The sequence below is a fragment of the Adiantum capillus-veneris genome, chromosome 9 (assembly GCF_014529385.1).
Source record: "Adiantum capillus-veneris isolate H3 chromosome 9, ASM1452938v2, whole genome shotgun sequence".
NCBI classification, from domain to species: Eukaryota; Viridiplantae; Streptophyta; class Polypodiopsida; order Polypodiales; family Pteridaceae; genus Adiantum; species Adiantum capillus-veneris.
Window position 1 is genome coordinate 135,278,633 of NC_140939.1, and position 144,179 is coordinate 135,422,811.

The window sequence follows — 144,179 nt, forward strand, 5'->3', positions numbered from 1 at the left end:
CTCAGCCCTTTCCACATCAACTACAATATGTACATCTACATGAGAAATAGGCTAATCCGTAACATTGTCAAAAACCCCCATAGGCTGTACATTTGCCTCATTGGAATTTACATTTAAGTTTTCACCATTGAAAAGAGGCAATAAACTGTCATAAATGTCCTATGAGCTCACATTACTGTCTCTAGTACATGACAGCAAAGGCTGAACAGAATCTTCCACAAACACAACATCACGTGAAACCAAGATACACTTTGTTTGTGGATGGTATAACTTGTAACATTTGCTTTGGGTACTATAACCAATAGAAATACATTTGATAGCCTTATCATGATTTCTATTATGCCATGCTTCATATGGAGCTCATAGGAGTCATAGACTGCAAAACTTTTTTAGGACACCTGTTAAGTACATAAGTAGCACACATGATAGCCTCAAGCAAAAATGCATGTGGAAAAGCTTGACTCTTGACCATACATCATGCCATCTCCGTAAGCGACCTATTTTTCCTTTCAGCAATACCATTTTGTTGAGGTGTATCGGCAATGTACATTGGTTTTGTATCCCACGCCTGGCAAGAAATGCATTAAATTCATGAGACATGTCATAATCATCAATATCTAATTCTCCTAAATGATTTTCTCATGTTAAACTGATCATTTAATATGGAGAAGTACCAGGGGAGAAAAAGCTAGAATATTTGTTAAGCTAACAGACTGGCCACAATAGGGATCCAAAGGAGGGAAAATAGGAATTCAAAAAGGGGGCCATTTGCAAAAGAGCAATGTGCACAAATGGGCTTAAAAGACCCTAAGGTTCAGCCCATTAAGACTTCCAAAATGCTAAGGTTCCAAAATTCAAAGGTTATGCCCAAAGGTCAAACATTAGGAAAATTGGATGCTTTGTGTGTGTCCCAAAAGTCTTCAACCATCCCTACGTAGGAGGGGGCGAGCCCTAGAAGTAGGAGATGACAGAGAAACTCACACACACACACAAGCTCCCTTTACACAAAGGGAATGAGGGACACATGTCAGCTCCCTAGCCCAGATGCCCACAAGGTGTACTCAATTCCTATTGGATGGCCTTGGAGGTGAATCAATAAGAATTAAACTAGAGTAAATCTAGTTTAACTAATTTAAAAACACTTAATAAAAGAACCAATAAGAATTAAGCTCTTTAGAAGACTATTGGACAGTCTCCCAAGGGGTCCAATGAGCATTCAGCAGCCCAATGGCTTGCTTGATTCCTATTGGCCAAAAGGCAAAGGGGTCCAATGAGAGTTTACTTGAGATAAGTAATTACCTAAAGCTCTCACAAAAGGGAAAAGGGGAACACATGTCAGAAGACTATCACTTATGCTGCTTAATTTCCATTGGCTAGGCATGGGGAGGTCCAATGAGGTGTGAGGATGAGCAAATAGCAAGAGGGGTCGACCAAGAGAGAGAGGGGGCTGATTTTTGCGAGGATTATCACACACACACTGACACAATCTCATGTGTGAAGCAAAAAAGACTCTCTCTCCTTCTCAAGATTTAATGGAAAGGTTACCACCTACTCCAAGCTTGTGAGAAGGGAGGCCTACACCAACAACTCTTTGCTTTGTGATGCAAATCCAACCAAGAGCCAAGCTTCAATGCATGCCCATCTCCTCTACCATGCTAATTACTAAGCTAAGCTATGCTAATATGAGTGATTATGTGAGGAGATGTACATCTTTCTCGTAAGAATACTCCTTCTTCCTCTCAATCTACTCTCATACCCCACTAGCTCTCACCATCTTCGAAGGTGTGTGAGGTCTTGGGTCTGAAACCGTGAGGGAATATGTTGTGTTTGATAAGTGTTTTGCTTAGTGCATGAAGTTTCCATCTTCATTGCACTAGTTAGTATTGAAGGAACACAAAGAATTGTATTGTAAAATGTCTCTCTTGATGGAAGAAACCATAATACAAAGCCTTTTGGACGGGGGACCGGCTCCATGCAAATCCGGTCCTCAACTGTTGTCAATTTCTTAATTTCTCTCTCTTTTGAAGTATTGTTAATGCTATCTAACTAGGTGTTACACTTTTTGTTGCTCTCTCCATCCAAGCACTCTTGTTATTCTCATTAGAAAGCTATTCTAATGAAATGCTCACTATGTTCATGTTATTTTCCACTACACACAAGTTACTAGACCGTTAAATGTTACAAGAAATATATTCCCCCCCTCGATCGGAATGGAGGGTGCCCGTAGTACATTTAGATACATTTTCATTCATAGTCAGAAATTGCTTAAAGCACATAAACACTTCGAACTTAGCTTTAAGCGGATACACCCATGCATGCCTAGAGTAATCATTGATGAAAGTCACGAAGAAGTAAAGGTGATTGCCCAAGGACGGAGATTGCAAACATCACAATTCACAAATTGCAACCTACATATAGGCCTTAGTGAACCATCCTTTGAAAACTTCGAACGCTACATCTTACCCAAAATACAGCCTTCACAAACATGCTTCACAAATGCTTCAAGAGGTGGCAAAGAAGCAACCATATCAATTTTTTGCAAATGCAACAAACTATCAAAGTTCAGATGCCCAAAATGTGCATGCCAAAGTTTTGTATCTGAAACAACCTTTGAATCCACAACTGCATTCGCAAAAAATTTCCCACACTTGTCATACAATGTGAGCTTATACAACCCACAACATAAAATGCCAGATGCACAATTTCATCACCAAAACTAAGATCATGAATTGTACATCTATCATCCACAAATTTGACAACAAGACCAAGTCTAGCAAGTGCAAATACAAACAAAAGGTTCTTTTTTATCTCAGGTACATAAAGTGCATCGACAAGGGTAAAAGAACTGCCATTTGCAGCAGTCAGCACAATCTTCCCAACTCCCTTGGCCGGATAAGAGGCATTGTTTGCACAAGTAATTGTATTTCTATGAGGGACATCCTCAAGAGACGTAAACAAGTCACGATGAGAGGTAATGTGCTTTGTAGCAGCACTGTCAAAGTACCACAGATGAGCATCTGCAACAACCGACATACATGAATCATGGACAAAAGGATCATAAGTGCACTTCGCACTAAAATCCCATTTTGCATCTACATCAACATCACAATCTCCTCGGCACAAAAGACTCTACAATAGCTGAAATTGTAATGGCACCGGCCTCTTTTTCCTTCAACTTTGGACACTACTTGATCAAGTAATCATCTTCATTGCATCACCTAGGTCACAAGAAACACAAAGATTGTATTGTACCAAGTCTCTTTTGATGGGATATCCCTCTCTCTACTCTATAATCTCTTGTGTGTGAAAATTTGTCTCTCTCCATTAAGTAAGCTACTAAAATATCTATTTAGCTACGTCCTATTTCCTAACAAACTTGACGATTTCCACTTAAGAAAACATTGATGCTTCTAGAAAGTGTTTTTTATTTTTTGTTTTGAGGGAAAAATACTCTTTCTCAAGGAGCGATAATGTCTAAACGGTGCTCCTAAGGCTGTAGGCTAAGATCTTATGGCAAAGATGCAATTTGAAGTTACAAGACAAGGATTAAAGAAGGTGAAGGGAATGTATGACACGGACCACTATCCTTTGGATTATGATCTTTTGTGGTGAAGGAAAGAAGCAAAACCAATGCAAGAAGCATAGGAGGATCCATATATTGCCAAAAAAACCATTACAAAAGGTCATGGACTCCATCCAACCATTGGATTGGGCTCATTTTCTTAGAGCAAGTTGTATAAATTCCATAAATTATTAGAGGGAGAGGCCAACAAGAACAATTTTGTCCTCTTTTGCCTATTTAAGGACCTACTAGGAAAACAAAAAGATTTTCTTATAGGAAACTCATCTACACATGATGTTGAGACTTTTTTTGGGTACTTTTTTTACTATAACATTTTCGCTATCCTAGAAAGAACGTTTCTTGTCAAATTTTATAAGCAATGCAAGTAGAGAGTAACTATCTAGATGTTATATTGCTATGTGGATATATTCTCAATACATGTAGCTGAGTCAAAAGATGGTATCCCTTTCTTTTCGAGAAGGAATGGATATAGCGTACCAGATCTTGTATGAGAGAATGAACGAGTCCTAGTTTACACCTCTCAAGTTTTTATATGATTGAATTGCGACGACATGAGCACTGACAATAGCATAACTAATAGCAACTCATTAATGAAAATTTCAAGTCTATAACCTTGTTCTTGAATACCACGAGTGTGCATTAGGAACTAGACTATGGGATAGGGCACGACGTCCGTTTCTTCAAAAAAATTGAGAGACACTGTGCCAACTCTCCACCATATTTTTATATGGTACTCACTTAATTTGTGCACGTTCTACTTTTTCTATAACAAAAAATCAGTTTTAAAAGTTTCACTCATATTTTGCTTTGCTTTGTAATATCTTGCAGGCAAGATTTTGGATTGCAAAGTTTCACATCAATAGACGACTTATAAGGTCAAAGCTTTGATCTCTGATCTCTGATCTCTTGATGGATAGATTGTACTTATTCTTTATGTAAAAATTGTATTTTTTTTATCTATACTATGATATTTATGGGCTACTTTTATCATCACCAAATGTGTTTCATACAAATTTCTATATTTATCTTGATATATTTCTAATTCCAAATCACAAATATTATCTTATTGTATCTTGAAAACATAAATTCCTACAAGGCCTTCAATATTTTCTTGAGGAACCCAAACCTTCTTAGTATGCATTTCTTACCTACACCAAGTCCATTTAACTCAAAATAATGCATACACAACTATGGAATTTTCAGTAAGAAAAGTGTTAAGGGTCAACTTCTCTTCCTATAATAAGAATTCAAAAAGGGACATGTGGTAACAAACCAAATTCACAACCAACAGTAGATTAATCAAAGCACTTCCAAAATGGTGAGTAATTAAGAAAAGAAATGTATCAACAAGCCAGCACTAGGACCATCTAAGGCAATTTAGACCTCACACATCCTTGGTAAATGCAAGCCACAAATTCCAAATCTATGGTCTTTGGCATGAATAGAACTATCCTAAATCAAGATAAGTAAAGTTGGAAAGATTATATTTTGGTAGGCTTAAACCTTCCTAAACATTTGTGGATCGATCTACCATAGATATAATCGATCACCTTATAGAAAATCTAGGCAGATAGAGATAGATAGGCCCACACTACCCCATGACTCCTTTGTTCATTTATTCAATGGAACCATGGGCCCTTTGCTTTGCCATAGAACTCCAAGTGCCCAACACCCCATGCATGCATGGGAATACAGAAGAGCCGACGCCCTTCCAAGCGGGTATGGCATTTCCTAACCCTAAACCGTCTGGTTTCAAAGGCAGTTTAGTGAGGTGAGCGATAAGTTACCTGGAGGAGGCAACTCCAAAGGGAAGACCGAAGCAAGTCCCGCAGTACTACCTGGGCCTCTGAACAGAGGTACTTGGTCGCTGTCACGCCCAAATCATGTTGGCGAAATGGGTCTCTCAAGGGATTAGTCATGGCCCTAAGAGTGTAGATAATTCTGGACTCTCGTAGTCCAGAGGAAACTAGTGACAAAAGCGTCTACCTTCGGTTTCTGGGTGTATAGTCCTAGTCGTTCTTCTTGTATACTTTTTTGGTGTATGAGGGGAGCGGCCGGACGTGCCCAACCCGACTCCAAAAACAAATGCAGAAGAGGGTTTGTTACCTCATCTCAAATGTTGATGGTCTTTCAATTAGCCTGCTAAGGCCCAAATTAAACAACCTTCTTAAGCGAAAAATGACAAGGTTCCACTGGCAAAATTTCTCCCAAACTTAACTTATATTTTCAATAAAAAATTCCTGATGATTTTTGTGAATTTGTACTAAGCTATCCACGTGTCATCTTGTTATTGACCAGAAACAGGCATCACAAGCAGATGAAATACTCAATAGTGCACGTGAGTGGGGGTTGTTTTATGAGAGTCAAAACCATACTTCTTTTCTTCCTGAGGAGTCGGTGGGGACTAAGGACTTGGATTGACCAGAGTAAAAATGATGAGAGGGCTCCCCTTCTAGAGGAGCTTTTGGAAGACACGGAAGGAGCCTATGCTCACAAAATCCACTTGAGCCAATGGCAGTTGAAATTGTGTTCGGTGCTAATTGTCTTCGGCGTTAGCGCTCTGCAGGAGATCAATTTTGTCTCTCTTGGTTCTCTATCCCAGGCAATAAGGTGTGCTAAGAGCATCGCGTTGTGCTTCCTTCCCTGACAATGGAAGCTTCAAGGTCTACGCAATCTCGCCTAAGAACCGCTTTCGATGCACCAACCACTTGCCAGCACTATTCGTGATATCCCCACAAGCACAACCAAGACATGGAATGCTGGATGGGTCTCCTGAAGGATTGAATGCTGGATGGGTCTCCTGTTAAGTATGGAGCCTGATTTACCCTTGTAATTTTTTGTGGTAAAAGCGCACATTTCTAAGGCCCCCATTATGAGGAGAAGCCATCGTGCGTGAAGGAAAATCACTCACCGGAAACCAAAATTTTCACGGACAAGAATCAGGGGCAACTTTAAAGGCCTCGGGGGCGGAGGCCCCGGAGACTTTTTTTTTCGCCGGAATATTATGGCCGGACGGCGCCCGAAAAGTGGTCGGAAAACAACCGGTCGGTTGGCCGGTGGTCGGAAGTCAATGGCCGGTGGCCGGTGGCCGAATTCAAAAGCGGACTTGTCTTCTCAAGGGCGGCCACACATGGGCGGATTGAAGGGTCCGATTTGAACTTATTCGCACAAGGGCGATTACACATGGCTATCTCTCATAAGAGAGGGCAGCCCTTTTGGCCTATAAAAGGAGGCCATTTCTACACACATTGCATAGTGTGAAGTTGATGCAACAAGGTGAGTGTGAGGTGGTGAGAGTGAAGCAAGGCGGGAGCTCCATTAAGGGTATAATCCCTTTGTAAACTACTTCTTGTTTTGAAGTACTAAAGCCATTGAGTGGCTGCTTTCCCGTGGACGTAGCCCACATTGGGTGAACCACGTATATCGTGTGTACTCTCTCTCTCTACTCTAATATCTCGTGTATATAAATCTGTCTCTCTCCATTAAGTAATCTATTCAATTATCTATTTAGCTACGTCTTATTTCCTAACAACTGGTATCAGAGCAAGGTTTGCTCGTAGCTAAATTATCTCAAGGAAAGGATTCCTTGAATTGAGTGGGAGTTATGGCGAAGGAAGGGAAGCTCAAGATTGAGAAGTTCAACGGCAAAAACTACCAACATTGGAAGATGCAGATTGAAGACTATCTCTACCAGAAGGACCTCTATTTGCCACTAGGCGGTCTTGCGAAGAAGCCCGCAACAATGGCAGATGAAGCATGGATTGTCCTTGATCGAAAGGCACTGGGAACAATCCGGTTAAGCTTGGCGTCAACGGTGGCCTTCAATGTTTCGGAGATGAAGACCACGGAGGACTTGATGAAATCACTTGAAGACTTCTACGAGAAACCATCGGCATCCAATAAGGTATTTCTTATGAAGCGCTTGTTCAATCTAAAGATGGCAGAGAATGGTTCAGTTGCAGAACACGTAAATGACTTTAACACAAACATAAGTCAACTTCGATCAGTGAAAATCAATTTCGATGACGAAGTGTGAGCTCTCCTTAAACTATCATCTCTACCGGATAGTTGGGACAGCCTTGTGATGGTTGTAAGTAATTCTATCTCTGGCACAAATACTCTGAAGTTTGATGATGTTGTGGGTGTTCTCCTAAGCGAGGAAATGCAAAGGAGAAGCACAGGAGAATCATCAAGTGTTGCACTATCAATGGAAACAAGAGGAAGGCTTAAGGAGAGGTTCAAAAACCAAAAGGGTCGTGATCGCTCAAGGCGGAGCAAGTCACGCACAAAGTCAGTTCTTGAATGTTGGAACTGCGGCAAGAAGGGCCACGTCAAGAAGGATTGCTGGTCCAAGAAGAAGAAGGAGACAGAGTCTCAAGACAACAAGCCAACATCGGAGGCCAATGTGGCAGGTAAAGTAGAGCAAGATGCTCTAATTCTCTCATTAGACAATGTGTCTAATTCCTGGATAGTAGATTACGGGGCTTCATTCCATGCGACACCACACAAGCAACATTTCCAAGACTACACCAAAGGTAATTTTGGGTATGTATACTTGGGAGATGATGAAGCTTGTGAGATTGTCGGCAAAGGTACAGTTTCTATCAAAACTACTAACGGAAATGAATGGAAGCTTAAAGATGTTAGGCATGTTCCTTCTTTTCGCAAAAATTTGATCTCTACAGGACAATTGGACGATGAAGGTCACAACATTGCATTCGAAAACAAACGGTGGAAGATCTCAAAGGGATCTTTGGTGGTTGCCAAGGTTGAAAAAGTCGGTACACTTTACTTGTGTACTGTTAGCACGCAACCTTCAGCTTGTGCAGCAACTACAGAAGTTGACAGTGCGGTGTGGCACTACCGACTTGGACATATAAGTGCCAAAGGAATGCAAATCCTTCAAACAAAGAAGCTTCTACCAGGTTTGAAAGAAGTGGACTTAGAGTTCTGTGAAGATTGTGTTTATGGTAAACAAAAAAGGGTAAAATTTCAAAAATCAGGAAATGAAAGAAAAAATAAAAAACTTGAGTTGGTTCATTCTGATGTTTGGGGTCCTACAAGTACACCATCACTTGGTGGCTCACTGTACTATGTAACATTCATAGACGATGCGACTAGAAAAACATGGGTTTATGTCACCAGCGTGTGACTACTATCTATCCTTTTTGTTGATTTCTTTCTTATTATCTATTTACTTTCACTTTTTGGAAACACCCCTCGGGAAATCTAACTGCCCTGCATTGCATAGCTAGTGTGGAACTGTCCAGAGGGAGTCCAGGCCTGAGGGCAAGAGAGCACTAAGGTTGGACAAGGACTATGGTTAGCCAAGTGGGGTCATTGACTAGCCAAAGTGGAATCCTTTGCTACAGAGGCTACATTTCAGTTCTGGATGTGGCCGCAGTGTACAAAGAGGGTCGGATGACCTAGAAAGATACAATGGCAGCATCTCCTAAAATTTAGGGAACTGCTATTTTGGGACCTGAAAATGTGTTGGCGTCATTACCTCCGGAATGACAAAGGGAACATTTTCTTACTCTGCCGTGAAGTCAACTGGGCAACCGGTTGGGATATTTTTAGGCGGCAACCCCGAAACGGGAAAATGCTTGTAAAAGTGCCAAGTGGCACCTTCTGGTGCACTTGCCTTATGCAACAAGAAGTGGCGCTGAATTTGAAGAGGAGAGAGCCTCATTTTCAGATTTTGTCACAGGTTAAGAGCTATGGAGTGCTTGCTTTCCCTCTTATGCACAGTGCGGTGCCAGGAGTGATGCCCTGCACGCTACGCACTGCCCTCTCTCTCCCCTTTGGCAGTATGTTATGCCCCTCTAGTGGGCTTTTCATTTGACCAATGTACAGTTGTGTGGGTTCATGCGCGATTGCCGAGGCAAGAGCCTCTTGCACAGGTACTGGATTAGCTAGCGGCTAATCCCCCCGCAGGTGCAGGTGAATTCGGAGAGGTTTCACGCCAGAAATCTCGTCCGATTCAAAGGGCAAGTAGCCCTACAGGTGCGGGAGCTCGAGGACTTGCTAGGGATGCGACCAGCACGCGGAACGGAGCCTGAAACAGTGAATTACAGCCTGCTGTGTATTTTTGCAGGTTTAGGGTTTTGGCCCTAAACGGACCCTAATACCCCCAGGAGGTTCGGGGACGCAAGGGGACCGCTGTACAGGCAATCTGGCGCATTTTCAGGGCTGAAAACAAAGAATTCAGCGTGCTGCAGATTCTCGCCAGGTTTTGTAAAGTGCCCGTATGCGTCGGGAAAGTTAGTCAATGCGTGGGAATACTGACCGTGAAGGGTTCTAGTACAGTTATGCTGCCGAAATCGGGCTGGAACAGTGGAAATTCAGCCGAGTTTGTGCGGGGCAGCTTGTAGGAACCACAGCGATTATTCCCTCTTTTGAACAATAAAGAAATACCGAAAGGGGCGCCTAAGTTAGGGGCCAATCTGGTGTCTGTCTACTCATACAGGTGCAATCTAGCAGCCTGTATCCCTCTCCCCTTTGATGTGTCTTGAAAGTACAGGTAAAATAGACGACTAATAATGGGTGAAAGCTAAATCAAGGTTTAAAGTAAAGTCTACCGCCCTTTTTGGATTGAACAGGCCGGTTTCATGGTTCCATCGACGGGATTTGATCATTTTTTCCCATAAAAGTGAGCCTTGGTCAGTTTTTGGGCTTGAAGACACAGGGGATCATAGACCAGACACAGGGAATTGTAATTATGGCTGACAGACCAGATGATGTGACTGAAGAGGTTTCCTCTTCACAGGGTCAACAGACACATGAAGTGGGTGAGTCCTCAAGACCACCACAGACTGATGATGATATATTCAGGACCCAGTTGGCTACTGCTGTGGCTATGTTCACACAAGTAATGCAGAATCCGAGGTTTTTAGCCTTTCTGCAACCTCCGGTTCCGTCTCAGCAAGTTGGGTCACTGGATCATATTCAAAAGCCTGTTAAGGCTCGAACACAGGTGATTCATACCGCACAGTCAATGGAAACACCTGTACACTTGACGGAGAACATGCAGTCTCCACAACGTATGCCTAAGGTGCAAGAACAGGTGGCTGAGATGCCAGTTTTTCAAGCTCTACCAATTCAGCCCGCCACCTTTCAGCAGCCTATAGCTGGTTCTAATGGGCAGGGAAGCAACCTACAGGCTATGCAACAGGTCTTCCCACCACCTTCAGTACATCCTGGCTATTTTGGAGGTGGATCCGTATTCCAGAGCATGGCTGGTCATGCACCTGGAAATCAGTTTTATACGCCAGGAACAGTGTTTGCGGGTGCTCAAACGATGATGCCTAACCCCATGTACAGTGTCATGGGTATGCAACCAGGGTTTCAAAGCACTCAGGGACAATTTGGGATGCCACAAGCAAATTTTGGCATGGCTGGAATTACAAATCAGCAGCCAAATATGGCATTTCCAGGTCAAGTTAATAGCGGCCAAGGAACACAGATGAACCTTAATAGTGTTCCCATGTTTCAGTCACTTCCATATGACAATTTAACGCCGCTGGAGAGGCCAACTCCGTACAAAGAAGGTGGCAAAGGTGTGTCATTCACGACCTTTACAGGGTTTGATGACAGGAAGAAGGCTCTTTCATTCCTCCAGCAGTTTGACAAGGCCTATGCAGGGGGAAACTTTACAGAGGCTTCAAAGGTCCGCAAGGCAGCCACTTTCTTGACAGGGAATGCGGGACAATGGTGGACAACTTTATTGCTTCAAGGGCAAGCTCCGTCCACATGGATTTACTTCAAGCAGATTTTTGCAGCAGCATGGTTATCTGATGATTTCGAAGCAGATGTCATGACAGAATGGCACCAGCTTAATGCTGCCACTTGCAGAAATCTGGATGATTACAATCGGAAGTTTTGGAAAGCTCTACTTCCAGTAACTTCCTATAGGTTTGTGCCATTGACAGAACAGATTGAAAAATACTGTTGTGGCCTGCCTAAAGGATTGAGAAAGTACTGCACAAAGACAAAAGTCACTACTTTGACGCAGCTCATCGAGGTAGCAAACACTGGCAATGGTTTGCTCAAGGGAGAAGATTGTGAATTTAACACTGGCGTCAAGGCAGGATCAGGCAAGAAAAATTCAGCCAAGAAGCACTTTCCCAATGAGGCTCCTAAAGGGACTCAGGAGTCGGCCAACGCAGGGAAAGACAAAGCTACGGCTGAATCAGAAAAAGGACCCGCAAAGAAATGGAAAAGACGTTTTCCTCGCAAGTCAGAAGAGCAAAAGAAGGTCCTGAGGACAGAGAACAAATGCTTTATATGTGAGCAGCCTGGCCACATTGCTTACAACTGTCCTACAAAGAAAAGGCCAGCTGATTCTGAAGACAAGGAGGACAGGAAGGGAAAGAAGCCCATGGCTGGTCTAGTGCCAGATATGGTGGGCGACAAGCCAAATTCAGATGCAAGTGAGCTTTGCAGAGCATGGGGAAAGGTTAGGGATCAAACAGTGCTTATCTTCTTTGATCCAGGTGCCAAAGCCAACTTTATTTCCCCAGAATTGGCTTCAAAGTTGGGAATCAGACCTGAAGAGATGGGGTATACAGCAGAGGCAGGTTTGGCATGTCCTGGCCATACAGAGGCTGTGACACCCATCATTGGAAAGTTGCGTCTACATATCCAGTCCTATGTAGATGCTGAAGAATTTTACATCATGCCACTGGACGGATGTGATGTGTTGTTAGGTATTCCTTGGTTATTTCGTGTACAGGGAATCATGGATGCCTACAACAAAAAGATCACTGTACAGAGCAGGGGAAAGACTCATATTCTGGATGTAAAGCTTAAAGGAGAGTCTATTCCTACTGTATCAGCTTCTGCTATTACTTCTGTAATGAAAAAGCATCTTTCTGCGTACTTGGTTTTTGCACGTGAAGTGTCAGATTGTGATGAATCAAATTTATCTGTGCTAGATAAAGAAAGGTCAATGTTTTTACAACAGTATAGTGACTGTTTTTCCGATTCATTACCGTCTCAATTACCGCCAGAGAGACCCGAGGACCACGCGATAGATTTGGTGCCAGGCTGTAGCCCACCAAATAAGCCTCCGTACAGGGTTAGTGCGGCTCAGCAGAAAGAGATAATGGGCCAAGTACAGGAGCTGTTAGAAAAAGGGCTGATTCAGCCAAGTTCATCTCCATTTTGTTCTCCAGTATTGTTGGTGCAAAAAAAGGATGGCTCATGGCGTATGTGCATCGACTACCGTGCACTGAACAAGAATACCATCAAGAATAGGTTCCCTATACCTAGAATTGATGATATTATGGACAAATTAGAAGGAGCAGCTATGTTTAGCAGGATAGATCTAAAGAGTGGGTACCATCAGATCCGCATTAGATCAGAGGATGTGCACAAGACTGCTTTTAGAACAACGTTTGGCCTTTACGAATTTTTAGTGATGCCCTTTGGTCTCACAAATGCTCCTGCTACGTTCAATAGGATGATGGACAGAATTTCCCGTCCACACCAGCAGTTTGTTGGTACATTCTTTGATGACATGATAGTCTACTCAAAGAATGAAGAGGAGCATAGGCATCACTTGGCCATTGTGTTCAAAGAGCTACGCAGTCATAGGTTGCTCATCAATGCAAAGAAAAGTGAGTTTTTTCTGGAAGAGATTCACTTTCTGGGACACATTGTCTCAAAGGATGGTGTCAGAATGGATCCTGCAAAAGTTGAAGCGATCAAGTCATGGCCAAATTTGAAGACGGTGCATGATGTCCGAAGCTTCTTGGGACTATGCTCCTATTACAGAAGGTTTATCCGAAATTTCGCTGAGATTGCTTCACCTTTACATGCTCTTCAAAAGAAGGCAGTCACCTTTAGATGGACACAAAAAGAGATTTCAGCTTTTAATCTCTTAAAGGAAAAGATGACTTCGGATCCAGTCATTGTGTTGCCAGATCTTAGGAAGTCATTTGTGGTCCAGTGTGATGCCTGCGGTAGTAGCATTGGTGCTGTGCTAATGCAAGATGGCAGGGTAGTAGCCTATGAGAGCAGAATTTTACAAGGGCCAGAGATGACCATGCAGGTCTATGAGAAAGAGTTACTGGCTGTGATTCATGCGCTCTTAAGTTGGAAACACTACCTGCTAGGTGCAGATTTCGTTGTCCAAACGGACCATCAGACCTTGCGATACTTCTTGACACAGACAAAGTTATCTGAAAAGCATATGCGATGGGCAAATATCTTGTCCATGTTCCATTTTCAGATTGTGCATGTGGAAGGCAAGAAGAACGTTGTGGCTGATGCCTTGTCAAGGAAGCCACAAATTTCAGCTGTGTCGATTCCTTATCATCATGAACTTGATGATATGAGAGAACAGTATGCAAATGATGAAGATTTTGCAAGGGTCTTCGAGCAACTAATGGATGGACAACGTCATGAACACTATCTTCTTAAAGACGGGTTCATGATGATGCATGGCAGATTGTGTGTCACAAAGCCATTGCGACGCAAAGTTATGGAAGAGAGTCATGTCCCACCGTATGCAGGGCATCGTGGTATCGATGCTACAGTTAAAGCGGTTGAGACATTCTTCTATTGGCCTACATTGAGAAGGGATGTGGATGCCTTTGTGCGAGAATGCCTAATATGCCAAAAGGTCAAGTTTGACAGGCAAAAGGCACCAGGGTTATTGCAACCACTACCTATTCCAGATAAACCATGGGAAAGTATTGCTATGGATTTTATCTTTGATCTTCCGAGAACGCAGACAGGAAATGATGGTATTTGGACCATTATTTGCAGATTCAGCAAACAGGCTCATTTTATTCCTGTCAGGAAGAAGATAAAGCCAGATCAGATGGCACGCTTGTTTATGAGCAATATTTTCAAGTATCATGGCATGCCACAGTCGATTATTAGCGACCGTGATCCACGCATGACTAGTTTGTTCTGGAGAGGCTTGTTTGAGAATATGGGTACCACGCTCAAATTCTCTTCGTCATTTCATCCTCAAACAGATGGGCAGTCAGAAGAGGCAAATTCTACTGTCCTAGATCTGCTGAAGTGCTATGTGTCAGAGCATAAAGGAAAGTGGGAGCAGTATTTGCCATTGGTGGAGTATGCATACAATAATACAGTGCATTCATCAACTGGCAAGGCACCTTTTGAGATAGTTGAAGGTGGCAAGAAAGTTCCTCCCATACTGCATACAAAGGACAAGATATTTGAAGCAGATAAGTATGTTCAAGACATGGATGAAATGTACAAGAAGGTCAAAGTGGCCTTAGAAAGGACTCAGGCAAAGCAAAAGAAAGCAGCTGATCGTCACCGTCGTGAAGTGGTATATTCACTTGGTGATTGGGTGCTTCTACGGTTTGAAAAGGCAAGGTTAAAGAAGATGAAGGGCAAGGAAAGACTCTTTCCAAAGCTCAGCATGCGTTACTATGGGCCTTTTCAAGTATGCGACATAATCAGTGATGTTGCATATAGGCTGAAATTGCCTGACAGTTGGAAGATTCACAATGCGTTTCATGTGAGTCTTCTCAGACCCTATGTGGGTGATGTGCCAGAAGATATGCCAGCTGAAGATCAGCCGGAAGTCGAGGAACTTGACGAGATCTTGCTCCCTGAACAGATTTTGGCACACAAAGAAAGGAAAGTGAAAGGCAAGGTTGCGAGGCGTTACTTGGTAAAGTTCAGAAACTATCCAACAATGGATGCTAAGTGGATGGAAGAAGGTGAACTTGCAGAGTCACCAACTGTGTTATCACTCTACCTGGAAGCCTTCGATTTGCAACCTACCTTGACCCCTTGAGTTTCAAAGCTACATGGATTGTCAGTGTGACAATGGCTTCTGAAACAAATGATGTACATGGTATTTAAAGTGAGCTCAAATGAAATACCTGTTACATGAATGTTAGAGCTGTACAGATTGTCAGTTTGGCAATTGCTCTTATGGAATGTCCAAAAGTTTGGTTAGTGCTATAGAAGTGAGTATTTCTTGTCAGTTTGTCAAGGATACAGTGATTGCTTCTATTGAAGAGTACATGTGTAACTGCATTCTTAAACTGTCGGTTTGAGTATGCTCGAAAGTGTTACGGGATCCAACGTGTACGATAAGACAGTGGCAAAATGTGCAGCTATCATTTTGTCATTGGAAAGTTAGTGACTCAAAGCAATGGCAGAGTGCGAAGCTACCACTATGTCATTGGGACAGGGTTCACACGCAGGCAATACATGAGTCGACGAGGTGTTGAATACACCAGGGTTGACAATGAGCATGTATGTGTCGTATATGTGTCGACAGGTGTTGAATACATCAGTGTTGACAGTAAGCATGTACGACATAGATGCAAACGAGGACGTTTGAGATTTCAAGAGGGGGGTATGTCACCAGCGTGTGACTACTATCTATCCTTTTTGTTGATTTCTTTCTTATTATCTATTTACTTTCACTTTTTGGAAACACCCCTCGGGAAATCTAACTGCCCTGCATTGCATAGCTAGTGTGGAACTGTCCAGAGGGAGTCCAGGCCTGAGGGCAAGAGAGCACTAAGGTTGGACAAGGACTATGGTTAGCCAAGTGGGGTCATTGACTAGCCAAAGTGGAATCCTTTGCTACAGAGGCTACATTTCAGTTCTGGATGTGGCCGCAGTGTACAAAGAGGGTCGGATGACCTAGAAAGATACAATGGCAGCATCTCCTAAAATTTAGGGAACTGCTATTTTGGGACCTGAAAATGTGTTGGCGTCATTACCTCCGGAATGACAAAGGGAACATTTTCTTACTCTGCCGTGAAGTCAACTGGGCAACCGGTTGGGATATTTTTAGGCGGCAACCCCGAAACGGGAAAATGCTTGTAAAAGTGCCAAGTGGCACCTTCTGGTGCACTTGCCTTATGCAACAAGAAGTGGCGCTGAATTTGAAGAGGAGAGAGCCTCATTTTCAGATTTTGTCACAGGTTAAGAGCTATGGAGTGCTTGCTTTCCCTCTTATGCACAGTGCGGTGCCAGGAGTGATGCCCTGCACGCTACGCACTGCCCTCTCTCTCCCCTTTGGCAGTATGTTATGCCCCTCTAGTGGGCTTTTCATTTGACCAATGTACAGTTGTGTGGGTTCATGCGCGATTGCCGAGGCAAGAGCCTCTTGCACAGGTACTGGATTAGCTAGCGGCTAATCCCCCCGCAGGTGCAGGTGAATTCGGAGAGGTTTCACGCCAGAAATCTCGTCCGATTCAAAGGGCAAGTAGCCCTACAGGTGCGGGAGCTCGAGGACTTGCTAGGGATGCGACCGGCACGCGGAACGGAGCCCGAAACAGTGAATTACAGCCTGCTGTGTATTTTTGCAGGTTTAGGGTTTTGGCCCTAAACGGACCCTAATACCCCCAGGAGGTTCGGGGACGCAAGGGGACCGCTGTACAGGCAATCTGGCGCATTTTCAGGGCTGAAAACAGAGAATTCAGCGTGCTGCAGATTCTCGCCAGGTTTTGTAAAGTGCCAGTATGCGTCGGGAAAGTTAGTCAATGCGTGGGAATACTGACCGTGAAGGGTTCTAGTACAGTTATGCTGCCGAAATCGGGCTGGAACAGTGGAAATTCAGCCGAGTTTGTGCGGGGCAGCTTGTAGGAACCACAGCGATTATTCCCTCTTTTGAACAATAAAGAAATACCGAAAGGGGCGCCTAAGTTAGGGGCCAATCTGGTGTCTGTCTACTCATACAGGTGCAATCTAGCAGCCTGTATCCCTCTCCCCTTTGATGTGTCTTGAAAGTACAGGTAAAATAGACGACTAATAATGGGTGAAAGCTAAATCAAGGTTTAAAGTAAAGTCTACCGCCCTTTTTGGATTGAACAGGCCGGTTTCAGTTTATGTCATGAAGAATAAATCCGATGTATTTTCCATATTTCAAAAGTGGAAAGCATTTGTGGAGAATGAAACAGGTACCAAGGTTAAATGCCTCAGATCTGACAATGGAGGCGAATATTGCGGCCAAGCTTTTGAAAGCTTTTGTGCTAGCAATGGCATTCGGAGGCAAAGGACAACCCAAAGACACCTCAACAAAATGGGATTTCGGAAAGGATGAACAGGACAATTATGGAACGAGCACAAAGCATGCGGCTACATGCAGGTCTACCGCTTGAGCTTTGGGCGGAAGATGTAAGTATGTCTGTGTACTTAATCAATCGGTCACCCTCAACGGCATTGGATGGGGGAGTTCCAGAAGAGACATGGACAGGTAAACCGGTGAATTATACATTATGAATTAGGCGGCCACACATGGGCGGATTGAAAGGTCCGATTTGAACTTATTCGCACAAGGACGATTACACATGGCTATCTCTCATAAGAGAGGGCAACCCTTTTTGCCTATAAAAGGAGGCCATTTCTACACACATTGCATAGTGTGAAGTTGATGCAACAAAGTGAGTGTGAGGTGGTGAGAGTGAAGCAAGACGAGAGCTCCATTAAGGGTATAATCCCTTTGTAAACTACTTTTTGTTTTGAAGTACTAAAGCCATTGAGTGGCTGCTTTCCCGTGGACGTAGCCCACATTGGGTGAATCACGTATATCGTGTATACTCTCTCCCTCTCTACTCTATAATCTCGTGTATATAAATCTGTCTCTCTCCATTAAGTAATCTACTCAATTATCTATTTAGCTACGTCTTATTTCCTAACATCTCCTGAACGACTCAATGCTTGATGAATCTCCTACAGGACCGAATGCTGGATGGGTCTCCCAAACGACTGAAAATTTCCGCATCTAGTCATGTTTCCATTTTCTGTACTTTGAACATCCCCGAAGCTACAATGCATACAAATCTGCTCTTGTGGAGAACCAATGAAAAAGAATGCAATCTCACCAGCCTAGTCTCTGTTGTTTTCACCAAAGGCAAGTACAAAGGCAGAAACAACTGTTGCAGGCGGACCGTGCGACTCATGGCTTGATGTTATTCTTGTCCAGCTAAAAATTGCCCAATGCAGCTCAGCTCACCATGTGAAAGTTCTTCCAATTTTCTCAAAGAAACATCAAAATGTCAGAAATTGAACTTGCTGACCAAAACACCACCTTCTTATCAGTTGTTTCACAGTCTTCTAAGCTACAAATCAGCTCGATACACGATTGACTGCTCGCACACCTTTCCGCACGACCCCACATGTCCCTCCCTGCCAGAGTTCAAATTCCACTGCAATAACACTATCAGTAGACTCAGATGTGCTAAAACAAAGCTTTTGCATACATTGTTCGGAGTTTCCTTCGGAGCCCAAGAAAGGGTTCCATTACGAATTCAATGTAGCTACATACTTCCATAATAAACGCAACCTTTGCACTGAAGTTCAAACCTGTTAATTATCAGAACCAAGAACAAAAGAGACAAGTTTGTCAATGCCTCCAAGGCCAAAATTTGCATGCTTCCAACAAATATCATCACATTCGCCTGCTCCATTGCTTTCATGAAACTTTTTGTGGTCTGCAACTAAAGATAAATTCTCTGGTCCCATTTCTAAAACCACTTGCTCACTGATTAGTTTTGTGACTTTTCCACAACAAAAAGGAAAAAAACTCATTAGAAGGCTGTATTTACTGTTCACAGTAGCCTAAAGCTATGCTCTAAAAATCTACCAAATCCTCAAAAGAAACAAGCCTGCCTGCCTCCAGCTCCCCTTGTAAGTGGAAGTCTTTGATGACAAGCATGTACAGCTCTTTGCCACACCTTGTCATTGAGATGTAAGAGTGCTTAACAGTTTTTGAAAAGATGAATGAAAGAATCCAGCTTTCAGATGTTCTTGTAAAATCAGAAGCAACTTCGGCATTAAACCAACCATCCATAGTAAGGCTTTTGCCCCATGACCAACTCTGGAGGCTAGAAGTGAGTGGTGACAACCTCTATGAAACTTGCAAACATCTTCAATTAGGGTGCAGCTAGCAGGTCCGGTTGAAAAGAAAATAGGCCAACACCCCGGTCCATGTTTGTACCATTGCCACACAGCGGGTTTGGCAAGTGGTACCATGCATGATTGCCAAGGTCGAAGACAAGAGGCGCCCAGCACACAGCCTTGAAACAAGACCCAATAGAGCAAAACCCTGTCATGCAAATCAAGGCACCACTATTGATGAAGTTGAGATGGTACTTTGTGGATGCATCACATGGGCTTGGAAAATTGAAGGATCCTTGCCAATGGGTACGAGGCGTTCTGGCCAGCTCCATCCAAGCGGCTGTGGAGCTCTCCAATGTGGGAACAAGTTCATAAACGATGAACCCATTGATCCCACTATGTCTGGGGGAACTTTCAGATGTGCTCTTCAACGAGCTTGCAAGGAAGACCCTTTTCTGCCATTTGAAAATCAGATAAGAATGAGCTGGCAAGATAGGGGAGGTGATGGGCAAGCCCCTCCATGCATCTCCCAAAGCATTGTAGGCATAAAGGATGGCAGTTTGTGGAGAATTCACTGCACAACCATGATGCTCACCACCTCGATATTTGTAGCAAAATAGATCGGCATCGCACACCTCCTCAAATCTGCCTGCACCGTTTTCTTCCATGGTAAGGGCTTGCCCAGATTTCCAACTCCCTAACTTGGAGCTATAGATGCATAGGGTTGTAAAAGAGGGGGTAGGGGTGTAATCATGGGCCAGCACAACAAAGTAGGCACCCACCATTGAAGAATCCCTCAGCATGAACATGTAAAGGTTAGTGTTCCCTGACGATGGAGCGGTAACCAGGTATAGCGTGCGTGGGAGAGAGTGGAACGTACATAATGGGATTGGTGGCAAGCATTTGCACTTGCTGGTGAAGCAATTAAAGACCAACAAGCTGAAGGTGTTTCTCTCGACAATGGCAAGCTTTGTATTCAGCAGGGGCGGTGGTGAACATGATTCAAAAATGCAACAAACAAGGCCATCACAGCTGGTCATAAGGAGAGATGATAAAACAGGGAATTCATTCACGTTGTTGTGAAGAGGTACTTTGCACAAGCCAAGTCCAGCTGCAGCATTGAAGGTACTGTGGGAATCGGTGGGTAAAGCATACCACGAGCAAAGAGAAGGGCAATAAGCAATGAGCTCATTCGGCATGACCACATCAGAATAGTAAGGGTTCTTTACCCTTACCATGACCAGCCATGGTTGTTCAGAGGCTAAGCTTTTAATGAACCAACCTGATTGCAGTATCTTGTTCCAGGTCTTTGAAAGCATGCGAAATCGCAGAATTGTAGGCAAAGGCAAGCGTCTGAAAATACTCACCAAAACATCTCGAGGTAAGAGCACTGCAGAGGAAGGTGATGAGGAGGAGGAACTGCATGCCGTTTCTTCAGCATCTCCATTTGATCGTATGGCTGGGCAGCGAGAAGACGAGGTGGACGAGGACCTCCTTGTCGAAACCCCCATTCTGGACCACCCAGAAGCGAATTCCCGCTCTAGCCAGTGTTCGGGAAAAATGTGTCTCAGCTTAATATCGTGCCCTTTTGAATTTCCAAAATGCCGGTTGAGAGCAAGGGGGAAAGGAGAAATTCCCCCCCAAAAAAGAGAAAAAATAGTGTAAAAACCTGAAAAAGTAAACTAATTTTCTAAAATTTCCTCTTGGAAAATTCAAGGAAAGGAGTTTTGTATGCTTGGAAAAATGATTTTTCCCGAACACCGGCTCTAGCACATCTAGCCGAGCGGCCAGTCTGCAGCCATGAAACGATTCCTGTAGAATCTTCCACTATGGGCTGCCAATCTTGAGCACAACAGCTCCGGCCAGCCCTCGACGAGCCTGTTTGCTGAAAATCTAAGCTTTGATTGGATGGGAAGGAGCCGTTGGCTATCTATGGCTGGAAGAGGTGGGGTGTGGGCTACACCGGCCAGCCAGCCAGTTGGCGGCCAAAAAGGAAGCTGTACACGTAAGCTCACGCCCCATGACCAACTCTGGAGGCTAGAAGTGAGTGGTGACAACCTCTATGAAACTTGCAAACATCTTCAATTAGGGTGCAACTAGCAGGTCCGGTCGAAAAGAGAATAGGCCAACACCCCGGTCCATGCTTGTACCATTGCCACACAGCGGGTTTGGCAAGTTGTACCATGCATGATTGCCAAGGTCGAAGACAAGAGGCGCCCAGCACACAGCCTTGAAACAAGACCCAATAGAGCAAAACCCTGTCATGCAAATCTAGGCACCACTATTGATGAAGTTGAGATGGTACTTTGTGGATGCATCACATGGGCTTGGAAAATTGAAGGATCCTTGCCAATGGGTACGAGGCGTTCTGGCCAGCTCCATCCAAGCGGCTGTGGAGCTCTCCAATGTGGGAACAAGTTCATAAACGATGAACCCATTGATCCCACTATGTCTGGGGGAACTTTCAGATGTGCTCTTCAACGAGCTTGCAAGGAAGACCCTTTTCTGCCATTTGAAAATCAGATAAGAATGAGCTGGCAAGATAGGGGAGGTGATGGGCAAGCCCCTCCATGCATCTCCCAAAGCATTGTAGGCATAAAGGATGGCAGTTTGTGGAGAATTCACTGCACAACCATGATGCTCACCACCTCGATATTTGTAGCAACATAGATCGGCATCGCACACCTCCTCCAATCTGCCTGCACCGTTTTCTTCCATGGTAAGGGCTTGCCCAGATTTCCAACTCCCTAACTTGGAGCTATAGATGCATAGGGTTGTAAAAGAGGGGGTAGGGGTGTAATCATGGGCCAGCACAACAAAGTAGGCACCCACCATTGAAGAATCCCTCAGCATGAACATGTAAAGGTTAGTGTTCCCTGACGATGGAGCGGCAACCAGGTATAGCGTGCGTGGGAGAGAGTGGAACGTACATAATGGGATTGGTGGCAAGCATTTGCACCTCACGCCCCTGTTAGATGCTCTTTGGCTGGCCGGCCGCCTTAGATGTGCTCGTGCTAGAGAGACAAATGGCAGAATGAACTGGCTAAAAACGAGAAATGATCGTTTAAAACTGTGAGGAGTTTTCAACGGTAAGAATTTTATTAGAGCCATGGAAAACTAGTCTTGCTTGGTGTGCGGCGTGCGTTGCTATCGTGGCATAACAAGACATACCCACATTAGCATCTAGCACTGATGTAAAGAAGTACAAAGTGCATTGGCTAATTTTCAAAAAGGAAGTGCATGTGTATTTATTAACAATACGAGTAAGACTCTTACTCCCTTCGTCTCCAGCCCCCAGCGCAAAAGAAATCAAAGATATGCTACACCTCACAATACACATAGACTAATATAAAATGAAAGAAAGCATCAAAAGTAAACATATCGCTTTTCATAGCATACTTCTTTTGATTTGAATCAAGTGGGTATGTTTGCGACAATTATCAATGGGTTGTTACTTGGTCATTAACACAATCATCTGCATGGTAGCATTCTTCAACCATCTAATCATGTGTGTGTTCGTATATGTGCATGTGTAAGAGTGAAATGAAGATGTGTGTGTGTGTGTGTGTGTGTGTGTGTGTGTGTGTGTGTGTGTGTGTGTGAGAGAGAGAGAGAGAGAGAGAGAGAGAGAGAGAGAGATTGAATTATCGTCCATGGAGGTCACATATGACCTATGGGACCAAAAACAAGACATTATAACTCAGATTTTAAGCAGAGGCATTGGGTACATATCAGTTAAGGATTGAAGGTCCATTGGCTAGGAAGAAAGAAAAGAACAAAAACTAAAACTAAGACTAAGAGGGGTCAAATGTGGGAGAGGCCGGTTTCGGAGTTCGAAACTCCTGGATGACGGCTTTACCGCCTCGATAGACTGCCCATTTTCTTTGTTTACGCGCTTCGTGCATCTTCTTGAGCTCGCTTGTTTTAGTCTTCAGTTGATTCGTAGTTAATTCTTCGGCAATCCAAAAAATTTGTCCCTTGAGAAGGCGCGATTGACGTAGCAACCGCATCCACTGGTCTTTGTCCTTGAAGGTGAGAATACAATGCTTAGGTGGTACTTGCCTATGTGTGTCGTTGATCCAGGAGATGGTTTCGGGCTTTATGTTAACTGGTTGGAGAATATCATTGAGCTTGGAGATGGCTTCTTCAAGAGTGTCTTTATCGGTGCACCATGGTGAAGGAAGTCCCCCAATCCTAACCTTGAGGCCAAGGGATTCTTGTAGCCGACGTTCCTGTAAAACAGCATATACCTTAGTGTCAATCTCCTTGGTAATGGTATGTGTGGCCGAGTGGGCTTGCGTGACTCTTTCCTCGACTTGCTTCATCTTGTCAGTGGTGAGATCTACCATAGAGTCAAATCGTGCCTCAAGTTTGCTAAGGCGAGCCTTGAGGTCACGATTTTCTTCCATGACTCTGTCCAAGGCCTCCTGGAGTTGTTCGATGCAGTTAGCCTTGTTCGGGGCAGCTACGATGGCGGCAAAACTTGGTTGTGTTCTCGTTAGCGTTTTTGGTAGTGCTGTCTTTGCATTCGTCGACATTATCTTCAGCAGCTTGTTGGTAGAGAAACTCTTGGTCGATCCTTTGTGTGACCCTCTCTTTCTCCAAAACACAAACCATACTGTGTGACCCTCCCTTTCTCTGAAGCAATTATTTAAGCATGCAATTAATCAAGCTAAAACGGAGAAGCACCTAATCACAAGCATTGTGTGGCCATGGACAAAGCAAAAGCCGGCAATGGTGAAGCAACTATCACGAGCATTGTGTGGCCATGGACAGAGCGAAAGCCGGCCACACAGGCCGTGGACAGAGTATGTGGACAGAGCAATGCTTTGGTTGTAGATGGGGCGAGGTTTTTGGCTAACGCCCCCCGAAGGGCAGCCCTCGCCCAGGGGGGACATGCAACAGCGTAGGGAGAGGAAACAACACGCAGAGCAGAGCAGAGCTTTAGGTCTAGGTTAGGGGGGGGGGGGGGAGAGAGAGAGAGAGAGAGAGAGAGAGAGAGAGAGAGAGAGATTTGTCTTGTTGGGAGATCAACACTTTTGCCAAAGAGAGGGGGAGAGAGAGTTGGCTTGTTGGGAGATCAACACTTTTTCCAAAGAGAGGGAGAGGGAGAGAGAGCCCCTATATACTTCAAGCTTCCGGCCACCCCAAAGTTGAGCACGTACATGGTCCGGCACATGCAAAGTAGGATGGGTATATGGAAGGATGCTCAAGGAGAAGAGCAAGAGGTATCAAAGAAAAAGAAGAGAGAAAACGTTGTGATACATAGGTGGGAATAGAAAGGTTGGAAGGTGAAATCATAGCTGTCTTTCATGGTTTTAGTGCCTATTGAGTATGCTAGTGAAAGGAAATGACTCTCCTAAGGTGTCTTTTATATACTATAAATTGTTGAGAGTTGCCCGCAAATCAAAAGGCTGGCTGCAAACGATGCCCATAAATCATGGGGCACATGGAGAACTACCAAGCATTTCCTGAGGGTCCTTTGCTTTAGGGGACATACCCTTTGATAATGGTAATTGCAAGCACAAAACGATAAACAATGCACGTGCAGATGAGGTAATCGTTGTTTAGCTTATTGGCATATTTTGATATTTTCCATCATATTATTTGTGCATTTCCCTTTATCCAACAAACCCACATGCCTAATGCATGCATAGACCGACTGTAGCATTCGCATCAATGTCCATTGATGTAAATTGTGCCCTTCCTCACAATTCATTTGACAATTGTGCGACCTTGCAAATGAAAACTACAACAATTTGATAGACACCCATCTCTCTCAAGTATTTGGTCGCCCAAGTGTGGTAGACTTGTCATCCCAAATCCCACTTGAGTATAGGGTCTTGAGTCCAAGACTTGTTAGATAAATATCTCCCCCTTGCCTCCCTCTTGGGTATTTGGCCTTGAGTGAAAGAATCAATGGATAAAATATATCACTTCTCTTGAATTTTCTACAACATTCAAACTTATCATCTTTTTCTTATGTGTGTACTCTCTCTCTCTCTCTCTCTCTCTCTCTCTCTCTCTCTCTCTCTCTCTCTCTCTTTGTGTGTGTGCGAGCATACACAAAATTGGCAACATTTAAAAAGTTGTGTTCTATAAAAGCCCTATCTGATAATCAACCATTTCTTATGGCCGTGGATTAGTGATCATTCACCATTACCAACCATTTCTCATACTTTGACACTCACATGCAGACTCTGCTCATCCACAAAAGGACATCAACCACAGAGATCTAGCCCACAGCTCCAGGGCGCTACACTGGGAAGCCAAAATGGGGGAGAGAGAGAGAGAGAGAGAGAGAGAGAGAGAGAGAGAGAGCTTGCAAGCCCGCAGATCAAAGGGCGCTACGAAATCACACACACACACAGATGGCAAGGGAGAAGGGACAGTATTGTTTCAATGCCGAGCTGGCAAGGGGCAAGGCAGGGCCTGTTATTTTACTTATTTTCGGTTTTATCTCTTTCCTAGAGGGAATTTTGTATGTTTATGAGAAACATTCTTCGCGAACATTGACCCAAAGAGATGGTTTACTCTTCGTCTATGGCACGTCACTCTACAAGGGGCCTTACTCTCTTCCTTCCTCTTCCGTGCTTCTTTGGCTTACATTACAAAGGTGAATCAAGTGAATCAATGTGCGTGTGCACGCACACAAAGACACACCACACGCATTGTTTTCCTCGTTTATGTTGGGCACCAACGTAGAAAGAATCCAGATTTGATGAACTCGAGGGTTTTGGTAAAGTTCATTATGGGTGTCTGCTACCATATGCATGTGGTAGTGAGTGCTCATAGAGCTTGATATGCTCAAATTTCTTATTCGGGCTCATTTCGGCCTCCGCTTCCACTACAAGCAATACTGCACGAGCTATTTTGTCATTTTATGCAAAATTTATATTAGTTTTTTTTTGCATAATAGGTCCTTACAGTCGTCTACGATTTGTGCTATATAGCACGTGTTGTTTTCACTTCATTTCTCCTCTTTTTGGGTAGCTTTCATATCAGGTGCAGCATTTGCCATGGTTGAAACCAACACAGATCTGTTCAAGATGTGCTGCTGCTGAGGATAGATTGGATGAAGATAATTACCCTATGTGGGCTTATATGATGCAACATGTTCTTGTGTTGAAGGGCATTTGGAATATTGTGCAGGGCATTGATGTACGTCCTAGTTCTGAGGAATGTAGGTGATGTTGAGGACATTGTAGGTTTTGGTGGCAGGATTGTTGTTGCCGGAGTTGTTTTGCCTACGACTGAGCAAGCTCGTTGGAATGGAAAAGATGCGCAGGCTCATGCATTGATTACATTGTCTGTGAATGCACTATTACTCCTCACATTCATTCAACAAAATCTGCAAAACAGGCTTGGGATATTCTCGCTAGTCTTTATGCAAGTCACAATGAGGCAAAAATTTCATTGTTGTGTAAAGAGTTGGAGTCGAAGATTATGCATAAGGAAGATGAAATGGACACTTTCCTTCTTGGTGTCAAGGATATAAATGAGCAACTTATTTCTACACGCGAAGTCATCTCTACTGACAGTTCCCTTGTGCAAACTATTCTTGATGCTTTGCCGAATTAGTACCACACTTTTGCTAGTACTTGAAGACTTATGACCCAAGAAAATCCAAAAGTTGTCAAGTTTGATGCATTATGCACATTGCTGTTGCAAGAGTCACTTTCCAAAAAAAAACAGGACTAAACAGTGTGCAGTTGAATAGGCTTTTATTGCTACTCAAAGAAAAGGTGGTAACAGCAATGTAACCACTTATCATGGTTCTTCTGTGAGTGGAAAATATTATGTTCCTAATGCTTTTGTTGGTAGCACTTCGTCTGGGAAATCTCATGATAAGGGCATTATTGTACATCTAATGATCATTTGCTCAACGAGTGTCCGAAATTGAAGGCAAAAGAGGCTAAGAAGAAAGAGGCTAGATCAAGTACAAGGTGCAATACAAGTACATCTATTGTAGAGTCTTCTGTGAAAGGAGATACTGATGCTGATGTAGATGCAGAGTAGGCTTTTAGTGCAAAGTGTACTTATGATCCTGATGTCCATGATGCATGCATGTCAGTTGCTACAGATTCACATATGTGGTATTTTGACAGTGGTGCTACAAAGCACATTACCTCACATCGTGATTTGTTTACCTCTCTTGAGCCTGTCCCTCATGGGAATTCAGTCAACAATGCCTCTTATCCGGTTCAAAAAGTTGGAAAGATTGTGCTTACTGCTGCAAGTGATAGTTCTTTGACACTTGTTGATGCATTGCATGTACCTCGGATCAAGAAGAATCTTTTATTTGTATATGCACTTGCTAGACTTGGTCTTGTAGTTGACAAATGTACAGTACATGATCTCAGTTTTGGTGATAAACTTGTTGCATCTGGCATTTTATGATGTGGACTGTATAAGCTCACTTTGTATGGCAAGTGTGGATAGAATTTTGCAAATGCTATTGTGGATTCAAAGGCTGTTTCAGACGCAAAACTTTGGCATGCACGTTTTGGACATCTAAATTTTCCAATTTGTTGCGTTTGCAAAAATCTGATATGGTTGCTTCTTTGCCGCCTCTTGAAGCACCTGTCAAACATGTTTGTGAAGGCTATATTTTGGGTAAGATACAATGTTTTAAATTTCCAAAGGATGGTTCAGTTAGGGCCACATGCAAGTTGCGGCTTGTGCATAGTGATGTTTGTGGGCCCATGCAAACTCCGTCCTTGGGCAATAACCTTTACTTCGTGACTTTCATAGATGATTACTACAGGCATGCATGGGTGTATCCGCTTAAAGCAAAGTCTGAAGTGTTTATGTGCTTCAAACAATTTTTGGCTATGGCTGAAAATGTCTTAAAATGTACTATGGGCACCCTCCGTTCCGATCGAGGGGGGGAATATATGTCTCATGGATTTAATGCATTTCTGGCTAGTCGTGGGATAAAACACCAATATACAGTCCCATATACACCTCAACAAATTACCACTATAGTTGTCTGTAAAATGATCCAATTTCACGACGACTGTTTGAGCAGTTAGACCAAGGCACTCCTCTTTGCCACACGTGTCCTAACAGATTTTGGAGCACAATTGGTTACTTGGTTAGATGGTTGTGATGTTTTTTGCCTCAACTTTTGTTGTGGAATACAAGCCGTGGAGTAGAACCAACCATCATTGCATCTTGCTCCCTTGCTTGAGCATTGGCCTCCCAAACCACATGGTTGAGAGCATGTATGCTATCAAGAACTGGGAAAATACATAGAAATTGAGAAAAATGTTTTTCAACTATTAGTGGGATTTCGTACCGATGCTGCATTCTGAACCTCGGTCCCTCAAGACAATCACAATAGCTAGATTGGATGCTCACATGCTCACGCTTTGGGGGGGGGGGGGGGGGGGGGGGGGGGGGGGGGGGGAATGGGGGGGTGTCATTCTATGTAAAGCCTATATATCATGTGCATTCAAAGATTATTTATAAAACCCCTTAGCTGTCAATTTTTCACGAATAAAAGGGACCCTTTTCCTATTCAATCTATAAGTTTTTTTTCAAGATTATTTTTTCAAGACCCTTCTATATATGAAAACGTGAGAGAATATAAAATAAAATAATGCCTACTTTTGAACCCAGGTGATAGGTGTATTTTTTTGTACTGACCCCACGAGCTCACATGATATCACTATGAAGGAGATGACATGCTAAAATTTTTGAAGATCAAAGTGTTTTCCTCTATCACTTGAAAGCTGGAAGATCGGCCTCCAACCTTTTGAGAATCACCTCACCAATTCCTAATATGGATGTGTGTTTCTTGCTTGACCCGACTCGATTAAAATGCCTAGAATCACCTGCCACAAGTTTGAACACAAGAACCTTAGTAGTTGGCATATAAAACAGAATACAATACTAGTTCCAAACTCCAAAATCAATAGACTCTTACCTATCTCTTACTTTTGCTTAAAGAGCTCAAGCAACATTCCTCCTATGTATGTGTCATGATGAATCACCCACAAGTGTATGCAAAAGGACAAGTATTGGTTTATTTATCTTTGCATCAAGCAAAATATATATTGTCATAATTGTCCAACCAGGTTTGTAGTATCCACATTCCTATGTGCAAATAGACACCCAAACTTCAGCTACCTTCTTCGCCACATGATTGTGCTACCGCACCAACCGTTTGTCATGTAACACTGGATATTTCATTTTTGAATATGTATGTAGCAATTGTCAATATCATAAATCCAAAAGCTCCTCAGTTGGCGCTTGCATTATATTTGATAGGTGATTATAGATATCACCTCTATTGTCCTTAGGGAACTGTGAAATCCATTGGATGATGGTTATTAACATTGATGGTAGTTGTTGACACACCAAAGGAACGAAAAGCTATGCATAAACTGCATACTTGCGGCAATAAATTTTCCACCTATGCCTTCTTAACATGGAACCAACATAGCAACACATGGCATGCAACTTGTTTTGGGTTGCCTACATCCTCTCTCCAGCAATGAAGATCTACAATGACCACCTTGAGGATCACTTCTAGCTCTTGCTAGTTCTTGTGAATGACAATAGTTGTAGGGCGAATTTTTCCTAGATTTGCACCCGCTTTGCAAATACCATCTTGAAGGTCAACTCCAAGCCACTTTTTCTGTATTAGTGCCCACATTGCTCATGCATAACATTAGCCATATTGGCACCCCTATGCCAATTTGCTTAGGCAAGAGTGTTGCATAAAGTGGTAAGCCAAAAACATTTTTTTTTAATGTGCTATTCATCACTGCTGCAAGAAACTAGTACCAATTTCCAACATGTCCTCATCTTGAATGACACTAATAAAGGGTCTCTTGCCTTCATCATCTACCCTTCGGCTGTACGGTTGGACAAATATGACCTATGAGCAAGTACATGCACATGAAAAGAAAGGATGCAAAATGTGACTAGTTGTTGAGCTCTCAATGATACCTTCTTTGAGTCTTGCAAGCGGAGCACTTTTGTAAGCATTGTAGTCCATGCATGCTCCACAAATCCTCCTACAATAAGGCTAGGAGATGCAACATAATATAGATTTGCAAAGAATTACTCATAAGACGATACAATTGAGCCTATGAGTTGCTATGGGAGAGAGTGAAGAACCTTGTGTGCACATCTAGTGCAACAACATTTGCAAATCTTTTCGTATCATGAAGAACTGATGGATCACACGATCAAGTGTAGATACATGTTCCATGTGAAGGCATTCCTTTGATTTTGATATTATTGCAACATGCCGGTGAGTGTCTATATCAAACATGTCCTTTGTGCAACATGAAACTACAGATGGATGCACTAGCAAGTGATGAATTTATGCATGGGATCTAGGTATATGTCCCTCATGAGGATATTGGACTCTTACAATCACCTTATCAAGGTCTTCAATTGTGCATGCCCTCCACAAAACCCCGGTCCTCTTCTAAAAGCCTTCCTAATTCTTCATAGTATTGTGGTAGTCTCCACAAATCCAAACTCCTTAAAAATGTGCACGAAACAATGAATAGGCAAACACCAACTCAAGCCCACAGGCCTAGAAGCTTTGTATTTCAAAGAGTTTTGGACATCTATTATCATCTTTTGCTTGAAAGATGCTACCGACTACAAATCTAGTTGTGGCCACTCCATACTTAATAAGGAAGATACTTTGATGGGTTCAAGCTTTCCAAACTCTTGTGTAGAAGTAGGCACAATATAAGAGTGAGAATAGAAGAAAATCCTTCTTTGAACCAGTTTGGTTGGGCAAAGATGTGTGACAATCGTTGCTCCAATATCCGCATGTATAGCATTGAATGTGCCGGAGAGACTATGTAGTGGCTGCTCCTCCACCAATGTGGATGGAAATATGACTATAAATGCATGGCAAATCTTAAGTATGAATCCACAAAAACATTAGACTGTGATTTCACACCTAGCTTTGTATTGTCAAAACATGTACTTACAATGTGTTGGAAATCGAGGTGGTTGTTGCAATAGCATGCTTGACATTGAGAAAACATGTTGCACAATGGCTACGGTCCCCTTGTCTTTGCGGTTCTTGAATCCAAGGAGCTTTCCTTTCCAATGAGGATCCAAGTTTGCACGATTTCGCACACAGTGAGGGCCAATAGCAAATGGCTGCATGTTTACCCAAGCACCTTTGTTAAACTCTTGTGGCACTCACGCATCATCTATACCTCTTGTGTTGTGGCATGCAAGTGTTGTGACCTCATCCTTTGGCCGCCTTTGCGGAGTAGAGCTGGCCATGGTTGAACAAAGACAATTAGGAGGAGGAGGAGGACCTTGCTTGTTGCTACAATGTAGGTGGGAGAAAGTGATAGGAGAAGGTGGATAACGCTTGTTTGGTGTGGCAATGGGAGGTGGTAGGGGAGGAGAGAGGAGCTTTCTTACTGCTTCAGCCATGGAGCTAGCGTAGAGAGAGAGTGTTGGAGTAGAGGGTGAGTGTGATGGTTGCAACCAAAGAGGGGTTGGAAAAGGGGTTCTAGAGAGAGAAAATCATGTTTTGCCTGAGGATTAGTTTTGGGGGGGCTTTGGATAGTAAAAAATGATGTTTCAAAAGTTTTTGAAAAATTTTGAATTTTTGGGTTTTTTGGTGCACGTTTTGACTTTTTGAGGTCAAAAATGTTTTTTGGACCATAAAATAGGTTTAGGGAGGTTTTAAGAAGATAAGATTTGAGTTTTGGAAATTTTGGGATTTTTTCATAACCGGATCAAAAAGGAGGGAAGTTGGAGGTTTCATATGCCCCCCCCCCCCCACCCACCTCCTCACTAGGTAAGAGGCCATTAAGAAGTGTAAGACTACTTTGTCCCCCTACTTCTTTGAGGGTATAGAGTGTGTCCACCACCCTCTTCTCATTGGCTGGCCTCTAATTAACCTTAATCCCAAAGGGCCCCTAGAGGGTTCATATTTTTCCTAATGTGAAAACTATAACATGTTGAAAAGCAAGAATTTAGCTTTCTCAACTTGTGAAACATTACTAATGATATATATTCAACATCCCCAAATGAGATCCACTTTAATAAGAATAACCATTAATGATTAAACTAAAATCAAAATATTGCTTGAATTTCTTCATGGTGATGTGATTAAGACTTGAGACTTGAAATATCTTACAGGCAAATCAAAATATCCATAAAGGTCAAATCTCTCAAATCTGTATGAAACTCAAGTAATCTAAGTTGAATACTTTCACTCAATGCGACACCATTTAACAGAAAAACATATTTATATTGCATGTATAGAGGAATCCAGCCTCATGAAATTAATTACAAACGGAGACAATGTTGTTGCTGTTAGGCTTCTCTTACAAGTATTTGTCTTCCTCATCTAGAGATTCATATAACTTTGAGTATTTGTGTGTATTAGTTCCTCCAAAATACAAAGCATTTGTTGTTGTCCCTTTTAGATACCTAAGTATCCACTTCACAACTTGCCAATGCTCTTTACCTGGGTTGTCCATGAACCTACTCACAACTCCCACTGCATGTGCAATGTCTGGCCTTGTCCAGACCATAGCATACATTAGAGAACCTACCGCTGCAGCATATGGAACTTTAGACATATAGGCTATCTCCTCTTGTGTCTTTGGACACATATCCTTCGTTAGTTTAAAATGACCAGCCAAAGGTGTAGAAACTGGTTTTGCATTTTGCATTGCAAACCTTTCTAGTACCTTCACTATATGGATGGCTTTTCTAAGAGCTCCTAGAGAGTATCTATTGGTTCTAGATTTTACAAAAATCCTACTATTCTTATCAAAATCTTTTAACATGGTAGTGAAAGATTCCTCAAGGAACAAAAATAGAGTGATTTCCATCTCTGCACATGGTTGCTTGCTCATGTCCTCTCAAAACAAGTTGACTCTGTAAGTAAACAATAGATTATGTGAGCACAAAGTTATAAAGTACAAAATGATATCATTTTAATAATCTAATGACAACTATACATAGAATAAATTATAAGAAAAATCTTTGATGACTCTCCATAGATAACACAACTTACTTGCATTGTGAGACTCAATCACATGCTACACAACTATAGATGGCACACCAAAGCCATCAACAAAATAGCACCACCTAGTGTTATGAGGTGTGAAGCCTAAACATTGAAAGCCATAAAGAGGTTAATTCTCTCCAGCATGATAAACTTAAAGATGGAGATGATGTTAAGCTATGAAAGTAAGCTACAAGGGTAGTTTTCTTACCATTCTATCTTTATGTTGGAGATGAACCCTTGCAATACCCATGCACTATTCACACCTCCTGTTGTTGTGGTATGCAAGTCATGTGAGATCATACTTTTGCCACCTTCGTGAGTAGAGGTTTCCATGTAGTATGAGTGAATGAAAGTAGGAGTAGAATCTTGTTTCATGCAATGTAGGTGGGAGAAAGCTAGCAGAGAAATAATGGTGGACTATAGGGGGTGCATGTGGTTGTTGCAGCAATAGAGAGCTTGGAAAAGGGTTTGTAGAGAGAGAAAATCACTTTTTAGCTATAAAATAGGTTTGGAAAGACATTGGAGGGTGGAAATGACGCTCTTATTCTATTTTTGAAAAAAAAAATTCAATTTTCTGGATTTTTTAGTACACGTTTTTTACTTTTGGAGGTCAAAAATACTTTTTTGATTATGAAATAGGTATGGGGATTTTTTAAAGAGGGAAAACTTGAAATTTGAATTTTGACTTTTGGAGATAAAAAATACACTAAAAATTTCATATTTTCAAAAAAAAATTCAAATTTTCCCTCCTTAAAAGGTCCCCAAACCCATTTCATGGTCATTAAGAGTTGTAAGGCTACCATGTCCCCCTACTTTTTTGAGGGTATAGAGTGTGTCCACCACTCTCTTCCTATTGGCTGGCCTCTAATTAACCTAATCCCAAAGGGCCCCTAGAGGGTTCATACTTTTCCTGTTGTTCTAGGGCTATCTATCTTTCCATTGCACACTAAGTAGAACTCTTTGTTGTGTGCCTTGAGCTTCCCTCGTCTTCTCCAAGTTGCAACCCTAATTCCAACAATTGGTATCTAAGCAGGTTGTGTCCTCCTTGGCTTAGTCGCCAGCAGCTCCAACACACGCCTACTCACTTTCTTTGATTTTTGTGAGCTCAGATTTTTTATTTGGGCTCATTTTGGCCTCCGTTTCCACTATAGGCAGTATTGCATAGGCTATTTCATCATTTTGTGCAGAATTTTTGTCAGTGCCGTTTTTTGCATAACGGGTCCCTTACAGTCTTCTACGGTTTGTGCTATATAGCACGTGTTGTTTCCACTTTGTTTCTCCTCTTTTTGGGCAGTTTTCACATTAGGTGCAACATTTACCATGGCTGGCATCAACACAGATGTGTTCAAGATGTTTGCTGCTGAGGACAGATTGGACGGGGACAATTACCCTATCTGGGCTTGCATGGTGCAACGTGTTCTTGTGTCAAAGGGCGTCTGAAATATTATGCAGGGCATTGATGTAGGTGTTGGTTTTGAGAATGTAGGCGATGTTGAGGATGTTGCAGGTCTTGCTACAAGGATTGTTGTTGTTTTATTTTACCTACGACAGAACAAGCTCGTTGGGATATAAAGGATGCGTAGGCTCATGCATTGATTGCGTTGTCTGTGAAGCGCACCATTACTCCTCACATTCGTTCAGCAAAATCTGCAAAACAGGCTTGGGATATTCTAGCTGGTCTTTATGCAAACCACAATGAGGCAAAAATTGCATTTCTGCATAAAGAGTTGGAATCGAAGATTATGCATGAGGAAGATGATATGGACACTTTCCTTGCAGTGTCAAGGATATCAATGAGCAACTTATTTCTGCAGGTGAAGTCATTTCAGAGACAATTCCCTTGTGCAGACTATTCTTGATGCCTTGCCAGACTCTTACCAGACTTTTGCTAGTACTTGGAGACTTATGACCCAAGGAAATCCTGAAGTTGTCAAGTTTGATGCATTGTGCACATTGTTGTTGCAAGAGTCACTTTCCAAAAAAACAGGGCTAGACCGCGTGCAGTTGAACAGGCTTTTATTGCTGCTCAAAGAAAGGGTGGTAACAATAATGCAACCACTTCTTCTGGTTCTTTTCACGTAGTGTCCTGAGTTGAAGGCCAAAGAGGCTAAGAAGAAAGAGGGTGGTTCCACTGCAAATGCTGGTTCCACTACAAATGCAACTATTGTTGAGTCTTCTGTGAAAGGAGATTGTGATGCTGATGTTGATGCAGAATGGGCTTTTAGTGCAGAGTGTACCTATAATCCTAATGACCATGATGCATGCATGTCAGTTGCTGCAGATTCACATGTGTGGTATTTTGACAGTGGTGCTACAAAGCACATCACCTCACATCATGATTTGTTCACCTCTCTTGAGTCTGTCCTCATGGGAATTCAGTTACTTGTGCCAACAATGCCTCTTATCCGATTCAGGGAGTTGGAAAGATTGTGCTTACTACTCCAAATGGCAGTTCTCTCACACTTGTTGATGCACTTTATGTACCTGGGATCAAGAAGGTCTGTAACTGCACTTGCTAGACTTGGACTTGTAGTCAAGTTTGTGGATCACAAATGTACAGTACATGATCTCAGTTTTGGTGATGAAATTGTTGCATTTGGCATATTATGTCGTGGCCTATATAAGCTCACTTTGTATGACAAGTGTAGGCAGAATTTTGCAAATGTAGTTTTGAATTCAAAGGCTATTTTAGATGCAAAACATTGGCATGCACGTTTTAGTCATCCGAATTTTACCAGTTTGTTGCATTTGAAGAAATCTGATATCGTTGCTTCTTTGCCGCCTCTTGAAGCACCTATCAAACATGTTTGTGAAGGCTGTATTTTAGGTAAGATGCAGCACTTTAAGTTTCCAAAGGATGGTTTAGTTAGGGCCACATGTAGGTTGCAGCTTGTGCATAGTGATGTTTGTGGGCCCATGCAAACTCTGTTCTTGGGAAATTACCTTTACTTCATGAATTTCATTGATGATTACTTCAGGCATGCATGCGTATTTCCGCTTAAAGCAAAGTCCGAAGTATTTATGTGCTTCGAACAATTTATGGTTGAAAATGTCTCAACATGTACTATGGGCACCCTCTGTTCCAATCGAGCGGGGGAATATATGTCTCATGAATTTAATGCATTTTTGGCTAGTCTGGATAAAACACCAATGTACAGTGCCTTATAGGCCTCAACAGAATGGTGTTGCGGAGAGGAAAAACATGTCACTCACGGAAATGGCACAATGTGTGGTCAAAAGTCAAGCTTTGCGGCATTCTTTTTGGCTTGAGGCCATCATGTGTTCCACTTATGTACTAAATAGGTGTCCTACGAAAGCTTTGCAGTCTATTACTCCATATGAAGCATGGCATGATAGAAAGCCTTCTATTGAGCACATGCGTGTTTTTGGTTGTTTGGCATATGCTTTGGTGCCACAAACACAGCGTAGAAAATTATATCATAAGGCTATCAAATATATTTTTGTTGGTTACAATGCTGAAAGCAAAGGTTACAGATTGTATCATCCAGAAACAAAGTGTATTCTAGTTTTACGGGATGTTGTGTTTATGAAAGATTCTCTTCAGACCTTGCTGTCAAATAATTTTTTTTTTGTTACAAATCAGCCTATTACTGATGTAGATATACATGATGTACTTGATGAGGAAAGGGCTGAAAATGAGCAGGCTAGAGGTATGCCAAAATGGTTGGTGCATACATTGTGTGACAATAAATTGGATGCACCTTTGTCTAGTCACACTCGTTCAGGCTCTTGCCATGCATCTTCTGCATCAGATTGTTATGCTTTGGCTGTGTCTAGCTTACATGATGTTGAGGAACCTCTGTCTTTTGATGAAGCGCATGATTCAAAAAATTGGATGGCTGCCATGCAATCATAATATGATGCACTTATAGAAAATGACACATGGACTTTATGTGATTTGCCTCCTAGCAAAAAGGCCATTGATACGAAGTGGGTTTACAAGTTGAAATGCAAGCCGGATGGTGAGATTGATCGCTATAAGGCTCGACTTGTTGCAAAGGGTTATGCACAGAAAAAAGGCATAGATTATGAAGAGACTTTACTCCCACTTGTTGTATGACTACTGTGCGTTTTCTATGTGCATTGGCAGCTCATTTTGGTTGAGATGTACATCAATTAAACATTGTTACTACTTTCTTGAATGGTGACATATTTTAGGAAGTTTATGTAACGCAACCTCCCGGTTTTGTCAAGAAAGGACAAGAGGGTAAGGTGTGCAAATGTAACAAAGCTTTGTATGGGTTGAAGCAATCTCGTCTTGCTTGGTATGAGAAGGCTGACAATCATTTGGTATAATGACGCTTTTGTAACAGTCCAACAGAAAGCACATTGTATGTAAAGCATGAGGGTGATGTACTTCTTATTGTCGTTCTATATGTGGATGATTTGCTGATCACTGGACCAAATGAGAGACATATTGCTGAATATAAGGCTGATTTGAATGCTACTTTCAAGATGAAAGATTTGGGGATGTTGCATCATTACTTGGGTATACAATTTAAGCAGTGTGATGGTGGTATTGCCTTGTGTCAGAAAAGTTACATAGAGACATTACTATGTAAGTTTGGACTTGAGGATTGCAAACCTATTGCCACTCCCATGGAAACATGTTTTGAATTGAGTCTTCATGATGCTGGTGATCCTGCAGATGTCACTCTTTACCAAATGCCTCATTTATGTATGCAACACAAGGACGGATATTCAGTTTGCAGTCTCATAGTTCAGCAGATTTATGCATAGCCCAGGGTCTAAGCATTGGCAGGCTGTTAAGAGGGTTTTCCGCTACTTGAGTGGCACTCTACACCTTGGCTTGTTTTATCCCAAGGGAGGATCATTGCCACCAGACTTACGTGCTTTTTCGGACTTAGATTGGGTTGGTTGTTTTGACATGCAAGTGTCCACAAGTGGTTTTTGTTTTCGTTCTTGGCAGTTCATGTATATCATGGTTGAGCAAGAAGCAACCTACTGTGGCCACTATGATTTGTGAGGCTGAGTACAGGACAATCTTCACAGCTATGATGGAGTGTGTATGGCTCAGACACCTTATGGCTGATTTGGGTGTTGGACACTGCCAACACTATCTACACTGACAGTCAGAGCGCATTGGCAGTTGCGAGGAACCCAGTTTTTCATGCTTGCACAAAGCACATTGAGGTGAATTACCACTATGTCAGGGAGAGGCTCTTAGCAGGAGAGATTAGCTTGGCTTATGTGCCAACACAAGACAACCTTGCAGATCTTTTCACAAGGCATTGTCTCGTGAGAAGTTCAAAGCTTTCCGCAAAGCTTTGGGCTTACTCCAGTTTGTGGACTGATCATGTCCTCTGGGCATGGCACTTCCCTTTACTCATGTGCCACTCTTCTTCACCGCATCACTCCAGAGGGGATTTGTTACCATATACATGTGGTAGTGATGTGTGTGAACACGCTTAGGACCGCCGCCGAGGCATTTTTTCCCTCACTAGGAGGTTTTTTTTTCCCATGCATTGTATATACGTCCATTCATTCTAGGGCTATCTATCTTTCCATTGCACACTAAGTAAAACACTCCCTGACGTGTGCTTTGAGCTTACTTCATCTTCTCCAAGCTGTGTGTGTTTTCCCGTAACCCTAATTCCAACATGTTTGTTTTGTAGTAGCAAATGGCTCCCAGAGTGGTGTATGAATGCTTTAGCCAGGGGAATGAGGTTTTGGCCATAGTGTTTAACAATATGGCAACACGGTTATCAAGGGATGAAAGGGTACCATTTTACTTAGAAATCGGGACCAAAGTCTTTGGCATGCTAGGAAGCACAACTTGTTAGAAGAGTGTTGACCGTAGTTGCCTTACCCGTCACCAAGAACCCTTTCGTCAATTCTTTATCTACATTGACGATAGTCCAAGAGATTGGTTCGCCAACCTCAGGCTACTTCAACTCAGAATATGGTTAGGCTTAGAAGACATGTTCTACTACTTGGCAATGTGCTCCCAAATGTTAAGGATTGCCGAAGTTGCTAAGAAGTTTGAAGCTCTTGCAACTGTCATAGGGAAAGAAAAACTAGAAGATAACTATAGACCACGTTGTTGCGTGGGAGGTCTAAGAGAATACCCTATCATAAGAGTTTAAAGAATATTTAGAGAATTGGCTCCGAGACACCCATAATATTGTAATGAAATCATAAAAATCAAATTTTGATGAATAAAAGAAGCATAGACTCAATTTTGGTTCATGTACTAAGTTTTCTCTCTCCTTGTCTCATTTTTATATGGATTCTTAATTGCCTAGATGAACTCCCAAGTGATTTTGTGCAAAGGGTCTTTTTCAATTATGTGATTGGACTCAATATCCATTGGGGGATTGAAGTGGCTCGAGCTTCAAAGGGGACTAGAGACTACCTTGTTTTGAACACTTACGTAGCATGGGAGTTATGTGTTGAAACCCAACTTGAACATCGAACACAAGTTCCTGATAGGTTTATGACCAATACATAGCTTTCGGTCAAGGAAAAGATCCAAGAAGGTGACGTCAAATTACAAGGATATGTTCTTTACCTTAACATGTGCTGACTTTTGGACATACCAAATCGAGAGCTCATACTTAGTAAGAAGGCCCTCATGCTAAACCAAAGATATGGCTTTTGTGAAAAGATCATAATCAAAGTATGGAAGAAGTCAAATGGAGAAAACCAATTCTATTATGTACCCCAGGATTGGTTCAATAAAGTCTATGGACCTATTCTCAAATACAATCCTCTCACAATGTCACTATTACCTTTGATGACTACGAGAAGCCCAGGTGCATTAGTGACTTTTCCTAAGCACAACTAATGGCAGTTAACTCAAGTAGATATTTCTACATAGATGATGTAAATGAACGACATGCCCATGTAAACTGCTTTAATAGACTACCACCCACGGACGTATCATGAGGGGAGGGATGGTACGAAAAGGAAGATGTGAATTTCAATGCACAAGTTGAAGTTCTAAACTTTGAAACTCGTGATGTGAACAAATATTGGGGTAGAACCTTGGTTGTAGGAACCAAGAATTGGTTCATAGGATCCTTTGTATTTATGTATGTATCTTTTTGGTTTTCTACGGTTATAAAAATTTGATTTTGATATGACTCATATTGTTTTGAGGCCATAATATTTGAGTTTGAATCTTGGTTTTATCATTCTAATACCTAAACCCGGACAAATGTGTGTACATGGTTAGGCAAGGCAATATTCTAGGACATATAATCTCTAAAAGGGGTTTCAACATATGTAGAGACAAGCAAGGTAATTACCTAGTTGCATAACATGACGATTATAAGAAAGTTCAAGAATTCATGGGGCATTGTGGCTATTTTTTATCCTTCATCTATATGTATGTAGTAGTGGCTAAACTATTAATTACTGACCTCACATGGATAGATGAATGTAAGCAGAATTCATGGGGCATTGTGGCTATTTTTTATGCTTTGTCTATATGTATGTAGTAGTGGCTAAACTATTATATGGTTTAATTACTGACCTCACATGGACAGATGAATGTAAGCAGACTTTTCAAAAGCTTAAGAATGCACTCAAATAATGTTCCTATTTTGAAAGCTCTAGATTGGAATAAATTCTCCATTGCATTGGAGGATGCATCTCATTTTTACCATTGGGTGCCAATTAGCACAACCAAGGAAGGGCACATTGGACTCTCTAATCAACTACGCTAGCAGACAACTCAATGTTGTGGAGAAAAACTGTACCACTATGGAGAGAAAGGTTTTAAGGATGGTTTATGCTATTGAGAAATTTTGACATTATCTCCTAGCAAAAAGGTTCACATTTTTGTAGAACATGGGGCCCTTCTCTACCAAGTGAATAAGCCCTATAACATAGACAATATAGTCTGATGGTTCATGATATTGTTGAAACTTGACTTTACTATAGTGGTAAAGAAGGATACCCACACATCAAGGAGCACCAAAGGGAGTTGATGATGACCTTCCCATTCCTTTTCTTCGTTGAGATGGTAACCACCTTCATTGAGAAAAGCAGGTCAATGAGATGATGACAAAATTGACAATCAACTTATTGGTATCATGATGTATCTAAATAGCTCCAGGTGGTGGGAGGAAATAGTAAGTCTCATGTTGATTACACAATTTGATACTAAAATCCCATTTCCTTGGAATCCTAGGCTAATTTATCAAATAACTCTATACAACCTATCAGCAAGGATGCTGTATGGAAGGGATCCTGAAGGGATATTGCTTATGTTCATAGAACCACAAGAGCAAGATTTCCACATGAGATAATCTCACAGGATGTCTTGAAATTTTCATAAGATCAAACATCAAAATGATTAAAATGGGGTGGGTAAAGTCTTACAAGACATGGGTTCACCTATTCCAAGACAATTCTACATAGTCCTAGAATTGTGTACAAGAAGTCCCTCCAATTTGAGAAGTCTGTTGGTGCATGATCAAAGGTTCATGCCACTCGTCTCTTGATTGTCAAGATTCATCAATGAAAAAGGGGAAAACTTTGCTCTATGGTGTCGTGTGAAGCAATAGATAGAAATGCAAGATAGCAATTCACGAACTAAGAGCATCATCATCTAGCTCATTGAAAATGACCCACTCAACATCACAATAGATAGAAATGCAAGCTAGCAATTCAAGAACTAAGACCATCGTCTTCTAGCTCATTGAAATGACCCACTCAACATCACAATCAACTGACCTCAATATAAGATAACCACCTTTGTAAATAACCTGATTGAGACTCATGCATGCCAACTTGATCTTGAGAGTCTTAAAGATTTGATATTCAACAATGTCCATCTTTTGTAGAGATTGACATTGGATCTACCATCTAGGAAGCTACAAATAACTTGACCTTGTCGCTCATATGCATCTCACATGCCTTCTTATATCCCTTGCTTATTGAAGTTCATCGTGGAATGCCATCGACTTGCATGCCTGACAAAATCAAATATCTAAAGGAGCAAGACAAAGATGTATTTGGGGATCCTATGCTAGTGGCGTATTAGCAATGAAGCGAGAAAAGAAAATTTTCAACCCTAAACAAGAAATTTCATCGTGTTCTTAATCCACATGCCCGTGTATTGGGGCAAAATACTACGCAAACTCTCCAACGTATTTTTTTGTATGGCACTTAAGTAGTTAGTGCACTATAATACCGTGTAATATTTGCAGAAAACTTAGTGTGAACAGTTTTGGAGTTGTTTTTAGCTTTGTTGGTAGCTCCTTGAAGGCTTGGATTTTGAGAGAATATCTTACTTATGAGATTGCTAAAGTTTAGATTTTAAGAATATATTTCTTAAAACTAGCAAAAATTATTAACCAATACGAAAAGGCCAACCAAGAATGATTAGTTGTTAAGAGGGCTCCCCCAAACTCCTTGTAATGGCACCGTTAGAGGACCCTTAACTGGCATGACGTGTGCCTCATAGCATTTGAGTGCCTGGAATTTACAAAGACGACATTAACCGCAACAATTTTGCTGGTGGTTGCCTCAACTACTCCCCACAAATAGTGATACATCTTCAATATAGACTACTTGAACTTGACTGGCCTATGATATTGTGTGTATGTTGTTGCTGCATGTCAAATTTATTAATTGTTGACTTGACATAATATGTTATTCTTGTTTTGTTGGGCGATGAATGGATCCCAAATAAACAACCTTTTAGAGGGCCAATGGGGGATCCCTCTAAGGCCCTTGTCACACACGAGCGCCCACATAGGTCCAAAAGCGCTTTTTTGGGTGCTTACATGTCACACAAAGCGTAGAAACTTGAATTTTTATTTTTGTGGGACTAATTGCCAACAAAGATGGCACACCTGTAAAGCACATCGGCTGCAACACGCAGGTTGTAGGCTTGAAATCTATAAGTCTTTTATGTGCATCAAGCATCAAGAGTGTGACCTTTGCCTGCTTGTTTTGTGTGAAGGGGTGACCTCGGTTGGGCTTTAGCTCTCAAAGACATCATGCGTTGCCCTATCATTTTATCCCAGCTCATACTCGCACATGTGTAGGCGGGTGGGCGTGTGTGACAAGGGGCTAAACACAAATGCCCAAGCACAAAAACGAAAGGGACGGCTAGTGGGTTAAAACTAAAAGTACCTCTAAATTTTTAACATTTCTAGAAGTGTCTCCCGAGTCCCAACATGCAGTACTGCAAACGATCGTTTGGTGTGAGGAGTTATAGCCATTTTATTCCTGCTGCACGTAGTCGAGGTGGGTGCTCTGCGCGCCTCTTCCTAGAGTTCAAGAAAACCTTGGAAAATTAACGTGCATGTTCTCTGCCGACCACATCCTCTTTTTTCAGCTCTCGCCGATCTCTTGTCCAGCTCAATGTTGCTCTAAGTGAACGCTCACTGCTAGAGCCTCATGAGGAAGGTAAGAGCTTTCCACCTACGTATAAAGCACGAGAAGCTACTGGGAAATACCTTCAAAGAGGCTCCATGAGGACAAGCCATGGATTGGTGGTCAGTTTTTCAGGTAGACAATGAGAATGGGATTCAAGACAACACTAGTTGCGGTATATGCTGCTTGGGAGCAGATCAAATTTTGGGCATCTTGGAAAAGTTGCCAGTCCTTTCAATTTTGGCCTTTGGAATGACATGTCGCCGTTTTAGAGTGCTTGCAGACTCTGATGCCTTGTGGGCGCATGTGTGTAGGCAAGAGTGGGGCAACATTGCAGTGGATGCATGGCTTAATATTGGGAGAAATGCTAAGATTGGTTGGAAAGGTTTGCATAGGCAGATGCTTGCTCTTAACTCCATCACATGGCAGAGACTACACCAAGGAGACTTTGCCCCTTCTCCACGCGCCTCTCATTCGATGGTCTCATTCTCTGAAAAGGTCACCATCTTTGGAGGTGGATATGATGGAGGTAATTTCATGCCGTCTTCTTATATGTTTGGCATGTGTTCATATGATTGTTTACATGTTGCTACAAAAATGCGTGAAAATGATTTTATTTTTTTCTTTTGTTTTTGGTTATAAATATATTAGATTTGGGACCTTTGTATCATGCTCAAGAAAATTAGGCATTTCAGTCTCCAGAATATATAAACTGCGTGCATTTGATACACTGAGTTTATGGGTGTAAATGGGTCAGCATGTGTTTCTTGGAGTTAATTTCAACAAAGTGGCTTCATTTTAGGTGTTTGGACTTTATAAAGATCAATTGTTACTGTGCCGGATCTTACTGTTCTTGTAATGGCGAGTTTCAGAAGAAGAACAGGGCATAGTAGCATGTTTCTAAAGACATCAATGGATTGCTTGACAAGCAAGCCTATTCAATAGCGCATATACTTGATGTTTCTGTTGACGACAACAAGCATCAAACATGTTGAGTGGACCCATCTAACACAGGGGATCAAAAGTTTCAGAGACAAAATGGGTCGCCTCAGAAAAAGGGTTGATGTTACGTGCACCTAAACTTTGAACCCTTTTAACATGTAAGAGAGAATTTAATTGTACATTTTAAACCAAATGACAAAGCTTCCACTCTCACATTCTAACCTTGATGCACACTAAATCTCAAGCAATTGGGCACTCATAAAGGCTATTTTGTGGTTAACACTGATTATCCAAGTTGAGCTCACAGGCTCACAAAATTGATCAGCTCCAACCTAGTATATGTAGGTAGATTTAGATTTGATACGGGCGGGACGCTTATGAATCCTTAGACATGGGCTGAACCCTTTTATTTTCCATTGGTTTAACATGCAGTTTAGGTTGAGTAGATAGAGCCCGCTTTTTGGGATGCCATGGCACTTGCGATCTCTGTCCACCTTCCCCTCCTTGTCGGCCTCCCTAGGGCGAGGGGCAGCCCTGCGGGAGAGCCCGTCCACAGTTTTGCCCACCACCTTCCTTCTCCCAAGCAACCCCAAAGCTCATCAAGGCTCATCTGCGGCTCCCTTGCTGCGGCTTGTTTGCATTTTCCAGCTTCGGCTCGCGACCATTGCTATGTCTCTTTAATCCAACTAGTCGCCTTTTGTGCCTCATCAATCCATTTCGCAGCCTTTGTGCTCTATCAAACCAACACAGAGTCAACATTAACCTAATATATGGGAGAGCCTTTTCACGGGGGAAGACAAAGCCTCGAGTGAGAGGGGACTTCTCCAAGCAAGGCCTCAAGGGAGAGGGAACTTCTCCAAGGAGCGATGCAAATTGGGGGCTCTCTCTCCCCCATTAGGCGAACACGTCTATTCGTGCCCACCCCGTCTTCACTCTCAAATCCGAGAGCTCAAGGACGAGAACGCAGAGCTCAAGGCGCATCTTGTAGCCCTTGAGAGACGTGTCTCCTCCTTGGAGTCTCAAAAGCAAGATGATAGCGAGCACCTCCTCGTGAAAGCAAAGGAGGTCGAGCACACCCACCCTCACCGCAAGCATGGTCAACCTCGCTACCCAAGTTCAAGAAGCAACCGTCGCGGTCTCCTCCAAAGTAGAAGAGTGCATGCAAGAACGTCGCCGACGGGAAGGACTAGCATTATCTGTTCGAATCGGCGGCTTGCCCTCTACTTGGTGGGGAGAGAGTGATGACTACATCTCAACACTAACAAAGCTCAACCAACCCATCCACCCAACCGAGTTCGACCCCAACACAATTGAGAAATTTCACCACGACAACCGAACCAACCAAGGTTTTTTGGTCTTCAAGACTAAAGAGGCACGCATAGCACTTCTACAACAAGCACGACTTCTCAAGGGCACCAAAGTATGGATAAGCGAAGCCTTGACCCCTGCCCAACTCAAAGGCAAGAAACAAGAACTCCAGAAAGTTCGAGAAGCACGAGCAGCCGGCAAATGGGCCATCTACCGTGGCGGCAAGGCAATCATCGAGGACTTTCGGGCCCCAAAAAACTCCCAAGCCACATTCTCCTTCTCTCCCCACCTAAGTGACATCTGTCACAATTTTGTTGTATCCACATTAGTCATGATTCTTCATGTATCCCTCTAGTAAGAGACTCATCCATGTATGCCGTGTACTCCATGTATCCCTCTAGTAAGAGGCCCAACCATGTATCTTTTCTTTGTCCCATAGGTCATATTTGACCTCCGAGGACAATAATGAATCTCTCTCTCTCTCTCTCTCTCTCTCTTAAAAAAGAAAGCACATCGCTTCCCTTGTAGGCGCCCAAGAGGTGGCTACCTACACGGAAGTAAATCTGATACAACTGCTCGAAGGCCAAGTACAAACCTTCCCGGAGGCATAGAACTTGTAGAGAGCTGAGTCCCGGCAGGGACTGAAGAAATTGAAATATAATGTCCGAAGGCTAACTGAACTGAAAAAACCAAGGAAAAAACCCCTCCTAGTGAGGGTAAAAAGTGCCATGGGAATTAGGTGGAGGGCTTAGCGGAGAAGGTATCTACAGATGCCTTTGAAAGATCGGCACCTCGTAGCAAAGTTCAAATTTTTAAAAGGATGGTTTGATAAGGGCTACATGCAAGTTACAACTTGTGCATAGTGATGTTTGTGCGCCTATGGAAACTCCATCCTTGGGTAATTATCTGTACTTTGTGACTTTCATCGATGATTACTCCAAACATGCATGGGGGTATTAGCTTAAAGCTAAGTCCAAAGTGTTCATGTGCTTCAAGCAATTTCTGGTTATGGTTGAAAATGTCTCTAAATATACTATGAGCACCCTCCATTCAGATCAAGAGGAGGAGTCTATGTCTCATGAGTCATTGAGCTTAATACATTTCTGGCTGGTTGTGGGATAGAACACCAATGTATAGTGCCATGTACACCTCAACACAATGGTGAGGGAGGGGTGCTCGGGGTAGTACTAGGACGACTTGACTTACTCTGATACCAATTGTTGGAATTAGGGTTGCAGGGACGCGCACACAACTTAGAGAAGATGAAGAAGCTCAAGGCACACAACAAAGTGTATTGCTTAGTGTGCAAATAGAAAGATAAGGTAGCCCTAGAGTGATGGGCGTTCATACAATGCACGGGGAAAAAACCACCTAGTGAGGGAAAAAGTGCCTCGGCGGTCCTAAGCGTGTTCACACACATCACTACCACATATATGGTAACAGAAAGCGATGCAGGAAAGCTTGCTCCGGCTCCATGTCTTCAACTTCGTTTATGATATCAAGTGCATCCTCTTTAAGAATCTCCTTTGGGGGAGATAACAACGTCAATCAAAAACACGGAAAATGGCGTGCATTGACTGTAATCACGTTCGGCGAGTGATCGGACGGAAAGACGGACGGAGCGGCAATTTACAATAGAGAGAAGACGACATGGCGCGACGGAGTTCTGAGCGAAGACGTATTGGCCCCAAAGACTGGCATACCTTTTGGTATTTCTTTATTATTGTTTTGCAAAGGATACTATCACAAAGTGATGACGTGGCATGACCAACTAGAAGATAAATGGTCTAGTGGACAAGAGAAACTAAACCGACCAACTTGAAGAATTTACAAGTACCGACCGTGGTGCCTAAATTTTAAAACCCTAAAGACCAAAAGCCCGGAGAGTGGGAGAGATTTTCGTAAATCGCGTTGACATGTTAATGTGGCAGGCCATACGGAATTTCTGCAATTTACGCTGTAGGTGCCACGTGGCAGGTTGTACGGATTCCTTCAATTTTCACTAGGTTGGTGGCGTGGTAGTTTTTACGTGAGCTTTTGGGATCAATTGCTTTTGGGTTTAGTGCTTTTGAACCTGATTACTTTTGGGCATTCCTTGTAAGAATAAAAGAGCCCTTGGGCCTCCTCCTTTGCAGAGCATCTGGACGCAGAGTTTGAGAGCAGAGGTCCCTCGGGAGTTGTACTTTGCAGTGATCAATAATAAAGAAATACCGAAAGGGGCGCCAGTCTTTGGGGCCAATGCTTCTGAGCGCGGAACTTCGCCATGCCGTGTCGACTCTCTCTCTCTCTCTCTATTAAAGTTCAATTGTTTTGAAGTTTGTGTGTTGCTATTGATTTCTCGCTTGGAGTGTCCAAGCCTGTAACAGTGGTATCGGAGCTCAGAAAGATTCTTCTTCTATGGAGGATCCGATCCCTTTTGCAGTACACTTAGGTTCTTGAGGAGAATTTGACAGAGCAGACAAGATTTTTGCTTGTGAAAGAATCTTCGTGCCCCGACCCTGAACTTATTAGCCACTCCCATCCTTCGTCCATCGCGCATCGGGCGTGCTCCCGTCTTCATCGCTCTGTCCTAAAGAGCATAAGCCATAAAGAACCAAAGATTACACATGGGTTCTTGCGGAGAATTTGACAGAGATAACACCTCTTAGGAGGGTGGCAAAGAAAAGTTGAAGTCCGGCACGGGAATTGAAGAAAAGAATGAAGAATTGTGCAAATTTTTCGCAGGGAAGTTTGCGAAAAATTTGCCACAATGGAGTACAAACGTCAACTGTAGGTTGACTTGTGTGTTGTCACGATTATGACTATGTTGCAGTATTACATACACTCCTAGTTGCAGATACGCAAAGTGCCATGCCAAGGAGAACCCCTGCCCTTGGATGGTCACCCCCCTTCGCTCAAAAGATGTGTCTCTTTGCCAAAAGCCACACTCCTTCGACGACTGGTCACACCCCTTCGCTCTACGGGTGCGACTCTTCGCCCAATGGTTGCAGCTCTTTGCTAAAAGGATGTGTCTTTACGTCTAAAGTCATGTCTCTTCACCAGGACGTGTCTTTTCATTTGTCTCTTCGTCTCCTATATAAGGAGCCTATTGTATTCAATTTCAAGCATTCATTCAATCAATCAACACAAAGTCTTTTAAGTCTTGTTTCTGAGTACAGTTCAAGTTTCTTAAGTCTTAATCATGAGTTTAAGTAATTAATGAAGGATTAGCAACTAGAATCCTTACAGTGGTATCAGAGCAATTTTTTTTCCTGAGACTCGAAGGTTGTCAGCCTCTCACCCTCGCCGCTATCCTCTCCCCCCTCTCCCGGAGTTACATGGAAGCAAAAGAAAGGTGGTGCACACACGCATACGCGTATGAGGTAACCTAAACCTTCTTTCTCAATTCTGTAAACAGAAAACAGAACACAGATGTGTGTGTGCGCGCACACATACCTGTGAAAGGCGATGCTGGTGGTCTATACTTTGAGAGGGTAAATTTACAAAGTAGAGTCCTGGGAATCCTTTGTCTATATCCAACTAGATACCACTTGATTTGGCCAAATTTCGGCAGCATAACAGTCCCAAAACTTGCGCGAAACCAATTCCCTTGCTGGAACTCACTTCCACTGGCATAAACCCTCTGATTCCTGCCCAAAAACAGTAAATTCAGCACGCTGTATTTACTGGTTTTTGCCTTGTTTTCAGCCCCAAACAGTCCCCTAACTTTCCTCTGCCAGTGGGGCACTATTCCCAATGGTTTTGGCGTCTGTATGGCTGAAAAACAGTCAATTTACAGCGCATACACAGCGCTGAAAACGCACCTGTACGGTGAGGTTATGACCCTCACCGGTGCCTGCTTTGGAGTAGCAGTTAGCTATCCCTGTTCCTGCTCAAGGAGGCTCTTGCCTCAGCACAAAAGCATGAACCCACATAGCTGTACATCAGTCAAATGAAGAGCCCTCTTGTGGGGCATCACATAACTGCACGTAGGGGGGAGAGAGAGCAGTGTGTAGTGTGCAGGGCATCACTCCTAGCACCACACTGTACATGAGAGGGAAAGGAAGCCCTCCATAGCTCTTAACCTGTGACAAAAGCTGAAATGAGGCCTCTCCCAGCTTAAAAATCAGCGCCCATTTTGCTGCAAGGGGAAAGTTCATGAAAAATCGACACTTGGCGCATTTACAAGCATTTGCCTGTTTTGGGTTCGCCGCTTAAAAATATCCTGACCGGTTGCCCAGTTGACTTCGCGGCAGAGTTGTAAAATGTTCCCCTAGTCATACCGGAGGTAATGACGTGAACACATTTCATGGCCCAAAATAGCAGTTCCCTAAATTTTAGGAGATGCTTCCGTTGGGCTTCCATTGGTCTTCTGACCATCTATCCTCATTAGGACCGCATCCAAAAGTGCAATGTGGCCCAACTATCGGATACTTTTTGTTGGTAGTCCCACCTTGACTTTACGCCTTAATTGAGTTCACTTCCTAGTATCCACCAACTTGCTAAGTGCGACGGGGGGACCTATATGATCTTACTCTGAGCCTAGACATCCTCCTACCATACGAATTCCAGTGCCGACCACTACCCATCTGCGGGTGAAACTACCGTTCACATTGGCCATGCAATGTCCGACCGTTTGCTACTTCAAGAAGAGGGTCTCAAAAATAAAACAAACCCCTTGGAAAGAAACCAACAACAAAAGTTAGCAGTTGCCACGTCCTCGTGACGTAGTTAACAGTTGCCACGTCCCCGTGACATACCCCCCTCTTGAAATCGCAAACGTCCTCGATTGCATACCATAAATACACGCCACTGATGATCTTGTGCTATTAACACTCTTTTATCATCGCATGTATCCGCAAGAAAGGTCATAACATAAAGATACAAATGACTTAATGAGGCCTTCATACTTTTGTCATTTCCATCTACTACACTGAATTCATATGTACATTTGATGTACTAGCTCTATCATTAGCCCTCCTTTGCACGCGTTTGGTTGGGGCATAAGTAGGCTGTAACCCAAAGGCTTCAAGGTAAAGCTGCAATACATTTGGTGACTCTGACAGTTCATGCTCTTCCATCCACTTTGCATCCATAGGCGGATGGTTCTTGAACTTCACCAAATAGCGTCTTGCAACTTGTCCTTTAACTTTTCTGTCCTTATGTGCCAAAACTTGCTCAGGTACCAGGATCTCATCAAGTTCCTCAACTTCTGGCTGATCCTCATATGGCATATCTTCTGGCACATCACCCACGAAGGGTCTTAGAAGACTCACGTGAAACGCATTATGAATCTTCCATGCATTAGGCAATTTCAGCCAGTAAGCCACATCGCTGATCTTGTCAAGCACTTGAAAAGGCCCATAGTAACGCATGCTAAGCTTAGGAAACAGCCGTTCCTTGCCCTTCATCTTCTTTAACCTTGCCTTTTCGAACCTTAACAGAACCCAATCACCAGGTGATAGTAGCAATTCACGACGGTGACGATCAGTAGCCTTTTTCTGCTTTGCCTGAGTCTTCTCCAAGGCAACTTTAATCTTCTTATACATCTCATCCATGTTTTCAACATATAGATCTGCCTCAAAGATCTTGTCCTTTGTATGCAAAATGGGAGGAACCTTTTTGTCGCCTTCAACAATCTCAAAAGGTGCTTTGCCAGTAGACGAATGCACCGTATTATTGTACGCATACTCAAGCATAGGCAAATACTGTTCCCACTTGCCCTTATTATCTGACACACAGCATTTCAACAGATCTAAGACAGTAGAATTAGCCTCTTCTGACTGTCCATCAGTTTGTGGATGAAACGAAGACGAGAACTTGAGCGTAGTGCCCATGTTCTCAAACAATCCTCTCCAGAACAAACTGGTCATGCGAGGATCACGATCACTGATAATCGATTGTGGCATACCATGGTACTTAAACACATTGTACATAAACAAGCGTGCCATCTGATCAGATTTTATCTTCTTCCCGACAGGGATAAAATGGGTCTGCTTGCTGAATCTGCAGATAATGGTCCATATATCATCACTCCCTGTTGGCGTCGTTGGAAGATCAAAGATAAAGTCCATAGCAATGCTTTCCCATGGCTTATCCAGAATCGGCAGTGGTTGTAACAACTCTGGTGCCTTTTGCCTGACAAACTTGACCTTTTGGCAAACTATGCATACTCGCACAAAGGCATCCACATATCTCCTCAAGGTAGGCCAATAGAAGAATGTCTCTACCGCTTTAACTGGTTCATCAATGCCACAATGCCCTGCATACGGTGGGACATGACTCTCTTCCATGACCTTATGTCGCAGTGGCCTAGTGACACAAAGTCTGCCATGCATCATCATAAAACCATCTCTGAGGAGGTAGTGCTCGTGATGTTGCCCCTCTTGTAACTGTTCAAAGATCCTTGCAAAATCTTCATCAGCAGTATACTGTTCCTTCATTTCATCTAGCTCATGATGATAAGGAATTGACACAGCTGAAATTTGTGGCTTTCTTGATAACGCATTAGCCACAACATTCTTCTTGCCTTCCACATGCATAATCTGGAAGTGGAACATGGAAAGAATGTTTGCCCATCGCATATGGTTTTCGGATAACTTTGATTGTGTCAAGAAGTATCGCAAGGTCTGATGATCCGTTTGAACTTTGGACAACAAAATCAGCACCTAAGAGGTAGTGCTTTCAGCTAGAAAGTGCATGAATCACGGCCAAGAGCTCTTTCTCATAGACTTGCATAGTCCTCTCTCGCCCTTGCAAAATTCGGCTTTCATAAGCTACTACCCGTCCGTCTTGCATTAGCACTGCTCCTATGCTACTGCCACACGCGTCACACTGGACCACAAATGACTTCTTGAGATCTGGCAAAACAATAACTGGATCTGAAGTCAACTTTTCCTTTAAGAGACTAAAAGCCGAAATCTCTTTTTGGGTCCATCTGAAAGTGACCTCTTTCTTTTGCAATGCGTGAAGAGGCGATGCTATCTCTGCAAAATTTATGATAAACCTTCTATAATCGTAGGAACACAATAAGCTTCTTACATCGTGCACAGTCTTCAAGTCTCGCCATGTCTTGATAGCTTCGACCTTTGTGGGATCCATTCTAACACCATCCTTTGAGACTATGTGGCCCAGAAAGTGGATCTCTTCGAGGAAGAATTCACTTTTCTTAGGATTGACAAGTAACCTGTGACTGCGCAGCTCTTCAAACACAATGGTCAAGTGCTGCCCCTATGCTGTACAGTGATCTTTTTGTTGTAGGCATCCAAGACTCCATGCACTTGGAACATCCACGGGATCCCCAACAAGGCGTCACAACCTTCCGGCGGCATGATGTAAAACTCTTCAGTGTCCACATACGACTGAATATGAAGACGCAGTTTTCCAATGATGGGAGTAACACACTCTGAGTGGACATGCCAACCCTTCCTCTGCTGTGTACCCCATCTCTTCAGCTGTAATGCCCAGCTTCATAGCTAACTTTGGTGAGATAAAGTTGGCTATGGCACCTGGATCAAAGAAGATGAGTGCCGTCTGATCCCTAACTTTACCCCATGCATAACTCACTGGCATCTGTGCTGGGCCTGTCACCCACCATGTCTGGCACTAAACCTGTTGTGGGTTTTGGCTTCTTGCCTTTCTGATCTTCTTTATCCTCTGAGTCAGCTGGCCTTTTCCTTTGTGGACAATTAATAGAAAAGTGACCAGGCTACTCGCATATAAAGCATTTGTTCTCAGCCATTAGGACCTCGAGCGACTTGCGCACAAAAGGCTTCCTTTTCTGTTTCTTTGCCTGCGCTCCAGAAGTTCTGGCTGAATCCTTGTCTTTGGTGGCCTTTTTTGCCCCCTGTGAGGGCTTCTTCGTTGAATTTTTCTTTTGTTGCCCTCCTTTGTCACTGCTTGGAAATCCACTGTCCTCTCCTTTCAACAAGGCAAGACCAGTGTTCGCAACTTCCATAAGCTGAGTAAGGGTAGCCACTCCGTTCTTTGTACAGTAATTGCGAAGCCCTTTAGGCAGCCCACAACAGTACTTCTCTATCTGCTCTGTCAATGGCACAAATCTGTAGGAGATCATTGAGAGTAACGCTTTACAAAACCTCCTATTGTACTCCAGTAAGCTCTTGCACGAAGCTGAAGTAAGCTGGTGCCAATCTGTCATGACGTCTGCTTCAAATTCATTTGACAGCCAAGCAGATGCAAATGTTTGCTTGAAGTAAACCCAAGTGGCGGGTGCCTGTCCTTGCATTAACAATGTCGTCCACCATGTAAGCGCATTGTCCTTTAAGAAAGTGGCAGCTTTCCTGACCTTCGAGGCCTCTGTAAAATTCCCCCCCGCATAAGGTGTATCAAACTGCTGGAGGAAAGTTAGGGCCTTTGTCTTATCCTCGAAACCACTGAAGGTACCGAACTTTACCGCTGCACCACCTTCTTTGTAAGCCTTCGGCTTCTCTAGTGCCCCCAAGTTGTCATACGGAATGGTCTGCAACATGGGCACTGTAGTAGGCATGATCGGCACATCTTGGCCATTCACATTTTGCGTCAGAGGTGCGATATCTGGCTGTTGTCCAGAAAAACCAGCCATGCCAAAATGACCCTGTGGCACCCCAAACTGGCCCTGGTTGCAGTGGAAACCTTGATGCATGTCGATATACCATACATGGGGTTTGGCATGATGCCTTGCATACCCCCGAACACTGTTCCTGGCATGTACGGCTGACTTCCAAGCGCATAACCAGCCATACTTTGGAACACTGATCCACCCCCGAAATACCCAGGTTGTACCGTGGGTGGTGGAAAAACTGAGTGCATAGCCTGGTATCCAGCTCCTTGTCCATTCAAGACAGCATGCTGGCTATGAAAGGTGGCGGGCTGAACTGGCATAAACTGTGGAATAGGCGTTCTAGCCACCTGTTCAAGTACGGGAGGAACCTGCTTTGGAGCCCCCAACTCTGCAACATGCGAGTGTTCCCTTTCCTCCTGCGCCACATGAAGTACTTGGGCTTGAGCATCAACAAGCTCCGTACGTGGCGTAGGTTGCCTATTTTGCTGTTGCACTAGTGGCGCTTGCAAGAATTCCATAAACCTCGGATTCTGCACCAACTGCGAAAAGACATTCACCGCGGCAACTAATTGAGTCTTGAACGCATCATCCTCAAGTTGCCCAAACATAAAGCCCTGTACTACTGGAGGGACATTCACATTGATAGGAGGTACAGACTGACGTGGCCGTGAGCTCTCGCCAATCTCAAAAACCATAGGAATCTCCTGCCTGTCCTTTGAAGAGGAACGCTCTTCCATAATTCCCTTCCCTTTGTTAGCCATAGTATAATCCCGCGTTCTTGTACTCTGTGTCTTTACCCTAAACAATCCAGGCTCACTCTTTAAGGAAAAAGTGATTGATGTCCCGGCAACGGAACCATGAAACCGGCCCGTGGGGCTGTAGGCTTTGGCTTTCACCCGAAATTCTTTACTTTAGACACACACCCAGAGCACTTTGCAAAAAGAACCCGCAGACGGGAATTAACACTTGATCACACACACGGCTCAGAAGCTAGAATGCTCCGAGTAGACGCCGACAACCTCTAGGCCCCAAAATTGGTGCCCCTTTCGGTATTTCTTTATACTTTGAGAGGGTAAATTTACAAAGTAGAGTCCTGGGAATCCTTTGTCTATATCCAACTAGATACCACTTGATGTGGCCAAATTTCGGCAGCATAACAGCCCCAAAACTTGCGCGAAACCAATTCCCTTGCTGGAACTCACTTCCGTTGGCATAAACCCTCTGATTCCTGCCCAAAAACAGTAAATTCAGCACGCTGTATTTACTGGGTTTTGCCTTGTTTTCAGCCCCAAACAGTCCCCTAACTTTCCTCTGCCAGTGGGGCACTATTCCCAATGGTTCTGGCGTCTGTATGGCTGAAAAACAGTCAATTTACAGCGCATACACAGCGCTGAAAACGCACCTGTACGGTGAGGTTATGACCCTCACCGGTGCCTGCTTTGGAGTAGCAGTTAGCTACCCCTATTCCTGCTCAAGGAGGCTCTTGCCTCAGCACAAAAGCATGAACCCACATAGCTGTACATCAGTCAAATGAAGAGCCCTCTTGTGGGGCATCACATAACTGCACGTAGGGGGGAGAGAGAGCAGTGTGTAGTGTGCAGGGCATCACTCCTAGCACCACACTGTACATGAGAGGGAAAGGAAGCCCTCCATAGCTCTTAACCTGTGACAAAAGCTGAAATGAGGCCTCTCCCAGCTTAAAAATCAGCGCCCATTTTGCTGCAAGGGGAAAGTTCATGAAAAATCGACACTTGGCGCATTTACAAGCATTTGCCTGTTTTGGGTTCGCCGCTTAAAAATATCCTGACCGGTTGCCCAGTTGACTTCGCGGCAGAGTTGTAAAATGTTCCCCTAGTCATACCAGAGGTAATGACGCGAACACATTTCACGGCCCAAAATAGCAGTTCCCTAAATTTTAGGAGATGCTTCTGTTGGGCTCCCACTGGTCTTCTGACCATCTATCCTCATTGGGACCGCATCCAAAAGTGCAATGTGGCCCAACTGTCGGATACTTTTTGTTGGTAGTCCCACCTTGACTTTACGCCTTAATTGAGTTCACTTCCTAGTATCCACCAACTTGCTAAGTGCGACGGGGGGACCTATATGATCTTGCTATGAGCCTAGAAATCCTCTTACCATACGAATTCCAGTGCCGACCACGACCCATCTGCGGGTGAAACTACCGTTCACATTGGCCATGCAATGTCCGACCGTTTGCTACTTCAAGAAGAGGGTCTCAAAAATAAAACAAACCCCTTGGAAAGAAACCAACAACAAAAGTTAGCAGTTGCCACGTCCTCGTGACATAGTTAACAGTTGCCACGTCCCCGTGACACCTTCCCAAAAGGCATGACCTTTGGCGCTCCTTGTCTACACTGCTGGCTGTATTGAAATGTCAACTGCTGTACCTGTTGGCTGAAATTTTCAAGCACCTCTTCGCAGAGAGCTGGTGCTCGCACCTCTTTACTGAAGCGCTGCCTATATACACGATACACGTTGGAATAAACTGACGATGGGTTTTTAAAAAAACAGATCGCTGGCTGTGCTTTAATTGCCCAAGCATAAGCAGCCTTTAAAAATTTTGCCACATCATCACTTGATGCCACGTCACCATAAGTTATAGGATGATGTTACAATTTAATGACACCTCTCAGCAAGCATCGCAAAAAAACAAATTCAGCCAGCGCTTGCATAAAAAGACATTTCCTTCTCTCAGAGTTTTGTACAACTACTCTCGGTTTTATTTAGAGAGGGAGGGAATGTCACGATTGTGACTATGTTGCAGTATTATATACACTCCTAGTTGTAGATACACGAAGTGCCATGCCAAGGAGAACCCCTGCGCTTGGATGGTCTCACATCTTCGCTCAAAAGACGTGTCTCTTCGCCAAAAGCCACACTCTTTCGACGTCTGGTCACACCCCTTTGCTCGACGGGTGCGACTCTTCGCCCAATAGTTGCAGCTCTTCGTGTAAGGATTCTAGTCGCTAATCCTTAATTAAGTACTTAAACTCATAATTAAGACTTGAGAAACTGAAACTGAACTTAGAACAAGACTTAGAAGACTCTGTGTTTGATTGATTGACTTGTTAAAAACTGAGTACAATAGGCTCCTTATATAGGAGACGAAGAGACACAAATGAAAAGACACGTCTAAATGAAGAGACACGACTTTAGACGTAAAGACACATCCTTTCGGCGAAGAGATGCAACCATTAGGCGAAGAGTCGCATCCGTAGGGTGAAGGGTGTGACCAGTCGTCGAAGGAGTGTGGCTTTTGGCGAAGAGGTATGTCTTTTGGGCGAAGGGGTGTGACCATCCAAGCGCAGGGGTCCTCCTTGGCATGGCACTTCGCGTATCTGCAACTAGGAAGAGATGTAATACTGCAACATAGTCACAATCGTGACATTCCCTCCCTCTTTAAATAAAACCCAGGGTAGTTGAAGAAAACTCCGGGAGAAGAAAATGTATTGTTGTAGTGCTTCTGCATCCAAAGCTCTTTCTGTTAAGTCCCATGTCATGGCACTGTTATTGACCATGACTATTTTTCCAAACTGAAAACTGATCATATCTGCAACTTGATAAGTGCCTTTGTCAAAGTCATTTGTAACTTCGAGCTTTGTCCAAGAAAAGATTGAATCTGTATCTGCTTCGGGTGAAATTATTGGTAAACTGACTTGAGTTTTCTGTTGAGTGATGACCACTGTAACCGGCCTGTACTTTCAAAAAGGGCGGTAGACTTTACTTTAAACCTTGATTTAGCTTTCACCCATTATTAGTCGTCTATTTTACCTGTACTTTCAAGACACATCAAAGGGGAGAGGGATACAGGCTGCTAGATTGCACCTGTATAAGTAGACGGACACCAGATTGGCCCCTAACTTAGGCGCCCCTTTCGGTATTTCTTTATTGTTCAAAAGAGGGAATAAACGCTGTGGTTCCTACAAGCTGCCCCGCACAAACTCGGCTGAATTTCCACTGTTCCAGCCCGATTTCGGCAGCATAACTGTACTAGAACCCTTCACGGTCAGTATTCCCACGCATTGACTGACTTTCCCGACGCATACGGGCACTTTGCAAAACCTGGCGAGAATCTGCAGCACGCTGAATTCTCTGTTTTCAGCCCTGAAAATGCGCCAGATCGCCTGTACAGCGGTCCCCTTGCGTCCCCGAACCTCCTGGGGGTATTAGGGTCCGTTTAGGGCCAAAACCCTAAACCTGCAAAAATACACAGCAGGCTGTAATTCACTGTTTCGGGCTCCGTTTCGCGTGCCGGTCGCATCCCTAGCAAGTCCTCGAGCTCCCGCACCTGTAGGGCTACTTGCCCTTTGAATCGGACGAGATTTCTGGCGTGAAACCTCTCCGAATTCACCTGTACCTGCGGGGGGATTAGCCGCTAGCTAATCCAGTACCTGTGCAAGAGGCTCTTGCCTCGGCAATCGCGCATGAACCCACACAACTGTACATTGGTCAAATGAAGAGCCCACTAGAGGGGCATAACATACTGCCAAAGGGGAGAGAGAGGGCAGTGCGTAGCGTGCAGGGCATCACTCCTGGCACCGCACTGTGCATAAGAGGGAAAGCAAGCACTCCATAGCTCTTAACCTGTGACAAAATCTGAAAATGAGGCTCTCTCCTCTTCAAATTCAGCGCCACTTCTTGTTGCATAAGGCAAGTGCACCAGAAGGTGCCACTTGGCACTTTTACAAGCATTTTCCCGTTTCGGGGTTGCCGCCTAAAAATATCCCAACCGGTTGCCCAGTTGACTTCACGGCAGAGTAAGAAAATGTTCCCTTTGTCATTCCGGAGGTAATGACGCCAACACATTTTCAGGTCCCAAAATAGCAGTTCCCTAAATTTTAGGAGATGCTGCCATTGTATCTTTCTAGGTCATCCGACCCTCTTTGTACACTGCGGCCACATCCAAAACTGAAATGTAGCCTCTGTAGCAAAGGATTCCACTTTGGCTAGTCAATGACCCCACTTGGCTAACCATAGTCCTTGTCCAACCTTAGTGCTCTCTTGCCCTCAGGCCTGGACTCCCTCTGGACAGTTCCACACTAGCTATGCAATGCAGGGCAGTTAGATTTCCCGAGGGGTGTTTCCAAAAAGTGAAAGTAAATAGATAATAAGAAAGAAATCAACAAAAAGGATAGATAGTAGTCACACGCTGGTGACAACCACTGGTTGGAAATCTATAAGGTATTCTAGTGGTTTGTCTGGAACAATAAAATCCTCCTGAAGGGATGTCGTAGACTGAGACAGAGTAGTTTTTGAATGTATATCCATCTGTAAAGGTTTATTTGTGGAAGAAGTTGTGTCCAAGGATTCATTTGCAGCAACTAAAGTCGGGCCGCAAGAGTCTGTATCTGCTTTATCCTTTGCACCGTTGAAGGTAAGGATTGGAGTCTTCAAGTTTGAAGAATTATCATTCACTGTAGCATCTGGTATCTTTTTAGATACAAAGACTGTATTCTGTAAGGGCGGTGACGAGGCCAATTTTCTTGCCTGGATCACGGCCAAAGAAGGTTTTATGTGCTTGTTGGTTGTCACATAAGAACTGGAATCTTCTGAATCTTCAGCTTTCTCAGCGGGTATTAAGGCTTCCAGTTGGGAAGGGGGAGGTCGAGGGAGTTGTCGCCTCTTAGACCTCTGAAGGATCCTCTTGCACAAGGAAAGGATCAATAAATCTTCAACTTTACCACCATCAGACAAGAAAGACTTAAATGTAGGGCTTGGCTCGCGAGGGGGAACTTGTCCAGCGTCGCGGCGTTCACGACCGAGTACTTGACTAGGGTCGGATATATGTGCCACTAAGTAAGCCCATCTTGATATTGCTGATGATCTGTTGGAAGCTTCATATTGCTGCTTTTGTTGCTGATGATTCCAATAAGAAGTTAGTTGCTTAGAATTGTAGCGTTTCTAAGAATATTCATGTTGAGACTTTTCCTGCTCGCACGAAGGTACTTTGCGTCTAGTTGTCTTTGAGAAACCATGCTCTGGGTGAGAAAATTTGAGTTCCGAAGGCTTTTGTTTGAGTGGTTCTTCCTGGTGGACCACTGAAGCGTCGGAAGAAGATGCCTGTATTGTCCGAGAAGCTGTTGGGTGACTCCGAGAAGAGGTTTGTGTCTGCATCTGATCCAAGCGAGTATGAATCGATGCAAGGCTTGTTGAAAGTGCTGCCATCTGCGCTTTAAGAACCGCTATCGGGTCCTCCGGCATATTATGGTCGTTGCCATCTTGTGATCTGGTCATGCTGACTGCTTCGAGGGAATAACTGAACTGTGGAGCGTGACGATATGTCACATACCACCTGTATTCTTGTTGTATGGGGTTGGCCTCTGGAGCGAGTAATAGGTATTGTGGAACCGGTTCTGAAAGAGGGCTCACTGCTGCAAGTGTCAATGCGGGAACAAGTGTGGGTACTTGTTCTGAGAGAGGTTCCGGTTCCGAGAGAGGCTCTGGTTTTGTTTCCGGGAGTATCTGAAATGACAATTACGTCAGGTGACGGGGGATTTTCCGGGAGAACAATGGTCAGAATCTCATCTATGTACGAGAGAAGAGGTATATCGGCCATGAAAAAAAAATGTCCCGAAGGCCAGACTGTGCTGCGCGGAAAGTTGGCAGAAGAGGGGGCAGCAGCAAATGCGCACGCTGGTTCTGGATGGCCATTTCGCTGGCTGCCGTTGGTGGCCTTTATTTTTTTTAATGTGGGGACCCAAAAGGGTGCCCAATGGCACTTATTGGGCGGTCGGCCAAGGTTTTTTTAAAATTGTTAATGGGTGGTCACTTAGCCACTTAGCAATAAACTCCAGCGCTGGGAATACTTTAATCATGTATAAGCTTATGAAAGGTCAGCCAGCCAGCGTAATAACCCTCAACGTAAAAAAAAAAACTGAGCACGTTGCCAGCGCGGAAAAAAATTTCAGCCAGCGCAAGGTAATCAGTCAGCGCGGAAACTCTACGCACAATGAAAAGCCACGCGCAAAGGGCAGCCAGTGTAAGATTTCAGCGATTGGTGAGGAGACGATTGGATGATTTGTGTGCGTAGGAAGAGACATGCAAAGAGGCACTAGAGGGTGCGATCTTCTGTAGGGGGTGCAAGAATTTGGGCAGCCACCAGTGGGTAGAAGTGCCAAAAGGTGAGAGGGTGTGTCCCTTCACCAAGGGGTGTGTGTCCCTTCACCAAGGAAGGCAACACATGAAGAGGCATATGCAGAACGAGCACCTGCTACCGGGCCACGCTTGTAGAGAATCAGCAAGTACGTGAGCCCAAGCTTCAGGAAGAGATGAACGTCATCTTTCTGCAAGGCAATGTTTGCTTCGGGAGCGGGTAAGATTAAGTACGCCGGCTAGTATCCATCAGGAAAGCCCACCTTTCTTCTGCTTCCATGCAACTCTGGGAAGGGGGGGGAGAGGGTAGCGGCGAGGGTGAGAGGCTCACAACCTTCGGGTCCCGGAAAAAAGTTTGCTCTGATACCACTGTAAGGATTCTAGTCGCTAATCCTTAATTAAGTACTTAAACTCATAATTAAGACTTAAGAAACTGAAACTGAACTTAGAACAAGACTTAGAAGACTCTGTGTTTGATTGATTGACTTGTTAAAAACTGAGTACAATAGGCTCCTTATATAGGAGACGAAGAGACACAAATGAAAAGACACGTCTCCTGGTGAAGAGACATGACTTTAGACGTAAAGACACATCCTTTCGGCGAAGAGCTGCAACCATTAGGCGAAGAGTCGCATCCGTAGGGTGAAGGGTGTGACCAGTCGTCGAAGGAGTGTGGCTTTTGGCGAAGAGGTATGTCTTTTGGGCGAAGGGGTGTGACCATCCAAGCACAGGGGTCCTCCTTGGCATGGCACTTCGCGTATCTGCAACTAGGAAGAGATGTAATACTGCAACATAGTCACAATCGTGACACTTCGCCGAAAGGATGTGTCTTTACGTCTAAAGTCATGTCTCTTCACCAGGAGACGTGTCTTTTCATTTGTGTCTCTTCGTCTCGTATATAAAGAGCCTATTGTATTCCATTTATTCAATCAATCAACACAGAGTCTTCTAAGTCTTGTTTCTGAGTACAGTTCAAGTTCCTTGAGTCTTAATCATGAGTTTAAGTAATTAATGAAGGATTAGCAACTAGAATCCTTACATGTGTGAAAAGATTGATGAAGTACTCCAAAGACTTGAAGTTTGCGAAACACGTGAAGTCTGGCTTGATTAATGAGATTTACTTGAGATGGCGTGAGGCCATTGATTCTCCTCTCAGGTGGAGAAGAAAACTGAAAGGACATAGGAATGCAGAAAAGACGAAACTGTACTTGCAAAAAGAGCTAGACATAGCTCTTGACAAGAAGATGAACCAGATACTGAAAGGCTTAAAGCACACTTGGAAGAAAAGGAAATTGGTGGATTTTCCCAGTTATTTGCGCTGGAAGTCGAGTTTCGAGGATGACTCAGATTTTTCTCTGTCTTCAGAGAGTTCCGAAAGTTTGTCGTTCTCTAGTTCCAGAGAGGATCATAAAAAGGAAGAAGAAGCAGAGGAAAAGTAAGAAGAGCAAAAAAACCAGAATTCTTGAAAAAGTCTAGAAGGCATGGATGGCCATCTAGCAGTTCAGAGGAGGAGAGCTTGTCCTCTTGTGACAGTGAGAAGATGAGCAAGAAGACCAAGGAGTTCAAGGAAGGGGGTCTAGCCGTCAGGTTTGAGATTTTTTTAGGCTATCGAGAAACCCTTCGAGCCCTTGAGTTTGTATAGTAGTTTGAGTCGCCTTCTCGGGAGTTGGTTCACCGAACACTTCAAGGTGCGAAGGGTAGCATCTTACATGAAAGAAATTGCACAGACTTGGTGGTTATCACCAGCCAGTGGCAATTCCATTTTTGTTTATTTTCTCTTTCTTTGGGGAATTTCGTTTGTTTTACCTTTTGGAAACACCCCTTTGGAAATCTAACTGCCCTGCATTGCATAGCCAGTGTAGAACTGTTTAGAGAGAGTCCAGGCCTGAGGGCTAAAGAGCACTAAGGTTGGACAAGGACTATGGTTAGCCAAAGTGGGGTCATTGGCCAGCCGAAGCGGAATCCTTTGCTACATAGGCTACATTTCAGTTCTGGGTGTGGCTGCAGTGTACAAAGAGGGTCAGATGACCTAGAAGAATGTAATGGCAGAAACTCCTAAATTTTAGGGACTGCTATTTTTGGACGGCAAAATGTCTTCGCGTCATTACGTGCAGTTTGACATGGGGATCATTTTGTTACTCTGTGGCCAAGTCAACAGAGGCTGCAGGTGAGATATTTTTGGACCCGAGGGTCTAAAGCGGGAAAATGCACAAATGAGTGACACTTGGCACTCTGAGGCCAATTTACTACTTAAACAGAAGGCAAAAACGTAATTTTCAGCTGAGCTCGTTTTTGAGTGTTGTCAGAGGTGGGAGAGCTTCAATGGAGTGCTTGCTTACCCTCTATGTACAGTGAGGTGCAAGATGTCATGACCTGCATACCTCTCATTGCTCTCTCTCTCCCCTATTCTTTATGGTTATGCCCCTCTAGTGGGCTCATCAGATTGACCAATGTACAATTGTATGGGTTCATGTGCGATTGCCGAGGCAAGAGCCTCTTGCACAGGTACTGGATTAGCTAGCGGCTAATCCCCCGCAGGTACAGGTGAATTCGGAGAGGTTTCACGTGCGAAATCGCGTCTGATTCAAAGGGCAAGTAGCCCTACAGGTGCGGGAGCTCGAGGACTTGCTACGGATGTGACCGGCACGCGAAACGGAGCCCGAAACAGTAAATTACAGCCTGCTGTGTATTTTTGCAGGTTTAGGGTTTTGGCCCTAAACGGACCTTAATACCCCTAGGAGGTTCGGGGACGCAAGGGGACCGCTATACAGGTGATCTGGCGCATTTTCAGGGCAGAAAACAGAGAATTCAGCGTGCTGCAGATTCTCGCCAGGTTTTGCAAAGTGTCCGTATGCGTCGGGAAAGTCATCTAATGCGTGGGGATACTGACTGTAAAGGGTCCTAGTACAATTATGCTACCGAAATCGGGCCAGAATAGAAGAAATTCAGCCCAGATTGTGCGGGGCAGCTTGTAGGGAACCACAACTTTTATTCCCTCTTTTGAAGAATAAAGAAATACCGAAAGGGGCGCCTATATAGGGGCCAATCTGGTGTCTGACTCGCATACAGATGCATTCTAGCATCTGTATCCCATTCCCCTCTCTTGTGTCATTATAGCACAGGTAGAATAGACGATTAATAATGGGTGAAAGCTAAATCAAGGTTTGAAGTAAAGTCTACCGCCCTTTTTGAAGTTAACAGGCTGGTTACAGTGGTCTACTCCGTTGTTACGCATAGAAGCACCTCTGTGATGTGGGTAAAATTCAAGAGAATTTTCACGTCAACTTGGATATCAAAAGAAATTTGCGAGCATTGTTTGTAATAGAAGTTTGACTTATGGGACATGCTATGCATCGATTTGGGATGCTGTAAGGTGCAGCGGAAGTGAATGTTGAACTTTGCTCAAGATGAGTGCTCCGAACTGTGCTCAAGGTTCCTTTTACTTACGGAAGAGAGAGCCTTCTATTCCTTTAGTGAGAGAGTGCAAATGATTACAAACAAAGTGGCGAACACTGTGAATGAAGGTGGTGAGACTGAGATATAGAGAGAGAAGAATACGACACCAGAATGTTGTCAAACCCTCCTCCGAAGGCCCCACTCTCTATGGCGAAAGCGGTCTACTATTGATTGCACAAATCTCTACAATGCAATGGACTTGCTGACGATGTCGACGACGACGAGACGGACTGAAATCTTCATCTTGATCTTTGGAGATTAACCTGTGATCTACCAATATGCTGTCACTTTTATTGGGCTGAGAATTCTCTTTTTGACCCAATTTTGGCAGCATAACTGTAGTAGAAACCTTCACAACCAAAAATCCACATATCCAAGTGATTATCCACGCATAATAGAGCACTTTTGCAAACCTGTCCTGGAAATTCAGCACGCTGAATTCTCTGTTTTTACTAAAATGCTCCAGATCACTTGTATTACTGACCTCTACCTTCCTCGAAGCTCTTGGGACAAAAAAGCATCAAATAGGGTCAAAACCCTAAATCTGCAGAAAAATACAGCAAGCTGTATTTTCTTCTTTCGGGCTCTGTTTTGCGTGCCAATCGCACCAATTCGTAGCCTTTGATCTTCTGCATCAGTAGGACTACTTGCCCTTTGATTTACACGAGATTTCTCGCAAGAAATCTTGTTAAATCATCCTGTACCTGTTTTGAATTAGCCTTTAGCTAATTCGGTGCGTGTATGAAATCATTCCAAGTGGAAGGAGTCTGTCCTTGTAACAACAGTGTATTCCATCATTGACTTGCATTTTTTTTTCCAGAAAAGTGGCAGCTTTCTTGACTTTAAATGCTCCTTCCAACAAATGCTTTGTCAAACTGTTCGAGGAAAGAGAAAACCTTTGTCCTCTCATCAAAGCCATTGAATGTGTCAATGGACTCACTGATAATCTTCTTTGAATGGCTTTAGCTTATCCATTGACTCCAAATTGTCAAAAGAGACAATTTGCATAATGGGTACACCTGTGGGAGCCATGTGTACTCCCTGGCCAGTAACATGTTGATGTCCAGGTGTCATATTCACTGATGAGATTGAAAAACCAGCCATACCCAAGTTGCCTTGTGACACCCTAAACTGACCTTGTGTGCCCTGAAATCTTGGGTGCAAACCAATGTTTGCATACATGGGGTTGGGCACCATGCCTTGCATACCCCTAAACACTGTTCGTGGCATGCCAAAACTGCCTTGAACTTGATGTGCTATTGATGAAGATTGTATGAACTCCATAAATCTTGGATTCTCCATCAATTGCTTGAACATGGTCACAACAGTAACAACCTGCAAAGCTTTCTCTGCGTGGCCTGAACTCTCGCCAATTTCATGTGCAGTTGGAATAGGCTGTCTATTCTCTGAAGAGGAACCCTCTTCCTTGTTGCCATCCATCCTTTACCAAAGAAAGACTCGCAGCCTTTCTCACCTGTATCCAAAGAAAGACTCTCGTAGCCTTTCTCACCCGTAAATCCAAAGAAAGACTCGTAGCCATTCTCACCTGTATCCAAAGAAAGACTCTCGTAGCCTTTCTCACCTGTAAATCCACTCGATCTACTTTCAAACTCTCTGTGTTTTCAAGGTCATCCCAAACTCTTTGAAACCGGCCCGTTCAATCCAAAAAGGGCGGTAGACTTTACTTTAAACCTTGATTTAGCTTTCACCCATTTAATTTGTCGTCCACTTTATCTGTACTTTCAAGACACAACAAAGGGGAGAGGGATACAGGCTGCTAGATTGCACCTGTATGAGTAGACCGACACCAGATTGGCCCCTAACTTAGGCGCCCCTTTCGGTATTTCTTTATTGTTCAAAAGAGGGAATAAACGCTGTGGATCCCTACAAGCTGCCCCGCACACACTTGGCTGAATTTCAATTGTTCCGGCCCGATTTCGGCAGCATAACTGTACTAGGACCCTTCACAGTCAGTATTCCCACGCATTGACTGACTTTCCCGACGCATACGGGCACTTTGCAAAACCTGGCGAGAATCTGCAGCACGCTGAATTCTCTGTTTTCAGCCCCGAAAATGCGCCAGATCACCTGTACAGCGGTCCCCTCGCGTCCCCGAACCTCCTGGGGGTATTAGGGACCGTTTAGGGCCAAAACCCTAAACCTGCAAAAATACACAGCAGGCTGTAATTTACTGTTTCGGGCTCCGTTTCGCGTGCCGGTCGCATCCGTAGCAAGTCCTCGAGCTCCCGCACCTGTAGGGCTACTTGCCCTTTGAATCGGACGAGATTTCTGGCGTGAAACCTCTCCGAATTCACCTGTACCTGCGGGGGATTAGCCACTAGCTAATCCAATACTTGTGCAAGAGGCTCTTGCCTCGGCAATCGCGCGTGAACCCACACAACTGTACATTGGTCAAATGAAGAGTCCACTAGTGGGGCATAACATACTGCCATAGGGGAGAGAGAGGGCAGTGCGTAGCGTGCAGGGCATCACTCCTAGCACCGCACTGTACATAGGAGGGAAAGCAAGCACTCCATAGCTCTTAACGTGTGACAAAAACTGAAAATGAGCCTCTTTGCTCTTCAAATTCAGCGCCCCCTTCTCTTGCATGAGGAAAGTGCACCAGAAGGTGCCACTTGGCACATTTATAAGCATTTTCCCGTTTCGGGGTTACCGCCTAAAAATCTCCCAACCGGTCGCCCAGTTGACTTCACGGCAGAGTAAGAAAATGTTCTCCTTGTCATTACCTCCCATTCCGGAGGTAATGACGTAAACACATTTTCAAGTCCCAAAATAGTAGCTCCCTAAATTTTAGGAGATGCTGCCATTGTATCTTTCTAGGTCATCCGACCCTCTTTGTACACTGTGGCCACATCCAGAACTGAAATGTAGCCTCTGTAGCAAAGGATTCGCTTTGGATAGTCAATGACCCCACTTTGGCTAACCTTAGTCCTTGTCCAACCTTAGTGCTCTCTTGCCCTCAGGCCTGGACTCCCTCTAGACAGTTCCACACTAGCTATGCAATGCAGGGCAGTTAGATTTCTCGAGGGGTGTTTCCAAAAAGTGAAAGTAAATAGATAATAAGAAAGAAATCAACAAAAAGGATAGATAGTAGTCACACGCTGGTGACATACCCCCCTCTTGAAATCTCAAACGTCCTCGTTTGCATCTATGTTGTGCATGCTTACAGTCAACACTCATGCATTCAACACCTGTCGACACATGTACGACACATACATGCTCATTGTCAACCGTGGTGTATTCAACACCTTGTCGACTCATGTATTGCCTGCGTGTGAACCCTGTCCCAATGACATAGTGGTAGCTTCTCACTCTGCCATTGCTTTGAGTCACTAACTTTCCAATGACAAAATGGTAGCTGCACATTTTGCCACTGTCTTATAGTACACGTTGGATCCCGTAACACTTTCGAGCATACCCAAACCGACAGTTTAAGAATGCAGTTACACATGTACTCTTTAATAGAAGCAATTACTGTATCCTTGACAAACTGACAAGAAATACTCACTTCTATAGCACTAACCAAACTTTTGGACATTCCATAAGAGCAATTGCCAAACTGACAATCTGTACAGCTCTAACATTCATGTAACAAGTATTTCATTTGAGCTCACTTTAAATACCATGTACATCATTTGTTTCAGAAGCCATTGTCACACTGACAATCCATGTAGCTCTGAAACTCAAGGGGTCAAGGTAGGTTTCAAATCGAAGGCTTCATGGTAAAGTGATAACACAGTTGGTGACTCTGCAAGTTCACCTTCTTCCATCCACTTAGCATCCAATTGTGGATAGTTTCTGAACTTTACCAAGTAACGCCTAGCAACCTTGCCTTTCTCTTTCCTTTCTTTGTGTGCCAAAATCTGTTCAGGGACCAAGATCTCGTCAAGTTCCTCGACTTCCGGCTGATCTTCAGCTAGCATATCTTCTGGCACATCACCCACATAGGGTCTGAGAAGACTCACATGAAACGCATTGTGAATCTTCCGACTGTCAGGCAATTTCAGCCTATATGCAACATCACTGATTATGTCGCACACTTGAAAAGGCCCATAGTAACGCATGCTAAGCTTTGGAAACAGTCTTTCCTTGCCCTTCATCTTCTTTAACCTTGCCTTTTCAAAGCGCAAAAGCACCCAATCACCAAGTGAATATACCACTTCATGACAGTGACGATCAGCTGCTTTCTTTTGCTTTGCCTGAGTCTTTTCTAAGGCCACTTTGACCTTCTTGTACATTTCATCCATGTCCTGAACATACTTATCTGCTTCAAATATCTTGTCCTTTGTATGCAGTATGGGAGGAACTTTCTTGCCACCTTCAACTATCTCAAAAGGTGCCTTGCCAGTTGATGAATGCACTGTATTATTGTATGCATACTCCACCAATGGCAAATACTGCTCCCACTTTTCTTTATGCTCTGACACATAGCACTTCAGCAGATCTAGGACAGTAGAATTTGCCTCTTCTGACTGCCCATCTGTTTGAGGATGAAATGACGAAGAGAATTTGAGCGTGGTGCCCATATTCTCAAACAAGCCTCTCCAGAACAAACTTGTCATGCGTGGATCACGGTCGCTAACAATCGACTGTGGCATGCCATGATACTTGAAAATATTGCTCATAAATAAGTGTGCCATCTGATCTGGCTTTATCTTCTTCCTGAAAGGAATAAAATGAGCCTGTTCGTTGAATCTGCAAATAATGGTCCAAATACCATCGTTTCCTGTCTGCGTTCTCGGAAGATCAAAGATAAAATCCATAGCAATACTTTCCCATGGTTAATCTGGAATAGGTAGTGGTTGCAATAACCCTGGTGCCTTTTGCCTGTCAAACTTGACCTTCTGGCAAATTAGGCATTCTCGCACAAAGGCATCCACATCTTTTCTCAATGTAGGCCAATAGAAGAATGTCTCAACCGCTTTAACTGTAGCATCGATACCACGATGCCCTGCATACGGTGGGACATGACTCTCTTCCATAACTTTGCGTCGCAATGGCTTTGTGACACAATGTGCCATGCATCACCATGAACCAATCTTTGAGAAGATAGTGTTCATGACGTTGTCCATCCATTAGCTGCTCGAAGACCCTTGCAAAATCTTCATCATTTGCATACTGTTCTCTCATATCATCAAGTTCATGATGATAAGGAATTGACACAGCTGAAATTTGTGGCTTCCTTGACAAGGCATCAGCCACAACGTTCTTCTTGCCTTCCACATGCACAATCTGAAAATGGAACATGGACAAGATATATGCCCATCGCATATGCTTCTCAGATAACTTTGTCTGTGTCAAAAGTATCGCAAGGTCTGATGGTCCGTTTGGACAACGAAATCTGCACCTAGCAGGTAGTGTTTCCAACTTAAGAGCGCATGAATCACAGCCAGTAACTCTTTCTCATAGACCTGCATGGTCATCTCTGGCCCTTGCAAAATTCTGCTCTCATAGGCTACTACCCTGTCATCTTCCATTAGCACTGCACCAATGCTACTACCACAGGCGTCACACTGGACCACAAATGACTTCCTAAGATTTGGCAACACAATGACTGGATCTGAAGTCATCTTTTCCTTTAAGAGATTAAAAGCTGAAATCTCTTTCTGTGTCCATCTAAAGGTGACTGCCTTCTTTTGAAGAGCATGTAAAGGTGAAGCAATCTCAACGAAATTTCGGATAAACCTTTTGTAATAGGAGCATAGTCCCAAGAAGCTTCGGACATCATGCACCGTCTTCAAATCTGGCCATGACTTGATCGCTTCAACTTTTGCAGGATCTATTCTGACACCATCCTTTGAAACAATGTGTCCCAGAAAGTGAATCTCTTCCAGAAAAAAATCACTTTTCTTTGCATTGATGAGCAACCTATGACTGCGTAGGTCTTTGAACACAATGGCCAAGTGATGCCTATGCTCCTCTTCATTCTTTGAGTAGACTATCATGTCATCAAAGAATGTACCAACAAATTGCTGGTGTGGACGGAAAATTCTGTCCATCATCCTATTGAACGTAGCAGGAGCATTTGTGAGACCAAAGGGCATCACAAAAAATTCGTAAAGGCCAAAAGTCGTTCTAAAAGCAGTCTTGTGCACATCCTCTGATCTAATGCGGATCTGATGGTACCCACTCTTTAGATCTATCCTGCTAAACATAGCTGTTCCTTCTAATTTGTCCATAATATCATCAATTCTAGGTATAGGGAACCTATTCTTGATGGTATTCTTGTTCAGTGCACGGTAGTCGATGCACATACGCCATGAGCCATCCTTTTTCTGCACCAACACTGGAGAACAAAATGGAGATGAACTGGGCTGAATCAGCCCCTTTTCTAACAACTCCTGAACTTGGCCCATTATCTCTTTCTGCTGAGCCGCACTAACCCTGTACGGAGGCTTATTTGGTGGGCTACTGCCTGGCACCAAATCTATCGCATGGTCCTCGGGTCTCTCTGGCGGTAATTGAGACGGTAATGAATCGGAAAAACAGTCACTATACTGTTGTAAAAACATTGACCTTTCTTTATCTAGCGCAGATAAATTTGATTCATCACAATCTGACACTTCACGTGCAAAAACCAAGTACGCAGAAAGATGCTTTTTCATTACAGAAGTAATAGCAGAAGCTGATACAGTGGGAATAGACTCCCCTTTAAGCTTTACATCCAGAATGTGAGTCTTTCCCCTGCTCTGTATAGTGATCTTTTTGTTGTAGGCATCCATGATTCCCTGTACACGAAACAACCAAGGAATACCTAACAACACATCACATCCGTCCAGTGGCATGATGTAAAATTCTTCAGCATCTACATAGGACTGGATATGTAGACGCAACTTTCCAATGATGGGTGTCACAGCCTCTGTATGGCCAGGACATGCCAAACCTGCCTCTGCTGTATACCCCATCTCTTCAGGTCTGATTCCCAACTTTGAAGCCAACTCTGGGGAAATGAAGTTGGCTTTGGCACCTGGATCTAAGAAGATAAGCACTGTGTGATCCCTGACCTTTCCCCATGCTCTGCAAAGCTCACTTGCATCTGAATTTGGCTTGTCGCCCACCATATTTGGCACTAGACCAGCCATGGGCTTCTTTCCTTTCCTGTCCTCCTTGTCTTCAGAATCAGCTGGCCTTTTCTTTGTAGGACAGTTGTAAGCAATGTGGCCAGGCTGCTTACAGATAAAGCATTTGTTCTCTGACCTCAAGACCTTCTTTTGCTCTTAAGACTTGCGAGAAAAACGTCTTTTTCATTTCTTCGCTGGTCCCTTTTTCATTTCTGATTCAGCCGAAGCTTTGCCTTTCCCTGCGTTGGCTGGCTCCTGAGTCACTTTCGGAGCCTCCTTGGGAACATACTTCTTCGCTGAATTTTTCTTGGCTGATCCTTCCTTGACGCCAGTATTGAATTCACAATCTTCTCCCTTGAGCAAACCATTACCAGTGTTTGCTACCTCAATGAGCTGCGTCAAAGTAGTGACTTTGGTCTTCGTGCAGTATTTTCTCAATCCTTTGGGTAGGCCACAACAATAGTTTTCAATCTGTTCTGTCAATGGCACGAACCTATAGGAAGTTACTGGAAGTAGAGCTTTCCAAAACTTCCGATCGTAATCATCCAGATTCTTGCAAGTAGCAACATTAAGCTGGTGCCATTCTGTCATGACATCTGCTTCAAAATCATCAGATAACCATGCTGTTGCAAAAATCTGCTTGAAGTAAATCCATGTGGACGGAGCTTGCCCTTGAAGCAATAAAGTTGTCCACCATTGTCTCGCATTCCCTGTCAAGAAAGTGGCTGCCTTGCGGACCTTTGAAGCCTCTGTAAAGTTTCTCCCTGCATAGGCCTTGTCAAACTGCTGGAGGAATGAGAGAGCCTTCTTCCTGTCATCAAACCCTGTAAAGGTCGTGAATGACACACCTTTGCCACCTTCTTTGTACGGAGTTGGCCTCTCCAGCGGCGTTAAATTGTCATATGGAAGTGACTGAAACATGGGAACACTGTTAGGGTTCATTTGTGTTCCCTGACCGCAATTAAGTTGACCTGGAAACGCCATATTTGGTTGCTGATTTGTAATTCCAGCCATACCAAAATTTGCCTGTGGCATCTCAAATTGGCCCTGAGTGCTTTGAAACCCTGGTAGCATGCCCGTGACACCATACATGGGGTTAGGCATCATCGTTTGAGCACCCCCAAACACTGTTCCTGGTGTGTAAAACTGATTTCCAGGTGCATGACCAGCCATGCTCTGGAATACCGATCCACCTCCAAAATAGCCAGGGTGTACTGAAGGTGGTGGGAAGACCTGTTGCATAGCTTGTAGGTTGCTTCCCTGCCCATTAGAACCAGCTATAGGCTTCTGAAAGGTGGCGGGCTGAACTGGTACAGCTTGAAAGACTGGCATCTCAGCCACCTGTTCTTGCACCTTAGGCACAGGTTGTGGAGACTGCATGTTCTCCGTCAAGTGTACAGGTGTTTCCATTGATTGTGCAGTATGAATCACCTGTGCTTGAGCCTTAAGAGGCTTTTGAATATGATCTAGTGACCCAACTTGCTGAGACGGAACAGGAGGTTACAGAAAGGCTAAAAACCTCGGATTTTGCATTACTTGTGTGAACATAGCCACAACAGTAGCCAACTGGGTCCTGAATATATCATCATCCGTCTGTGGTGGTCTTGAGGACTCACCCACTTCATGTGTCTGTTGACCCTGTGAAGAGGAAACCTCTTCAGTCACATCATCTGGTCTGTCAGCCATAATTGCTATTCCCTGTGTCTGGTCTATGATCCCCTGTGTCTTCAAACCCAACCTGACCAAGGCTCACTTCTATGGGAAAAAGTGATTTAATCCCGTCGATGGAACCATGAAACCGGCCTGTTCAATCCAAAAACGGCGGTAGACTTTACTTTAAACCTTGATTTAGCTTTCACCCATTTAATTTGTCGTCCACTTTACCTGTACTTTCAAGACACAACAAAGGGGAGAGGGATACAGGCTGCTAGATTGCACCTGTATGAGTAGACCGACACCAGATTGGCCCCTAACTTAGGCACCCCTTTCGGTATTTCTTTATTGTTCAAAAGAGGGAATAAACGCTGTGGATCCCTACAAGCTGCCCTGCACACACTTGGCTGAATTTCAAATGTTCTGGTCCGATTTCGGCAGCATAACTGTACTAGGACCCTTCACAGTCAGTATTCCCTCGCATTGACTGACTTTCCCGACGCATACGGGCACTTTGCAAAACTTGGCGAGAATCTGCAGCACGCTGAATTCTCTGTTTTCAGCCCCGAAAATGTGCCAGATCACCTGTACAGCGGTCCCCTCGCGTCCCCGAACCTCCTGGGGGTATTAGGGACCGTTTAGGGCCAAAACCCTAAACCTGCAAAAATACACAACAGGCTGTAATTTACTGTTTTGGGCTCCGTTTCGCGTGCCGGTCGCATCCGTAGCAAGTCCTCGAGCTACCGCACCTATAGGGCTACTTGCCCTTTGAATCGGACGAGATTTCTGGCGTGAAACCTCTCCGAATTCATCTGTACATGCGGGGGATTAGTCGCTAGCTAATCCAGTAATTGTGCAAGAGGCTCTTGCCTCGGCAATCGCGCGTGAACCCACATAACTGTACATTGGTCAAATGAAGAGCCCACTAGTGGGGCATAACATACTGCCATAGGGGGGAGAGAGGGCAGTGCGTAGCGTGCAGGGCATCACTCCTGGCACCGCACTGTACATAGGAGGGAAAGCAAGCACTCCATAGCTCTTAACCTGTGACAAAAACTGAAAATGAGCCTCTTTGCTCTTCAAATTCAGCGCCCCCTTCTCTTGCACGAGGAAAGTGCACCAGAAGGTGCCACTTATCACATTTATAAGCATTTTCCCGTTTCGGGGTTGCCGCCTAAAAATCTCCCAACCGGTCACCCAGTTGACTTCACGACAGAGTAAGAAAACGTTCTCCTTGTCATTCCGGAGGTAATGACGCATACACATTTTCAAGTCCCAAAATAGCAGTTCTCTAAATTTTAGGAGATGCTGCCATTGTATCTTTCTAGGTCATCCGACCCTCTTTGTACACTGTGGCCACATCCAGAACTGAAATGTAGCCTCTGTAGCAAAGGATTCGCTTTGGCTAGTCAATGACCCCACTTTGGCTAACCTTAGTCCTTGTCCAACCTTAGTGCTCTCTTGCCCTCAGGCCTTGACTCCCTCTGGACAGTTCCACACTAGCTATGCAATGCAGGGTAGTTAGATTTTCCGAGGGGTGTTTCCAAAAAGTGAAAGTAAATAGATAATAAGAAAGAAATCAACAAAAAGGATAGATAGTAGTCACACGCTGGTGACACTCTCTTTGTGTCTCTAACCCAAACTGACTAAGGCTCACTTTTTGAGGAAAAAGTGATTTAATCCCGTCGATGGAACCATGTAACCGGCTATTAACTTCAAAAAGGGCGGTAGACTTTACTTCAAATCTTGATTTAGCTTTCACCCATTATTAGTTGTCTATTCTATCTGTGCTATAATGACACAAGAGAGGGGAATGGGATACAGATGCTAGAATGCATCTGTATGCGAGTCAGACACCAGATTGGCCCCTAAATAGGCGCCCCTTTGGGTATTTCTCTATTCTTTAAAAGAGGGAATAAAAGCTGTGGTTCCCTACAAGCTGCCCCGTACAATCTGGGCTGAATTTCTTCTGTTCTGGCTCGATTTCGGCAGCATAACTGTACTAGGACCCTTCACAGTCAGTATCCCCACGCATTAGATGACTTTCCCGACGCATACGGACCCTTTGCAAAACCTTGCGAGAATCTGCAGCACGCTGAATTCTCTGTTTTCTGCCCTGAAAATGCGCTAGATCACCTGTACAGTGGTCCCCTTGCGTCCCCGAACCTCCTGGGGGTATTAGGGTCCGTTTAGGGCCAAAACATGAAACCTGCAAAAATACACAGCAGGCTGTAATTCCCTGTTTTGGGCTCCGTTTCGCGTGCCGGTCGCATGTGTAGCAAGACCTCGAGCTCTTGCACCTATAGGGCTACTTGCCCTTTGAATCGGACAAGATTTCGGCGTGAAACCTCTCCGAATTCACCTGTACCTGCGGGGGATTAGCCGCTAGCTAATCAAGTACCTGTGCAAGAGGCTCGTGCCTCGGCAATCGTGCATGAACCCACACAACTGTACATTGGTCAATCTGATGAGCCCACTAGAGGGGCATAACCATAAAGAATAGGGCAGAGAGAGCAGTGAGAGGTGTGCAGGTCATGACATCCTTCACCTCACTGTACATAGAGGGTAAGCCAGCACTCCATTGAAGCTCTCCCACCTGTGACAGCACTCCAAATCGAGCTCATAGCTGAAAATCACGTTTTTGCCTTCTCTTTAAGTAGTAAACTTGCCTCAGAGTGCCAAGTGTCACTCATTTGTGCATTTTCCCGCTTTAGACCCTCGGGTCTAAAAATCTCACGTGCAGCCTCTGTTGACTTGGCCACAGAGTAACAAAATGGTCCCCATGTCAAACTGCACGTAATGACGCGAAGACATTTTGCCGTCCAAAAATAGCAGTCCCTAAAATTTAGGAGTTTCTGCCATTACATTCTTCTAAGTCATCTAACCCTCTTTGTACACTGCAGCCACACCCAGAACTGAAATGTAGCCTATGTAGCAAAGGATTCCGCTTTGGCTAACTATAGTCCTTGTCCAACCTTAGTGCTCTTTAGCCCTCAGGCCTGGACTCTCTCTGAACAGTTCCACACTGGCTATGCAATGCAAGGCAGTTAGATTTCCAGAGGGGTGTTTCCAAAAGGTAAAACAAACGAAATTCCCCAAGGAAAGAGAAAATAAACAAAAATGGAATTGCCACTGGTTGGTGACAGTGGATCTGCAAAACACCGAGGTTGATTTGCAATGCAAAAACGTTGGGCTGATCTGATGCTTGACGCAAAAACACTGGGCTAAATGCTGGAATCTGCTACCGCTAGGGCTGATCTGCAACTGCAAAACACCAGGGCTGATCTGCAAAGCTGAAAACGCTGGGCTTGTTCTTTATGGAAACGCTATGGTTGCTGCAGCAGAAAACGTTAGGGAAGTCTGCTCCAAAAACGCCAGGGAAGTCTTGTTGGGAAGTGTTGCTGAGAGGTGACTCGGTTCCTGCTGCCTCTTCTGCCCAAAAGTGCTAGGGCTAGGGTTTCTTATATATATGCTTAGGCCATTTGCCCTACCCAGTTCCCAACAAAAGTCACTTAAAAATAATAAGTGAAAAATGGCTAAAATAGGAAAAATAGGTTTTCTGCATTGTAAAATACTTTTGATGGAATCTGATGGTAATGTTGATGATTATGCTGTGTGCAACCAGAGGATATGCATCTACTCTTAATTGTCTGGACATGCACAGTCTGCGAACAGACTCACAATGGTGCCAGAACACTTCTCAGGCTAGATTGACTGAACTATACTAAACCCTTGTCATGAAGTAGCTTGTCCAAGTACACATAGGGTTAGATGTGTACGTGACATCCCCTCCTTTTCAAAGTGAGGTACTGATACCGAACTGTATGGCGTCCAGGGAGATTGTCAACAGCGTCTGGATGAATCCTGGGAAGGACTCTTCACCGGCCCACTCTGATGTGTGGGTCGTGCGATACTTGAACTTCATAAAGGTCTGCAACGCTTGCTGCTTGGGCCACGCGGAAAGCGACACAAAGTCATTTGTGGTGTAAGGTGCAGCAGAAGTGAATGTTGAACTTGCTCAAGATGAGTGCTCCGAACTGTGCTCAAGGTGCCTTTTACTTACGGAAGGGAGAGCCTTCCGTTCCTTTAGTGAGAGTGCAAATGATCACAAACAAAGTGGCAAACATTGTGAAATGAAGGTGCTGAGAGAGAGAGAGAGAGAGAGAGAGAGAGAGAGAGAGAGAGAAGAATACGACACCAGAATGTTGTCAAACCCTTCTCCGAAGGCCTCACTCTCTATGGCGAGAGCGGTCTATTGCTATTGATTGCACAAATCTCTACAATGCTTGGACCAACGATGTCGACGACGATGAGGACGACAACGAGACAGGCTGAAATCTGAAAACGCTAAGGGCTGAAATCTGCAAATCTTTATTTGCTGAATTCTGACTCTATGTCGGTTACGACGGCGATGACGACGATGCAACGACGACGCCCTGAAAACGCAGATGCTGAAATCTGCGTTTTCCGGGCTGAAACTGCAAATGCTCGTTGATCTGACCGTGCGGCGAGGATCTGCTGTGGGAAGGTGAAATTTGGGAGGTTCGGGACTTCTACTGCGGTGTCTTGATGCTGAAAATGCAAAACGCTAATGCATATGCCAGTTCTGTCGCGATGAATCTGCAAAATGCCGAGGCTGATTTGCAAACCAAAAACGCTAGGGCTGAATCTGTGCTGTTTTGCTAATGCTAGGGCTGATTTGTTGTTCTATTGTTGCCAGGCTGCTGCAATGCAAAAACGCGGCTGTCCTTGGCAAAAACGCCAGGTTGGTCTTTGGCTGAAAACGTTGTGTTGACTGCCGGGGCGGGGGGGGGGGGGGGGGGGGGGGGGGGGGGGGGGTCTTGCTGAGAAAGTGCCTGCTGAACGCTTGGTTCCTGTTGCCTCTTCTGCCAGAAAGTACTAGCGCTAGAGTTTCTTATATCCTTCTTGACTCAAATTGCCCTACCCAGTTTCTCAACAAAAGTCACTTAAAAATAAAAATAATAAGTGGGAAAATAGGTTTATGCATTGTAACAATGCTCTTGATGGGTTGTGATGGTAATCGGATGGTCATGCTGTGTGCAACCAGAGTATATGCATCTACTTTAAGTGTCTGGTCATGCACGGTCTGCGAACAGACTCACAAAAGTGCCAGGAGACTTCCTAGGCTAGGTTAACTGAACTGAACTGAACCCTTGTCATGAAGTAGCTTGTCCACGTACACGTAGGGTTAGATGTGCACTTGACATCCTCTCCTTTTAAAAGTGAGGTACTAGGACCGAGCTGTATGGCGTCGAGGGAGATCGCCAACAGCGTTTGGAATCCTAGGAAGGACTCTTCGCCGGCCCACTCTAATGCGTGGGTCATGCGATACTTGAACTTCATAAAGGTCTGCAATGCTTGTTTCTTTGGGCCACGCTGAAAGCGACACAAAGTCATCTGTGGCTCCTTCAATGCTTCAACTTCGTCTATAGTCATGCGTCTACCTTCTTCAAGAATCATTGAGGATGAAAATTCCTGAAACCACTTCCAACACAAAAACATGAACATACCCATTCTATATAAAGTGACTGGAAAAATTCGAGTCTTCTTTAGAGACTGTGCATGCATGCAATGTAGATGAACATATAGACGGAGTGCCAAACCGTTCATCAAACACACGCAAACAATGGACTCGAAACTTGTCTTTCTGATCTAAATCTATTGAATGTGGTAAATCACAATGAAAATGCCGATGCTTGATGCTCAATCCTTCTTGTGCTCTTTCGGATACTGTGTCATGCCAAGGAAGAGACATGGAATGTGAATTCCTTGGGTGCAAACATTTCATCTTTTCATGAGTAATCCGCATACATCCGTGCTCATTCATGAGTGAATCGTGCTCATTGTACAATATGTCATGCCTATGAAAATGGATCACACAAGGACGGTGACTAAAATACAGGAAAGCATCATGAATGAAACACTCGAACAATGCGTGCTGACTAATCATTCGTACACTTAATACTTTCTGTGGGGGTTCTTTGGACCTCGACTCAGGAGCCAAGATCGCTTCTTTGTGATCTATCGAATCTGCAATGAGGTTAGCTTCTCTAGACAAAGTATCCACTAAACCATCATCCTTGTGAACAATCATAGCTTCTTCCTGCAAATCATCATGCTCGTGAGTAACCACATCAATATCATGCAAATCATTATCATGCAATTCATCATGCTCGTGAATAATCACATCTTGATCATGCAAATCATGTGTGTCGTGCTTTGGAGAAGACAAGACTGAGAGAGTCCTTCTCCTGATTCTTTTCAATCTTCTCCTGCACATTAGAAATGAGAGATGAAGAATGAACAACTTGCTCTCCACGAATGACAATGGGAGAGTCACTTTTAGCATTGAAAGTAAACGTATTTTCTACCCAATCAATGAGAGGGTTATGCTCACGAAACCTTCGAATGCCCAAAAGCATATCACATCCTGAAAGAGGAGAGACTACAAATTTTCCTCGGAAGGACGCTTGTTGAATAGTGAACAAAACATCAAGGCACTCTTGCGTCATGAGAGAGTCCATACCGGAGGAGAAGCCCGACACCTCGAAAGGAGATGTCTTGCTAACCTCCAAGTGGGCTCTTTTGACAAGAGAGTCACTAATCAAATCATGCATACTACCTGGGCCAAACAATATGACAAAACGTTGACCCTTCACATGACCATAACACTTGATAAGAGACTCATCAATGGGAGGATCATGAGAGACTTGGTCACACTCGTGTTCTCATTTATTGCATTGACAGAGGAAGTGGGTTCTGAAAGCATTAGAGCATCACGCGTGTGCTTTTCTGAAAGCATACCGGTCCTACAAAAGAGCAGATAGAGCTATTGGAACTTGATTTGAGGTATCTTCGCCCACCAACCCCGTCTTATTAGCCACTCCCACCCTTACTTCATCGCGCATCGGGCGCGCTCCCGTCTTCACCGCTCATGTCTTACAGGGCATAAGCAATAAAGATCACTTGCAAGAGAAGGATCCAAGGTTTGTTTCGAGCTGCTATTTTTCTCAGAGACAGTACCATGTAGATTTTGATAGCTACCAAGCAGCATACTTGGCAAGCTTTCAAGAAAATTTTTGCCCGAAGTTATATGGTTTCTGACATCTTCCTTCGGAGTGCAACTTCTGGCAGAGTGGGGTATCCTAAAATGCTTGCCATGGAAACCCTAGCAAATTATAACTTGAAATTTCTTGACATCTCTCAGTAGATGTCTCTTCACGAGCAGATGACCTTGGAGATCCAGTGCGATTGCTATCTTGGGACTACCATCGCCGCCAACGAAAACTCTCTGTCCAAAAGCTGATGGATCATGCTGTGCTCGGCTATGACCCTAATTTTTTGGTGCAGGTTTCAGGATGGAAAGTCAGCCGACTTTTCGAGCTCGATTGATGTCGAGATTACTTTTGTTGCTAAATTGGCTTTATCTGATATAAAAATAATTCTAAATGAATTATTGGATTTATAAGTGAGGGTTTTCTTGCTTGGAACACCAAGAAAAATAATTCGAATTTTAAGTGAGAGGGTTTTTTCTCACTGGAGACATCCGAGTACAGAGTATTCCTAGTGCATCATTCAAAGTAATGACGGGAGCACTGAGAACGGGAATATCTGTAAGGCCACCAGGAACGGGTACTATTGATGCGTCACATCGGATGGGTGACAAGGAGCATCGGAAAGAAGTATCCGACCATCCGGGAATGAACATCTCTGATGCATCATAGGATGGGTGACATAGAGCATCGTGAAGGAGACTGTACCGTAAGTTCGGTAGGAAAGGACTAGGTGATAGGTATTCCTGATGCGTCACAAGGTGGGTGATGGGTGCATCGGAAAGGGGATATCCATAGTCAAGAGGAAATTCCGAACTGTGTTGGAATTGTGCACAAGGAAAAGCAAGCACTTGAATGAAGATGGGTTCAGAGGAAACTTTGAGGAAAAACAGATGCTTTCTGAGAAAGCGGGATTGCTTTTCGGAAAAGCAGATGCTTTCCCTCGAGGAAGTCTATGTCTGCATTGCAACTGTGCGTGTGATTGCATCGAGGGACGCCTGGGAAGTGCTGTGAAAGCATTTGTTTTTAACTTATAAGGTTTTATTGAGTTTTTGGGCAGATTCAAACTATTTTGAAAATATGCCGGCCGCCCATTTAAGAAGTGGGCAGCCATCTGATAAATAAGGCCACAGATCAGTCAGCGTTTTCTCTCTCTTTTTTTGGCAGAACAGCAAAAAAAAAAAAAAAAAAAAGGGCTGCGATCTCTACCCGAGCAGCTATTCGTGCCCGTGGCTAGGAGCTATAAAAGCATCACATGCCCTCACTCAGAGGGGAGGATCAGTTTTTGCAAGAAGGAGATGCTGCTGCAAAGTTCACCCGCAAAGAAGAGGTTTGCTAGTGATGCCCATGACTGTCCCAAGTGTACCAGATGTCGCCAAGACCCAGTGCGCGAGTTCCCTCGCGAAGAAGTGCCTACGGAGCGTGTTTCCATCGCGACAAGCTGCTGGTTTTCTCTGTTTTCAGCCCATAAACGTCGTAGACGGGGCTGATTTACGAGAAGGAACCCAAGAACACACCTCTTTGTGTGTAGGATTGGAAGAGAGGATTTTCTATGTAGAGATCTCTTCGAGGGAATTGCTTTTTCGAGAACCGAGTTGCGTTACGAGCGTCGAGACTTTGAAGGTACAATTTTCATGTTATGATCTCTAAGTATTTGATTGCAAGTGTACTTCCTCTTCGTGAGGGAGTAGGAGCAGAGGAAGGCATGAGCCTCTGCAGGAGAAAAGCGCTCTGAGGAACTAGAGCCAGATCAGCCCAAGGGTTTCGTACTCAAGTTTGGGAAGCAGATCCACGGATCGAAGAGAGGTAGACTCTCGAGATGTGATCCGGAAGTTGAAATTCCCAAGGTAAGGACTTCGTGTCCAAGAAAGCGGAGTTACTCTGCAGGAAGAGGACTCTGGAGACAGAGTTAGAAAAGAGTTGTAGGGATGTCATGCCCTGAGTCTGGAAGGTGAGATCCAGAGGCGAGAACCTTGGTTTTCAAGGATTTGGAATAAGGAACGAAAGTTCCTTGGAATAGGGTTTTGCCCTAGGAATCGGAAGCCGAGGCTTTCGGGAACCATAAAGTCTTATTCTAGAACGAACGTGGTAATACGTTCGGTTTAAGTGCTTGTATAGACTTCTCCTCAGTAATAAAGATACTATTACGGGGGGGGACCAGCCCATCTTCTGGTCCCCAGTACTGTGTCGATCTTCTCACTCTATATCTCTCTCTATCTATTTCTCTCTATATCCTTTGGCTTCAGTATTAAGTGATAAATTCTATTTATCAGAGTATATTTTATATTGTTATGCGCTCCCGTTTGTGACAGCTTTTTTAAGTTTGAATTTTGTTTGAGAACTTGTTTGGTGATCCTGTTTGGGATTTGTTTGAAATGGATGGTATCTGTTTTGAACCTGTTTTGGTGCCGATTTGAAATGTTTGACTCTGGTTTTAGTACTGGTTTCATTGATTGATTATTTTACTCTCTGGTGGAGAAGTGAGAAATACTGTTTTGGTATTGTTTGAACCTCGGAACTACGTAGGCCGATGCCTGGGGAGCATTTCGTTGTATGTTTGAAAACCTCGGAACGACGCAGACCGATGCCTGGGGAGCGTTCCGTTGTATGCTTGAACCTCCAAGCGACCCAGACTGCGGTCTGGGGAGCGTTTGGTTGTACAGTCCTCTGAGCTCATGGTCCGGACCTTATTAGGTTATTTGCGGGGAGAGTGAAGAGGTAGTCGTTGAGTAGCTTCATACCGCAGACCGTTTGTCTTAGGGGAGTGCTCAGCGGCGCTGTTTGTTGTGTCTTGTAACATGCATATGTGAGCATTTGTGTTGCATTGTGATGTGCCAATTACTGAATATTCCTAATTGGATGAGATTGCTTGGGTATGTAATTTATTAGTGCATGAAGACATCTGTGGAAGATCAATACGGTCTGGGTGTGATGGCTAGTTTTACTACACCGGAATATCAAGAGTTCCAATCTGGACGAAAGGAGAAGCTAACTGTTAGGTGCAGTGGAATGAATGTTTGCGCTTTGCTCAAGATGAGTGCTCCGAACTGTGCTCAAGGTTCCTTTTGTTCTTATGGAAGGTAGAGCCTTCCGTTCTTAATGAGAGAATGCTATGATCACAAACAAAGTGAATGGACACTGTGCGTGCAAGTGTATGAGACTGAGAGATAGAGAGAGAAGAGAGATACTACACCAGAGACGTTGTAAAACCCTCCTCCGAAGGCCCCGCTCTCGTCTGACGAGAGTGGTCTACTTATTGATTGCACAATTTGGTACAAATGGTATGCATGGATTGATGCAAGTATAGGGACTATGCCGGTGACGACGACGATGACTCTAGGGCTGAAATCTGCGGTCTTCTATCTACTGAATTTCGGGGCTGATTCGGACTGCTGAAAAACGCTGGTCTGCTGCGTTTTTGGGAGGCTGAAAATGGGGTGCTTATACAGGTACTTAGGGCCGTACTTGATGCTGAAAATCTGCTGTTTTAACTGCTGCAAAAATGCTGTCTAACTGCTGTATGGAATGCTGAAAACGCTAGGGGTTGGGGTTGACCAAAAACGCCAAGGTGTAGAGGTTCTTGATGGTTCCTGCTGAGAAGGTGCCTGTTGAGCGGGGAGCTCCTGCTGCCTCTTCTGCCATTTAGTGCTAACTTGGGTTTGCTTATATACAAACTTAGCAAAATTGCCCTACCTCCTTTTGTTGGGAAGTCACTTCAATTAATAAGTGAAAAATGTCAAAAATAGGGAAAATAGGCTAAATGCACTGGAAAAATCCCCTAAGTGATTGTAATGGATTCTGATGGGAATACTGATGATCATGCTGTGTGCAACCAGAGGATATGCATTTATACCAAGTGACTGAGCATGCACGGTCTACGAATAGACTCACAAAAGTGCCAGATTACTTCTAAATCGGGACTGATTGGACTGACTGAACCCTTGTTGTGTTGTAGCTTGTCCACGGACACATAGGGTTGGATGTGTCACGTGACATCCCCTCCTTTTCAAAGTGAGGTACTGGTACCGAACAGTATGGCGTCGAGGGAGATCGCCAATAATATCCGGAATCCTGGAAGGGACTCTTCGCCGGCCCACTCTGATGTGTGGGTCGTGCGGTACTTGAACTTCATAAAGGTCTCCAACGCTTGCTTCTTTGGGCCGCGCCGAAAGCGACACAAAGTCTCCTGCGGCTCCTTCGATGCTTCAACCTTGTCGGGAGTCATGCTTCTTTCTTCTTCAAGAATCTCCATGGCTGAAAATTCCTGAAACCATTTCCAACACAAAACCATGAACATACCCATTCCATGTAAAGTGAGTGGAAAAAATCTTGTCTTCCTCAAAGACCGTGCATGCAATGTAGATGAACAAGGAGACGGAGTGCTAAACCGTTCACCACATACATGCAAACAAGGAGATCGAATCTTTCTCTTATGATCTAGAGCAATCAACTGTGGCAAAACACAATGGAAATGCCGACGCTTGGTGCTCATCCTTTCATGTGCTCGTTCGGAAACTGTGTCATGCCAAGGAAGAGACATGGAATGTGACTTCCTTACATACATACTTTTCAGCTTTTCATGAAAAATCCGCATACATTCGTGCTCATCCATGAGAGAAACGTGTTCAACATACAATATGTCATGCCTAGGAAAAGGGACATGGATGAAACATTCGAACAATGCGTGCGTATCAATCATGCGAACACATAATACTTCCTGTGAGGGATCTTTGGACCTAAGCTCGAGAGCCAAGATCGATCCTTCGTGATTGATCAAATCTGCAACGAGGTTAGCTTCGATAGAAAAAGCATCCACTAACACATCATCCTTGTGAACAATCACGTATCTTTATGCAAATCATCATGCTTGTGAGAAATCACATCTTGATCGTGTAAATCATCATGCTGGTCATTGTCATCCAAATCATCATGCTTATCATTGTCATTCAAATCAATATCATGCTTCTCATAATCATGCAAATCCTGTGTGTCATGCTTTGGAGAAGAAGAGACTGAGAGAGTCTCCTTTCCCCAAATCTCTTGTATATGTGCTCGAGCTTTAGAAAAGAGTCGCAAGAACTCTTCCTTGTGTTGGTCGCTCATTCCTTTGACGGCGGCTGCCATTCTTTCTTGGTGTCTACGCTCCATTTTTGCTTTTCTTTCTGCTCTTCTTTCTGCATTTCTTGCTTCGCGTTCTAAATTCCTTTTCATAAACATCTGCTCCAACTCCTCCATAGGAGTTAGTGCAATCTTTGACGTAGATGGGGAAGGGGGAGGATCGGAAAAACCTCCTGGTGGGGAAAATTCTTCTTTGCCTCTCTCATGCTCATCACCTCCAAGCGAAGTATCCATTCCGCTTCGAGTGATGACCATTCACTGAAGTCTTGGGTTCTTGTGGGTTCTTGTGGTCTTGGGTTCTTAAGTTCAGGAGGAACTTGGGTTCTTGGGTTCTTGGGGGTCTTGGGTTCTTGAGGGTCTTGAGGTTCTTGCGGGTCTTGAGGGTTTTCTTTCGCTTGAATCTTTGTTAGAGAAGGATCTTCTCTTCACCCGAGTTCTGCTCTTTTCCGCGGGCGCATCCCTTGGTGGCCTTGCGCTCACACCAAGGTTGCTTTTTTCCACCTCACGTCGATTGGCCGGCCGCTAAGTCAACGGTCCGCTCTCAATGAGTGAAAAGAGGCACAAGGGGAGGCTGGACAAAGCCCTTCTTTCCTGGGATTCTCGTCACTCTTCAAAAACACGATTAGGAATCGACACGCCCAAGTGAACTTGGGTTCGTGCGACCTCAACGAGCAAATTTTTTTTTCTTGTGATTCTTGTGGTTCTTTCCTTGAGTGATACAGAACACTGCCAAAGCTGTGATACCAATGTTAGGTGCAGCGGAATGATTGTTTGTGCTTTGCTCAAGATGAGTGCTCCAAACTGTGCTCAAGGTTCCTTTTGTTCTTATGGAAGGTAGAGCCTTCCATTCTTAATGAGAGAATGCTATGATCACAAACAAAGTGAATGGACACTGTGTGTGCAAGTGTATGAGACTGAGAGATAGAGAGAGAAGAGAGATACGACACCAGAGACGTTGTAAAACCCTCCTCCGAAGGCCCCACTCTCGTCGGCGAGAGTAGTCTACTTATTGATTGCACAATCTGGTACAAATGGTATGCATGGACTGATGCAAGTATAGGGACTATGCCGGTGACAACGATGGGGACGACGACGACTCTATGGCTGAAATCTGCGGTCTTCTATCTACTGAATTTCGGGGCTGATTTGGACTGCTGAAAAATGCTGGTCTGCTGCGTTTTTGGGAGGCTGAAAATGGGGTGCTTATGCAGGTACTTAGGGCTGAATTGACCGCCGTACTTGATGCTGAAATCTGCTGTTTTTACTGCTGCAAAAATGCTGTCTAACTGCTGTATGGAATGCTGAAAACGCTGCTGCAAATGCTTCACTTCAGGCTGAAAATGAAAACGTGGCAGATTTGGGGAGCGTTAGCAAAAACGCTAGGGATTTGGGATTGATGGCGATGCTACAAATCGCTAGGCTTGATGTTGGCGGTGACGGCAAAGCTGAAAACACCAAAGGACTGTGGGCGATGAGGGAAAACTGAAAACGCCAAGGCTAGGGGTTGGGGTTGACCAAAAACGCCAAGGTGTAGAGGTTCTTGATGGTTCCTGTTGAGAAGGTGCCTATTGAGCGGGGAGCTCCTGCTGCCTCTTCTGCCATTTAGTGCTAACTTGGGTTTGCTTATATACAAACTTAGCAAAATTGCCCTACCTACTTTTGTTGGGAAGTCACTTCAATTAATAAGTGAAAAATGTCAAAAATAGGAATAATAGGCTAAATGCACTGGAAAAATCCCCTAACTGATTGTAATGGATTCTGATGGGAATATTGATGATCATGCTGTGTGCAACCAGTGGATATGCATCTATACCAAGTGATTGGGTATGCACGGTCTACGAATAGACTCACAAAAGTGCCAGATCACTTCTAAATCGGGACTGACTGGACTGACTGAACCCTTGTCGTGCTGTAGCTTGTCCACGGACACATAGGGTTGGATGTGTCACATGACACTAACTCCTTGATCAAAAGAGCAGAAAGGAGAAGCTAACTCCTTGATCAAAAGAGCAGAAAGGAGAAGCTAACTCCTTGATCAAAACAACCGAAAGGAGAAGCTAACTCCTTGATCAAAAGAGCAGAAAGGAGAAGCTAACTCCTCAATAAAAAGAGCAAACTGATTGTCCCTCGATTTTTTTTTTTTATAGCTAACTTGAGTTGTTTGCAGATATGCTGGACGATTACTCTCTTTCAAGAAGGGGAGATGTAACAAACTGCTGACGTGTCAAAGCCCTGAAGAATGGAGTCAACTTGCAGATGTCGGCTGAGGGGCCTAAACCCTAAGAAGAACAAGTAAGAGAAGAAGAAGTCCTACCAACTTATGGGGACCCGTTCGATGGGGCCCCAAGTGACATAAGGGATTAAAATAAAGCAGGACCTGCACACACGCAAAAACTGATGACATGGCAAATTTTTGAAAATTTCGTTGGCATGATTGCGTGGCAAGCTGTATGGATTTTCGCGATTTGCTGATGACGTTGCAGTTGTACGGATTTTCGTGATTTAAGCTGGTAACTTTTTGACTTTGCTTTTGGACCAGATGCTTTTGAGTTTGAAGGCTTTTCACTGTAAACTGCTTTTGGGGTCTAGGGCCTTTAAATATGAGGTTAGGGCTCATTCTCTGGCATGCTTCTTGGAGAAGGTGTAGAGTTTGGAGTATCGGCTTGTAATGTGTTGATGCAGTATAAAGAAGTACCGAAAGGGGTGCCAAGGTTTGGGGCCAATACTCTCTGGGGTGGAATTCCGCCACTCCGTGTCGCGTGTCCTCTCTCTCTCTCTCTCACTTCAATTGTTAATAAAGTGTTAAAAGTGTGTTCAGTCTGTTCTTTTCTATTGGCACGTGGTGCCTGTCTTGTGTCATCCGCAGCTAAGCGCGCTTGCTCACGCTCACGCTCAATAGCTGCCTTTCTTTCTTCGTGTGCTTCGCGCTCACGCTCCAAGGCAATGCGATTCGCTTCTTGTTGTAACATCATGTCCATCATCGACTTGATCAAAGCCTCCATAGGATTTGGTGCAAACTGTGGCGCAGATGGGGAAGGGGGAGGGTCGGAAAAACCTCCTGGTGGGGAAAATTCTTGTTCACCTTCTTCATGCTCATCACCGTCATGCAAAGTATCCGTTCCGCTTCGGATGATGACCATACACTGAGATCTTTGGTTCTTAAGCTCACGAGGAACTTGGGTTCTTGTGGGTCTTGGGTTTTTGGGGGTCTTGAGGTTCTTGGGGGTCTTGAGGGTCTTGGGTTCTTGGGTCCATGAGGTTCTTCTTTAGCTTGCAAGCTGTGTTAGAGAAGGATCTTCTCTTCACTCGAGCGCTTCTCTTTCCTGCGGGCACACCCCTTGGCGGCCTTGCGCTCACACCAAGGTTGCTTTTTCCCACCTCACGTCGATTGGCCAGCCCCTAAGTGCGCGGTCCGCTCTCAATGAGTGAAAAGAGAAACAAGGGGAGGTTGGACAAGCCCTTCTTTCTTGGGTTTTCTGTCACTCTTCAAAAACACGATTAGGAATTGACATGCCCAAGAGGTCTTGGGTTACGTGCGATCGCAACAAGCAAAAAAAATTTCTTGTGGTTCTTTTCTTGAGTGATACAGAACATTGCCAAAGCTTTGATACCAATGTAAGGTGCAACGGAAGTGAATGTTGAACTTGCTCAAGATGAGTGCTCCGAATTGTGCTCAAGGTTCCTTTTACTGACGGAATGGAGAGCCTTCCGTTCCTTTAGTGAGAGAGTGCAATGATCACAAACAAAGTGGCAAACACTATGAATGAAGGTGCTGAGACTGAGAGATAGAGAGAGAAGAATACGACACCAGAATGTCGTCAAACCCTCCCTGAAGTCCCCACTCTCTATGGCGAGAGTGGTCTATTGCTATTGATTGCACAAATCTCTACAATGCTTGGACTTACCGACGATGAGGACGACGACGAGACAGGCTGAAATCTGAAAACGCTAAGGGCTGAAATCTGCAAATCTCTATCTGCTGAATTCTGAGTATGTCGGTGATGACGGCGATGATGACGATGCAACGACGACGCGCTGAAAACGCAGATGCTGAAATCTGCGTTTTCCGGGCTGAAACTGCAAACGCTTGTTGATCTGACCGTGCGGCGAGGATCTGCTACTGGAAGGTGAGATCTGCGAGGTTCGGGACTTCCTTCAGACCAAAGTTGCGAGATACTTGGGAGATTCACAATGCTTTTCATGTGAGTCTCTTGAAACCTTTTCAAGGGTGAGGTGCCAATCGATAGGGAGCCCGAGGAGCAGCCTGAAGTGGAAGAGAGTGAGGAGATTCTCGTTTTGGAACAGATACTGGCTCACCAGGAAAGGAAAGAGAAAGGTAAAGTGAACGGCGGTTCTTAATGAAATTCAAGAACCATTCGACGTTAGATGTCACAAGACGGGCACCACGTGCCAGTAGAAAAGAACAGACTAAACAAACTTTTAGCACTTCAATAACAACTGAACTGTGAGAGAGAGAGAGAGAGAGAGAGAGAGAGAGAGAGAGAGAGAGAGAGAGAGAGAGACGACATGCGACACGGAGTGGCGGAATTCCACCCCAGAGAGTATTGGCTCCAAACCTTGGCGTCCCTTTCGGTATTTCTTTATATTGCATCAACATAGTACAAGCTGGTAGTCCAGACTCTGCACCTTCTCCAAGAAGCATGCCAAAGAATGAGCCCATGGCCTCATATTTAAAGGCCCTAGGCCCCAAAAGCAGTTTACAATGAAAAGCCTTCAAACTCAAAAGCATCTGGTGCAAAAGCAAAGCTAAAAAGCTGTCAGCGTAAATCATGGAATTCCGTACAGTAGTCAGTGCAAAACGCGGAAATTCGTACAGTCTGCCACGTCATCATTTCAACGCAATTTTTGAAATTTCGTACAGCTGCCAGGTCATCAACTGCTCTGCTAGCCTTTTTGTGTGTGTGTGTGGGTCCTCCTTTATTTTAATCCTTTATGTACTTGGGGCCCCATCGGATAGGGTCCCCATAAGTTGGTAGGACTTCTTCTTCTGTTACTTGTTCTTCTTAGGGTTTAGGCCCCTCGGCCGGCATCTGCAAGTTGGCTCCCTTCTTCAGGGCTTTGACACGTCAGCAGTTTGTGACATCTCCCCTTCTTGAAAGAGAGTAATCGTCCGCGATTACAACATATCTGCAAAACAACTCAAGTTAGCTTAAAAATTTCCGAGGGTCATTCTGAGGGACAATCAGTTTGCTCTTTTTGTTAAGGAGTTAGCTTCTCCTTTCGGCTCTTTTGATCAAGGAGTTAGTTTCTCCTTTCGTTCAAATCAGAACTCTTGATATTCCGGCATAGTAAAATTAGCCATCACACCCAGACCGTGCTGATCTTCCACACATGTCTTGATGCACTAAAATTACATACCAAGGCAATCTCATCCAATTAGGAAGATTCAGTGGTTGGCACATCACAATGCAACACAAATGCTCACATATGCATGTTACAAGACTTAGAAACATAAAGCCGCCGATGAACACTCCTCCCGCATAACCTAACAAGGTAAGGGCTGGGAGATATTCAACGACTCCCTCATCACTCCTCCAGCATAACCTAAAAAGCTCCGGGTTGGGAGGTATAGAGGCCTTTTACAACCAAACGCACCCTAGACCGCAGCCTGCGTCGTTTGGAGGTGCTGAGAGTAACCACTGCTTAGACTTCTTAATACTCCTCCCGCATAACCATCCGGGTCCGGGGGTCACAACAATACTTCCCCCGTAAAATAACCACAAGGGTCCGGGCCATGAGTAAAAACAACACTTTTCAATCATCATTTCTCACTACTCCACCCGGGAGTAAAATCACCAATCATTGAAACCAGTATTAAAACCAGAGTCAAACATTTCAAATTGGCACCAAAACAAGTTCAAAACAGATACCATCCATTTCAAACAAATTTCAAACAAACTTTCTAGCTATAAAGAAAAACAAGTAGAGAGTTTATTTGAGGTTTTGTTCGGACAACCGAACTTTGAGGACGATTGGCTTGTTCTTCTGCATCACGGTGATGGTTCGGTTCCAAACCTGGAGAGTCACATCATTCTTGTCGTGGCACGTGCCAAGGCATGCCCAAGAGAACGTCGCAATTGCCCAACTTTATGATGTGGAAATCAGCTTTTCCATGATAATCTTGAATAGTCACTGGAAGAGCACCAATAAGCAGTACTACTTTCTGAGTTTGCCTTGTGCTAGCTCAGCTTCAATTTCTCCACCCTCTGCATCATAATCAAAGTGCATCTGCTTTAAGAATTTTGGATGGATGAAGTTCTCTGTAGCTCCGGGGTCAAAGAAAATAAGGGCTTTGAAGCCATTGACTTTGCCATATGCTTGACACAATTCATTTGTACTCTCAAGGCGTATGCCATAAATATCAAGAACTAGTCCAATAGCGGGTCTAGCTCTCTTAGCAAGAGGTGGCGTTTGGGTTCTATCGATCGTTGGTGCGGGCGTCGGCTCCTTTGGTCTATCAGTGCGTTTGGGACAATTAGAATGATTATGCCCTGTTTGAAAGCATCCAAAGCATCGGCTTTCTTGTACTAAGGTGTCTCGTTGTTGAGGCATCAAACGAGGCCTTTGTGGTTGACTTTCACGAGACTCTCGAGAATTTGTTCTTTGCTGGCAAGAGTTGTGGTTCGTGGCCGGAGACTCTTTTCCCTTCATCAGTTTGTAGCCGACCGTGGCATGGTCCATAAGCTCTTGCATGGTAGAGACTTGCTTGGAAAGACAATATTCCTGCAATGGTGATGGTAGTCCAATGGTGTAGCGCTCTCACTAGTCCACCAAGGAAATGAACTTTAAAGAAGGACACCGGAAGGTACACATCGAGAAACCTCTGGTTATAATCGTCCATGGTTTCGGTGGCAAGCATTTTCAAGTTGCCCCACTTTGCCAAAATCCGGACTTCAAACATAGAAGTCATGTAACTGGGTGCAAAAACTGTCTTGAAAGCTTGCCAGGTGCTTGGAGCATGCGGTTGTGTTGCTATTGAACTCCACCATTGCATAGCATTATCTTTAAGAAATGCCTCTGCTCGAGAAATCTTGGATTCTTCTGTATAATTCCCCAAAGCATAGATATTGTCGAATTACTGTAGGAACTACAATGCTTTCTTGCGATCTTTCACCCTGGAAAAAGTGAAAAATTTGATTGTCGTGCCGCCATCTTTGAAATCTTTGGGTTGGTTAGGCGCATATCCTGGGTATGGATAATAAGGGTATCTATATGGGCTCCAACCATTGTAGCTTGGTGGCGGTGGTGGTGGTGGAGGTGGGGGCAATGGTGGTGGAAAAGGTGGTTGCACTGGATCAGGGTCAGATGGTTTCACCATATTCCTGAAAACTCCCCGGATCGGACCAGACGGCTGAGAAGGTTGCCGGTTGGAAGCTCTCGTACTTTCTAATGCCGGAGGAGGAGGTACACACCTGGGGCATCAGAGGGGGTAACATGTAGTTCAAAAATTGTTGAATACTCCGTAGCATCGGAAGCTCTTTGAGCAGAAAGTGCAAATATCTTGTTGAATCCATGAATTCCTTATCTTGGGTTCTTTATGGCTTATGCCCTGTAAGACAGAGCGATGAAGACGGGAGCGTGCCTGATGCGCGATGAAGTAAGGGTGGGAGTGGCTAATAAGTCCGGGGTCGCGACCCAAAGATACTTCTAGTAAAATTCCAATAAATCTGTCTCCTCTTTCGTAGGACCGGTATGCTTTCAAAACAGCACACGCCTGATGCTTTGATACCACTGTCACAAGACGGGCACCACGTGCCAATAGAAAAGAACAGACTGAACAAACTTTTAGCACTTCAATAACAACTGAACTGAGAGAGAGAGACGACACGCGACACGGAGTGGCGGAATTCCGCCCCTTTTGGTATTTCTTTATATTGCATCAACACAGTACAAGCCGGTACTCCAGACTGTGCACCTTCTCCAGGAAGCATGCCAGAGAATGAGCCCATGGCCTCATATTTAAAGGCCCTAGGCCCCAAAAGCAATTTACATTGAAAAGCCTTCAAACTCAAAAGCATCTTGTCCAAAAGCAAAGCCAAAAAGCTGCCAGTGTAAATCACGGAATTCCGTACAGCAGTCAGTGCAAAACGGGGAAATCCGTACAGTTTGCCACGTCACCATGTCAACACAATTTCTGGAATTTTCGTACAACTGCCACGTCATCAGCTGCTTTGCCAGCCTTTTCTGTGTGTGTGTGTGGGTCTTGCTTTATTTTAATCCTTTATGTCACTTGGGGTCCCATCGGACGGGGTCCCCATAAGCTGGTAGGACTTCTTCTTCTGTTACTTGTTCTTCTTAGAGTTTAGGCCCCGCGGCCGGCATCTGCAAGTTGGCTCCCTTCTTCAGGGCTTTGACACGTCAGCAGTTTGTGACATTAGATGCAAAGTGGATGAAGGAGGACCTAGCAGATATTCCTCAGATATTGGAACTTTACGTTGAGGTTTGCAGTCTAGCTTCGACTATTCCGAGAGATGCCATCGATCAGCAGGGTTGAATTTGGTGCAGATGGGATTGCACGAGAGGGGAGTCACTCTACTCCTTTGTCAGAGGTTACCCAGATGGAATAAAGTCACCAATTTTCCTTTGGATTTCAAGGATATTGATGGGTTGACAGTATTCTGCCGTATTACTTTATGAAAGAAGTACTTGGACACAGAATTTTTGACTTGAATCTAATTTATGTGTGCTCTCTCAAGCGATTGTGTTTTGAGTAAAGGTTTGAAATCTGAAATATGTGCAACATTTGTCTTGAGATTTTGTGGACATGATGGCAATAAGAATTAGTCAATCCAAGATGCGATTGCTAAACACGTTGCCGAGAGATCATGATCCTAGATCTCGATGGATTTTATGCGATTTGATTTGAATGTGATGTGGATGTTCAGTGATTGTCGTCTTTGTGCAAGTGCTGGATTTGTGTCGTCTAGTGCGTCAGTGTCTACCGAACTGGTTTATGGCTTATGTTTGATCTTGCAGGCGTAATCGAGGGCGATTACAATTCTTTCAAGAGGGGGTTAGTCACAAAATTATGACGTGGCATGTCCACCCGAAAAATGGACAAATTTCGAAGATTAGATGTTGTTCCAACTTATAGGGTACCCGTCCGATGGGGCCTTGGGACACTAGAATAAATAAAAATACCGAATCGCGTCGACGTGCTAACGTGGTAGGGCCGTACGGATGCTTCCGCGTTTTCTGTTGGATGTTGACGTGGCACTATATGGAATTTTGTGATTTGTGCTGGCAGCTTTTGGTGCCAATTTTTGAACTTGATGCTTTTGGAACTTGTAGCTTTTCATGTGATTGCTTTTGGGACTGTGCTTTTGGGGCAACCCATGTAAGAATAAAAGAGCCCTTGGGGATCTCACTCTGCAGAGCATGTGGACGTTGTCTGAGAGCAGAGGTCCCTCGGGAGTCGTACTTTGCAATGATTAATAATAAAGAAATACCGAAAGGGGTGCCAGACTTTGGGGCCAATACCTCTTGGCACGGAATTACGCCGTGCTGTGTCGACTCTCTCTCTCTCTATTAACGTTCAATGATTTTGTAGTTTCTGTTCGTGTGTTGCTATTGATTTCTCACTTGGAGTGTCCAAGCCTGTTACACAAATGGCTGAACATAGAGAACGTTAGGGATGGTGACGGCTGCAAACTTGACGAGGCTATGGGCTGATCTGGCACGGCCGATGTTGAGGATGGGCTGGAAATTGAAAACGCTGATGATGATGTCTGAGATCTATAGGTGAGAGGCTACTAGAGTTGGAGAACTACGGGGATGATTTATTGCAGAAATGCTAGGGCGGATCTGCAACGTCGGGCTGATGTGATGTTGGACAAAAACTCTAGAAGATCTATTGGTTGAAATAAAATGGCATGGCTGGGATCTTGATGGAAAAATGTTGGGGTACTGATGGGCTTCTTGCCCATAGGGGTACTATGGGTACTGACTTTGGGAGGTTTGACCCCTAGGGCATAGTCAATACTGCACATGCCACACACACATACACTTATCTATCACCCACACATACACTTATATTGTTGTAGAAATGCTAGGGCGGATCTGCAATGTCGGGCTGATCTGATGCTGGACAAAAACTCTAGAAGGTCTATTGCTTGAAATAAAATGCCATGGCTGGGATCTTGATGGAAAAATGCTGGGGTACTGATGGGCTTCTTGCCCATAGGGGTACTATGGGTACTGACTTGACTTTGGGAGGTTGACCCCTAGGGCATAGTCAATACTGCACATGCCACACACACAAACACTTATCTATCACCAACTAAAACACTATAGAAGGAGGCCATAAGACAGGGCCAAGTAGAGCGCTGACATCCCACGACCCTAATAAATGCCTGGCTAAATGCCCCTTATTAAATTAATGAGTAAGCTCATTAATAAGACGTGCTTCACATGCTCTAAACTACCTAGGTTTGGTACAATGCTAGACTATGGGAACACTGCCCAGTGCCTACATCTAACAGACATTGACTGTGCTCTTGTGCAATTAGAGGGTATGCTGTAACAGACTTGGACACTCCAAGTCAAGAATCATCCGCGACAGCACCAAATAACCACTTCAAAACAATTCACAGATCACAATAGATTTGCACTGGCCCGGCGGAGTTTCGTGCCTAGAGATATTGGCCCCAAAGATTGGCGCCCCTTTCGGTATTTCTTTTTTTATTAATCAATCATCAAAGTACAAGAGAGCGGTTAGGGTTTCACTCTCAGACTCTGCGTCCAGATGCTCTGAGAAGTGAGGCTCTCACCACTAATTTAAAGGTTACAAGGGATGCCCAAAAGCAGAGCCCCAAAAGCTTGAAGCAAAAGCAGATTCTCTCTCTCTCAATGAGAGCCAATAAAAAAGCAAGTTCTCTTTTTCTCTCTATTTCTCCCAAATCATAGGAAAAAGCAGAGATTTGCGTCGCTCAAAATTTCCCATTTTTTTTTTAAAATAAAAAAATAAAACAATAACCCCTCCGCGATTTTTGGAAATTAGGGTTTCTACTGTCCGCCACGTCATCACTTTGTGACATACCCCCCTCTTGAAAGCATTGTAATCGACCGCGATTACGCCTTCAAAACCGACAAAAGCCATAAACCGTCTTAGCAGACACTGACTGTTAGTATCTACGTACTAGGAACACACATCTAGCACATGTACAAAATCGACAGTCACATCACACGACATCACCAGATATCACAGGACATCACATGACATTCAACATTCATTCGGATCTTAGACCATGATTTATCGGCAATGTAGCTAGCAATCACATCTAGGTCCAATCGGGACCTCATCGATGTCCGATTGACTAACCCCTATTGCAACCATGTCTATTCGAGATCAATCAGACCAAAATGCTGCAGTCATTTTGTCTATCAGTTCCTGTACTCACAAGAAGTCAAGAACAAATCAGTATCATTATCAAGAATTCCATTTCATAAAGTCATCCAGCAGAATACTGTTAGCTCTCAGTATCCCTGAAGCTCAAAGAGACATCAATGACTTTAGTATCAAAATCAAGGCATTTGTTGACAAGGGAGCGGAGTGACTCCTCTCTTGTGCATCCCATTGCACCAGATCTCCGGCCAAGCTGAATTCTGGGTTCCGTTTGGAGTAGACTATGCTAAACCAAAACATCGAGGTAAAGTTTCACAATCCGAGGAGTATCTGCTAGGTCCTCCTCCTCCATCCACTTCGCATCAAATGCAAGAAAGTTCTTGAACTTAACCAAGAACCCGCCTTCGGACTTTACCTTTCTTCGTATTGTTATGTGCCAAAATCTGTTCAGGAACAAGGATCTCCTCGTTTTCTTCCACTTCGGGTTGCTCATAAGGCTCCCCATCATATGGCACATCACCCTTAACAGGGTTCAAGAGACTCACATGCAATGCATTATGAATCCTCCAAGTATCTGGCAGTTTCAATCAGAAGGAGACATCATTTATCTTGTGAGTGATCTGGGAAGGTCTGTAGTATTGCATACTAAGCTTTGGAAAAAGCCCCTCCTTTCCCTTTTTCTTTCGTAGGCGTGCCTTCTCAAAATGTAAGAGCACCCAATCATCCTCCTTCAATTTCAAGCCGTGACAATGGCGATCCGTTGCCTTTTTCTGTCGTTCTTGAGACTCCCGCAAAGTCTCGCGAACCTTGACAAAAGCCGTATCCAAATCTCGCGAATATTCATTCGCTTCAAATATCTAATCTTTCGTGCTCAGGAAGGATGGAACCTTCACAGCACTTTCAACAATCTCACATGGCGTCTTCCCCGTCGAAGAGTGTATCGTGTTATTGTAGGCAAATTCCACCAAAGGTAAGTTCTTTTCCCATTGAGTCTTCTGATCCGAGATACAAGACTTCAATAAATCTAAAATCACTGAATTGGCAATCTCAAATTGCTTGGCAGTCTGCAAGTGGAACGATGACGAGAACTGCAACTGCGTGCCAATGTTCTCCCAAATTGCCTTCCAAAACAAACTCATAAATCTGGGTCTCTGTCGGAGACAATCGTCTCAGACGTGCCATGTAATCGGAAAATCATCGTGATCATTCTGTTTTCTTGGGAGATCAAAAATGAAATCCATTGCAATACTTTCCCAGGGGTGGGTGGGTATGGGTAAAGGCTGTAACAATCCCTGTGCCTTATGCCTGTCAAACTTGACCTTCTGGCATACCAAGCAACTGCGCACAAACTCTTCCACATCCTTTTTGAGTCTCGGCCCAAAGAAGTATCTCTCTACCCCTTTCATGGTGGTAGCAATGCCGCGGTGACCCGTAAAAGGTGGACAGTGGCATTCAGTCATAACCTTATCCCTCAACGGCTGTGTAACGCACAACATAGTCTTTTTCATCAAGTAGCCTTCTCGAAGGGAGTATCCAGCTACCGTCTCCCCATCCCGTATCCGTGTGAAAATATCTGCAAAATCTGTATCTGTGGCATACTGATCGACCATATCCTCAAAGCTCCTATGATGTATCGCGGAAATAGCCAGAACCAACGGTTTTTGAGACAAAGCATCTGCCACCACATTCTTTTGTCCTTGCACATGGACAATCTGGAAGTGGAACTGTGACAAGATGTTCGTCCACCGCATCTGCTTTTCCGAAAGCTGCTTCTGCGACAAGAAGCAGCGCAAACTCTGATTCTCTGTAAAGACAGTAAAATCCGCTCCGAGTAGGTAATGCCGCCATTGAGTAAGAGCATGAATAACCGCCAAAAGCTCTTTCTCATAGATCTGTGCTGTCATCTCTGGCCTAGAGAACAAACGGTTCTCGTAAGCTATGACATGGCCTTCTTGCATCAAGACCGTACCCAGACTTTGACCACAAGCATCACAATATACTTCAAATGACTCCGGGTCCATTTGCACTTCTGCTACTGACACAATGTGTCCCAAAAAGTGTATCTCTGGTAGGAAAAATTCACTTTTCTTTGCATTAATCACTAACGCGTGATCTCGTAATGCCTGAAAGACTTGAAGCAGATGATCTGTGTGTTCTGCCTCATTCTTGGAGAAAACAATGATGTCGTCAAAGAAAGTGCCAACAAATAGCCTCTACTCTCGAAAAATCCTGTCCATCATCCGGTTAAATGTCGCAGAAGCATTGGTTAAGCCAAAAGGCATCACCAAAAACTCAAATAACCCAAAAGTCGTCTGAAAAGCTGTCTTGTAGATATCTCTCGGCGCTATCCTTATCTGATGATATCCACTCTTCAACTAAAGCACGAGGATCCCTGTAACCTGTCGAGTATATCATCGATCCTAGGAATCGGAAATCTATTCTTGATGGTGATTTCGTTGAGAGTGCTATAATCGATGCACATTCTCCAAGATCCGTCTTTCTTCAAAACCAACAACACTGGAGAGGAAAACGGTGAAGTACTAGGCTGGACAAGACCCTTTTCCAAGAGGTCTTTCACTGGGTTCATAATCTTTTCATTCTGTACTCGGCTCACACGGTAAGGTGGCCGATTCGGTGGCGTGCTTCCAGGTATCGGATCAATGGTTTGATCTTCAGGCCCTCTGAAAAGCAATCGGCATGAGTGTGGAGAAAAATCCTGGCGTTCTTTTGATCAGGTCAAAACATATTCAACCTTTATCCATCGTTCAGTTCTCTCCCAAAAGAATGAGTAAGAAACTGAAGTTCTTCAAGTACAATCTCTAAGCCCTTCATTTATCAAAGTCGCTTTCTCGGCCCGGTAGTCAACCATGGTGTAGTTGTGGTGGTACCAAGGGATTCCGAGTAGAACGTCACTCGCGTGCCCTGAACACCCCTGTCATTGCAAACGAAGTTTGCCAATGCTCGGTGTAATGGCAACATCCCATCCGGGTGCCAGTCGAACTACTTCCGCCTGTGGCGTCAGTCTGTCGGGCATAATTTCAAATCGAGCCACCAATTCCAAGTGAAAAGAAGTTGGCCTTGGCTCCTTCAAAAGAGCTTCCTGATCCTTCACTTTGCCCCAGAAGCGGCAAAGTTTGTACTTTCATTCATTAAATTCGGTGCAGGTCCCACGCCATGGGGTACTAGTTCTGCTTTTCTATTTGCCTTTTCTGCCACATTCCTCAACTGCTCTCGAACTCTCAGGCCTGTCGTCGTCTTTATCATTCTGTTCTTTCTGTTCCTTTTTAGGGCACTTCGCGGAGATATGTCCCTGTTCCCCACATCCAAAGCACTTCCCCACTCTGATGAAGCGAGCTCTCTCCTCAGGAGTAAGGTTGGGTCGTGCATCATTTTTCTCTGGGTTGCTCTTTTTCTTTCTACTTTCATTCCCAGAAGTCTGTTCGGCTCGTTGTGTCATGGCCTCATCTGTGGGGTAGGTCAGACTACCAGAGTGAATGGCAAAGCCTCGCTTCGCATGACTCATCAACTCCTGAATAGAAGCTGACTTCTGTTCCAAGCAGTGATCTCGGATATCTGTAGGTAGACCCAAGGTAAACCGCTCAATCTGTTCTCTGAACGAGATCTTCTTGAATGAAGAGGCGGGTAGAAAAGAGCTCCAGAAAAGTATTTACTGTATCGCTCTTGGTCATCCAAAGATGGTTCCAAGCAGCTCGTACATCTCGTTCATATTCTTGCGTCAACTAAGAAGAAATAAAAAGCTTCTTAAATTTCAGCCATTTAACTGGTGCACTCTTGTTAAAAGAAGCGTGGACCACCAAGTACGAGCATTCCACTTAAGGTAAGAGGTAGCTCTCCGAATCTTGGAGTGCTTTGAATAGCGTCCTCCCGCGAAAGCGATGTCAAATTGCTGTATAAAAGACAAAGCCTTCGAAGCATCTGAGTATCCTGAAAAAGTATCAAACTTGATCGAGTGGCCACCTTCCTTAAACGCTCGGACTTTCTTGCTTTTATCTTTGAGAAAGTCATACTGGTTGGCTTCGTAAAAATTCTTCTTGTTCGCATAAAAGTTTCCGTCATTGGAATCTGAGCTGTCTGTAGACCAGTCCGCAATAGAACTGTCGGTCTCTGGGCGAGATGTAGCCTTCTTTGCCTTTTTCTTGCCCTTTCCGAAGCTTTGTTTCTTGCTTCGCTTTTTACCTTTTCTGTCTTCTTCGCTCGAATCCGAGGAGCTAGAAGAACTATCAGAAGAAGAAGAAGAAGAAGAAGAACTGGGTACTCCTTCAAATCGAACACGCTTCTTCTGTTTCTTTGCCTTGTCAAAAGTCGACTGATACCACTGTAACAGACTTGGACACTCCAAGTCAAGAATCAACCGCGACAGCACCAAATAACCACTTCAAAACAATTCATAGATCACAATAGATTTGCACTGGCCCGGCGGAGTTCCGTGCCTAGAGATATTGGCCCCAAAGATTGGCGCCCCTTTCGCCTTTCGGTATTTCTTTTTATATTAATCAATCATCAAAGTACAAGAGAGCGGTTAGGGTTTCACTCTCAGACTCTACGTCCAGATGCTCTGAGAAGTGAGGCCCTCACCACTAATTTAAAGGTTACAAGGGATGCCCAAAAGCAGAGCCCCAAAAGCTTGAAAGCAAAAGCAGATTCTCTCTCTCTCAATGAGAGCCAATAAAAAAGCAAGTTCTCCTTTTCTCTCTCTTTCTCCCAAATCATAGGAAAAAGCAGAGATTTGCGTCGCTCAAAATTTTCCAAAAAAAACAAAAAATAAATAAAAAAATAAAATAAAATAAAAAATTATATATATATAAAATAACACCTCCGCGATTTTCGGAAATTAGGGTTTCTGGCAGAAAGTAGGGTTTCTGCTGTCCGCCACGTCATCACTTTGTGACATATGCAACTACTCTAAAGTGCCTGGACATGCAGGTTCTGCGTACAGGCTCACAAGGGTGCCAGAACACTACCGAGGCTGCCCTAAACCCTAGAAAGAGTTATAGTTTGTCCACATGCCATAGGGTTAGATGTGCATGTGACACCAAGAGTCCTTCGGAGTATACATAGCATGAAGCATTGTGTGGATCAACAATCATGCGCAAAGCGAGGTGCCTCCAAGCTAAGCCACATGGAACTGACAGTGCACAGCGTGCTAGTGGCCAAAAGGTCTTCAGCAAATCAATTTTGCCCAGGTTGCTCAAGTGATGGGAGAACTCCAATACCTGGGTCCTGATATAACTGGAGACACTATCCATTGACCACTCTTGCTGACCTCACCCGCTGCACAAAGGAAAAGAGAAGCCAACCCTAGATCTATGGTCTCATCCCTACAAGATGGTAGTTTCAGTAGGTCATAGGACAGTGCTCCAGCTCACTCAAAACCATAGTTACCCAGAACACGGAACGAGAACGGCGATGTGCGGAACGGGGGGACGTGAACGGGTCCGGAACTGGAACGGCACGGAAAGGGAGCCTTAAAAAACACCCAAATAATGCAATTTTTAGCGTTATGTGTTTGAATACAAGTAGTACTAGAGTCCTTTGACTCTGATACCCACAAAAGACATGATTTGAAGACCATGAACCTTATTATGACTTGATTCTGATGTGCGGAGCCACGGTCATGGTACTACACAATGCCTATACACAGTAACTCACAATTAGAGATGAGAGCTCTCAAATAATTGCAAGAGTAGAAGTGAGAGATAAGACTTGAAAGTTGAGCCATAACATTGAGCAAAATACACTTTTCGCGTAATTTTGGCTAACAAGGCCCGCCAAGGCGCTACAAAAAAACCGAAGGTGACATATACCATATGGCATAATGAGACTATAAGGGGGGCAAATCCCAATACAAAAAGACCAAAGGTGACATATACCGTATGGCATAAAGATGCTACAAAGAGGGCAAGACTCAATACAAAAAGGTAAGGATAATGAATTATGGAAGTCCTAAAGTCTCAACTCTTGAGTCTCAAGACTCAAGACTCAAGAGCCACAAGCCTGAGAAGCCTCCCAATTCATAGTAGCTGGCTATACGTCATGCACTTCCTCCCATTCCTCATCATCGAGCTCTAGGCCTGACTCTCGACCTCAGCTATGGATGAAGTACCCGGTGTCGGTGCCTTTGTATCTCCACCTGCGTGAGGAGCCTCTTGCTCCATCTCCCACTGTGTAAAAGGATCTGTCTGTTTACTTGCACTCTTGTAAAGCATTTTCAAATTTGCACTGACAAAGACAAGATCATTTACCTTTTCCACTCCAAGCCGATTCCTCCACAATTGCTCCAAGCATGAGGTACTAACTGACTGTCGGAGAATACGGGTCGCCAATCTCTGAAGCTCAGGGCCATCATAGCCATAGTAATCCCACCATAGCATTGAACCTATCTTCTTGCGATCAATCTGAGCATCTGGATTGCCAAATGACCCGTGTATCTCTCTGTACTGTCTCAACTGATCTCTGACAATGCGTCGCCCATCTCTCTCTAGAACCATCTTGTTTAAGATCTCTGTAAATTGGTTCATGACTTCTCTATTTGTCTCTTGCCTTGCACCTTGGAACTTTGGATCGACCATGTACGGTGCCCTGTGTAGAGGAGAGGCATATGAATTCCACCTCGAGCTGCAAAGCGCATGGATCTCCTCATATCGCTCTCCTTTCGGCTCAAGCTGTGCAAGCTGCTGGATCATGCGGTCCATTGCCTCATAAACCTTGCCAATGCAAGGGTCCATGCCATCCTGAACTTGAAGCAAATGAACCACCGGTTTTACCTGTGCGTCTAGACTCTTGAGCTCCTTCGAGAACTCAAGATCCTTTGCCTTCTCCTTGCACAAAATCCCTGCAACTGTCTTTCCATAGGGGGAGATGGTGAACTCATCACTGGAGAAGACTTGTCGGATGTCTGAATACTTTAGAAGCACTTTGCTGCCCGATCTCTTGAGGTACTCGCTTCGAACCAAGTTGTGATTGTTGATGAAAGTTGTCACAAGACGGGCACCATGTGCCAATAGAAAAGAACAGATTGAACAGACTTTTAGCACTTCAATAACAACTGAACTGAAAGAGAGAGATGACACGTGACACGGAGTGGTGGAATTCCACCCCAGAGAGTATTGGTCCCAAACCTTGGCGCCCCTTTCGGTATTTCTTTATATTGCATCAACACAGTACAAGGCGGTACTCCAGACTTTGCGCCTTCTCTAGGAAGCATGCCAGAGAATGAGCCCTTAGCACATATTTAAAGGCCCTTGGCCTATGAAAAGCAGTTTACATGAAAAGCCTTCAAACTCAAAATCTTCTAGTTCAAAATAAATGCCAAAAAGCTGCCAGCGTAAATCACGGAATTCCGTACAATGCTAGTGCAAAACGCGGAAATCCGTACGGCCTTCCACGTCAGCACTATCAACGTGATTTCCGGAAACTGCGATGTCATCAGCTGCGCGGGTCCTGCTTTATTTTAATACTTTGTGTCACTTGGGGCCCCATCGGATGAGGTCCCCATAAGTTGGTAGGACTTCTTCTTCTGTTACTTGTTCTTCTTAGGGTTTAGGCTCCTTGGTGGGGATCTGCAAGTTGGCTCCATTCTTTTGGGCTTTGACACGTCCGCAGTTTGTGACATCCCCCCCTTCTTGAAAGAAAGTAATCGTCCGCGATTATTGTATATTTGCAAAACAACTCAAGTTAGCTCAAAAATTTTCGAGGGTCAATTTGAGGGACAATCAGTTTGCTCTTTTTGTTAAGGAGTTAGCTTCTCCTTTCGGCTCTTTTTATCAAGGAGTTGGCTTCTCCTTTTGGCTCTTTTGATCAAGGAGTTGGCTTCTCCTTTCGTCCAATTCGGAACTCTTGATATGTTAGCGTAGTAAAATTAGCCATCACACCCAGACCGCACTGATCTTCCACGTGTCTTGATGCACTAAAATTACATACCTAGGCAATCTCATCCAATTAGGAATATTCCGTGGTTGGCACATCACAATGCAACACAAATGCTCACATATGCATGTCACAAGACACAACAAACAGCGTCGCTGAGCACTCCCCCGAGACAAACGATCTACGGTATGAAGCTACTCAACGACTACCTCGTCACTCCCCCCGCAAATAACCTAAAAAGGTTCAGGCCATGAGCTCAGAGGACTATACAACCAAACGCTCCCTAGATTGCAGTCTGTGTCGCTTGGAGGTTCAAGCATACAACCAAACGCTCCCCAGGCATTGGCCTGCGTTGTTCGGAGGTTTTCTAGTATACAACGGAACGCTCCCCAGACATCGACCTGCGTCGTTCCGAGGTGTTCAAACATACAACGAAACGCTCCCCAGACATCGGCCTGCGTTGTTCCGAGGTTCAAACAATACCAAAACAGTATTTCTCACTTCTCCACCCGGGAGTAAAATCACCAATCATTGAAACCAGTATTAAAACCAGAGTCAAACAATTCAAATGAACACCAAGACAGGTTTAAAACAGATAGCATCCATTTCAAACAAACTTTAAACAATACTTTCTCAAACAATGTTCAAAAGTATCTACTAGAAAACAACTAGAGAGGTCATTCAGGGCTTTGTTCGGACAACCGAACTTTGAGGACAATTGGCTTGCCCTTCTGCACCACGGTGATGGTTCGGTTCCGAACCTGGAGAGTTGCATCATTCTTGTCGTGCTAGGGCGTGCCCAAGAGAGCGTCGCAATTGCCCAACTTCATAATGTGGAAATTGGCTTTTCCATGATAATCTTGTAGTCACTGGAAGAGCACCAATGAGCGGTACCACTTTCTGAGTTTGCCCCTTGGCTAGCTCGGCTTCAATTTCTCCACCCTCTGCATCATAATCAAAGTGCTTCTCCTTCAAGAATTCTGGATGGATGAAGTTCTCCATAGCTCCGGGGTCAAAGAAAATAAGGGCTTGAAAAGTTCTCCATAGCTCCGGGGTCAAAGAAAATAAGGGCTTTCAAGCCCTTGACTTTTCCATAAGCTCTGCATAATTCATTAAAACTCTCGAGGTGTATATCATCAATATCGGGTACTAGTCCAATAGCAAGTCTAGCCCTCTTGATCGGAGATGGCCTCGGGGATCTGTTTGACGTGGGAGTAGAAGGTTGCACTAAGGACATCAAGGCTCGCTCAGGACATGTATTGAACGTATGCCCTGTTTGGAAACATTCGAAGCATCTGCCTTCTTGTAACAAGGCGTCTCGTTGACGGTGTGTCAGACGAGGCTGTTGAAGTTGGTTTTCATGGGATTCCTGAGAATTTGTTCGTTGTTGTCGGGAGTTCTGGTTAGTGGCCGGAGGTTATTCTGTGGTAAACTCCAACTTTCCCTTCATGAGCTTGCAGGTGACCACGGCATGGTCCATAAGCTCTTGCATGGTAGAGACTTGCTTGGAGAGACAATATTCTTGCAATGGTGATGGTAGTCCAATGGTGTAGCGCTCGCACCGGTCCTCCATGGAAATGAACTTAAAGAAGGACACCGGAAGGTATACGTCAAGAAACCTTTGGTTATAGTCATCCATGGTTTCCGTGGCAAGCATTTTCAAGTTGCCCCACTCTGCCAAAATCCGGACTTCAAACATTGAAGTCATGTAATTATGTGCAAAAACTGTCTTGAAAGCTTGCCAGGTCCTTGGAGCATGTGGTTGTGTCGCGATTGAACTCCACCATTGCATAGCATTATCTTTAAGAAATCACGCTGCTCGAGAAATTCTCCTGTATAGTTGCCCAAAGCATAGATGTTGTCGAATTGCTGTAGGAACTGCAATGCTTTCTTGCGATCTTTCACCCCGGAAAAAGTGAAAAATTTGACTGTCGTGTTGCTAACTTTGAAATCTTGGGGTTGGTTAGGCGCATATGCCGGTATGGATATTAAGGGTATCCATATGGGCTCCAATCATTTTAGCCTGGTGGGGGTGGGGGCAATGGCGGTGGCAAAGGCGATTGCATTGGATCAGGGTCAGATGGCTGCACCATATTCCTGAAGACTCCCCCGATCGGAACAGACGGCTGAGAAGGTTGCCGGTCTGAAGCTCTCGTACTTTTTGGTGTCGGAGGAGGAGGAGGTACCACCTGGAGCATCAGAGGGGGTAACATGTAGTTCAAAAATTGTTGAAAACTTTGCAGCATCAGAAGATTCTGCTCAAGATTCCGCGAAAGAATGTCATGAAGCTCGTTGAGCAGAAACTGCAAATATTTTGCTGAATCCATGAATTCCACGTCTTGGGTTCCTTATGGCTTATGCCTTGTAAGACAAAGCAATGAAGACGGGAGCGTGCTCGATGCGCGATGTATGAAGGGTGGGAGCAACTAATAAGTCCGGGGTCGAGACACGAAGATACTTCACATGAAATTCCAGTAGACTTTTGGAAGCGTCGGTTTGCTCTGTCTGCCCTTTGGTAGGACTGGTATGCTTTCAGAAAAGCACACGCCTGATGCTCTCATATCACTGTCACAAGACGGGCACCATGCGCCAATAGAAAAGAACAGATTGAATAGACTTTTAGCACTTCAATAATAACTGAACTGAAAGAGAGAGATGACACACGACACCAAGTGGTGGAATTCCACCCCAGAGAGTATTGGCCCCAAACCTTGGCGCCCCTTTCGGTATTTCTTTATTTTGCATCAACACAGTACAAGCCGATACTCCAGACTCTGCACATGCTCCAGGAAGCATGCCACAGAATGAGCCCTTAGCACATATTTAAAGGCCCTTGGCCTATGAAAAGTAGTTTACATGAAAAGCCTTCAAACTCAAAAGCTTTTGGTCCAAAAGCAATGCCAAAAAGCTGCCAACGTAAATCACGGAATCCCGTACAACTACGAGCGCAAAACGCGGAAATCCGTACGGATTGCCACGTCAGCACTGTCAGTGTGATTTTCGAAAACTGCCATGTCATCAATTGCGGGTCCTGCTTTATTTTAATTCTTTGTGTCACTTGGGGCCCCATCGGACGAGGTCCCCATAAGTTGGTAGGACTTCTTCTGTTACTTGTTCTTCTTAGGGTTTAGGCCCCTCGGCCGGGATGTGCAAGTTGGCTCCATCCTTCAGGGCTTTGACACGTCAGCAGTTTGTGTCAAAAGTCCATTGTCACCGGCACCCGGTAGAGAAGAGGAAGGGTAAATGAGGGTCTTTGGGTCGATACCTTTGCGTGCGGGCTTGGCTTTATGGTTGAATTGCCGATCCTTTTCCTCAAGCTCCTTCCTCTTCTTGATGGTTATGTTGGTGCAAAATCTCACCTCATGTCCCGACAGTCGAAGAAAGTGTGCCCTCACTTTGTCATGCCCCCCTTTCTGCGTGTAAGAGCATAGCTTGCATGTCCATGCACGAGAACCGCCGGCCGCCGACAAGGTGCCCTCCGAGGTCACTTCGTCCCACCATGATCATTCCTTTGCCTTTTGGGTGTTGCCCGCATGAACGGAGGGGTTTGTACGAGAAGAAGAGGCCATGGATGGATTATCCGAGAAAGAGAGAGCTTGATCCTTGAGGGTTTGAAAATTGAGAGAGAGGGTTTGAGAGAGAGGCTTGACTCCGTGAGTCTGTGAGAGCTTGAGAGGGAGGCTTCACTTCTTGAGAGTCAAGACCAAGGGAGAGAGAGCTTGAAGCCTTGAGGGCAAGCCCAAGGGAGAGAGCTTGAGAGCTTGAGGGTAGAGCTTGAGAGCAAGGGAGAGAGAGCTTGATAGCAAGGGAGAGAGAGAGCTTGAGAGCTTGTTGCACTTGTGAATGAAAGGGGTGAGGTGGGGGCAATTTATAAGGGCTGCCCGAAAAAAGACACTGAGAATCTGCCCGTTTATGGCTGTTGGGCCGTTCCGAGCCGTTCCCGACCAGCCGCTCCGGTGATTGCCTGCCTGCACCCAGCCGTTCCCCGGAAACTATGCTCAAAACAATACCCAGACTACGAAAACAACACCCAAACTACTACCAATCTCTGAAATATGCGGCTAGAACTCTGGTGTTATGCTTGGAAATGTGACTGTAACAACAGGACCCTCGCGAGACGAGGGCCATAATAAAAGTTTCATGTCATGTGGAAATTTTTGGATTTGCCAACTTGCCTTCAAGATATGTTGTGTGCGTATCCAGGGACACACTTCTATGGCATATAACATATCTAAAACCATGGACTGGCCATGCAAACGAACATTGAATCATCAGGGTACAAGTATGATCATCTCAAAGCTTAATTGTCTCTATTTTTTCATCACGCAACCTTGTTTATTTAGTCACTAAAGGAGGTCCAAAATCATGAATTGCATGCTAGATTGTATGAAGCACTCAAATTGCATTTTATTGCAAGTATTATTTATCTTGTGTGAGCTGTGCCTAACTCATTCCTTACAATCTCAGATAGTTGATGATGCGTTTTAGGTGTTGCTTTTGCAGGCCGCCACTTAGATGACACATGGTCTGCACCTCTTCCCAAAGATTTTTCAAATGGTATACGTTGGCAACAGATTAGCATCGGCATTCCTGGTGGCCGTTTTGCACATAGTTGTACTCTAGTTGGAAATGCTCTTGTTTTATTTGGAGGGATTAATGATCATGGAACAAGGCAGAATGATACCTGGATAAACAAGGGACTAAATGTTTCAAATATGGAGGGTCAGAACTTGTGGCAGTCTTTAGAAGTAGTAGAATCTCCATCTCCACGTGGCGCTCATGCTGGCTGTTATGCTGGTGATAGGAAAGTAGTCATCTATGGAGGCATTCAGTCAGATGGTATCAGGCTGGACGACACATGGGCTCTAGACCTTTCAGAAAGACCGCTGCCCACATGGTGCAAGGTGGTTACCTCGTGTTCACCGCCTGCCCGGTCAGGTCATACGCTCACTTGGGTGGGCGGAAAGCAGATAATTTTGTTTGGTGGAAGAGGCACAAAGTTTGAGGTTATGAATGATGTATGGCTGCTAGACATGGAAACAGAATCACCAGAATGGGTAGAGTTGAGGTCGGGTGAGCTGCATGCCGTGCGTAGCTGCCCAGCTCAAAGAACAGGATATAACTGCCCTGCTGCACGTGCAGGGCATAGCTCCCCTGCTCCACGAGCAGGGCACTCTGCAACTCTTATCTTTGGAGGAAGAATACTAATTTATGGGGGAGAGGATTCAAGGCGGTGTCGGAAAGGCGATGTATGGTTGCTTGATCCAATGGCGGGGATCCCTATAGGTCATGGGTCTTCATCAGTAGTGGTTAGGAATGAAGCAGGGGGTAGTAAGTCTGGAAGAAGGTTCTGGAGAAAATTGAAGCAGTGGGGTGATCGGCCTAGCAAAAGGTCGTTTCATGCGGCTTGTACGGTGCATTCTGGATGTGGAGTTCTTGTCTTTGGCGGTATGATAGATGGGGAGCTCATGCCTGCTGCTGCAGGAGGGTTAGGCTTTGATGCAAAGTTGTTTTTGTTGCAACTAACACCTTAGAAGATTACGTTGGAGTTCGCCTCGCTATATAATTATAAACCAGGTTAGGATCGGGAAATGTAGCACTAACCAATGTTCACTTGTCATCATTATACATGTGCTTGAGTGGCGAAAGCTTTACAATCTGTGGCTAACACTTTGGACAATATGTCATGTGCTGAAATGGATTGGTGTAGCTACTTAAAAGTGAAAGAAATTTTTCGTCGCCCTTCTGGGAGTTTGGGCATGCTGTTTGCACACAATGGAGATTGGAAGTTTTTATCATACAAATAATTGTTGATGGACATTGTAGCATGGTAATTGATGTATCTCAGTGAAGAATGTAAGGACTGGGTACAGAGGCACAGCCAGAGGGAATGGCCATTTTGGGCCCCCATTCCTTGTTCTGAGTTCCTTTTTCCATTCCGATTCTTATTTCAATGTGACAAATGTATGCCACAGGGAATTACTGAATGCCCTTCCTCCTTCCCCGTTCTCTCTTCCCATTTCGTGTTCCAGGTTACCATGATAAGTGGTGACCTCTTTAAAATGAGGGGTGTCGGGATTTAGGTATAGAATGAGGATCACAAAGCTGGTTTAAGAGGCAGAGGCCTACCAAGATGAGTCAACATAGTCTCTTATCGAGGTTAATATGGTCTCAGTATTGTCAGTTGAAAATGTGGAACTTACTTACGTTTGATGCTGGGACAGGTTCAAATATAAAATCTGCGGACCGTGAGGATGAATTTCTTGGGCCTACCCAGGGTAGATAGTTTGCTCCTATTGAAGAGTTTATTGGGATTAACAAGGAACCTTTTTAGAGTGAGTAGCGCAAGCACAGCTAGGTTTGATCTCGTGTGAGTGGGGTAGCTTTTTTTGTAAGCTCCATTTGTGTTGTTTTTCCCTTCTGTATTGCTCGTTTGTGTGTGTGTTTTCGGAGAGCGTTTTTGAGAGAAGAAGAAGAAGAAGAAGAGAATTTTAACGTTGTAGGAAGCTATCCCAAGAGACCTTAAAGATCTATCTGACGAGGAGAATTGAACTCTAAGACCTGTTATTCAAGAGGGAAATGGCTTAACCAACCTACCACACTTGAGAGAGCGAGAGAGCTTAAGAATTTTTCTTTTGGCCCATCAAATTCAGGTTTCTTTGAGCAATGTGCAACAACCAAAACAAATTAACCTAATTTGCAGACAATAGATTATGTCTTACCTCGCAGTCGTGTGCCAAAGTGTACCTCAATTGATGTAGGGTCCACACTGTGTCGACATTAGTGTGGGGCATGGGCTTTATGGTGGTTCTTGTTCACAGGTATTGGGTTTACACAATGCTAGCAGTGGTGATGTCGATAGTCCTAGGTAGTTGGTGTGACAATCGAGATTATTTGGCACCTTGTTTGTTTGGCATGTCAGTGCAAATGTGTGTTCTTGTTTTTAGTGTTATGTAGATGGTCAGACCATAGATCTATTGCATCCAGCTATTTGAAGCTCGTTTATCAAATATTTTGAATGAGAGATTCGTGAACGCATAATGTCACATAGATTTTGCTGCACATGCTTGTGTTGCAAATCTGTAGCAACACTTTTGGTGACCACGATAAGTACTTTGGGCTTAATCCGTTGCTGGCATTACTATCACCAGACTTGAACAAATTCTTGATGGCAACATTGAAGGGTCGTTTGCTGTTGGCAGTATCGTTTGCTGTGTCACATGTGCACAGTCCAGCAAGCTTGTGGAACAGTGGTGATGGGTGGCATGACTTTTCTTGGGTGATGAGGATTACAAGAATTCCAAGAGAGCCATATCTTTGGGTTATAGACTCGGCATACTGGCAATCCCTATTGGTGATCCCCATAAGTGGGCCTCCTAGGACTCGTTGCAAGTTTCATACCTTTCATGCTATCCCCATTCCTTATGCACTCTATTGAGACCACCCACTCTTACTGGTTTCTAACGGCTATGAGTTGAGTAATAGAAGCTCATTGCCAGACCTCATCAAGATCTTAAAGATAACTATATGTTGTTTGAGGAATCTTAGTGCCTCAATGACCCACCTGTCGTATGTTCCTATGACATAAAGTAAGTAGTAGGGCATGTGGACATTTGTCACCACAATGAATGACCATTCCTTGCTCTCACAACCTATGATGAATCTACGGATGATAGTTGTTGCCACCCATCATGTCAGACAGTGAGGCATTTGTGCAAATGCCAATGAAATCCAAAAGTTCCAAAGGGATTGCCAATGAAGTCCAAAAGCTCTTAGAGAATGAAAATTCTATTCCTTGGTAAGCTCTTGTATACTTTTTAAGTGTGTGGATGCCATCAATAGGAAAGATATATAGGTCCTAGACAGTGTTTGCAAAAAATCGGTTTTTTAGTGTATTTTTAACCGGCTAAATTCTGAGCTTGCGTTGAAGAAAAGTGGTAAAATTTGACAAGTTCTGGTGTAAATATTGGTGAGTGCTTCAAATTCAAATCTAAAGATTTGGGAATATTTATGAAGTGTGCCCTTCTTTTCTTTGGTTATACTTTTTTTTTGGCAAGCCATGCTCCTAGAGAAATCTACCACAATAGTCAACCTTGATACAAGCTGATTTATGAATCCATTGAAGCAACATGTCCATGCCCGCATGAAACAATGAGCTAAGTTCCAACTACTAATGTACTGAGTTTTTCATTGTATATAGAAGTGTCACTAGCTGCACAACAACCACAATAGCCATTCCATAGCCAAGAGTGTTGGTGTAGGCTCTCAACTTCTCTACTAGCTTGGAGAAGGAGATGGAGCTCTTGCACTTTGCACTTTTCACAATGAGAGTGTGTGTGGGAGAGTATACCTCCCAAGCAACCCCCTTCTTGCTTTGGTCAACACCCCCCCCCCCCCCCCCCCCCCGTAGCTCATGCTTAAAGCTCATTGGACCCCTGCAAGCCTGGCCGATCACATGCAGGATGCATAACAAGCAACAAGGGTAATCTTGGGACAAGTGTTCCCCTTTTCCCATTGAGAGAGAGGACTAGATAAATGCAAAATCAATTAATTAAATTAACTAATTTATCATTGGACCCCTTGGGAGGTTAACCAATAGGCTTTAGGCACACCATGAGGGCAACATGAGGAGGAGCTTGACAAGTGTCCTATTTGCTTTCTTTGTACCAAGCTTGCCTTGTGTGAGGGTGTGTGTGTTCTCTCTCATCCCCCTAGCTATAGGGCTTGCCCCCTCTCTTGTAGGGATGGGATTTGACTTTTTGAACACCTTACCCTCAAACACCTTAGTCAACAAGCATGACAAAGCACCTCAAGCTTAGTCGTCAAGCATGACTAGCATCTCAAGCATCTTAGTCAGCAAGCATGACAAGCATCTCAAGCACCTTAGTCATCAAGCACCTCAAGCTTGGTCCGGGTTACCACCCTCAGCACTAAAGGGCATGGGAGCAAAGAGATGGGATCTATAGCTGAGGGTGCGTGCACGAATCTCAAGGATATTTGAGGGCTCAAAAAAATGGGGCGTGTGGTGCTGCTCGCACGATTCGAACCCAGGTGGGCGCTGGGCAAGGCGCATGGCTTATCCAACCCCCCATGCGCATATGTTGACCATGGTGGGCAACAAACGCATGATAAGTCAACGTGGACATGTGTGCCCATGTTCAAGTTTACTTTTCGGTGTCCTAGTTTACTTCTGGTGCATCCTACGGCCCTGCGCGCCTCTGCTTTTGTGCCCGAGCTTCTCAGCTGTAGATCCCACCTCTGGGGCTTCATTTAATGGCCCGTGCCCTTTAGTGCTGAGGGGTTACCACCTCAAGCTCAGCCCTAGCTTACCTAAGGTCAAAGGACTTTTAACACTAACCTTTGGAGGTCTTTAATGAAGCTAACCCTAAGGTCTTTTAAGCTCCATTGGCTAGCCTTTCTCTTTGACAGACCTTCTCTCATTTGGGCCCCTTTACCATTGGCCCGTGTCGAGATAGACCCGAAAGCACATGTCTATATTCTAACCCTTGATCCCGTCTATTCTCCCACATTAAATGATCAGTTTAGTATGAGAAAATCAATTGGGTTGGTTAGATATTAAATGTTTATGATATGTATCCTCAGAACTAGGACGCACATCAATGCCTTGCATAATGTTCCAAACGCCCTTTGACACAAGAACATGTTGCATCATATAAGCCCACGTAGGGTAATTGTTCCTATCCAATCTGTCCTCAGCAACAAACATCTTGAACACATATGTGTTATTGTCGGCCATGACAAAAGCCTGCACCTATATGAAAATGGCTTGAAAAGAGGAGGAACATAGTGGGAACAACACGTACTATATAGCACAAACCGTAGAAGATTGTAAGGGATCTGTTATGCAAAAAACGACACCGAAAAAATTTATGCACAAAATGACGAAACAGCATGTGGAGTGGAAACAAAGGCCGAAACGAGCCTGAAATTTTTGTCGACATGCGAACGCTCGCCAAAGCTCACAAAAATCAAAGAAAGTGAGCAGGCGTGTGTTGGAGCTGCAGGTGACTAAGCCCAGGAGGACGCAACCTGCTCTGATACCAATTGTTGGAATTAGGGCTGCAGGAACACACACAACTTGGAGAAGACGAAGGAAGCTCAAGACACACAATAGAGAGTGTATTACTTAGTGTGCAATGAAAAGATAGATAGTACTTAGCGTGCAATGAAAAGATAGATAGCCCTAGAGTGATGGGCGTATACGGGGAAAAAACCTCCTAAAGAGGGAAAAAGTGCCCTGACGGTCCTAAGTGTGTTCACACACATCACTACCACATGTATATGGTAACACATATACTGTTTTCAATCTCACAAGTAAACAAATCTATGCCTAGTCCAAGTACTAAGGATTGGTGGTCAAAAAGAAAAAAGGCACTTTATAAATTTGTTTGTTTTGTCCCAAAGTGAGGTCATTGCCGTCGAGTTTTCATGTTGCTTAAAACTCACATTGAGCTAGTTGTTAGGACTCTTTCATGTCCACAACATTGGTTTCATGCTTTGTACCTCATGCATATCTTGGTCTAGCTAAAAATACCCTACTATGGGCATTTCTAGTTGTGACAATCAATATAAGAGTGATCTCATACCTAGGAAGCGAGTGTGCCTCGATGCTTCCAACCAAGAGCCATGCTTCAATGCTTAGGCTTGCCATCTTCTCCATCTTCATTACTATGCTATTATGTATGCTAGCAAGAAGAGTGATGATAAGTGAGGAACTATTTCTTTCTTCTATGGAATGTTTCTTCTTCCTCTTCCCTACCCTCATTCCCCGCTAGCTCTCTCCACCTTCGAAGGTGTTTGAGGCCTTGGGACTGAGGCTTGGGATAGTTAATGCTTTTTTACAAAGTTATGTTATGCTCGTGATGCATGAAGAATTTCATCTTCATTGCATCACCTAGGTCACAAGGAACACAAAGATTGTATTGTACTAAGTCTCTCTTAATGGGAGAATCTATAATAAAAATGCTTATTGGAGGGGGGACCGGCTCCACATAAATCCGGTCCTCAACCGTTGTCATGTTCTCTAAACTCTCTCTCTTGCAAAAGTATTGTTCATGCCAAGTAAATTAAGTACTATGTTTATGCTGCTACCATCAATTAAGTTCACCCTCTATGCTCACAAAGTAATCTCACAAAAGTGCTTTATCTAATTTTCTAATCCCGCTACTCTCAAAGTTCATAGGCCATTTCTATTACATTGGTTTTAGAGAATTTGGTTTCTCTTTTCTTGCTTAAGAAGAGAGGTCCTTAAGTAGCCTATTAATGGTTGATTTTGTTAATTATATTACGATAAGTGGGACTGAGATCTATTATCAGTTTTGTTGAGCTTACTATGTCGGATATGGTGCACACCTCAGAAGATTTGGTCTTAATAATGTGGTCTTTTTAGACTTGCCTACGGCTTTACCATTATTGAGCCATAAGAAGTCTGAAAGGAGCTATCCCTCGGCAACTCTGCAATATTAGACCCACTCCACTACTCTCTATAATTAACCAATTTTGAGCCGTGGGTGTAGATACTTAAGTTCTGATTTTCAAAGGCTAATAGGAGTAACAACTAAGGTTTTGAATTGTCGAAGCATACACTAAGTAAGTACACAAATTTTGTTACCATGGCTGACAATAACCAAGAGAGTAAAATGAACATTGATAACTTTGACTTTGCACATGAAGGTGGTAATGATGATGTCCCATGTTTGTCAATTATCTTGTTACTAGGTTGTAGCAAGCTATGGGCAACCCTGCTTTGCAAGCCGAAGTTACTCAACAACTTCGCGCTTACGGGATTTACCTTTCTCTCCAAGAGGAGAGAGAGCTTAGGAGGCCTCTGATGGATGAGACTCCCAAAAGAAGACTCTCTCCCATACGAGAGGAGGAGTCAAAAGAGCAAGAAAGTAATGAATCTTTAAGTTCCTCTGAATATGTGGCTCCACAAAGACGGAGGTCTAGACGATCTCCAACTCCTCCCAGGAGGAAATGATCAAACCCACAGTCCTTCTCCTCGTCACTCCGAAAGGGAAGAGAGGAAACAAAAGAAGAAAAGGGCAAGAAAGAGGTCACCCTCATCTCCTTCTTATTTACCTTCCTCTTCTTCCGACGAAAGCTATGACTATTCTCCTAGAGAACAAGAGGAGAGGACATTGCAAATCATACCCTGCATGGCGAAGGTCACAAAAGTTCAAGAAGTTCAAAGAGGGAGGAAAGAGCATCTCTTTCTCACCTATGATGGCACCTTTGGTGCTACCGACAAAGTATTGGCCTTCATCCTGTAATTTGATGCGGCCTTTGGAGACGAGGGCTTCACTGAGTCCTCCAAGCTACACCATGTAGCTATGCAATTTCAGAAATCGTCTCGTCAATGATGGGCTAGCCTTCGTGGCAACGGAGAAGCCCCAAAGACATGGAAAACTCTATGAGTTTCCATCATGAAGCAATTCCTTGCAAGCGATGCAAAGGACAAGGTGCTTACCAAATGGTGCAGTTTGAAGCTTCTCTCCTATGAGTCTATTAAAAAATATGTGGACAAGTTTTGGAATTTACATAAGGCTACTGTCTTCCAAAAGATAGACTTCGTCAAGCAAAAAGCAACAATTTTGTGTGGGATTACCTGAAGAGATGGCCAAGTACGTCAACTCCCAACGGCTTGGCACTGAAGTAATCCACCATACCATGGTTGCTTCGCACATCAATTTTCAACAAGGGGATAGATGAAATGTGAAGCCTATGGAAAACAAAGACAAAAATGATGCAAAGTGAAAAGCCAAAGCCCAAAATTCTTCCCAAGACAATTTCAACAACAACAACAATCGGTCCAAGGAGAAGAGAGTTTATAAAGGTAAAAACAGACTCTCTCTAGCTTTTCGCAAGGACCATACATGTTTTAAGTGTGGGGAGCAAGGACATGGCTATAGTTCTTGCCCCAAGAGAAATGCTCGCAATGAGACTCCTAGAGCTTCCACCATCGAAGCTCCAAAAGAGGATGCTCATTGCAAAGGATCACCTCTCTCCTATGCTTGGGGAAAGGTAAGGGAGCATGATGTCTTCATCTTGTTTGACCCTGGCTCTACTCACAACTTCATATCAATGGAGTTGGCCACCAAGTTGGGCATTCAAGCTTTTGAGATGGGAGATATTGTAACGACTGGCATAGCTTTCAAGGGACAACAAGCCTCCGTTACTCCCTTGATTGGGAAGTTGAGGCTTCATATCCAAAGCTAGGTCGACAAAGAAGACTTTTTCATCTCTCCTCTCCAACATGAGGATGCTATCCTAGGGGCACCATGGTTCAACCGCATGGCTACCAACATGAAGTTCCCTGAAAGGAGAATCTACTTCACCTACAGGGGAAAGATCATGTAAATAGATGCTAGTGATTCTGGTCGTACTATACCACTTGTAAATCCTTCTGCTTTTGATAAATCAATGAAGAGCTCAATTTTTGCGTACATGATTTTTTTTAAAGACTCCCTAAAAGATCCTAATGTTTCATCAAATGTAAATGGTAGGAATCAAGAAGAGTTGGACTTGTCTAATTTTCTAAAAGGATTCCAAGATGTGTTCATTGATGATATCCCTATAAACTTACCTCCAAAACAAGGGGATGATGACTATCGAATTGAGCTCCTACCAGGAAGCTCACCGCCTAACAAGCCTCCTTATCGAGTTTCCCAAGCTCAACAAGAGGAGATCATGAGGCAAGTACAAGAGTCGGTGACAAAGGGATGGTGAGGCCTAGCTCCTCTCCCTTTTATTCTCCAGTCCTTCTAGTGCAAAAGAAAGATGGTACATACCGTATGTGTGTGGACTATCTAGCACTAAACCATATCACTATCAAAAACAGATTTCTTGTGCCTCGAGTAGAAGATTTGTTTGATAAGCTACAAGGATCTACCTACTTCAGTAGGATTGACCTTAAAAGTGGCTATCATCAAATAAGGATAGTGGATAAAGATATCCTAAAGATCGCATTTCGTACAACATTTGGTCTTTATGAATATTTGGTCATGCCTTTTGGCTTGACTAATGCACCAGCCACGTTCAATTGTCTAATGAAGAAAATCTTTAGACCTTACCGCAAATTCAGTGGAGTGTTCTTTGATGATATCATCATCTACTCCAAGTCCTTGGAGGAACACAAGCAACATCTCCAAGTGATTTTTCAAGCATTGAGGGAGAACAAGCTTTTTCTCAACCAAAAGAAAAGTGAACTTTTCCTTACTTAGGTCATATTATCTCTCAAGATGGTATCCGTATGGATCCTTCAAAGTTAGAGGTAATAAAAGCATGGCCTAATCCAAGGAATCTACATAAGCTAAAAAGCTCTATTGGTATGTGTGCATACTATAAATGCTTCATAGCAAAATTTTCTCAAATAGCAGGACCATACATGACTTAACAAAGAAGAACGTTAAGTATTCATGGACTGCTAAGGAGCAAAACGCTTTTGACAAGGTCAAAGAGAAGCTTACCTCCCAACCAGTCTTCATGCTTTCGGATCTCTCAAAGCCATTTGAGGTCCAATGTGATGCTTGTGGTGATTGCCTTGCAGCAGTCTTGCTCCAAGAAGGGCATGCCATAGCATATGAGAGCCAAAGGTTCAATATAGATGAACGGGTCTTAGGCATTTATGAGAAAGAGATTTTAGCTATTCTACATGCCCTAGACACACGGAAGTACTATTTATTAGGGATTCCATTTATTCTACGAACTAGCCGTCGAAGTCTCAAGTATTTCATGACGCAAACAAGCTTTCCGACAAACAAATGAGGTGGATAGGTTTCTCGTTGCAATTTAATTTTCATATGGCTCACATTACTGGTAAGCACAATCAAGTGGCCGATGCACTTTCACGACGATCAAAAGTTAATGTGGTGTCTATAGCAACTCACAATGATCTATCTTCTATGATAGATGAGTATGCTACTCTCCCATAATTTAAAGATGTAATGTCAGCCCTTGCTTTGGGAAAGAAAGAGGAACCATTCACCTTGTAGGATGGTTATCTTCTCCACGGTAATAGGCTATGTGTTACCCACTCCCTTCGTGAATCCCATGCTCCTCCTTATGCGGTCTATAGAGGCATTCAAACTACTCTCCGAGGAGTACATAAGTATTTCTAATGGCCTACCATGAAAGTGGACATACAAGAGTATGTTTCAAATGTGTGGTATACCAAAAGACCAAGTATGATAGAGGGAAGCAACCTGGATTACTCTAGCCATTGCCTATTCCGAATTCACCATGGAGAGTATATCCATGAATTTTATCTTTGGATTATCCAAGTCTATTCATGGGAATACGGGAATATGGACAATATTTAACAGGTTTAGCAAGCAAGCACACTTTATTCCTGTCAAAAAGACTATTAAGGCACACCAAATGGCAACTCTCTTCATATCTCAGATTTTCAAACATCATGGATTGTCAACATCCATCGTGTCAGATGGAGATCCTAGAATGACCAGTAATTTTTGGAAAGGTTTCTTTAAGGTTTCTTTGAAAATCTAGGTACAAGATTGAATTTATCTTCGGCCTATCACCCACAAACGGATGACCAAAGTGAGATAGCCAATCTTACGATACTCGATCTACTAAAGACTTATGTTACCGAAATAGATCAATGCTCATAATGGGAAAAGTACTTACCGCTATTAGAATATAGACATGTGCTTTTGGGTCTATCTTGATAAGGGGCGAATGGTAAAGGGGCCCATATGAGAGATGATATGTCAAAGATCAAGGCTAGCCAATGTAGCTTAAAAGACCTTAGGGTTAGCTTCATTAAAGACCTCCAAAGGTTAGTGTTAAAAGCCCTTTGACCTTAGGTAAGCTAGGGCTGAGCTTGAGGTGGGAACCCGGCCCAAGCTTGAGGTGCTTGTCGTGCTTGATGACTAAGGTGCTTGAGGTGCTTGTCGTGCTTGCTGACTAATATGCTTGAGGTGCTAGTCGTGCTTGCCGACTAGGGAGCTTGAGGTGCTTGTGGGAACACTACCCAAGCTTGAGGTGCTTTGTCATGCTTGTTTACTAAGGTGCTTGAGGGTAAGGTGTTCAAAAAGTCAAATCCCATCCCTACAAGAGAGGGGGTGAACCCTAAATCTAGGGGAATGAGAGAGAACACACACAGCCTCATACAAGGCAAGCTTGGTACACAGAAAGCAAATATGACACTTGTCAAGCTTCTCCTCATGTTGCCCTCATGGTGTGCCTAAAGCCTATTGGTTAACCTCCCTAGAGGTGCAATGATAAATTAGTTAATTTAATTAATTGTTTTTGCATTTATCAAGTCCTCTCTCTCAATGGGGGAAAGGGGGACACTTGTCCCAAGACTACCCTTGTTGCTTATTATGCATCCTGCATATGATTGGCCAGGCTTGAAGGGGTCTAATGAGCTTCAAGCATGAGCTACAAGGGGGGGTCGACCAAAGCAAGAAGGGGGGCTGCGTGAGGGGTATACTCTCCCACAAACACTCACACACACTCTCATTGTGAAAAGTGCAAAATGCAAGAATCCATCTCCTTTTTCAAGCTAGTAGAGAAGTTGCGAGCCTACACCAACACTCTTGGCTATGGAATGCAAATCCAACCAAGAGCCATGCTTCAATGCTTAAGCTTGCCATCTTCTCCCTCTTCATTACTATGCTATTATGAATTCTAGCAAGAAGAGTGATGATAAGTGAGGAACTATTTCTTTTTCCTATGGAATGTTTCTTAAGTTCCTCTTCCCTACCCTCATTCCCCGCTAGCTCTCTCCACCTTCGAAGGTGTTTGAGGCCTTGGGATAGTTAATGCTTTTTACAAAGTTTATGTTATGCTTGTGATGCATGCAACTTTACATTTTCATTGCATCAACTAGGTCACAAGAAACACACAAATTGTATTGTACCAAGTCTCTCTTAATGGGAGAATCTAAAATACAAATGCCTATTGGAAAGGAGACCGGCTCCACATAAATCGGGTCCTCAAATGTTGTCATGTTCTCTAAAATCTCTCTCTTGCAAAAGTATTGTTCATGCCAAGTTAACTAAGTACTATGGTTATGTTGCTACTATCAATTAAGTTCAAAATCTATGCTCACAAAGTAATCGCACAAAAGTGATTTATCTAATTTTCTTATTCCGCTACTCTCAAAGTTCATAGGCCATTTCCATTACAATACAAAACGATGAGGATGTTGTAGGTCTGGTAGCAATGATTGATGCTGTTAGAGTTATTTTGCCTACAACAAAACAAGCTCGTTGGGATGTAAAAGATGCATAGGCTCATGCATTGATTGTGTTGTGTGTGAAGCGCACTATTACCCCTTACATTCGCGCAGTAAAATCTACAAAAGAGGCTTGGGATATTCTGGCTGGTCTTTATGCAAGTCGAACGAGGCTAAAATTGCATTGCTGCATAAAGAAATGGAATCGAAGATTATGCATGAGGAAGATGATATGGACACTTTCCTTGCTGGTGTCAAGGTTATCAATGAGCAACTTATTTCTGCAGGTGAAGTCATTTCAAAAAGTTTTCTTGTGCCGATTGTTCTTGATGCCTTGCCAAATTCTTACTAGACTTTTGCTAGTACTTGGAGACTTATGACCAAAGGAAATCCCGAAGTTGTCAAGTTTGATGCATTATGCACATTGCTGTTGCAAGAGTCAATTTCCAAAAAAAACAAGACTAGACTGAGTGCAGTTGAGCAGGCCTTTATTGCTGCTCAACAAAAAGATGGTAACAACAATGCAACCACTTCTTATGGTTCTTCTGCGAGTGCAAAATCACACGTTTCTAATGCTTCTGCTTGCAACAATTTGTTTGGAAATTGCTTGCAAATTTCCAGACAAATTGCTTGCATCAATTTGTCTGGAAATTTTGGGGATAAGGGCAAAAGAAGATGCGTTGCCGTTATTGTAAAGCTAATGATCACTTGATCAAGAAGTGTCCTAAGTTGAAGGACAAAGAGGCTAAGAAGAAAGAGGGTGATTCCAATGCAAATGCTGGTTCCACTACAAATGCAACTATTGTTGAGTCTTCTTTGAAAGGAGACTGTGATGCTGATATTGATGCAGAATGGGCTTTTAGTGTAGAGTGTACCTATAATCCCGTTGTCCATGATGCATGCATGTTAGTTGATGCAGATTCACATGTGTGGTATTTTGACAGTGGTGCTACAAAGCACATTATCTTACATCGTGATTTGTTCACCTCTCTTGAGTCTGTCCCTCATGGGAATTCAATTACTTGTGCCAACCATGCGTCTTATCCGGTTCAAGGAGTTGGAAAGATTGTGCTTACTACTGCAAATGGAATATCTTTTACACTTATTGATGCACTTTATGTACCTGGGATCAAGAAGAATCTTTTATCTCTATCTGCACTTGCTAGACTTTGTCTTGTAGTCAAATTCGTGGATGATAGATGTACAATACATGATGTCAGTTTTGGTGATGAAATGGTTGCATCTAGCATTTTATTCCATGGGTTGTACAAGTTCACTTTATATGACAAGTGTGGGCATAATTTTGCAAACTTTAGTTGTGGATTCAAAGGCTATTTCAGATGCAAAACTTTGGCATGCACATTTTGGTCATCTGAATTTTGCTAGTTTGCTGCGTTTGCAAAATCTAATATGGTTGCTTCTTTGCCGCCTCTTGAAGCACCTGTCAAACATATTTGTGAAGGCTGTATTTTGGGTAAGATGCAGCGTTCTAAGTTTCCAAAGGATGCTTCAATTAGGGCCACATGTAGGTAGCAGCTTGTGCATATTGATGTTTGTGGGCCCATGCAAACTCCGTCCTTGGGAAATTACCTTTACTTCATGACTTTTATTGATGATTACTCCAGGCATGCATGGGTGTATCCATTTAAGTCAAAGTCCAAAGTTTATATGTGCTTCAAAAAAGTTCTAGCTATGGCTTAAAATGTCTCGAAATGTACTATGGACACACTTTGTTCTGATCGAGGGGGAGTATATGTCTCATGAATTTAATGCATTTTTGGCTAGTCGTGGGATAAAACACCAATGTAGAGTGTCTTATTTGCCTCACAAAATGGTGTTGCTGAGAGGAAAAACAAGTCACTCATAGAAATCGCACGATGTATGGTCAAACGTCAAGCTTTACCGCATTCATCTTGTCTTGAGGCCATCATGTGTGCCACTTATGTACTAAACAAGTGTCCTACAAAAGATTTGCAGTCTATTACTCCATATGAAGCATGGAATGATAGAAAGCCTTCTATTGAGCTCATGCGTGTTTTTGGTTGTTTGACATATGCTTTGGTGCCACAAACACAACACAGAAAATTGGATGATAAGATTGTCAAATGTATTTTTGTTGGTTATAGTGTTGAAAGCAAAGGTTACAGGTTGTATCATCCACAAAAAAAGCGTTTTCTAGTTTCACGGGATGTTGTGTTTGTGGAAGATTCTGTTTAGCCCTTGGTGTCATGTACTAGAGACAGGCATGTAAGCTCACAGGACATTTATGACACCTTGTTGCCTCTTTTCAGTGGTGGAAGTTTGAATGTACAAAGTACAACCTATGGGGGCTTCTGAGAATGTTACAGATTAGCCTATTACTGATGCAGATGTACATGATGTACTTGATGAGGAAAGGGTTGAAAATGAGCAGGCTAGAGGTATGCCAAAATGACTGGTGCATACATTGCGTGACAGTAAATTGGATGCACCTTTGTCTAGTCGCACTCGTTTAGGCTGTGTCTAGCTTAAATGATGTTGGGGAATCTTTGTCTTTTGATGAAGCACATAATTCAAAACGTTGGATGGCTGCCATGCAATCAACATATGATGCACTTATAGAGAATGGCACATGGACTTTATGTGATTTGCCTCATGGAAAAAAGGCCATTAGTATGAAGTGAGTTTACAGGTTGAAACGCAAGCCGGATGGTGAGATTGATCGCTATAAGGCTCGACTTGTTGCAAAGGGTTATGCACATAAAAAAGGCATAGATTATGAAGAGAATTTTCCTCCCACTTGTCGTATGACTACTGTGCGTTTTCTAATGTGCATTGGCAACTCATTTTGGTTGGGATGTACATCAATCAAACATTGTTTTACTGCTTTCTTGAATGGTGACATATTTGAGAAAGTTTATGTAACGCAGCCTCGCGGTTTTGTCAAGAAAGAACAAGAGGATAAGGTGTGCAAATGTAACAAAGCTTTGTAGGGGTTGAAGCAATCTCCTTGTGCTTGGTATGAGAAGGTTGACACTCATTTGTTCAAATGAGGCTTTTGTAATAGTTCAACAGAAAGCACATTGTATGTAAAGCGTGAGGGTGATGTACTTCTCATTGTGGTTCTTTATGTAGATGATTTGCGGATCATTGGACCTAATGAGAGACATTTAAGACTGATTTGAATGCTACTTTCAAGACGAAAGATTTGGGGATGTTGTATCATTACTTGGGTATACAATTTAAGCAGTGTGATGGTGGTATTTCCTTGTGTCAAAAGTTACGTAGAGACATTGCTATGTAAGTTTGGACTTGAGGATTGCAAACCTATTGCCACTCCCATGGAAACAGGTTTGAAATTGAGTCTTCATGATGCTGGTGATCCTGCAAATGTCACTCTTTACCAAACTGATGTTGGATGCCTCATTTATGTATGCAACACGAGGCCGGATATTCGGTTTACAGTCTCACAGGTCAACAGATTTATGCATAGCCTAGGGTCTAAGCATTGGCAGACTGTCAAGAGTATCTTTTGCTACTTGAGTGTCCCTTTAAATCTTGGCTTGTTTTATCCCAAGGGGAGATCATTGCCGCCAGACTTACATGCTTTTTCGGACTCAGATTGGGCTAGTTGTTTTGACACATGAGTGTCCACAAGTGGCTTTTGTTTCATGCTTGGAATCTCATGCATATCATGTTTGAGCAAGAAGCAACCTACTGTGGCCACTTCTAGCTGTGAGACTAAGTACAGGGCAGTCTTCACAGCTACGGTTGAGTGTGTATGGCTCAGACGCCTTATGGATGATTTGGGTGTTGGACAAGACACTGCCAACACTATCTACACTGACAATCAGAGCGCATTGGCAGTTGCGAAGAACCCATTTTTTCATGCTTGTACAAAGCACATTGAGGTGCATTACCACTATGTCAGGGAGAGGCAACCCTAATTTCAACAATGTCTAGATTGGTAATACATGTAAATGACTCATCCAAGTTGATAGGAAGAGACTACACATCATGCTTGATTCGATTTCTTGCATCATTTTTATGTAATTTGAGGTTTGGTATGCGTCATGCTATTGTATATTAGCCTCAAGCCTAGAACCAACTTATAAAATAACTCCTTAGGATCTTGGGAGCCATAAGTTAAAAATGAACAACAAGTTAAAAATGCTTTTTCAAATCTCGAAACAAAACCATTCTTTGTCAAAGAAAGGATTGTTACGAAATAAGACGTAGCTAAATAGATATTTGAGTAGATTACTTAATGGAGAGAGGCTACGTCCACAGGAAAGCAGCCACTCAATGGCTTTAGCACTTCAAAAGAAGAAGTAGCTTACAAAGGGATTAAACCCTTAATAGAGCTTCTGCCTTGCTTCACTCTCACCACCTCACACTCACCTTGTTGCATCAACTTCACACTATAAAATGTGTGTAGAAATGGCCTTCTTTTATAGGCCAAAAGGGCTGCCCTCTCTTATGAAAGGCAGCCATGTGTAGCCGCCCTTGTGTGAATAAGTCCAACGGACCCTCCAATCCGCCCATGTGTGGCCGCCCTTGAGAAGACAAGTCCGCTTTTGAACTCGGCCACCGGCCATTGAATTCGGCCACTGGCCACCGGCCATTGACTTCCGACCACCGGCCACCGGCCAACCGACGGTTGTTTTCTGACCACTTTCCGGCCGCCGTCCGGCCATAATATTCCGGCGAAAAGGAATATTCCTGCGAGAAAAAAAAAAGTCTCGGGGGCTTCCGCCCCCGAGGCCCCAAAAGTTGCCCCTGATTTTTGACTGTGAAAATTTTGGTTTCCGGTGAGTGATTTTCCTTCACGCACGATGGCTTCTCCTCATAATGGGGGCCTTACAAATATGCGCTTTTACCACAGAAAGTTACAAGGGTAAATCAGGCTCCATACTTAACAATCTCCCACTTGGAGACTGATCTCCAAACCAAACCTGTGACTGCTTTCCATTCTGGCTTCTTATCCTTGAATGCCAATTGAAGATGAGCAAAAGCTCAACTTCTCCTTGTTGACCATCTTTGTAAACATGTCTGCAGGATTTTCACTCGTATGCACCTTTCCTAGTTTTAGCTGCCCCTCTTCCAAAAGAGTGCGTATGAAGTGATATCTCACCTTAATGTGCTTTGTCCTTGAATGAAAGGCTGAGTTCTTCGCAAGATGGATAGCGCTTTGGCTATCACTGTATAAGACACAATTATCTTGTTTGAATCCAAGCTCTTCTAAGAATCTATGAAGCCACATAATTTCTTTGCTTGCCTCCGTCATTGCTACATACTCTGCTTGTTAAGTATGGAGCCTGATTTACCCTTGTAATTTTCTGTGGTAAAAGCGCACATTTGTAAGGCCCCCATTATGAGGAGAAGCCATCGTGCGTGAAGGAAAATCACTCACCGGAAACCAAAATTTTCATGGACAAGAATCAGGGGCAACTTTAAAGGCCTCGGGGGCGGAGGCCCCCGGGACTTTTTTTTTCTGCCGGAATATTCTTTTTCGCCGGAATATTATGGCCGGCCGGCGCCCGGAAAGTGGTCGGAAAACAACCGATCGGTTGGCCGGTGGCCGGTGGTCGGAAGTCAATGGCCGGTGGCCGGTGGCCGAATTCAAAAGCGGACTTGTCTTCTCAAGGGCGGCCACACATGGCCGGATTGGAGGGTCCGATTTGGACTTATTCGCACAAGGGCGGCTACACATGGCTGTCTCTCATAAGAGAGGGCAGCCCTTTTGGCCTATAAAAGGAGGCCATTTCTACACACATTTCATAGTGTGAAGTTGATGCAACAAGGTGAGTGTGAGGTGGTGAGAGTGAAGCAAGGCGGGAGCTCCATTAAGGGTATAATCCCTTTGTAAACTACTTCTTGTTTTGAAGTACTAAAGCCATTGAGTGGCTGCTTTCCCGTGGACGTAGCCCACATTGGGTGAACCACGTATATCGTGTGTTCTCTCTCTCTCTCTCTACTCTATAATCTCGTGTATATAAATCTGTCTCTCTCCATTAAGTAATCTACTCAATTATCTATTTAGCTACGTCTTATTTCCTAACACTGCTTCCGTGGTAGAAAGTGAAACCACTTTCTACAGCTTTGAAGCCCAGCTTACTGCTGTGCCTCCAACCGTGAACACATAGCCAGTAGTGCTCCTTCGAGTATCTTTGTCACCTGCCATATCTGCATCAACATACCCTTCTAGAAAAATATCAGTTCCTCCAAAATACAAAGCATTTGTTGTTGTCCCTTTTAGATACCTAAGTATCCACTTCACATCTTTCCAATGCTCTTTACCTGGGTTTTCCATGAACCTACTGACAACTCCCACTGCATGTGCAATGTCTGGCCTTGTCCACACCATAGCATACATTAGAGAGCCTACCACTACAGCATATGGAACTTTAGACATATAGGCTATCTCCTCTTGTGTCTTTGGACACATATCCTTTGTTAGTTTAAAGTGACCAACCAAAGGTGTAGAAACTGGTTTTGCACTTTTCATTGCAAACCTTTCTAGTACCTTCTTGATGTAATCTTCTTGAGATAGCTTTATTGTCTTCTTCGTCCCGTCCCTTGATATTTTCATACCAAGTATCCTCTTTGCAGCACCTAAATCTTTCATTGAAAAAGATTTAGACAGTTCCTCTTTTAGGTCTTTGATGTCCTGCATGTTAGCACTTGCAATCAACATGTCATCAATATACAACATTAGGATGATAAATTTCCCATCTCCTAAATTCTTCGTATAAACGTAGTGATCCGAGTTGCATCTTGTGAATCCATGATCCAACATCCATTGATCAAACTTCAAGTACCATTGTCTTGATGCTTGCTTTAAACCATACAAGCTCTTCTTTAATCTGCAAACCATTTTCTCCTTACCTTTTACTTCATATCCCTTTGGTTGAAGCATGTAGATTTCCTCCTCTATGTCACCGTGAGGGAATGCTGTATTTACATCCATTTGCTCGAGATTTAGATCATGAGCAGCCACAAGGCTTAAGACAAGCCTAATTGAGTTCATTTTTACAACAGGAGAAAATATTTCATTGAAGTCAATACCTTTCTTTTGAGAAAAAACCTTTTACCACAAGCCTAGACTTGTACCTTTTCTTCCCACCTTCTTCTTCCTTTAGCTTGTACACCCATTTGTTTTGAAGTGCCCGCTTACCTTTAGGCAACTCAACCAACTCCCATGTTTGGTTGCAATGTAGTGAGTCCATCTCCACTTTCATGCTCTTCGTCCATTCTTCTTTGGATTCATGTTGCATAGGTTCTTCATATGATTCCGGCTCTCCAGAATATGAGATCAAGAGATGGTTGAAGGAAAGAACAAACCTTTCTGGAGGTCTACTTGCTCTTGTAGATCTTCGGGGAATAGGTTGAGGCTCTTCATTTGGTTGACGTTGTTGCACATTGTCACCGTTTGCAGTCCTTGAGTCTTCACCGTCCTCAAGCTCCATGTACTCATCACCTATTTCTTTTGTTTGTTTTCTTTCCAAGTAATCTTTGTACATATTTTGTTCATTAAAAATTACATCCCTACTCCTTAAGATTTTACCATCTTCAGGATTCCATAGGCGATACCCAAAGTCACCTTCTCCATAGCCAATGAAGAAACACTTTTTGGACTTTGAATCTAGCTTTGATCTTAGGCTTCTATCTATGTGCATGAAAGCCTTACACCCAAACACTTTGAGAAATGCATAATTCACCGGTTTACCTATCCATGCCTCTTCTGGAACTCCCCCATCCAATGCCGTTGAGGGTGACCGATTGATTAAGTACACAGACGTACTTACAGCTTCCGCCCAAAGCTCAAGCGGTAGGCCTGCATGTAGCTGCATGCTTCGTGCTCGCTCCATAATTGTCATGTTCATCCTTTTAGAAATCCCATTTTGTTGAGGCGTCCTTGGGGTTGTCCTTTGCCTCCAAATTCCATTGCTAGCAAAAAATCTTTCACAAGCTTGGCTGCAATATTCGCCTCCATTGTCGGATCTGAGACATTTAACCTTGGTACCTGTTTCATTATCCACAAAGGCTTTCCACCTTTGAAATATGGAAAATACATTGGATTTATTCTTCATGACATAAACCCATGTTTTTCTAGTCGCATCGTCTATGAATGTTACATAGTACAATGAGCCACCAAGTGATGGTGTACTTGCAGGACCCCAAACATCAGAATGAACCAACTCAAGTTTTTTATTTTTTCTTTCATTTCCTGATTTTTGAAATTTTACCCTCTTTTGTTTACCATAAACACAATCTTCACAGAACTCTAAGTCCACTTCTTTCAAACCTGGTAGAAGCTTCTTTGTTTGAAGGATTTTCATTCCTTTGGCACTCATATGCTCAATTCGGTAGTGCCACACCTCACTGTCAACTTCTGTAGTTGCTGCACAAGCTGAAGGTTGCGTGCTAACAGTACACAAGTAAAGTGTACCAACCTTTTCTCCCTTGGCAACCACCAAAGATCCCTTTGAGATCTTCCACCTTTTGTTTCCGAATGCAATGTTGTGACCTTCATCATCCAATTGTCCTGTAGAGATCAAATTTTTGCGAAGAGAAGGAACATGCCTAACATCTTTAAGCTTCCATTCATTTCCGTTAGCAGTTTTGACAGAAACTGTACCTTTGCCGACAATCTCACAAGCTTCATCATCTCCCAAGTATACAAACCCAAAATTACCTTTGGTGTAATCTTGGAAATGTTGCTTGTGTGGTGTCGCATGGAATGAAGCCCCAGAATCTACTATCCAGGAATTAGACACATTGTCTAATGAGAGAATTAAAGCATCTTGCTCTACTTTACCTGCCACATTGGCCTCCGATGTTGGCTTCTTGTCTTGAGACTCTGCCTCCTTCTTCTTCTTGGACCAACAATCCTTCTTGACGTGGCCCTTCTTGCCGCAGTTCCAACATTCAAGAACTGACTTTGTGCGTGACTTGCTCCGCCTTGAGCGATCACGACCCTTTTGGTTTTTGAACCTGCCTTCCTCTTGTTTCCACTGACAATGCAGCACTTGATGATTCTTCTGTGCTTCTCCTTCGTATTTCCTCGCTTAGGAGAACACCCACAACATCATCAAACTTAAGAGTATTTGTGCCAGAAATAGAATTACTTACAACCATTACAAGGCTGTCCCAACTATCCGATAGAGATGATAGTATAAGGAGAGCTCGCACTTCGTCATCAAAATTGATTTTCACCGATCGAAGTTGACTTATGTTTGTGTTAAAGTCATTTAGGTGTTCTGCAACTGAACCATTCTCTGCCATCTTTAGATTGAACAAGCGTTTCATAAGAAATACCTTATTGGATGCCAATGGTTTCTCGTAGAAGTCATCAAGTGACTTCATCAATTCCTCCGTGGTCTTCATCTCCGAAACATTGAAGGCCACCGTTGACGCCAAGATTAACCGGATTGTTCCCAGTGCCTTTCGATCAAGGACAATCCATGCTTCATCTGCCATTGTTGCGGGCTTCTTCGCAAGACCGCCTAGTGGAAAATAAAGGTCCTGTTGGTAGAGATAGTCTTCAATCTGCATCTTCCAATGTTGGTAGTTTTTGCCGTTGAACTTATCAATCTTGAGCTTCCCTTCCTCCACCATAACTCCCACTCAATTCAAGGAATCCTTTCCTTGAGATAATTTAGCTACGAGCAACCCTTGCTCTGATACCAGTTGTTAGGAAATAAGACGTAGCTAAATAGATATTTGAGTAGATTACTTAATGGAGAGAGACAGATTTACATACACGAGATTATAGAGTAGAGAGAGAGAGAGAGAGAGAGAGAGAGAGAGAGAGAGAGAGAGTACACACGATATACATGGTTCACCCAATGTGGGATACGTCCACGGGAAAGCAGCCACTCAATGGCTTTAGCACTTCAAAAGAAGAAGTAGTTTACAAAGCGATTAAACCCTTAATAGAGCTCCCGTCTTGCTTCACTCTCACCACCTCACACTCACCTTGTTGCATCAATTTCACACTATAAAATGTGTGTAGAAATGGCCTTCTTTTATAAGCCAAAAGGACTGCCTCTCTTATGAAAGACAGCCATGTGTAGCTGCCCTTGTGTGAATAAGTCCAAATCGGACCCTCCAATCCGCCCATGTGTGGCCGCCCTTGAGAAGACAAGTCCGCTTTTGAACTCGTCCACCGGCCATTGAATTCGGCCACTGTCCACCGGTCATTGACTTCTGACCACCGGCCATTGACTACCGGCCACCGGCCAACCGACGGTTGTTTTTCGACCACTTTCCGGTCGCTGTCCAGTCATAATATTCCGGTGAAAAGGAATATTCCGATGAGGAAAGAAAAAGTCTTAGGGGCGGGCCCCTAAAGTTGCCCCTGATTTTTGACTGTAAAAATTTTGGTTTCCGGTGAGTGATTTTCCTTCACGCACGATGGCTTCTCTTCATAATGGGGGCCTTACAAATATGCGCTTTTACCACAAAAAATTACAAGGGTGAATCAGGCTCCATACTTAACAAGGATAACATGTATGAGCACTGTCAACTATGAAAACCTTTAAATGTCACCCACTATACTAGTTCTAAAATCCCACTTGACGGTGGGTCTCAACCAAAAATAATAACTTACACCAAATATTTTGTTTAGAAAAACTACCCACAATAGAGGCCCTTACACAATCTTAAAGTCAAATTAACAAACTCGGACAATACTATATTAGTGCTATTTCCAGGTAGTTAATTACAAAGAAAAACACAAAAATATTTTTTCAATAATTCATATACTTACAATCATCAAGGACAATATTCAATATAGCTTGCACAAAGAAAAAGAACCAAGTTGCAGTTTTTGAGGCTAGATGGTAGGAATCAATCCACCTATCAACCATTCATAAATTTCAAACAAGAGAAGTCTCCACTTCCATACTGCGTCATCCTTGTAGCATAGACCCCAAAGGAATAGGCTTATTTAGGCTAATTTTCCATGGAGAAGGCTAATAAGACCCTAAACTAGAAGGTTGGAGGCTAACAACGCCATCAACGCAAGTCCTCAAGCTCAATCTCTCTAACCATTTCTAAAATAATGGGAATGCAAGATAAAGGATAAAGAGAGGCTTAGATGTGTAGGGTCTGGGCTAGGAAGAGAGTCAAGAAGCATGAAGTACCAAAACAAGGTAAATAATTCAACCATGTTCAGTGGATATAGCTATTTGCACAAAATAGCTATCGGTCATTAGTCCCTCCCCCCGCCCCCCCCCTTCCGCTCGTTACTATATGGCACGGCTCTGGCTCATAGGGGATCTAGGGCGCAAATTTGGGGGGGCAAGGCAGTTTTAATATGAGCCCTCGAATCATGCAGTGAATTGGGGGTGAACTAGGGGTGAACTAGGAGGGGGTGAACTAAGGTTGAACTAGGGGTGGGTGAACTAGGGGCGGGTAAACTAGAGTGTGATCATGTGTCATACCAATATGGACAGTGACGCATGCTAGTGTGGTGGTAGGGCATTCCTGTGGCAATCGAAACATCTTGGGTTCGACCCACACCCCATGAGGCGGGTGAACTAGGGGAGTGAACTCGGGGTGCCGTTTTTGTCCCGAGTTCACCCTAAGTTCACCCCTGGTTCACCGAGTCGACGAACGACTGAGATTGCATTGCGATTTTCGCTTCTGTTTCCCACCATAGATTCCCCCTAGCTGGAGCTGTGCCATATAGTGAAGAGCCCCCCCCCTGTAAAGAATGAGGATGCAAGAGAGCTACACAAGACAAGCACAAAGCACACAGAGATGGAAAGCTTCTTCTTCTTCTTCACAGAAAAGAGAGTACAAAATGACTAAGTGCTAAAGCTGAAAAGTAGCACATATGTACATGCGGTCACTAAGTGTGAACTCGCTAGAAGCGTACTAGGCTGGCACTATAAGTGTAGTCCAGCTGTAGAATCACTGGCAGAGATCCTCCGTGTCGGTCACCTAACGCGCCAGTGAGTAAATGCCGTAAGTGGCCAAGACCCGTAGTGGATGCCAGCTCAAGGTGTAGAGCTCGACATCTCAACACTCCCCCTCGAGCTCTGCATGTCGCAGAGTCCAAGCATAGTCCGGAAACGTCGAAGCTTCTCAGCTCCGAGGGCCTTGGTAAAGATATCCGCTATCTGCTCCTCTGTGCTGACGTAGACCAAGTCGATGTTGCCCGCCAACACTCGCTCTCGAACGTAGTGGTAATGGACCTCTATGTGTTTGGTCCTGGCATGGAACACTGGGTTCCTAGCCAATTGCATGCTGCTGAGGTTGTCACAATCGATGAAAATCTGCTGGTCCACCTGCACTCCCAAGTCCTCAAGTAATGTGCGTAGCCAAGCTACCTCGCACGCCGCAACTGCTGCACCTCTGTACTCGGCCTCTGTGCTCGATAAAGCAACCGTAGGCTGCTTTTTGCTGCTCCAAGTAACAGCAGCACTCCCAAAAGAGAACATGAAGCCACTCGTAGATCTCCTATCAACAATGCTACCTGCCCAATCTGCATCTGTATACCCATACAATGCTAATGGTGCATCTGCTGCATAGAACAATGCGTAGTCAAGAGTACCTTGCACATACCTAAGTGTGCGTCGTACTCCATCCAAATGTGGCTTCCTCGGAAGTTGCATGAAATGACTCTCCAAGCCTACTGTGTAGCTCAAGTCTGGCCTCGTGATAGTCAAGTAGATTAGACTACCCACAATCTTCCTGTACATGTTGACATCCTCAACAACATCACCCTTCTCTGCACTCAGCTTTGCATTCACATCCAAGGGAATAGAAATTGGCTTACAATCAGCCATACCATACTTTGACAACATGTCCAAAGCATACTGTCTCTGTGATAGCCATACACCCTCTGAAGTCCTGATCACCTCAATGCCAAGAATGTAGCGCAACTCGCCTAAATCTTTCATTTCAAACTCCTGTTTGAGAAGACCCTTCACATGGTCAATCTCCATAGCATTGTCACCAACAATAATAAGGTCATCTACATATATGGTAATGACCACAATCCCCACATCACTCTCACGTACATAGAGTGAATGATCAGCATGAGCTCTCCTAAAACCAATACTGACAAGATACTTGGCAATCCTGTCATACCATGCTCTAGAGCCCTGCTTCAAACCATACAAAGCTTTGAGAAGTCTGCATACATAATCTGGGTAACCTGGATCGACATAACCAGGTGGCTGATCCATATACACTTCCTCTTGCAACTCACCATTCAAGAAGGCATTCTTTACATCCATTTGATGCATAATCCATCCTCTAGATGCAGCCACTGCTATGACAGCTCTCACTGTCGTCATCTTTGCCACTGGAGCAAAGGTCTCCTCATAGTCTATGCCATACGTCTGTGCATAACCCTTTGCGACCAGCCTTGCCTTGTGACGCTCAATGTTACCATCAGCCTTATGCTTGGTTTTATACACCCATTTACAGCCAATAGCTTTCTTGCCACTTGGCAATGGCACCAAATCCCATGTGTCATTTGCTTCCAATGCAGCCATCTCTTCATTCATTGCATCATCCCAATGCACATTTCCAACTGCATCCTCAAAACATGTGGGCTCCACATCCTGTATCACCTTAGCCATGTAGGCTTGGTGATGCGCTAGATACCCATCATAAGTCAATTTTTGAACTGGATTTCTGACTCTATTAGATCTGCGCGGTCTTGGGTCACTCCTTTGCCCTCTAGCATCTTCTTGTACTTTCCTTACACCAGGTGTCCTGACAGCCGGGATTCCAAATTCCTCATCAAGACTTTGTTCAGAACCATCTGAATCCATGTCTATATGTGAAAAACCTGATGATGCATCAACCATAAAGGGAGGTTCATCAACCTTTTCCTTTCCTTTTCGTGATACATTCCCTGTACCTGTTGGTGGAGTAACCTGCGTACGTAGTCTACCATTCCATGGTTTCTCAACAGAGCCACGAGAAGAGGACTCTTGTGGTCCACTCAAAACCTGTGACTGTGGCCTCACATTTTGTACAACCACATCATCTTTTACATCAGCCCCAATAGTGCCATGTGCATTACTGTACCAACTGCTCATCTCATCAAAGACTACATCTCTGCTCACTCGTAATTCTCGTGTAGTGGGATTGTAGCACTTGTACCCCTTTTGTTCAAGGGAATATCCCACAAGAATACATTTCTCTGCTTTAGGATCCAATTTCCTACGCAACTCATCTGGTACATGCACGTAAGCTATGCAGCCAAACACTTTCAAGTGTGCCAAATCAGGCTTTGTACCTGTAAACTTTTCCTCAGGTGTTACATCATGCACCGCAGCTGTAGGTGTCCTGTTCATAATGTACACAGCTGTATTTACAGCTTCAGCCCAAAAATAATGAGGCATGTTCTTCTCATTCATCAATGCACGTGCAACCTCTGCAATGTGCCTGTTTTTCCTTTCTGCGACCCCATTCTGCTGTGGAGTATATCTGCATGTAAACTGCCTGTGTATACCATGCATTCGCAGAAAATCTGAAAAATCATTGGAGAAGTACTCTCCCCCTCCATCTGACCTCAATGTCTTGATTTGCATATCTGTCTCCTTCTCAATCATGACTTTGAAGTCTTGAAAGTGACCAAACACTTCACTTTTGTTACGCATGAAGTAGACCCATACTTTCCTTGTATGGTCATCAATGAAAGAGACATAATACCTGCAACCATGTATACTTGCAGTATCGGTTGGACCCCAAACATCTGTGTGCACCACCTCAAGTGGCTTTTTACATACATTGCGCTCATGTGGAAATGAGCCCTTTGACTGTTTTCCAAACTGGCATGCTGCACACACTTTATGCATACCATCCACCTTGAATTTGGGCAAACCTTTTACAATCTGTTTTGATTGCATGCTGCGCAATCTCTGCTCATTGACATGGCCAATGCGTTTGTGCCAAATGTCAACATCAGCCACAACACCTGTGCCCTGTGCAAATAATGCAGCTTTTACCTCAGGCATGTCTACATTCAGCGTAAACATTCTGCCCACACATTTGCCCTCTGTGATCAGCTTACAGCCATTCTGGAAATCTTCTACATAACAGCCATTTGGATTGAAGCAAACCTGCAAACCCTGCTCAACCATTTGTCCAACAGAAACAAGATTCTTTGTAATGTTTGGGACATGAAGTACATCTGCTAAGTACTGTGATTTCCCACTCTTCGTATTTAGAGGTATGTCCCCTACATGAGCAATGGGGTGAGCTGTGTCATCTCCTGTCTGCACATAGCCTGACACATCTGGTTTGCGCATATCTCTAAACCACTCTCCACGAGACGTCATGCGATTAGAGGCACCTGAATCCACATACCAAACATCATCTTGGGTGGAATTCTCTGCAGTCATTGTATTCATTACATGTTGCATAACAAACATGCGCTTGTTTTTGCTGTCATCTGCATCTCTGCTAGTAGATGCATAGTTGCCCTATTCTCTCTTTCTACTTGCTTTTCCCTTTGGACAGTCACGTGACATGTGACCTCTTTCACCACAAGTCCAACATTCTCTACTATCTGGAGTATGTTGCTGCCTGCTTGATCCTGCACCACGACCTCTTTGACTCCCCCTGCCTTGAGACTGGTTTCCCCTGCCACCTGTATTGTTTTGATTTGATTGACCTTCCAGAAATTGGCCCCTGCAACCCCTTGGGCCTCGACCACGACCTCTACCTCTACCTCTGTTGGAGTTAGAATAGAAGGCCTGTTCAGAATTATTTCTGCCATGAGAAGAAGATGTGTCAAGGTTCTTCTCCTCAAGAATAAGCATAGAAATCAAATCTTGGAACACGGGGATGTCGTCTCTTGTATTCATGGAAGACCTAAAATGTATATACTCATCTCCTAAACCATCCAAGCATGCACGGACAATGTCATCGTCTTCCACTGAGACTTTAATAGATCCAAGAGCCTCAATGATACTCTTGATCTTCAAAGCATAATCATTGATGGAGAGGTTGTTCCTCTTAACCCGATTTAGCTCCGACTTTAGTTGAAGCTTCTTGGCCTTGGTGTTCACCTCGAACACTCTGCCTAAGTTTTTCCATGCAATGGCGGGGGTTTCAGCATCCTGTAGATAGCCCATCATGCCATCTGTGATGCTCATAGAAAGCCAATACATCACTTTGCTCTGGCCTTGTTGCCAGTCCCTCAAAGCTTTCCTTTGTTCTGCTGTAGCATTTGCCTCGGGAATTTCTGGTTCCTTTTCATTGTCTCCTTCTACATAGTCCCAATAACCTTTTCCTTTTAGGAAATTTGTTATTCTGAACTTCCATGCAGGGTAGTTATTTTTCTCAAGCTTCTCAGTAACAATCTGACTGAAACCGTCAGACATCTTGAAGCACTAAGACAAAATAGTTGCAATCTGCAAAAACCTGCAAATCTGCTGAACCTGCTATTGTGGTTCTTGTAACGCTTTCTACACTCAACGAGTGTCCACAATCAAGCGTACATACAACCACTGTACTTGTACAGTAAATCTCTGTATACTGCACTTTGGAGACCCGTTCAGAAACTTGTGCGAAAAACCCCTAAAATTTTTTCCGCTGCGCGAGGCGCCTTCGGCATCTGGTCGTGGATTGCGAACGAAGGGATTGTGATGCTCTTGCTCTCTTAGCCTCTCTTGCCTGCACCAGGCTCTGATACCATGTAAAGAATGAGGATGCAAGAGAGCTACACAAGACAAGCACAAAGCACACAGAGATGGAAAGCTTCTTCTTCTTCTTCACAGAAAAGAGAGTACAAAATGACTAAGTGCTAAAGCTGAAAAGTAGCACATATGTACATGCGGTCACTAAGTGTGAACTCGCTAGAAGCGTACTAGGCTGGCACTATAAGTGTAGTCCAGTTGTAGAATCACTGGCAGAGATCCTCCGTGTCGGTCACCTAACGCGCCAGTGAGTAAATGCCGTAAGTGGCCAAGACCCGTAGTGGATGCCAGCTCAAGGTGTAGAGCTCGACATCTCAACACCCCCCCCCACCTCTCTCTCTCTCTCTCTCTCTCTCAATCCATTGATTTCACCTCTCCTACCCTTGCCCACTTCACCATCTAATCCCTCAATAAAAAAGATATGCATCTTTTGTTCCCTAAGAGGGGAGGTGTGGTGTGTGGGTCTCATAGGTGTGTCCAACCACCTAGTGTGGGAGGACACTAGTAGGTTCTTGGCATATGTAACCAACTCTCTCCTCTCTATAAAAGAAGTTGCCGACTCATAAAGAGACAAGCTAGTTTTGGAGCACATCTCTCTCTCTCTCTCTCTCTCTCTCTCTCTCTCTCTCTCTAGCCTCCTGTGGGACGAGTACGTCACAATATTTCAAAATTTCCCAAAACACCCTTGTATGGATTGTTCAAGATTTTAATTACTCTTCTTATGAAAAGCTTTAAAAAAATATATTTGGAGAAATTTAATCTTACAACCTGGGGTATTTTGGGAATTTTGGAAAATGTGAAGGGCATTTTGGGAATTCATGACAAAATATTGGAGGGTATTCTAGGAATTCCTAGAAATCGAGGGGTATTTTGGGAGTCTCCACAAATTAAAGGGGTATTTTGGTAATTTTTTCTTTCCAAAAAATTGACAGACCTACGTATGAGGAAGAATTGCCTAAATGCGGAATTCTTCCAGAGCCTACAATGCATGCTGCAGACACTGTATTCTCTAGAAGCACTGAGCTTTTTGGTGTGTGAAAGCTCGTTAACAACGCTTATAGCCACTATAGTTTCCAGATCCCCTAGGTGGGACGAGGCTCTAAGATCCCAGGTCACACCTCCTCTCTCCTTTTCTAAGGGAGATTCTTAACAATTGAATGGGAGGCATGTGCCAACTTTTGATTTGAAGAGTGCATCCTGCAAGTGAGAAGGGGAAAGCCCTCCCGAAAATATAACCTATTCCCTACCTTTTTTCATAGTGCTAGTAGGTGCAAAATTTCCATTCAAAATTATTGCCATGCTTTTCTCCTTTTTTGCAATTAGAAGGTGGCCTCCCCCCACTCACTCTGGGTGCTACCTAGTCCTTACACTATATTTCTTCAAAATTTGTAGGTTTTCTCACCCTCAAATTTAAAATTTAGAGGTAAATTTCAAAATTTATAGAAGGGATTGCACTAAATCTAAGTTTTTTTTAGCACTTAAGTGTGTGAATGAAGCAATGGCCCTGGTATGCAAGACCTTGCCCAGAGATGATTAAATCAATCATCTTCTACCTCCACTACTAAAAATTTGATCGATCCCACTCATTCCTTGATGGAATAAATGGATTTGCAAAGTCGAGAGATGAATAGGTCAAATATATGGGAGAAACATGTGAAGAAGAATAGGCTAATATTTGTGGATGAAAGTGTGGTACTGGAGGAGGATAGCCATAGGTGTGAGTTTGTTACGATTATTGAATCCATTGGTGGGAGAGGGTATGCATTTGCACATAGGATTGAATAGAATATTGGTCGAAGGTAAAGGTTGAAAAGCTGGTATGGACGATTAGAAGAATTGAACGAGGACATAAGATGACATCTTTTTAGACTCTACAAAATTGAGCAGATAAATGTGGATGGTTCATTCATGTTGGCTCGCATGACATTAAGCATGGGGTTGTAGCACCATGACTATCCTCTACAGAGTAGCTATTGAGGTATTGATCTAGCCTTTCTCATTATATGTGCTCGTTCGCTTTCTTGTTTGCTCGAAAGTACTCGCTCGAGGACTGAGATTCCTCTGGACCACTCGTCAAATTTTATTGGAAAGGAAACTGACACTCATTTTTCCTCAACACTAAGTAACACCTATATTTAATGTTGGGCCAAGTACTGGGATCGACGACGAAGAAGTTCATGCACAAAGATAAAAAAGATCGCAGCCGCAGATGTCTGCTCAAAAACTGAACCTGAACACGCACTAAACTTGGACTGCTCAAAAACTAAACCTGGACAAGTGCTAAACCTGGACAACGTGGCAAATGCACACCGAACTCACAATATTACAATGTCAAAATGGTTTGGGATACACAATGAGTGCGCGGGTGAGATGGTTAGCCCATTTGACCTTAAACACAGATCTCCGATGTCACGGGTTCAAATCGCCCCAGTGCACCTCGTTTTTCGCGATGACCAAGTTTAGTGTCCCTCATTTTTCGACGACACGCCTCGTTTTTTGCACTGGCCAGGTTTAGTGGGCCTCCAGATCCCGCCACCAACCCCGATGGTGGATCCCATTACTTTGCCTAGGTGTTACTTAGTGTCGAGGCTCACTTTGTGAAATCAGTGAACATGTCTTTAGAGCTTAAACTTGTTGAGCAAGAGGAAGGTCTTTTGTCCTAACTTGAGACAATCGTCTATATCTATACTCTTTATAATGGAGTTTAAAATTTTCAAGGAAGGAGAGGGCATCCAAGTGTCACTCCCTGATTCATTTCAAAAGACACCTGACAAAACATCTAATCTAAAATGCAAAAGTAAAAGGTAAAATTGTAAGAAATGACGGATTTTGCAAAATCTAAGAATGACAGGCCTTTTTAAATGTAAAGTCAAAAGAATTTCTATTCTACATAAAATAAACTAGTATGTGACCCGCGCGCAGTTGCGGCCAAGGAAAGCATGGTCATTGAATCTCAATCTCTCTCTCTCTCTCTCTCTCTCTCTCTCTCACACACACACACACACACACACACACACACACACACACACACACACACACACACACACACACACACACACACACACACACACATTGAAACTGTAGTCCTTGGAATCACTCTAGGAAGATAACAATGCCTCTCTCTCTCTCTCTCTCTCTCTCTCTCTCTCTCACACACACACACACACACACACACACACACACACACACACACACACACACACACACACACACACACACACACAAACACAAACACACACACAGTCTGTCCGAGTTGTGGCTACAACTGCTCCCACCTAAGCCATTAGCTCTTTACTCTCTTGCTACCAGACCAAACTCTTAGTTGCTCAAGGAAACCCATACACACCTATTTCCTTGAGGACCCATCTTCCACTACCAAGCACTCCCCACCAATGGACAGATCTTGTCCCTTGTTCGCATCTACATGATCATTAGTAGCTATCCTGATCAAGGTCTTGGTTTTGGTCCCGCAATGACCCACCTCACTCTTTCGCTTTATTTGTCTACTTGCTAGTGGCAGAGCTCTCTCTCTCTCTCTCTCTCTCTCTCTCTCTCTCTCTCTCTCTCTCTCTCACACACACACACACACACACACACACACACACACACACAAAAACAATTTTGGCTACTACGGTGTGCACATTGTCGAAAAAAGGTGATTTGCATAGTCTATGTTCTCTCTCTCTCTCTCTCTCTCTCTCTCTCTCACACACACACACACACACACACACACACAGGCTGACAATAGTTTGTCAGGTGCACAATTTTAACTATTACAAGTCATTGAAAAAGGATGGCATCAAATAGAATTTGTACTACGTCAATTTGCACTCAATTTTCAAAGGCTCTGTAATGTGTCTATGGTAAGGAGAATGACCCAAAAGGGACTCAAAAACGTGATTTCGGCATTGATATAACATGCCATGCAAATCAACCAAAAAACAACGCCTGGAGGTCCTCTCCTTCCTCTAATTTTTTGAACTGCATTATAAATAGTATAGATAATGGACTATTGTATAATAGAAAAAATCTATTGTGTACCCCAGTGCTCAAGAACAACCTAGGTTTAGTATAATCCCACCTACAAATTTTATCAACTATATCTAATGCACCTTGGAGGCCCTTGCCAAGTGACATAAGGAAAGGGCTTGGAAGGGAGGGAGGAGACCAAGGCAAAGAAAGAAAGAGAGTGGATTGGGTGCAAAGAAAAGGGTCTCTCTCTCTCTCTCTCTCTCTCTCTCTCTCTCTCGGAAGGGCCACACACCCGTAAGATTTAATTTGAATGTTAGAACACCCACAACAATTGGAGGAAAAAACTTAGGTTTAGTATAATCCCATCTATTTTTTTTGAGATTTATCTCTAATTATAGATGGCTTTTATTAAGCAAGAGGAAGTGGCTTTTATTAACACTCGATTTAGTGTTACCCCCTTTACAAAAATTTTGAGATTTGCATCAAAACTTTTAATTTTCCTTTAAATACTCAAGAAAACCTAGATTTAATGCAATCCCACTTACAAATTTGAGATTCATCTTTGAGTCAACCCAAAGCCGAGAGCACTGACAAAGCTCAAAAAAATCTAGCATAAAAACCTTCAAAATAGCCGAGAATTGTCAGAGTTTCCTCTCTCATCCACATTTGCCACTTGTTGAGGTATGCTCCTACCTTGGGCTTGCACATCTTCTGCCTTGGATTTTTTGGATTGAACTTTTCAAATTGCATCAACTCTCAATTTTGTCAATTCTCAATTTCATAGATGTCGATGTCGATTTTTTATTTTTGATTCTTGATTGTGGATTTTGTTGATTGTTGCTTTGTCAATTACTGATTGTAAAACCAATCCTTATTCTCTCTCCCCTCTCTCTCTTGTCCTAGTGTGAGAGCTCTCTCTCTCTCTCTCTCTCTCTTAGACACATACACACTCACTCACTCACACAGGGTGTA

The 144,179-nt window shown here is 43.8% G+C and overlaps 1 protein-coding gene across 6 annotated transcripts; it reads left to right on the forward strand.

Moving 5' to 3' along the window:
• The first annotated feature begins 43,613 nt into the window (after positions 1-43,613).
• Positions 43,614-111,361, forward strand: LOC147451214 (F-box/kelch-repeat protein At1g51550-like). Of its 6 annotated transcripts, none has more exons than XM_086520177.1 (4): positions 43,614-43,961; positions 44,141-44,355; positions 109,566-109,644; positions 109,866-111,361. In XM_086520177.1, the coding sequence occupies exons 1-4, from the start codon at positions 43,925-43,927 to the stop codon at positions 110,894-110,896; spliced, it is 1,362 nt and encodes a 453-aa protein (XP_086376303.1). In that variant the 5' UTR covers positions 43,614-43,924; the 3' UTR covers positions 110,897-111,361. The 6 variants fall into 6 exon arrangements, with proteins under 6 accessions (XP_086376303.1, XP_086376305.1, XP_086376304.1 ...); XM_086520179.1 differs by having other exon boundaries at positions 43,615-43,859; XM_086520178.1 differs by lacking the exon at positions 109,566-109,644 and having other exon boundaries at positions 43,615-43,859; positions 43,954-44,355; positions 109,851-111,361.
• The last annotated feature ends 32,818 nt before the right edge of the window (positions 111,362-144,179 follow it).

What these genes read in the sequence shown, in the direction of transcription:
- LOC147451214 (XM_086520175.1), top strand. Translation starts at nt 43,938, where the DNA reads ATGGATTGGTGGTCAGTTTTTCAGGTAGACAATGAGAATGGGATTCAA. An exon ending in TGGAGGTGGATATGATGGAG is followed by an intron (nt 44,356 to 109,850) that starts GTAATTTCATGC and finishes GATGCGTTTTAG; the next exon opens with GTGTTGCTTTTGCAGGCCGC.